Below are 120,836 nucleotides of genomic sequence, written 5' to 3'. Positions count from 1 at the left end.
CATCTTGAATTTATGCTATGACAAACAGGAAATCAGAGGTCTAGGCCTAATGAAAACAAAATTGCAGACAGGCTTTTTTGGAAGCTAATCTATCACACATCCGATGACACAGCGGGGGAAAGGTGTGGGTTCACTTCGACATGCGGACTGGAGGAGCTGGAAATCAAACCACGACCTTCCGGCTGGTAAACCGACAGACTCTACCTTTAAACATGAAGTTGATCCACAAACAGGTGAGACAGATCAATAGTTTTAAGATGCAATAGTGCAGGGGTGTAAAACTAATTTTAGTCCAGGGGCCACAAACAGCACAATTTGATCTCAAGTGGGCCGGACCAGTAAAATAATAGCATGATAGCCTATAAATAAAAATCATTTTGATTATTTTTTTTACTTTTTTAATACATTATTAATATGTTTACAGTTAATGAACTATCCTTTTACAAACATATTATGAACAATCTGAAATTTCTTGATTAAAATGTGCAATTTCAAATTTTCACCCTTGATAAAATCATCCTGAAGGCCGGATTGGACGCTCTGCCGGGCCGGTTTTGGCCCGCGGGCCGCATGTTTGACACCCCTGCTATAGAGACGCTTTCAGGCCTGTTTCTCCTCGTCCTGTGGTTGTGAGATCTCTCTGTCTCCTCTGGATTCAAACTTGTTCTCGTAGTCGTTGCTGGAACCGCCAAGACCAGAACCACTGGGGCCTGAGTTCTTCCCTAGAGCCGTGCTCAAACTTCTGCTGCTGACCTGCAGACATCACAGCAGAGGTCCTGTCACTCAGTACGTTTACATGACACTTGAAAAAATCGAATTATTGCCTTAATCCGACTATAACTGGACAACTGAAGTGCATGTAAACACCTTAGTCCGACTGAAATCGGAGTTGGAGAACTCCGATTAAGACACCCAGATAATGCGATTGGAATTCGATTTTCTCCGTCATGTATACACCTTAGTCGGAGTATAACTGGACAATGCATGTGCGCTGCTCCACAACCGTAGAGACGGCACCAAGTGGAGCAGAGAAGCCGCCCGAACCCGGCAAAGTAAAGAAAAAAACCCAACATCAGCGCTGATTCAATGCACTTCACACAGCGCCACCAGCAAGTGTTTTATTTTTAAAAAGAGAGAGAGAGATGAAAAAAGGAAGCCCGTATCCTATTCTCAGCGCGCATCCGTCCCAGACTGGCGCGTCTGGTCGGGAACTGCAGTTGAGAAGTTATTATTAAAGGATAATTTCTGTTTTTTACAACCTGGACCTTATTTCTAGCATAAAATAAGATCATTTTACTCACCCAGACAACTTTGGTGTCATTTGGAGTTGTTTTGACGAAATTAGCCCCAGTGGAGCGGCGCGTATATCCGTATAATGCGAGAACACGGGGCAACGCAATGCAGCCTCTAAATAACACATTATCCGCCGCAAAACTCGTTCATTTCACCAATATTTTGTTATGATACACTAGTGCTATGTATGTGCATGTTATCAACATGCTGCGCCTGTAGGTTGACTACTAACCTCTGATCTGGATGATGTAATCTCCGACCGCTGCCCGGCGCGGCTAACTTGCTACCGCTAATGCTACGGTTCGTTTCTGCGTGTTTCTGACTTGTCAGAACAAAATGAGCAGCTGGATGAAGTTCAGCTTCCACAGGCTTCCTCTCCTCAACCTGGACTCACTAAAGCTCCGGCTAGTTGAGATAAAAATGGACCTGAATGCCAAAGCAGAATGATTATTATGAGAATGAGCCGCGCTGCGCTCAGAGATGACATCATCCAGGTCAGAGGTCAGTAGGTCAACCTACAGACCCCGGATGTTGATAACATGCCACCACGGGCTCGGAGGGGAATAGCACTAGTGTATCATAACAAAATATTGGCGAAATGAACGGGTTTTGCGGCGGATAATGTGTTATTTAGAGGCTGCATTGCGCTGCCCCGTGCTCTCGCATTATACGGATATACTCGCCGCTCCACTGGGGCTAATTTCGTCAAAACAACTCCAAATGACACCAAAGTTATCTGGGTGAGTAAAATGGTCGTATTTTATGCTAGAAATAAGGTCGGTTGTAAAAAACGGAAATTATCCTTTAAGCTTATAAGTTGATAGAAAAGTCAACAGGACAGGGGGGCGTATTAACCCACTGAAACAACAGGTGACGCCGCATGAGGGGGCGATGGACCCCGTCAGTTATTCCATTTTCTCAGTTGCATGTAAATTGAGACAAGGACAGAAGTCAGATTAGACACCAAAATCGAATTTTGAGCATAGCTGGATTAAGCTCTGCATGTAAACGTACTGACTGATGACATGCTCTAATACATCATGTTGGATGTGTGCAGTACCTTGGAGGTGAGGCAGGCGGCAGTGATGAGCAGCGTCACACTCAGCAGGAGGACAGCAAATCTGATCATCAGTTCTGTCAGAGGAGCTGAAACACATTTAAAGTCATCCAATCAGTCCATTACATCATTTAATTTAAGGGGACATATTATGGAAATATCACTTTTTGAAGGCCTTTTAACTCATTGAGTGCCGCGCTCCTTTCCAAAGTTTTAGTCAAGTGTACCGGCAAATTAGACCATATTTGACTTTTTATTTTAGAGCCATAGTGTATTCTATATTATTGCCACCAACACATACTGTAGCTCATTTGAAAGGTTTAACTTTATCCTTCAAATGGCCACAAACCGTTTGTTTCTACGTGCCTCCGTTCCTGAGAAAAGTCAAGCTAAACATGGCTGGGTTTCACCAAAATCCCTCCTTTTTTTCTAGAAAAGGAGATAGAGCGTCTTTTATGAAAGGTGCTCTGTTTGTGTCTGTCGCTCTTCTCACACTCGCATTTCTGGATCAAAGGGCTCGTATAAGATAAATATACACAACAATTGTTGTTCTATTCACAAAACCACCATCGGGGGCGGGGGGGGCGCCACTAAACAACAATAACACAGACGCACCGTGCCGTGTCACAGCCTCTCGCCGCGGAACGTGAGGCTCTGCCGGCCACAGCGGCTCGCGAACACCGGTCCCGCCGGTGGTCGCGGTCCGTCTGTGGTACGGGTCGGTGGTGCCGGTCTGCTTTGGTCCAGAGACCATCAGATTTTACCGCGGGAGGACTTTGGGGAGGACACGGTGTTGCTCCAGATGAAGACCGGGCGGGACAGTGGGCTGAGAGCTTCCTGGTTCAGCTCCCAGCTGCTGCAGCCTCGCGGGTGAGGGCGGAGCAGCAGCGGAGCAGCTGCTGCATCCACATGCAGAACTCCGTTTGCAGAAGCTGAGTTATGATAAAAACTTCCAGATCATGAGCTGTCATGTGACTTTGATCGTCATCTATTTCAGTTCTCCTCGTCGTAGAGTCCCCAAATTTACATATAATGTGTATTAAAGTGTCTATTTTCATAATTTAAAAAAAAAGCAAAAAACGAAAAATTTCGTTTTTGGCACTCAACGCATGGGAACGAAAAACGAGAAATTACGTGGTTGGCACTCAATGAGTTAACATATATCTGGGTGTTTGTCTTGCCTTCCGGCCCCCAAACTGTGAGAACTGACAAAAAAAAATCTGTAATGTTCAGGCTCCCTAGGTTGAAATCCACGTGGTTTATGAGCTGTTCCCTCAGTTGTCTTCCAGTGATGTAACTAGGATTCGAATTTGTATAACATCATGCCTACCTGGGTCCGGTAGAAGGGGCGGGGCAAGCAGTGGTTCATCTGCATTTAAAGAGACAGACACTGAAACCAGCCGTTCTGAACAGGGCTGTTGTGAGAGGATGAAAAGAGCTGTGATGTTTGATCCTTGGGGGATTTTGACCAAAGCATGTCACAGACATGTCTTTAAGACACCTGGGAACTATTTTAATTTGTGGAAAGGGGGCAGAACATGTCTCCTTTAAAGGCTACATTTTTCAAGTTCAGCCCTGCCCTGCCCTGCCCTGCACCCCCTTCTACTTTTCAATCTAGCTGACGCACCCCAAATGCCCGACACATTAAAAAAAGGCATTGTCTATTTATCAACTGCATTCTTTGTACTTTTGAAAAAAATATTATTTTATATGAAAATGATTTATTAAAACATTTTGAATTTAGTTAATACATGATTTTTCAATTTATACAGGGAAAAGCCCATTTGAAAATAATGTAGGAGTCATTTTTTTTATATACATTAGTAAAATATAACACGCCATATACCCTTTTCATGTCACGTACCCCCAAGCAGCAGCTTGTGTGCACCACGGTTTGGGACTCCCTGAATTAAACAGATTTTTATGAGTCCCTATACCTTGACTGTGCACCTTAATTTCATTGTACACACGTGTATAATGACAATAAAGTATCTTGATCTTGATCTTGAATTTGAATTTTTTTTTTTAAGTAGTAAGAGGACCTTATACCTGAAATGATTGTGTCACACATAACTGCTGTAAATGCCACAAACCCTGTGTGAAGTTACCTAGGACAGCGACAGAGAGCGGTCGGCTCCCAGAGGAGAAGTTATGGGAGAACAGGTGGACGTGATAGACACATCTGTAGTCCCCCCGGTGGGTGTGGTCTGCAGCGGAGAACAGGAAACGGGCGGAGTGATTGACAGCTGGCAGGGTGTGGTTCGGAGCGCCGTGGGAGGCGTTAGAGAGCAGCTGGAAGCTTCCTCCTTGGTGCCGTGGTTCAGTAGAACACGTGATGGTGAAGTCGGAGCCCATGGGAACCTGCACCGGCCCCCACTCGGCCTCGGAGGGTCCGTCGGTAGAAGCAGACAGGGAGATGTTTGGCTCAGCCAGCAGATCTGTTAACAGACGGGGGGGGGGGGGGGGGGTGATTGGCTAAGGAAGTAGGATCATCTTTTATTTACCCGAGTTCCTTCACTTATTTAACAGATACTGTCCTTCCTGCTCAAGTTCAAAGTTCAAAGTCATTTATTGTCATTCCACTTCATGTTAGACACGACAGGAAACAAAAGCTAAGAACAGACACAATCTAAAAACTGCTGCATTGAGGCTTCGTTGTTAGTTGGTTGGTTGGTTGGTTGGTTGGTTGGTTGGTTGGTTGGTTGGTTGGTTGGTTGGTTGGTTGGTTGGTTGGTTGGTTGGTTGGTTGGTTGGTTGGTTGGTTGGTTGGTTGGTTGGTTGGTTGGTTGGTTAGTTAGTTAGTTAGTTAGTTAGTTAGTTAGTTAGTTAGTTAGTTAGTTAGTTAGTTAGTTAGTTAGTTAGTTAGTTAGTTAGTTAGTTAGTTAGTTAGTTAGTTATAGTTTTAGTTTTAGTTTATTTCGGACATGTTAAAAGAAATAAAACATAATACAGAAATGGACAGACATAACAAATAAAAACTTTGAAAAGACAACATATGAACAAAATAAAATAAAAGAATTGAAAATAAAGATAATCTGATTTTTTGTTTGTTTGTTTGTTTGTTTCATATCCGAAAAGGAGTGGGAAGAAGTAAAACTTCCTATCAAGCTATCTAGTCATTATGGTCTATACAATAAAGTAATTTATGAGTTTATTTAACTGGATTTATTCTAACATATTATTATATTTATATACATATAGATTTATTCAAACATAGGATTACTAATCTTTATCTCTGTTGAAAACATCTAAATTTGCTTTCAGATATATTTTTACTTTTATCCCTTTCTCCACTATAGATTGAGTTCACTTTAGATAATGACTGTCCAATAATACCTGAGCAGATGACTTGATGGCCAGAATAGAATTCAGGAGAACCAAGCCGCATCACACAGTCTGTCAGTGCAGAAGTCAGCCTGACACAGTCACTGTGGATCCACCACACAGGTCTCTCCTGGGCAGCGTCGGTTTCACGTGTAGAGACGACAGAACCGCAGCCCAGCTGTCTGCACACCGCGGCTGCAGAGTCCTGGTTCCATCTAGTGATGAAGTCCACCACTGGTCTCCACTCCCTCTGGTGTTTCATCTCTAGTTCTCCAGCGCAGCGATGTGCCGTTCCCACCAACCTGACGTCCAGCGGCTCTGTGCCAAGACAGGAGGATGACATGTAGGCGAATCCAGTACGACGCATCGACATTAGAACTAGAAGAATTAGAATTAGAAAAAGAAGAGTTCCCGCACACATGGCCAACGTGCAGAATTTATTATGCAACGTTTCGGTACTAGACCTTTTTCAAGCAAATGTTTGCGCCACCACAGGAAGCCATCTTAAATAGGAGTGGCTGTGTGAAACAAAAACCAATCACTTTCCCACACGTCTGGATGTGAGGAATTCAAATATTAAAGCAGAAGTAAGCAATATATTTGTGTTAATCTAAGTCTTAAATAGTTGTATCTTCCGACAGCAATCACTTCTATAGAGTGTTTGGTCTGAAACACGGGTCTGTCAGTCACTCTGCTCTGCTCTGAGCCCAGGAGAAAACTTTCCTTGTATCCTACAACCTTTATCCAATGAGGAGAGAGAACGGCATAAAGGGGCAGTCCTCTCTGTGTGTGCAGCCAAGGGATGCGCCTGAATGTGGTGACGTAGGGACGAGGACCAATAGATCCATGACGAGGGCGGGGGCTGCTAACTCCATCTGCTGACAAGAAGTTATGGTGCGTTCAAGGCAACCCGTAACTCGTGTTTTTCCGACCTGTGAAGTGGTACCAGTTCGATCTGGTACGAGTTCACGGGTCAGAAGTTACGAGTGGCCGTTATAGTGACTTTCACCGGTAAAACAGGTCGGAGAAACACGAGTGGGTTGCCTGGAACGCTACAAAGTCGTAAGTCGTGACTTGAAGCTGTAATTTACGGTTTCAAAAGCCTGCCTGGAACGCAGCATTAGCCAAAACGACCGGATCGCTTACTTCTGCTTTAAATATCAACATATAAACAATAGAAACAGCATCAATGTAGTACAAAGGTAAAGAACAATGAATATACAATAAATACTAAGCTGCCGTGACTGGATACATTAGGTCCTAATGGAAGGTAATAGCAAATAGTCACAGTCAGAAACAATAAATACGACAGATACAATAGAAAAATAGAAGACAGAGGGACTTGCAATAAAAAGTGTGCAAGGCTACAATAGAAATCTGAAACAAGGCTTACATGAGACAAAACAAAGTCAACAGCGGTCACATCACATACAGATAGTAAAAGTAAAAATAAAAATAAAATAAATTCCCCTTTACTGTGTCTTGTTTATTATGTAGATGGCATTGGGGATAAAGGAGTCCTTGTACAGTAGATCTTTTTCTTTGCTAGAGGAACTCTATAGCGCCGCCCTGAGGGAAGTTGTTCAAATTCACTGTGTAGGGGGTGAGTCTCATCTCTAATTATTGACAGGGTTTTCCTTTGTACAGCACACATACACGTCAGCTCCTACCTGAACAGTTGAGTCCAACGGCTGAGCAGGTTTGTGCAGCAGAAGCAGACCTTCTGCAGTCCAGCAGAGCAGACTCGTTGCCTTCACACTGGAACTCTTCCATCAACACTGCGGGGGCCTTTCCCCCATGGAGCCCCCTGTGAAAGGCTGAAGGAGCCCCACAGCCCAGCTCCCTACAGGCCACCGCTGCATCCTGCTGGTCAAAACCATCTCCACACACTGCTGACCACGACTGGTTAGGCTTCACCTCCAGACTGCCTGAGCACAGGTCAGTCCCATTAACAAGCCTGGTCAATGGGACTGTGGGTACACACAGAGAGAGGGGGAATTAGATAATGTTAAAGGGATAGTTAATCATTTTTGGAAAATTCAGCTATTGCCATAATTCCTATAGTCATAGCAGCAGGTTCATTACCTTTGATTATCGGTGCATGTTGTCTTGAGATCAGCGGGGCAGAGACGCGAGCTGCTTAGTGAACACAATGGAGGTGAATGGTACAGGTGCCCTGCCCCTCATCCAACTTATCAAATACACAATCCAACAACTCCAAAACAGTCTTGTGGACAAGCTGTGATCTGCACATTCACCACAGTATGAAACAATGACACGGAACTACTTGCGCTTTTGAAATCACTCCGCCCAGCAGCCGTGTCTGGAATGTAGTTCCAGCTACGCATTTGCCTTGGAAAAAACTCTCACTCATAATGTTACATTATTATCTCATAGCGTGGTGAATGTGCAGGTCACAACTTGTCCACCAGAGTGTTTTGGAGTTGTTGGATTGTGTATTTGATGAGTTTTGAGGGACAGGGGACCTTGTACCTTTACCTGAGCAGCTTGCATCTCTGCCCCGCGGATCTCGAAACAACAAGCACTGATAATTAAAGGTAATGAACCTACTCCTATGACTATAGGGATTATGGCAATGGGCCAATTTGCCAAAATGTTCAACTATCCCTTTAAGATAATGACAATGTGACACATTAGCGTTACTGTTAGTAAAGGTGTTATTAATGTTATTACCTGAGCAGTTGATTTCCAGTCTGGAATTAGTCTTTGTATCCTTGATCAGCACACACTCCCTCAGTGAGTATTTAGACCGTAAACAGGAAGAGCTGAGAAGGTGCACATGTTTCTCTGAATGACCCTTCGTCTCTTGTATGGAAACAACGGAGCCACAGTCCAGCCATCCACAGATTTTAGTTGACATCTTCAGGCCCCGGGCATCTTTTTGGTTAATTACCGCTCTCCACTCTCCGTTGTGTTTCAGCTCGAGTATACCAGCGCAACGGTTAGCTCCGTCCACCAGCCTGAACTCATCAGGGTCTGGATTAAGAAAGACGAATGGTCGGATAAAGGGACAAGGTCCAAGAAAAGATGACAAAACAAAAAATAAGCAAATTAGAGTAAATAAATAAATAAATAAGGCGTTCAATACACATTCAGACCGAGAAGGTGTAGGCTGAAGCATATAGCTTATTTCGTTTTCATTTTTATCAACAAAGAAACATAGATAAACTCTTCAGCATAGAAGGCACCACAGTTCATAGTTGATCTATGCTGAAGTGTTTTTTTAGGTGGATCAAATATTTAATGTCTATCATTCTTTTCTGGGTACACCATTTGACATTTTCAGGGGCATTTATTCCTTATTTGTCACTGACAATGACTGCAAACTGTTCATTCAAATGGAAGTGAGTGAGTGTCTCTACCTGAGCAGGTGAGTCCGACTGCAGTGCCTTCACACTGGAGCCCTCCATGGAGCTCCCCCTGAGAGGCCGAGGGAGCGCCGCAGCCCAGCTCCCTACAGACCATCTCTGCATCCGGCCGGTCGAAGCCGTTTTCACACACTGGTGACCACGACTGGTTAGACTTGATCTCCAGTCTGCCAGAGCACAGGTCGGTCCCATTAACCAGCCTGAAGGAGTCTGGAGAGTAACATTAAATCCAATGAGAAACATTATGTAGGTCTTTGTTAACATGTAGATTCTACATAGTATTACAATGAAATACTAAACATTAGCGTTACTGTTAGTAAAGGTGTTACCTTTGATGCACAACATGGGTCAAAAATGGCCCACATTCATTTTCCATTTGATTTCATGCTGGGTGTGTTTATTTGCTGTATCTTTTAAAATCAATGTAGTTTTATGGTTGAATCTTCCAAGTATTATTTGAATACCTTGTTTTTAATTAGTACAGGGTATTATTTCCATTTTTACTTTCTTATTTTATGAAACAACAAACCAAACGTCTCAGAGAGTGGACCAGTTAGCTAGCTAGCTGTTGACATTTCTACTAGAATGTAGAAATGTCAACAGCTAGCTAGCTAGCTAGCTAGCTGTTGACATGTTTGTTTTCTAAAATAGAATAATATTCTATTGTAGTCACCAGCTAGAACATGTCATTATGTTAACAGTTAGCTAGCTTGTTAATACCAAGATATTTTTAACTTAAACCTAATGAATTATGCACAGTTATCTTTAACTCACTCGGAACAAAAGTTACAGCAAAGAAACACTCACTCAGCATGAAATCACATTGAAAATGAATGTGGGTCATTTTAGACCCATGTTGTGCATTAGAGGGGTAGGGATACAAAATGTGTTTTTATTCAAAAAGTAAAAAATAAAATGAGGATGTATTATGATCAAAAACACGTTAATTGAGGAATACCTGGAATACTTTTTTTGCAAAGATATAGCATAAAAATACTCAGTCGGGTCACTTTAGACCCATGTTGTGCATCAAAGGGTTAATGTTATTACCTGAGCAGTTGATGACCAGTCTGGAATTAGTCTTTGTATCCTTTATCAGCACACACTCCCTCAGTGAGTATTTAGACCGTAAACAGGAAGAGTTGAGAAGGTGCACATGTTTCTCTGAATGACCCTTCGTCTCTTGTGTGGAAACAACGGAGCCACAGTCCAGCCATCCACAGATTTTAGTTGACATCTTTAGGCCCCAGGCATCTTTTTGGTTAATTGCCGCTCTCCACTCTCCGTTGTGTTTCAGCTCGAGTATACCAGCGCAACGGTTAGCTCCGTCCACCAGCCTGAACTCATCAGGGTCTGGATTAAGGATAAACGCAATGTCAAGTGGTGTAACCGGTATTTTTTCATAAAAATTTCACTATATACAGGAAAATAAATCTGGATTTAAATGTGGAATATACTAATTCACTTTTGCAAATATGCAACACTGTTTCTCTCAAATGTTACATCATCTGTCACATAGAAGAAAAGTGATGTTTTTAAATCATGCTCAGTGTTGCCAAAATGCATTAAAATGTAAATATAGAAACACAGCAAAACGTTTTTATTTCAATTCAATGTTTTCAGAAGAAAGTATGTTATTGTGAGTAGGCTACACTTAATTCCACTGTTTAGTTTAGTTCAGTTTATTTCAGTCTTTGGGTTTTTTCTATGTTCTTGTATTTCTTGTTTTTAGCCGATAATGTTTTATGTTTTATGGTGTTGTGAATTTGCTTGACCCCATTGTAAATGAGGACTCCTCCTTAATGGTCTTTCGAGAATAAAGGTTTGAGACACAGCACCTCATTGTGCAATATAAATAACAACTCAACATAAATACAGCAGCAAGACAAGGTCCAAGAAAAGATGACAAAACAAAAAATAAGCTAATCACAGTAAATAAATAAATAAAGAAGGTGTTCAATTGACATTTAGACTGAAAAGGTGTAGACTGAAGCATAGCTTATTTCGTCTAGCCTAATAGAAAAACAGGTTCTGTTACACTATGCAAGCTACTGTTTCATTTTTATCAACAAACATAGATAAGCTCTTCAGCCCCACAGTTCATACTTAGGGCCACGGGGCAATTGCACCGAGCACTGGCCCCTATAGCTATGAAATAGCTGTCCAAAATGTGTGTCTTGATCGGGATCAGTGTGCTATTACTTTTCTTCACAGAATACGAACTGCGAAAAATTTCTCATAGAGAATGAATGGGAGGAGGTCAAAAAAACGAACAAATCATTGGACTTTTTGTGCCTACTGCTCTGGCATACTTTCACCTAGAGACTCCATTTCAACTTTTTACTGTAGACACAAGTCTTGTGTATTGGTGTATTATTCCATGTTTTGATAGGTCATATTGTTTTTGATCAATCCCTGTTCAATGAACATGATCATTTTTTGAGAAATTATGAGATTATAATGGGTGTGTATTGCACGGAATGTTCGTGTCAGAGTGGGTGACATCATTGGTTAGAGTGAGAGAGAGCCCAGAAAAATTCCAGATTTTTTCTCTTTCCACACTCCTCCCGGCCACAATTTACACTCTACACACATGATTTTTTCCAAATTTGTAGACAAACTTGTTCTGTCTCTCACAATGTGCTCAAAAAATCAGAGAGACTTACAGAATTTGAATTGGCAACCTCTAAGTGCGGCCACGTCTGTCTCTGCTCCGTATTGACTCCAATACAAAGATTTTCTGAGAGAAGCAGAACAGACCCTTGTTTTAAACTCGCAAGTGTCTCCAAAATATTTACTGGAGAAACACCAAATTGTACCAAATCGTTCAGGAATTTCTTACAGCACTGATGGTCTGTGTATTTTTCTGATAGGAGCTACCATTTTGTCAGAATAAACCTAAATGTGAGACCAGTGCAGAGGCAGAAAATCTGTCTTTTTCTCCACGTTTCTGTCTGTCTCAGCCTGAGGGGCTCCTATCGTCACTGGCAAGCACCTCAAGTTGCCGTGGTAACCTCTGAGTCTCAGGCCAGAGTTTGTTAAGGTTTATAAACAATCCAACTGGTGCTCGTTAACCTGTTTATAAACACCCCCCGCCCCCCTCCCAAGGCTGATTCCTATGTTGACAGAGATGGCAAACCCGGTTGTAGCTCCCGTGGCCCTATCAAAATTTCCCAGAGGAAATTTTCTAGTTGATTGATGTTGTAGTGTTTTTTTTAAATGTAGGTGGATGAAATATCTATCTTTCTTTTCTGGGTACACCATTTGACATTTTCAGGGACATTTATTACTTATTTGTCACACTGACCCATAATGACTGCAACCTGTTCAAATAGAAGTGAGTGAGTGTCTCTACCTGAGCAGGTGAGTCCGACTGCAGTGCCTTCACACTGGAGCCCTCCATGGAGCTCCCCCTGAGAGGCCGAGGGAGCCCCGCAGCCCAGCTCCCTACAGACCATCTCTGCATCCGGCCGGTCGAAGCCGTTTTTACACACTGGTGACCACGACTGGTTAGACTTGATCTCCAGTCTGCCAGAGCACAGGTCGGTCCCATTAACCAGCCTGAAGGAGTCTGGAGAGGGAGAGGGAGAGAGTGAGCTGCACCTGCACTCTGTAGGTCTTTGTTAACATGTAAATTCTACATATTATGTAATATTACAATGAAATACTAAACTGCCCAAAACCCAACCTAAAAATAACTAACAGTGTTGGGCACATTAGTTTTAAAAAGTAAATAGTTATAGTAACTAGTTTCTTTCCCCAAATAGTGACTGTATTAGCAACTGAATTACTACATTATAAAAGTAACTAATTACCAGGAAACTTAACTATTGTGTTACTTTTTTAATAAAATGTTCAAATATGTCAAATCACTTGGCCTAACCCCCTAACCTCCCGTTTATCTGTGACTAACCAGTGTAGGAATAGTGGGTGCTGGGTTTTTTCCGACTAGTTGATGGACTGAAAAAAATGTGTTTATAACGTAGACTTTACCAGGTGTATTATTTTGTCAAGTTGAGTCAAGTAACGGCACATTTTATTGTCAATAAAATGTCACCTTCACTGGCACTAAGCAGCTTCCAGGTGGATGGTAGGAACCCCTCCACACAAAAAACTACAAATGTGATGACTGCTTTATGGCAGACGTCACTTCCCCCTTTCCCCATGCGTTAAAAACACGGAAGTCGAGGCGAGGCAAGGCGAGTCTTTTTGCCAGAGCACGGTGCATAAGGGCCCGTTCACATGGAGCGTCTTTTGCTCGCGTTTCCATTGTTTTCAATGTAGCTGAAAAAACCTGAAACCTGACACAGGCGCTTTTGGTTGCTTAGTAACGGCAGACGAGACCATGGACGCAAGCTCCCAAGCGCTTTGAAAATCGCGTGCAAAACGCTCCAGCTGGCATTTTGCACACGTTTTTAGGCGCTCCATGTGAATGGGCCCTGCAGCTCGTGCATTTTCAAAATAAGATACAGCGTGTTTATGGCGGATCATATTTCCCCCACTACACCTCTAAAACGTTGTAATGGGCTGCCTGAGCCCGGCCTGAAGTCAACAGGTCAGAGGTTTTCACACAGGACACCATTCGCCGTTGACACCATGAACAAGGGGATACTGATTGTAAAATTACAGAATAGGCAGATCAACAGGTCGGCACCGAGTTGTTGCACGGGACCGGGAGATGAGGATGTTTACGACGCTACGCGCCGGTGCTCATGGGAAATGGAGTCTTCCTTCAGGCAAAACACTACCACTTTGGTCCACTGGCACCGCCAAACTCAACCAAAAATGAAAGTTCTTAAGTATTGCTTTAATGCTGTTATTTTATAATGCCATTATTCCCATCACCGGTAACTAAGTACTACAAGCTTAGCCTCACTCACTGGAGGCCCAGTACAGTGAAGGGACCCTGACTCACATCCCTCCCTCCTCTGCAATGGCAGATTGAAGGAGGAAAACTGAAGTGTGGTGGCAGCTTTACAGTTTAACTACATAGGAGTTGATGACACTCACCTGAACATGTGATGTTAAGCTTGTTGAAAGAACTATATACTTGTATTCCTCGTGCTGAAACAATAGAGCCACAGTCGATCTGTCCACACATTTTAGCTGCTGTGGCCAGGTCACCGTCCTGGTCTAGGAAGGGCTCCCACTTTTCCTGCTTGGCCGTCTCTAGTATCCCAGCACACCTGCTGGCCCCTCCAACCAACCTGAAATCCTCTGGCATTACTGACAAGAGACAGAAAAGTATAATCAAATCTATACTTTGATTTGACAAGAGATCAAAACCATAAATGTCACCACCAGGATGCACCACAGAGGCTTGATTTCATGTTTCTATTGTGGAATAGGGATCAGATCATAAAAATGTGATAACTAATGTATAAATAGACAGCAGCTCTGTGAATATGGGCACATCCAAATCACATTCAGCTTAGTTTTTTATCAGTAGTGCTTAAATCTTATTGTCTTTGGTCTTGGTGCTGGGATTTGCCTTCCAGTGTTTTTAAGTGACTGCAAAGATACATGTTATGTGGCAAGCAGACAGGACAGCCTTATAATAGCTGTATATACACTGTAGCACACACACACACACACACACACACACACACACACACACACACACACACACACACACACACACACACACACACACACACACACACACACATACTGTACAGGTGCATCTCAATAAGTGAGAACATGATGGAGGTCAGCAGCAGTCTCCTCCATAGTGGAGCTACTGAACCAGACTCAGAGCTTAAAGACTCAGGAAACATTTGTAGGTGTTTGGAGTTCATCAGCTGATCAGAGTGAGACACCATCAGGTTACAATAGGGAACTTTTTCACTAGATTCTAATTCTGTGTTTTCATTAAATATAAGCCATAATCATTAGAATTAAAATAAATAAAGACATTTCAGTCTGTGTGTAATGAGTCTATATAATATATGAGTTTCACTGTTTAAATCAAACTACTGAAATAAATTAACTTTTCCATCATATTCTCATTTATTAATTACTGGCATAATTTTTTTTAACATAATATATCACAAAAAACAAAATCCAAGATGTCAGGTGAGGAGTGACTGTAGCTGGTATGGTCTTATTGTGACTAAAGGTAAAAGCGTTGCGTGACAAGCTTAGCTTAGCGACGTGTCTTCTTTTAAGTCTCTTGAAACATATTTCTTTTAGCATTTTCTGATTTTACCTGAGTTGCAGGCTTTCTCTGTATCCCACTGTCATTTAGCTGTTTGGTTCTATACAGCCCTGCCAGTTTAATTTTCATTTTAATGTTTCATTTTATCCCCTCTGTTTTACCATTTTCCTACTGGATTTTATTTTATTTTATTTTAACAGTTATCGTTATTTTCTCCATTAATCACTTTGCACTCGCATTTGATAAATGCTCTATAAATAAAGTTTATTATTAATATCATTATCATCATCATTATTATTAGCTTAGCTTGGGTTTATTGTCTCCAAAGGGAAATTAGTTTTGCAGCAGGGTTAACAAAAAACAACATACAAACAACTCACACAGTCACTGCCAGAGAATGTAATTTCAAACCAAGTACAATAATATAAACCAAATGCAAATTATTAAAATGTAATGTGCACAAGTATAAATAAGAGCAAATAGGCCAGGAAAAGTGCAAGGACACTCAGTCCTGATCACGATTGAGCATCAAATGATGTAACGGCGACCAGAGGGACACAGCTCCTACCCGCTGTGGGGTGGAAGGTCAGGACAGAACAGCCTGCTGTGTCCTTGTGCAGTTTTTGCATCACTGATATAATGTTTTTGATTATTCATTTTTGTTTGTGATGTTTCTGCCATACTTATTGTATCCATGTACAGGGCCGTTGTATAGGGGAGAAAGGTGATGATAACTCTAGGGGCCCAGCGCCCAGTGGGGCCCATAAAAAACCCCAGTAGTCTAATCTTTGTATGACTGATTTATTCTGCGTAAGACCCTGACTAATACTCATAGTACACTGTAAAAACTCAACATCTTTCCAAGAATATTTGTCTTATTTCTTGTCCAATGTCTCATTTCTAGTCAAAACTAATCTCTTTCCACTTAAAATAAGACTCATCACCTAAAAATGAACTTGTTTTTAGATCATTTTCACTTAAATTCACAATAAATAGAAAAATCTGCCAGTGAAAGTAAGTTTTTTGTGCTTGTTATAAGGAAGAAAAACTTGCTCCACTATCAGATTTTTTCTACTTATTTCAAGTGAAAATCTGCTTGAAAGAAGTAAAAAAAAAAGTGTCTAAAAACAAGCTACTTTTAATATGATGAGTCTTATTTTAAGTAGAATGAGATTTGTTTTGACTAGAAATGACATTTTGACTAGAAATAAGACAAATATTCTTGCTAAGATACTTGAGTTTTTGCAGTGTAATGCTGCATTAGCATCAAAACAAAGAAGGCTAAATAAAAAACGATAATACATACGTAGTCTAAGAAAAAAAAAGGAAAAGTTAGGGGGAGGGGCCCACTTTAGTATTCTTTAAGGGGGCCCAGAATTCCTAGCAACGGCCCTGTCTATGTAACATGCAATACATTCTGTTATGGAAGAAGCTACTCAATATGGTTATACAGTACCAGCAGTAGTATTTTCCTGTGTAAACCTGCTTGAGCCCCTTTAAACATGTACTATCATTACAGCAGAGTCCTACTGTACCTGAGCTCCAGAGCGACAGCAACACAAGCAGCAAGACTCTGTGGTCCATGTCCACCCACAACGCCATCTGAAGCAGTGTGCCGCCCTGTCTTCCTCTTCCTGTCTCTGCTCTCGTCTTTATCAGGCTCACAGTCGGTCCGGCCCTCAGGAGATAGGCTACTATGTCTGCTTCTCTTCTTTTAACTGTTATTTCTTTAAGGTGAAGTCAGAGTGTGGGCTCTTTATTCTCAGGACACGAACTATCTATCAAGTCAAACATAACTTCATGAATACAAATGTAGTTAATTTCAGCTTTATTTAATGTTTTAATGTGACATTCGACAGGAAGTTCACTCAGACGGAAGCCCAAATAAGATTCTTCATGCTGAGTTGATGCTTGATAAATGAGTGGGATCTGTATCTTGAAAATAACGCTTCCTGGCTGTTTATCTACAGTATGTATCACATACATTTATGTACAGTAACTTACACTGACAGTCACACACACAACCAAGAAAAAATACCATTACAGTATAGCTGTCCAGATTCATTGAACTGAACATTGGATTATGATGAAAAAACGTTGGTGTGTGGTTGAAGTTGAGAATTAGACATTTAATCAATATTTCAGTAGTAGGGGACCTTAAAAAATATGTTCAATTATATACTGATTCCCATTCTGTCAGGATCTGTTTTATTTTGTTTTATTTTGTAGTCTAGTTCTGTTGTTGTTAGTTTTACTCCCTTTTTTGATTGCCGTCTCCACCCTAATGTCTTTCACCTGTGTCTCGTTTCCCCGTGTTTTTGCCAGATTGTCTTTGTTACCGTGTGTTCAAGCACTTTTGCATTATATCCTATTTGTTTCCTGTGTATGACCCATTTGAATGTCCTTATTCAACTCATTCATTTGAATAACTCATCAAATACATTAGTTTACAAAATAAAGCCCTGAGCGATACCTTGGGTTGTCTCAGGGAAAATGTCAAGTACAATAGAATAAAACTCAGACAAAAAAACACACACACCTTCAACCTCTTATTGAGGATAGATCTTTCATCATCTTCCTCCTGGTCTCATTCTCCTGTTTCTTTTGAATTCTTTCATTACGTTTCTACCGCTGTCAGATCATCAGGGACCGGTGTTGTTGGAGTAATGTAACACATTATCATTTCTAAAATAATAAATTAGAGTTACAAGCCCTGGTAACTTTACGTTACCATTGCCAGTCTCTCCACTCCTCTCACCCACACTTAAAGGGATAGTTCAACATTTTGGTAAATTGGCCCATTGCCATGATCCCTATAGTTTTAGGAGTAGGTTTGTTTTTAGAGCAGCGGAGCAGAGCCGCGAGCTGCTCAGAGCTACGCTACGGAGGCTAACGCCGGGTTCACACCGGACGCCGAAGCGCCACGAATAGCCGCGGAACGGAGACCGCTTCCCTTCGGCGCCCAAGTTAACAGGTTGTGTAGTTCAGACCAGACGCGAAGCGCCGCGATTGCTTGCGCCGTGCAGCGATCGTTTCGGCGTCTGTTCTATTTTGTGCGCGAGCCGCGAGCAATCGCGTCAATCTTGGCAGGAAGTCACACATGAAACAACGAGAGAATCCGGTCAATTTACAAAATAAAACATTTTTCAAAATAAAATACAGCGATTGACAAATGCGATCTTATTTACATTTGTCAGACTCTCAACAGAGAGCGAGAGAGATGAAAACACACGTACACGAAAGGGAGACACGTAATGGGATTTCTTGGTTTCCCTCATCAAACTCATCAAATACACGATCCAACAACTCCACAACGCTCTGGTGGACAAGTTGTGAGCTGCACATTCACCACGCTATGAGATAATAACACAACGTTACCACACAGAGTTGTTTTAGAGGGAAATTCATGCAAAACCTCTGATGCACATTGCCTTCAGGGACAGTTTTTCATCAACAGTCTCTGTATTTCCCTCTAAAACAACTCTGTGTGGTAACGTTGTGTTATTATCTCATTGCGTGGTGAATGTGCAGGTCACAACTTGTCCACCAGAGCGTTGTGGAGTTGTTGGATTGTGTATTTGATGAGTTTGATTAGGGAAACCAAGAAATCCCATAATGAGCCTCCTCTGTAGCGTAGCTCTGAGCAGCTCACGGCTCTGCTCCGCCGTTCTAAAAACAGCTTGCACCGACAATTAAAGGTAACGAACCTACTGCTATGACTATAGGGATTATGGCAATGGGCCAATTTGCCAAAATGTTGAACTATCCCTTTAAGCACCATCCTGGGCTACACACTGTCGGCCCACTCCGCTGTCCTGCTGGAGGTTGTTTTATGTTTTTTGAGGTAATGGAGTAACTAGTAGGCTAATGTAACTTTTTTACTTTTGAAATAAAGTAATCCGAACAGTTACGTGATAACTTTTAAAAAGATGAATCAATAATTAGTCGTTTAATTACTTTTGTAAACATGATGCACTTGTAGTTTTGTGCACTGGGATGTTTTTTTGGAACAACGACATTAAGTGATCTGTGGTGTAGAGTGATTCTCAGGATTTCTTATCAGGACTGGAAAGCGGTAATCAAGCGGCTGAATGCTTGTGTCAAGTGATATTAAAAAAAAAAAAAAAGCCTGTTTTTGCTCTGTCACAAGGCTGCACATCAGACATTGTGAAATCATTAGTTTATCTTTTAAAATTGCACTCTGACCACAGCTACAAGAGTGATACAAACCGCATCCTGAGGACACGACAACCACTGGTGAGCTAAGACTTTATCAGCCCAGCTCCCCTGGTCAGATGACCTGCTTCCTCTCAATCCTTTTATCATCTCATCACTTAAAACCCCCTCACACCCACTGGCACATTTCAGTTTCAATTAATTTATTCACATATCTAATAAAAGAAGAAGCAAGTATGAAAACATTACATTTTACATGTGAAACGGGAGGGACACCCTATGAAGGCGAGACACCCCAGGCAAAAACACTGTTTTTTCATGCACTGATCAATTTTGAGATTTTTGGCTATTTTTCTTCCTTGACATGTATTCTTTCATAAAAGTCAAACGAAATGGTAGAAAATCCACATTAAGGTGGTTGTTTTACTTCATTTTGTCTCTTTTGTTGGTAGATTTCTCCAAAAGTGATCATGCTACTGTGACATGCTGTGTTGTGCTTGTTGTCTGAACCATGTCATGTCAGGTATTGTAAAGCTCTCTCTCTCCTGAACAATGTTGTAGGCTTCAAAAATTGCCATCTCCTCCGTATCCGCAACCAATCGTAAAAGTACGATTTACATTAACAATCTATGGAATTTTACAGTACAAGTCTTTAAAGGCCGTTTTCTCAAAATGAGTTTTTCCTCAGACTCTGAGCTAGAAATCTCAACTTCAGCAGCACTTACAGACACCAAACCTTCCCATCTTAGTCCTGTCTATATTCTGAAGGTTTTTACAGAGGGGATTGTAGATATATCATTCACAGCCTGATTTATACAACATTTATTCCTAAAAACATGGCGAAAATTGGATTTTTTTAGGGCTGGTGACAGTATTTTCTCATTTACAAAGTAAGAAAAAGAGATATCCAAAATCCCCTCTGTAAAAACTTCTGACTCTAATATGTCAACAAAATGAAACAAGAATTTTGAAAGAGGCTTATTGCCTCATTTACATATTTAAACATAAAATTTGACAAAACTTGAAATGCAAAAAATATCTGTCTCAATGTAAGTGATAAACTTGGGAAGTTTCATGGTGATATCTGTTATTTAAAATGTTTTACCCTATTCACCTGGGGTGTCTCCCCTGAAGCTAAAGAGCTTTTGAGCAGGGCCCAAGCACCCACACACCCACACAGTAGGGGTTTACCAGACCAGCACGTTAGTCCACAGTCTCACTCACACACACTCTAAAATAACTTTTTAAAAAAAGAGAAAGAAGAAGAACTAGAAACATAAAAATAACACTAACAATAATAATGACAATTCTCCAACCTGAAAAAATAAGCCCAACTCCCGACAAGGTCCAAGTGGTCCAGTCAAACCAAACAACAGCACAAAATCAACATTACATATAGGCAGAGAGAATGATTACAGCATTAATTCATATTTGAGCATATTCCAACAGCCGTTGCCTCCTGAACCTCTTTTTAAAAACATGTGCAGGGCCCCAGCAGGCCCAGCGAATGCAACCCAAAGGCCAGTGGGCCAGGTATTGCACCTCCTGTAAGTTTTTAAAACGGGCCATTTTGGCTGCGGGGGAGTAAAGCTCATCTGACCACATGGACGAAAAAGTCAAATCAAAACACTAAGATGTTTTTTGTGCTTTTTTTTTCTCTCTACATCCACACTGTTATCTCTGAGCCACATTATCAAGGGGTTATACCACAAGTGTAACACTGCCAGATATACTGCTGCTGCTGCTGCTGCTGCTGCTGTTAAAGCTGCTGCTGCTGCTGCTGTTAATGCTGCTGCTGTTGCTGCTGCTGCTGCTGCTGCTGCTGCTGCTGCTGCTGCTGCTGTTAATGCTGCTGCTGCTGCTGCTGCTGCTGTTGCTGCTGCTGCTGCTGCTGCTGCTGCTGTTAATGCTGCTGCTGTTGCTGCTGCTGCTGATGAGGATGATGCTGCTGCTGCTGCTGCTGCTGCTGCTGCTGCTGATGAGGATGATTGAGTTCCTGGGATTGGTTATGATAGTGATGGACACAGATGTTGATGAAGATGATGATAATGCTAAACTGATCACTGAAGTCAACAGGACGATGATTTGATAAGGGGAAAAAAATCACACATTAAAAACATGTTCAGTGTGTGTGTGCATGTTGTTGTAGGCTACATACAGTGAGGACTAATGTGGGTTTTACATGTGAGGACATGTATACAGGTGCTCACGTGGTGCTGGGCTTTTACAGTAAGAACCAGTCCGACCTCATTTTATATCTTTAATTATCAAAAACCCAAGAAGAAAAACAACAAAAAAAACCCAGAATGAACAATGTGTTGAGCTCCCAGACCTCCCTACTGTCTGCACCTCTGAGGTAGTAGCCTAATCTTGCTTTGGGAACAAACTCCCAAATACAGAAATTCAAGCGCATCTTCCTAAAAACACAGTCTGGCAGTCTGTAGTTTTTAAACCGACAGGATTACTCCACATTTGGTGCTCTTATCTTCTGAGGATTTGGGTCAGCAGGATGTGTGTGTGCTGCTTTATGCAACCCAGTCAAATACTTTCTCACGGGTGTTTTAAAGCGTGTTGGAAACTCTGGAAACTCAGTGGCTCATATCAAGCTTCAGGTTTTGACCTGAAGTTCTTGTTGATTCCAGTGTGATTTGATCCTCCTCATGGTCCTTTATGTTCCACTGTTCCACTGTTAATTAATGTAGAGAGGTGTTTCCATCAATCCAGTGCCCCCGTTTATCTGCGTAACCTTGGAGCCAATCCCATCTGACATGGGATAGGACATAGTACACCCCCCTTGACAATCTACACTGTTGCCCCTAAAATTGGAATAAAAAAAAAAGAGTATGTATTTTTTACCTTTTCTCATAGATAGATAAATATATCTACCGGTATCTTAAAAACTTTATTGATCAATTTCTTCCTAACATATCACTGTGAAAATTAAACCACGATTAACCCTTATAATAGTGGTCTCTGAAAATAAAATGATTCCAACTTTATGGGCAACAGTGAGTTACAGGGCCACATACAGAAAGTCTATATCAGGGCTAATCAGTTACAAACTCAGTTGGGCCAGATTTTCAAACCAATAAATGTATCTGGGCCACACATTTTCAGCAGCCAGTGGTTTTAAACTAACACAAATGAATGTACTGGGTATATCGGAAAACAATAGTCATTGTTTCCCTTTGGTCAAAATTTAGTCAAATGGTCACATTTGATGCACGCACATCAAAAATGAAAAAAAGCTTTAACTGAACAGAAACCAAGGTAGTGGCAACACTTCACTCCACTCATCTAAACACAGGCACTAATCAAAGGGCATAAAAAAAACAAAAAAGTGCCCAGTATTAGCAATAATTTACTTTATGAATTAAAATATTTTGGTCACCAGGCAAGCTTCAGAGTGCACAAAAAAGAAAAACAGTATACACAGTAGGCTGTACTGTAGGGATTTCTGAAGGCTCATTCAGGTTTTTCTGCAGTCCTTTAAGGAGCCTGGGTCGGGCCACTTGGAGGTTGCTTTTGGCCACTATTTGAATAATGAACAACACTTACACACTGTTGGACAGTGGGATGAAGAACCTGGAGAGAAGCCATGCAGACACAGGGAAATTGAACCCAGGACCTTCTGGAAGCTAAGATGCCAGCCACTGCACCAGGAGTGTTTGGGCGCTGTGAAATTGACCTTTGACATTTTAAGACACACAATGCCACCTTTTAATTGTATGTAAATTCTGTAATAGTCAGTGAGTGAGTTGTGTTTTGTGAGGTCAGAGTGTCCCAGGAGTCCATGAGCTATCGTCTTAGAGCGTCATTTTAGTCTTAAGTGCTGAGAATTTGTAAGGCAAGCCAAGGCATCTTTATTAGCACATTTCATACCAAGTTAACTCAATGTGCTTTACATAAAGACAAAATATCATAAAACAGCATAAAAACAAAAGAAAATGTAATCAAAAAATGTAAACATTAAAAGCAGGAGCAAAGAAGAATAAAACAGTAGAATAAAAGTTCTTCAGAAGAGCTCCACTATAAGCACATGAAAAGAGAAATGTTTTTAACCTGGATTTAAGAGGGTTTACAGTCTGGGCTGATCTCAGGTCAGCTGGTAGTTTGTTCCAGTTGTGTGCAGCATCACAGCTAAATGCTGCTTCACCATGTCTAGTTTGAACTCTGAGCTCCACTAGAGCACAGAGAATTAATCCTATTCTCAGACTTAAGAATTAAAAGCTATTTATCAACTTTCTCAAGTCTAAGAATCACTCCTACTCCCCCAGGGATTAAGAGACCTCCAGAGGTGTCCTAGTGGTTAGGAGCTGCAGGAGAGAGACATGCGGGAACATTCTGGGATGTTGTGGCTTTGTTTCATGACAAACATCTGATCAAACAATAACGTTTGGACAGAGCAGGGACCATCCCTGTCACATATTTAACAAGGGACGTCGTCTCACCAACAATGTTACACTGAGTTTATAAATAGAAAAGATAAGGAAACATTTATTTTTGATTAAAACCTAATATATACATAGTATTTTGTAGATTATTGTCAAAATACAGTTGAATATACACTCCCATCGGCCATTTAACTGTTCACTGAGATATTTCTAACATATTCCCTATGGCCTATTCCAAGATAAAGGATTCTCTTTATGGATTTATGGAAGTGACGTCATCTAAAAATTCCATTTACGGCACATAGTACTGTCGAGACTTCAGATTCAGTCCTACACTTCACTAAAACATTGATAACTGACTTTTAAACGCAGCTTTCAGGGAAGACTTTTATTTTACTCCCAAGTCAACTCTTAGCAGTAAGGTAAGAAAATGCCTCAAGACACAGACATTGAGGTGTTCATGTACAGATGGAAACAGTCTCAGAAATCACTGCAACAACAGATGTGTCTTGTTTTATTAATAAAAATCTTTATTGTCAGGGTGTGGTTGTAGGAAACATCACGTCGCCCGGTGTTACAGCAGACAGTCGTTTGGTCAGACTTTCACCAGCTCGTCTTTGTGTCTGTTGCATCTTCAGCACTAACATGTGACTGCTTCTCACAGCCGCTCGTGGGAACGTGACATTACAAACTGCGGTTATACACATTTCAATCAGATTGACTGAAGTCCTCTGTGTATTTTTTTTTTTTTTCATTTTTATTTTTTGATTTTATGATGCTTGCTAAGGTTTCAGGTTTCAGGTTTCAGGTTTGGGACCAGGCTTATTCTACATTAAATCTATGATACAAACTGGACCAGCTGCGTTCAGCGTTTGACAGACACATTCAGAGCTGGGTGGGGGCGCTCGGGCCTGCAGCAGGGTTCAACCGACTAAACAGCAGCACAAGCATCTAACTTTCATTTCCTTTAAGAGCTTGTAATGAGACAAGTTTTACAGACATTTTAGAACAGTTCTCTCCTCATCCCTGGGTTTTTATTATCACAACATTTTAAAAAAGGACTGTAAAGGAAAGATCTGGGATGTAGTGCATTATCCAACCGTTTATGAACTGATTTTGATGACAGTTTAAAATGACATGGGGCCTGGTAACATCATGTATCCATGTGGATCTAGTCTGGCACAGTCCCAACATAAATCCAGGCTGTAGTGTAGTGTTGTGTTGTAGTGACGCAGGAAGAGAAAGGCTGTAGTGACTCCAGTGGAAACATCTCAGTGTTCAGCATTACTACTTCCTCTTCATTCTTCACTCTCATCATTACTTGTTGGCTTATCTTTGCTTTGTATTGTGGGATAATATGAGCCCACAGATTAAATATCAATAATGCTGCTGCTGCTGCTGCTGCTTCAGCTAAAACGCATTCAGTGTGATGAGTTCAGCTGCATCGGAGGACAGGACCTGACCTCGCACCGATGGGATGGAGCATGCAGCAGCAGGATAGTTCAGTTTCTTCTCTCTTTCAGTCAAACAGAAATGACAGAAGTTAAAAAGCTGAGCAGCAGCAGTGAGTTGGACATTATGATATATTTTCTTCACTCTAAAGACTGTGGAGCCAGTTTTGAGCTGAGCCAGTGTAGATTAAGTTACTCAGGCAGTCAGGGGGGGGGGGACGCTCTGCTTCTCTGTGGCAGAGCTGGGTCTTCAGCTTCAGTATCTAGAGTTAGTAACTAAATCTATATCCTACTGACGGTTACACTTCCTTTGTTTAATCGCTGAGCCAAATGTTAGATCAAATGTGTGACGGTGCTTGTTTCAGTAGCACTCTGTTTGTTAGCAGGTAGTTAGTGGGTCTCATTCATGAAACGTTAGTAAATCTGTGTGTAGATTTGCACATAAAAGTCCACGCTACTAAAACTCTACTCTGGATTCATGAACGCTGCGGGAAACTCAGATTTTATCGTAAGCACGTGTGTAAAATGATGAATGCCAACCCATCGTAAATTAACAGCAAGCATAGATCTCCGCCCATGAATAGCCATATAAGGAGATCCTGACCACCATATAAGGAGGTAGGTGCATCCTGTTCACCTGCGGCCATGACGCAAACAAGGAAAGAGGGAGAGAGAGAAAAAAAAAAGAGAGATCGCGGATCAAAGTCATTCTGGATGAAGTGGAGTCCAGAAAAAATATTTAATTCTCTTCCGTTAGTAGTGGTGTGACTGGGTCAGGTCAATCAAAGGCTGGAGGGAAGAAACAGATGTAGTGAATTAAGTAGCATATCTTAGTAAACCCAGAACAGTTTCATATGAAATAAAAAAATAAAAAAATACACACAACTACAGAGCTACAGCAGCCACGGGAGGAAGAGGCTCTTCACAGCCTCAGCTGTAGAGGAGCAGTGACAAGCAATATCTCTGTGCATTTCTACATTTACACACAGTCAGGAGCAGGTGTAGATTTTGTGAGTAGCTACTAAAAAGATTGAAGAATGCGGAAATCCACGTAAATTTCCGCTGCACACATTTTACACACAAATCCGTGCTGCTCACGTTTCATGAATGAGACCCAGAGCACTGACCCCTGCCACAAAACAACAGCAGGTACAAAACAAAAAAGGCAAGATAAGAGCATTGGAAAAACGTGGAAAAATGTGTTTGTGTCTCCACTGTCCCTCTGGACAAATATGTCGTCCCATTTGCAGCTTAAAGTCAAATATCAGCATCTCTTTCATAATTTTAACCACCAAGACCAAGACACGTTCAAACCCAAAGGAGTCGGTTACTTCCTCCTCGCTTTGTCTCGTTCTGTCAGAACCTACTAGTTTTGTTGTCACGTGTCTGTTTTTCAGGAGTGCGAGGAGGGAAGGTGATGCGTCCCCAGGTGTCCGCTGTTGGTGGACTTGTCCCTCAGCATGGTCAGCGCCGTGTTGGAGAAGTCCCTCAGGATGTCCACGGTCTCCCTCTGCAGCAGCAGAGACTCCTGCACGAACTCCTGCTGGCTCTCCACCAGCAGCTGGACGGACTGGGCCAGCACCTCCATGGACTGGGACACCGAGGTCAGCAGCATCCGGCTGGCCCGCTGCTGCTGCAGGCTCTGAGACGCCATCTGGACCACGTTGTCCAGGGGCCGGCCCGAGGAGGAGCAGGAGGAGGAGGCCCCGGCCGGCAGGGGGTCGGAGGAGGAGGAGGGGCCGGGGGGGGGCTGAGTGGGTGGGAGGACTGAGGAGGAGGAGGAGGAGAAGGAGGGAGGTGGTGGTGGTTGTTGAGGAAGACCGGCTGAAGAGACAAAAGAAGAGGGAGCAGCGGTTACGGCAGCAGAGGCAGCAGCAGCAGCAGCAGCAGCGGGGACAGAGGTAGAGTCGCCGGCGGCAACAACAGGCGTGGAGGAGGAGGAGGAGGGGGCGGGGGCGGGCCGGCCGGAGTTAGCCGAGGACTGAGACAAAGTCGGCTGTGGCGGTGGCGGCGGCGGCAGCGCGTCAGAATCGGACAGCGGCGGGAAAGCGGAGGAGGAGGTGGAGGCCACGGAGCGGGAGTAGTTGTGGTTCTGGATGTGGTTGTGGTTCTGGCTGCTGCTGTTTCGGGAATAGGTGTAGACTGGCTTGACCCTCGGCAGGACATTATCAGGCAGGGGGTCCAGGGAGGAGGGCGGGGGAAGAGAGGAGAACAAGGAGGAGTCATCATTTTCATCAAAGTCCACGGTGCGTTCTGGTAGACGACAGATAACGAGACATTCATTTAGTTCGTCTGATAAAACATCCTCCTTTTACATCAGCACTGACACTGGGGCCTGATCTACTAAGATCCCAGGTAAAGAGCACTAATAGTCGACTTGCCAGCCCATAGGGCCCCATTGTGAACCCGGAAATGTTGAGTACCCCAAAGTTTTATGTTAGAAATAGATAGTATGGGTCCCCAGTATTCAGAAACTGCCGGATGCTAACTTATATATATTGGACAATTAGCATAACTGACATAATTAGCATAAATTAGCATAACTGCCTATATGGGCAATATTTCAACAAAACTGACTTGGCTGATCTGGGCAATATGGCTGTCTAAACCAGAAGTGACCTGATTTTGAAATCCATCAAAATCGGCCCACTGGCGGTTAAAATCTGGTCACTTCCGGTTTCGACAGCCATTTTGAATTTTGAAAATGTCAGAAATGGATTCAGCATCATCAATAACCCCTAAAACCACTCCAATATTGCCCATATAGGCAATTATGCTAATTTATGCTAATTATGTCAGTTATGCTAATTGTCCAATATATATAAGTTAGCATCCGGCAGTTTCTGAATACTGGGGACCCATACTATCTATTTCTAACATAAAACTTTGGGGTACTCAACATTTCCAGGTACTCATTGTTGGCAAGTAGACTATAAATCGCCTGCTCATGGTCAAATGTTGCGTGTTTGGTTGGCGTAGTATGTTTAGTAGCTGCCTTAAATGACAACACGCACAACTGAAATGAGAATTTGCACTTGGTAATTGTTTCTGCCACGGAGAGAGTGGACAGAGAGCTGGAAGGCCACCAACGCAGAATTAAAGGGGAACCATGCAAGTCCACTCGCTTTTCCGCTGTTTTGGTTACGCTCCACTCGCCCATGTGCATTTGTTTACAACGAAGCCGGCGAAAAATGAATAAATGGAGCGGTGGATAACAACTCTGTGTGGTAACGTTGTGTTATTATCTCATAGCGTGGTGAATGTGCAGCTCACAACTTGTCCACCAGAGCGTTGTGGAGTTGTTGGATTGTGTATTTGATGAGTTTGATGAGGGAAACCAAGAAATCCCATAATGAGCCTCCGTAGCGTAGCTCTGAGCCTAACCTACTGCTAAAACTATAGGGATTATGGCAATGGGCCAATTTGCCAAAATGTTGAACTATCCCTTTAAATAACTCATTCATGTGTGTGGCTCCAGTCCGGTCTCTTCTCCTCTGTGTCTCTAACCCTCCTCTCGGCCGTGTGCATGTGTTTACAACGAAGCCGGCGAGAAATCAATCGATGGAGCGGTGGTTAACGTTATTTACCATATACGATGTTACGATGTGTATATTTGTGTAGTTTTATCTGTCAGAAACAAGAGATTACAGGTTACGGGCGTGTTTGTGACGCGGTGCCGCACAGACGAGAGCTGGGTCGGAGGCTCTGATCTAACAAGGTGGGTTTTCAGCCAAGAGACGCTAGGTGGAAGGCAGAGAGCCTCCTTTCTCCCTGGAACAAGTTACAAGTCATTGATTTAACCATCACAATTACTCTGAAGCTGTTTAATTAAGGTAAATATGTAGCTTGGTTAAAGGACAATTCCAGGCGAATTCAACTCGGGGGTGTATTTTCATATCATTTCAGGTCTAACAGAATGAATCTGAAGATTTTCAGTTTAATGTCTCCTGTTTTGCGGTAGTTGCGTCTGTCCCCGCGTCGCCACGGCAGCAATGAATGGGAGCGGATGTAAGTTCCGCTGTTTAGGCTGTTTCCATCCCTCAAAGCCGCAATTTTTTTCCACAGACAGCATCAGATGGCTACTCAAACATGCACCAAGAAGTTTATTTACTTGAAGCAAGTCAAGAGTTGATATTCCTGTGTTTATGACACAAACGGTAGCTTTTCCCACTGCACCTGAACACACCGCGCACGGCAACTGGGTCTTGTGCGAGACTCCGGGAGACTTTGAATTAGATCTAGTTTTACAAACATGTCGGCTTGCTTGAAGTAAATAAACTTCTCGGTGCATGTTTGAGTCTCCATCTGACGCTGTCTGTGGAAAAAAATTGTGGCTTTGAGGGATGGAAACAGCCTAAACAGCGGAACTTACATCCACTCCCATTCATCGCTGCCGTGGCGATGCGGGGACAGACACAACTACCGCGAAACAGGAGACATTAAACTGAAAATCTTCAGATTCCTTCTTTTAGACCCCTGAGTTGAATTCGCCTGGAATTGTCCTTTAAGCTACAAATCCTGCATAGTTCCTCTTTAAATTGATCCAACAGCTCCAACATGACACGGCTGATAGGTGGCAGGTCTGGATTATTTTTTACATTACTCTTCATTGTGCCAGTGTTTCCTCCTCACTGCAGTAACAGCAGCCACCAACGCTGTGTGATGCTGAGCTGACTGGCCCCTCCTTTTCAAACGCTTTAAATTCAGTCACAGTCCCTGCAATTCACTTCCAGCTTTAGTAAATAACACTGCATGTGCTAAATCAAACTATCTGCATTTTCTCCTCCCAGTATATTGCTCACCTGGGCAGAAACACCATGTTGCATATTCATTAGGGCCAGGTGCTAAATAGGCAGCATGTGTTTTGCTCAGTTGAAAGACGCAGTCATTAGTGATCAGTGTTAGTAGATCAGCTTGCACATGTCTTTGCTGGTGATATCAAGTTTGCACTCATTTTTATACAAGCAAACCTTTAGTAGATCAGGCCCATGGAGCTCACATTCTTGTTGGGAGGCACCGATCCCATTCTTTTCCTCAAATAAACTTTATTTTTTTTATTTATATGTTGGATCTGACCTGGTTCAATATGCAGTAAGTATTGCAGCCACACAGAGGAAAAGAGAAAATTGGAAAAGTTCAAGATGAAAGTTATAATATTGAGAAAATAAAGTCATCTTTTAAAATGACTTTATTCTCAAAATATTTTGACTTGACTATTTCTTTTAAAGGGATATTTCAACATTTTGGCAAATTTGCCTATTGCCATAATCCCTATAATTTTAGTAGGTTCATTACCTTAATTTGTCAGTGCAAGCTATTTTTAAATCGGCGGGGCAGAGACGTGAGCTCTGCATGCCATGCCTTTCCCTCATCAAATACACAATCAGACAACTCCAAAACGCTCTGGTGGACAAGTTGTGACCTGCACATTCACCACGCTATGAGATAATAACACAACGTTACCACACAGAGTTGTTTTAGAGGCAAATGCGTAGCCGGAGCTACATTCCAGACACGGCTGCTGGGCGGAGTGATTTCAAAAAAGAAAATAGTTTCAGAGTATTCACATCATGTGTCGTAATGTTACATAATTATACATTATTATCTCCTGGCGTGGTGAATGTGCAGGTCACAACTTGTCCAACAGAGTGTTTTGGAGTTGTTGGATTGTGTATTCAGTTTGATGAGGGAAATGAGGAAATACCATGAGCCTCCGTTCTAAAAACAGCTTGCACTGACAATTAAAGGCAATGAACCTTCTCCTAAGACTATAGAGATTATGGCAATAGGTGAATTTGCCAAAATATTCCTTTAATATATATATAATATAATAATAGGTAGAATAACCAGTTTGCAGCTACTTCAAATTTGTCAGTAAACTCTTTCACACTTGTACAATCTGCAGTCGTGGCACCAACACACACACATGCTGTGAGCTAAATGGACTTTGACCTTGAACTTTCCCTGAAGCCACAACAGTCAAACGGCTTATCTGTAAACAGCAGCTGTACAGAAGTGCTTTCTTACCTCCATCGTCACCCATTTCCAAGTCGAATTCAGAGGAGGAATGGAGGGGATCTCCTAGGAGACAAGACGTAGTGATGTCACAGGACTGAAGGGCTCGGCAGCAGGGAGACATGTTGCAATGTTAAAGTGTCTATGACTGCCTCGGACATGAAGTGGTGCTGTCATCAATGATGCCACCATAGTTAAATGAGTGTATTATTGTGTTAATTCCATACATGTGTAGGGTAGATAGTAGGGATGGGACTTTTTGTCGACAAATCGACAAAAAATCGACACATGCTCCCCTCGACAAATAAAATAGAGTGTCGACATGTCGAGGGGGCGGGGCTTGTGGGATTTCCATGTGTAAATTGCATTTTATCTCTTAATATTTCCATTTCAAATTAACAGCAGAAAGTGCCACTTTTCCCCTAATGAAATAAAATATTTTAAATAATACATATCTGCTGCTGCTGTTAAAAAAAAAAAAAAGGGCCGACAATTCGACAGAAAGTCGACACATGGGACTCGACAATCGATTTTCCAAATCCCGTGTCGTTCCCCTCCCTAGTAGACGTGGGTATACAGAGAAACTGGATGTATCATGTTTTCATATGGGTGTAGACCAGTGTGTACCGCCTTCCAGTGTGTACCGCCTGCCCTGTTCCTGGGGCAGCAGCCACTCCACTCACCAATTTCTTTCTCTGGTGAAGAGAGAGGAGAGAGTTCGAAGGAGGCCCCTCCCGGTAAGGTGTGGGGGCCGTCTGTCAGGCTGAGGTAGGAGTAGGGCTTGGAGTAAGGCTTAGGGAAGTCGTCCTCGTCAATGTCCGGATCACTTTCTCCATCTGAGAGAGCAACAAGTCAAAACAATGACACTTCACACACGCTTCTTTATGCTCCTTGAAGTAACACTTGAAATAAACTGTTTGATGAGGGAAATCAAGAAATCCCATAATGAGCCTCCATAGCGTAGCTCTGAGCAGCTCACGGCTCTGCTCCGCCGTTCTAAAAATAGCTTGCACCGACAATTAAAGCTAACGAACCTACTCCTAAAACTATAAGGATTATGGCAATGGGTCAGTTTACCAAAAATGTTGAACTATCCCTTTAAGAGCTGTAAGAGATGATAAAAGAACTATTAAAAAAAAACAAAAAACTGCTGAAAACCTATTTATTTCTACATTTTAATTGGCATATTCCCAGTTCTTTCTGGTTTCTGTTTTTAATTTCACTTTTTTTTAATCAAAAGTAAAGCAATTTCATTAAAAGTGCCCTATAAATGAAGTTTATTATTATTTATTTTTTTGATTTCCTTTTCCATATGGTCTGCTTTCTTTGTGATCTTTATGACCTAAAAGACAGTCCAAGCACATTTTATTGGTTTTCACAAACTGAACAACAGTCCAAATTATTAATATACAAAAAAATAATAAGAATTTGTTATATTCAAAATGAAAGCTTCCTCTTGGCATCAACACTAGTCAACCAAGACCTGATCACATCTCAGAGAAAGCCTTCACCTCCTCTGGGACTCATCATCAGGATCTTGTGGACCATCCTCTCCACGGGGCCCAGGTTCTTCTTCCTCAGCGTGTTGCCGTTGGGGCCCCGCAGCGCCACGATGCGTCGCTTTCCGTCGCATTTGAGGTCAGCCCACTTCTTCATGATCTGACGCACCTGTGAGAAGAAACAACCGCCGGTCAGAGCTCAGCCTCTACACACCAGACAAACAACCGGTGGACTACAGACAGTGCACAGAAAACTGGTCATTTGTCAAGCACAGACAACAAATCCATATCACAGTGTATCACAGTGAATTCAATCAGTGGTGCCAATGTTTGTTTGTTTGTTTAATCACTTCAAACTAAATGATTAACCAATAATCAATACATTTACTCCTAAAATCTCAACAGATTTTAAATGTCGACACACCCAGAGCATTGATTTTACCTGAGGAAACACTGGAGAGTGGCAGGCGGACTGCCAATGGAAATGAGCTTTTTGGCTATAATTGGGTGCATTCACTTTTTTTTACGTTCATTAATGTACATTGTCCCTCTCTAACAAATAAAGGTAAAATGAAAATGTAAAATGTGTGTGAGTGTGTATGTATTCGTACATCTCTGTGTGTATATAGTATGTGGGGGTGGGAGGGTCGGGGTTTTCTCGGTTTTCTTTGTTGTTTTTAGCCTCTGTGAGGCACTTTGTGTTACTCAATGTATGAAAAGTGCCATAAAAATAAAAGTTGATTTGATCATACTGAACCTTATCATTTCCTTAATATCACAACATTTTACATTTTCTTGCAAGCAAGCAAGCATGCAAACACTATTACAGGTGTATTAGATGTTTTCTTGATACTCAACTATAGGGTTGGAGTGTTTCACTAGTACATACACAGTGTATCTGGATCTGGTCCTTGCCCATAATCCCATCATCTTATAATAAATATTTAATATAATAAACCTTGTATCTTTATGCAGCTGCAGACTTACCTCTCTGTGATTCTCTCCCAGGCCGTTGATCTGGTTTGTGATTTCAGTCCAGGTCTGCTTCTTGGCCTCGGCCGACACACCTTGGTTGAACTTCCCTACGGGGAGGGAGAGAGAGCACCATGATGTGAGATGTCGGGTCTGCTCACATGTAACATTTCTAAACAGTGGTGGTGGCCATTTTCAGACCTATCTATCTATCTATCTATCTATCTATCTATCTATCTATCTATCTATCTATTTATCTATCTATCTATCTATCTATCTATCTATCTAACAAACAAACATCTGGAGAAGTGGGAAGTGGCTTAGGGTTTTTCACTCTGCAGATACCAGTAATATTCAATGAGGACTGAGCTAGGAAATATCAGGTTCTGTGATGAGCAATCTAAAGTGAAAGTTTGTGTACATGAAAAATGCAGTTGAAAAAGCTCTTCCAAGGTGCATTCCAGCAGGAACCATCTCATTTCCGAGCTTAGATTTTGGTAAATACATGAATGAGTGAATTATGGCGTCACTTGTTTGTTTGCAGCTGCACCGACAAACCATTTGTCATTTGCCTCCACTGTGATTTCTGCATCTTACTGAGTTCTCCTGAGTGGCATCAGCAGCTTACGAATGATGTGTATTTAGAAATGCCTAACTAATTAATAATACTTTAGTAACTTATCAATGCAATTCTACTGCATTGAGAGCTCTGGACTTGGAAGGAATACAGATAACCTTATGAAAGCCCACACACTCACTGAGGATGATGTATCTGTTCCTCTTGACTGCATCCAGCAGCAGCTTCACCTCGGTGAGGGAGAACCTGGGTTTGGATCTCAGACCTCCTTTGACCCCTCCCACCTTGAAGTCTTCATCGTCATCACGCCACGTCGACATCGCGCCGTCCTTCCCCCCCTCTCGCTTCTCTTACGATAAGCTCACGAAAAGATTACCCGCCCACAAGGAGAGCCTGGTCCTGGTCCACCTGCCGGTCCGGACTAGAGACTCATGTCTGACAGAGAGGAAGAGCAGTAGAGAAAGATGATGGAGTGGGAGCCTGCAAGACAAGAGGATAAAGGAGAATGAGAATGAATGAGACCAGGAGGAAAAAAACAAACAAAGTGAAAAGATGTAATTAGTAAACTAAAACAACAAAAACAAGGTTAAAATTGACAGATATGTTACATTATATGCAGTTTTTGCTGTCTATGTTTTCAGCTGAGTCACAGTTGTCCACTCACACTCCACAGGAAGCAGCGACAGTCTGCACCCACCACTGACACCACAGTTCCTTTGATAAGAACTGATTTTTATTTTGATAAAGCTCTTGACTACCACAACTACATCGACAAAGAGAGAGAAAAAAAGGTTGTTTTTTAAAAATATAATAATATATAGAGAGGGAAATATATACAAGAAGTTGTTATAATAATAGGCTACATATCTGAGAAAAATTACTAATAATTAATTTTAAACTTAGTGTCTACTACACTTCTCCCATGATAATAAACTGCACAGGTGAAGAATTACAAAGGGATGAATAATGTTCTGTTGTAATCTTTGTTACTGATTCACTTTTTTCAGTTAGGATTTTACTTAATAAACATAATTACTTCTGTAGCTATCACATATAGACATGGTGGACTAATTTAATATAACAACAACAACAATAATAATAATAATAATAATTATTATTATTATTATTATCTCCATTCCATATCATTTTTCAAAACAGAGTTACACAGTGGAGTAATACACAAAAACAACAAAAAGCAATGTAAGACACAGGAGAGGCAAAGTATCAATTATTCAGACAAATGTAACAGGGCGAATTACAAATAACGGACATTTTCAAGCGATAAAGCGGCAAAATAACCCACAGGTCTGAAATCCAGGATTAACAGCTGTTTTACACGAAAAAATGTAAGACACATGGGGTTTTGAACTTCTTCTTTTTTTTATTATTTTTATTAGAGGGTACAGTGTTTCCACGTGTAAAGTACAGGTCGTGTTTGATATAATACAAACATTCTGGGTTGACATCCACAATTGGATCAAACAAAAAATATTATTATTATTCCCAGCTGCTTTCTCTCGTGATGATGTCACTTTCGGTATGATCTTACAAAACAAATATGATGAACTCTGCTGCTATTTAATTCTTAGTCTAGCTACATTTTTCATCCACAAGAACAGAGTTATGAAGTCATCCCCCAAATGTATTGTCTTCATGAATTAATTTAAATTGTACATGAAATAACTAAAACTTGTGACGGAAATAAAGGCACAGAAACTATATGATAATTTAAAGAATTTTCCCACTGAAATGAATAACTAAAACTGATTTGAATCCCCCTATGAAATCAATGTTTATTCTATTTTATATTTAATTTATTTTTGACTATTTATTTTGAGATGTTTATTTTAATTTTACTTTTATTACAACTGCTCTAAATGTTTTCTATTGAAGCACTAATGTGTATGTTCCTATTGTGAGTTAACTTGCACTAATGTTGAATGACGTTCATCTGGCATTCATTCCCTTCACACTCATGGTATGTGCACTATGAAAAGGGTTGGGGTTAGCTTTTATTTTTGTACTTTTTCAATAAAAAAAAAGTAAAGTAAAAAAGTACAGGTCGTGTATTAGTAATCAGAGTAACAGTTGAGGAGAACAACTTTCCCCAAATGACTTAAAATGTTCCTTTGCGTTGTTGCGTCGAGCACGTGGCCCGGTATGAGCCAATGAGCTTCCTCCTTCCCGGTGCCTTTGTTGAGCCGCTGCTGCCTGCCCGTCCTGTCGCCTCACAGGGAGGCAGCAGCCATCTCTGTTAGCTGCATGAGGCTCAGCTGCTAACTTCACTTAGCTGCAGGCGGACGGAGCAACTTTACGCGCTGCGGATTTCCACGTCGACGTGTCAACGGGCTTTATTGCGGACGTAAAAAAACGACGCAGCTTGTGTTTGTTCGCCAGATATCAGAGCTGTAACTACGCGTCGTAGCAGCAGCGGCCGACGGGAGGAAGAGGACGGAATGGCTGCTAGCCTTTCTTCTCTTCTGCGTTACGCTCTTTTATTCATATGACGCATTGTAGCCTTACGCGCGTTTTCGCGTTTACACGACACGCTCGCGGTTTGTCGTTAGGAGAGAGCGGTGATATAACTACAGTGTAACCAAATAAAGCAAGAATATATAATAAATAGTTACCAGTGAAAATGGCGTAGCTCTCTCCCTCTCTCTCCCCTCCTCCTTCCTCTGTGCTTCTCCCGAAACTTCGGAGTGACGAGAACAACCGAAGTGCGCAGACTCTGCAGCGCGACACTTTTTTTTTTCTCTCCCTTGAACGCGCAACATTTTCATGGTGCCGCGCGCCCCCCAGCTGCCCCAGATACAGCATGCACCAATCACTCCCATTATCAAGAAAAAAACACACACATACACAGTACACACACACACACAAAAACCTCACGAATTCTGCACAATTAGTAGTTCACGTTGTTGTGAACTCAGAGCCAAAAACCGATGAATGCACCTCCCTTAATCACTCAGTCAGCCGCTTCACCGCCTCACCGCGTGGTTCATTAGTCCAAAGCCGTGCACGCCATACATTTTATGCGCATTTTTTTTCTTCTTTTTAATAAATGTTGACATTTTTGACATTTTATCACATTGAACTCAGTAGCCTGTTTGTGCCACTCGGTCCTAGTAGCTGTCTGAAAGCTGCTGTCAGAGAAGCTCAGGCCTGATCAGGTCAACAAAGGTCATCAGTTAATTTGCACTAACACACTATGCAACTCATATTTAACAATACACATAAACATAAAGGGTCTGGATTACAGCATCACTCAAGATCATCATTAATGAAGGACATGATCGACTGACTGAACAGCCATGACACCAAGATGCCAACAGTCAGCAGTTGTATCCAATGAAACAAAAACTTTTTCTTTTCTTTTTTTTTAATTATGTAATTGGCTACCATGATAAACTACAGAGAGAAAGGAGCACAACATGATCGTGTTTCATGTCAAAACAGATTGATTCATGTGTCTTTATATCAATATCAAACAAAACAAAAACAAAAACAATCCTGATGCAGATGTTAGATGAAGCGACAGAAGGAGAAATGAGACCGTGGTCGTCACCTCGCCACCATCTTATGTCAACACACAGAGAGAAGATGGAGAGGCCGGTGCAGCAGCAGTTCCCCTGTTTGTTCGCTTGGTGGCGCCACAGCTCCGCCTCTGGACACAAGTGCGTATTAAATTCTTCCCCTTCAGTACCCGTCACGGCCTGCAGAGGGCGCAGTCACACACGTGTTTCTACCACTGTGGTACGTTTCCCACTACAGGCAGGAGGGGGGAGGGGTTTTGCACAGGGATCTTTACATTGGGAATCTGACCAGTGATAGCTTTTTTCCTTCACAGAAATTTGGACATTTATTATTCACACAGAGTTAATTTTTTTTATTTTTTAATTGACCAGAAGTAGAAAAAGGACAATTTGTTGGCTTCAGATGTACTACTACTACGCCTCCCTTGGTCATGATCGGAGTGGCTCTTCTTCGCCGCTGCCCCCCCCCCAACATGTTCACCTTCTGCCATCATTTCATGACTGGCATATTTGTGTTGTCTGGTTGTTGCTCTCTGCTACGCTGCAGTGACCCCGTTCCTCCACTGGGATCATCACTATTCACTACACTTCTTGAGATCTAACTCTGCTGAGTGACTAACTGGAGGCCCCCACCAGAGGAAATATGGAGCGTGGAATGTAAAATCACAAAGACTTCGTCGTGAAATGAAATCCTCCAAAAAACAAAAAAAAAAAGTTAAAACAATCTCATGACATATTTCAGAAAGATACCAGTATCACGGCAAAACTATGACGTCCTATCAGGATGCTCTACAAGCAACATGAGATGACCTCACCATTGGGAATAACACAGGACACAGGAATATCAGAGCGTTAATATGATGATGTTGTCATCCTGAAAACACAACTTTAAAAAAAAAAAAAAAAAGAGACAGAAGCATGCAAAGATGTTGTGATTGAAAGTTTGAAGAAGGAACAAAAAAAATAAAAAAATGGAGGAGTTGAGTTGCTCCTATCGTTTCATGAGACTGTTGGCTTTCTGGTTGGCAGCGTCGATGCGGGACACGTTGAGAATGGCCTGCAGACAGAGGGACGGGACAAAAGAAACAGATGTTAATGAGACGAACCGAACCAACGGAGCTGCACCAACATCAACTTTGCTTGGATGCAGTGACTGATCAAATGTGGAAGTGGAGGAGATAGTGTTAAAAAAAAGGAAATAAAAACTTGCTTTTAGTTGTTTTGAGGATCTAGCTGCACTGTTTTTATGCATCTTCTATTAATCTACCACATGCTCTTATAAAAAGTGTGAACTGCTTTGATCTCTGTTTCTTCTTTGTCAGCACAAGAGAAAGTTCAGTCCATGGACCGCTGCTGTGCTCAACTCCATCCATCAGTTTGCTTCTTCCAGTCATTCCCTGTCACAGCTTGTTCCTGTCATCCTCTTTCTCTCTCTCTATTATTCATTTTGATTGTATTCATATGCACAATGATAAAAACAAGAATTATATTTAATAATACAAAGGAAAATAATTGTGCAGGAGAGGAAAAGAGGCCCAAAGGGCTCATATAAAAATCCTCCCCCTCAATACAAAACCACTAAAACAGATCAACTAAGTGCTACCCCAGGCTGTTCAGTCTCTTCATTCTTCCTGAATGAGAGCTGAGACCTGACACAGAGTTTCTACACCTGATGCCCCTGCTGCTCACTTCTGATCACTACACACCCAGATGGCAAACACATGCATCAAGAAAAAAACAAACAAACAAAAAAACGGTGTGAATGGTTCAACAGTTTAAAGTGGTACCGGTTTATCTACTTTTTACCTTTTGCACACCAGTGTGTTTTTTGTTTGCATGTTTATCAGTGTCGTTTTGTGTTCCAGTGGATGTGTCGGTGTGGCTACAGCTACAGCTCTGCTTCCATCCGACAGTTAACTGAACCAGGAACAGATGTGTCTTTATAGCTCGACAGTGATCTGATAACATGTGTTCTGCTCTAAGTTGTGGTTCAGCTCTGAGCAGTTCACATCTGCAGCGTGAGTAGCATCTCCATCGACCACCTGTGACCGGATCGCACGCACTCCCCCACTCCCAATGCAAATAAACAGTCCTGTTGTGTGGAGCCGGTCTGACAGACGGGTCCATTGTCAGTGCGCTCGGGTGTGAAACAGGGAGAGAGAACAGGGTGTGGAGGAGCTGAGCGCAGCATCAAGTTAGTGTTTTGGGGCCATGGATAGATTCTTGTAGCAGCCACACCACTTAAATAAATGTGAATCTGACTCAGGTGTGTTTCTACCTCAACTGAAAGCTGCCAACTGGTGATCAGGTCCATGTTTATACCTGGTCTGAACACAGCCAGTGAGTTGCCTGCAGACCAGGGCCGTTGTATAGGGGAGAAAGGTGATGATAACTCTAGGGGCCCAGCGCCCAGTGGGGCCCATAAAAAAACCCCAGTAGTCTAATCTTTGTATGACTGATTTATTCTGTGTAAGACCCTGACTAATACTCATAGTACACTGTAAAACTCAACATCTTTCCAAGAATATTTGTCTTATTTCTTGTCCAAATGTCTCATTTCTAGTCAAAACTAATCTCTTTCCACTTAAAATAAGACTCATCACCTAAAAATGAACTTGTTTTTAGATCATTTTCACTTAAATTCACAATAAATAGAAAAATCTGCCAGTGAAAGCAGGGTTCCCGCGGGTCCTTAAAAAGTCTTAAAAAGTCTTAAATTAAAATCTGGGTAATTAAGGTCTTAAATTGTCTTAAATTTACTGTAAATTTGCTATTGGTATTAAATTTCCAAATGGCACATTTAATGCCGACGGAAAAGCACAGTGGTCGCCCGTAAAACGTCTATTTGTTTGATCCCGAGTCCGTGTTTTTTTTTCTCTCCGACTTTTCATGCATTTATTTTGAAAAGACAGCTGGCTAGAGACAGGGAGGAGGGAGAGGGTAAGGAGGATTGACAAGTCAGGTTTGGAAATTCTCACCCGTCACTGGATTAAAAAAAAAAAAATCGGTATCCTAACGACACGTAGGCCCAATATGAAATGAGTGTGAGAGACAATCGTCCGTGTGTCACCGTGTCAGCTGATAGTTTAGTGAGTGTGTGTGGCTGGCTGCGTTGTGTTTCACTGCTGTCTCCCAAGCAGCTAGCCTATAGCTATAGCTTGTTGATGTTTAGCGCTACCTGGAGCAACAACAACAGTCGCTGCGCGAGTCAGACGTAACGCACGTGAGACACACCGACCGACCGCGCACATGCATAGACTGTAAGCGCACATGTCGCGGACATCGTCAAACTTCTCACACTGTTAAAAAAAAAACGACTGTTGTGTTGTGTGACGGCAGATACAGAACCAGGTATTTATTTAAAGTTAGAGAGGGAGAAGGAGAATTGAATTGAACATGGAAGTTGTTTTTATGGGAGACATGAATATTGACTGGCTATCCCACAAATGCCCTCTAAAACATCAACTGACCACTGTAGCTGATGCATGCTGTCTGAAACAAATGGTAACACAACCAACAAGACTGAATATAAACAGCAGGGGTAACAACACATCATCCTGTATTGACCATATTTTTTTGAATGAAAGTGATTTTTATAGTAAAGCATTTTCAGTCCCAGTGGGATGTAGTGATCACAATGTAGTGGCAATTGCAAGGAAAAGTAAAGTGCCTAAAGCTAAGCCAAGAATTGTGTGCAAAAGGTCATACAGGGTGTTTTCTCAGGAAGCTTTCCTGAAGGACATCAGTAATATATGTTGGTCAACGATTTATGATGAAAAAGAACCAGATAAAGCACTAGCTGTATTTCTGGAAAAGTTTCAACCAGTCATGGACAAACATGCACCTGTTAGGAAACTTACAGTGAAAACTCACAGAGCACCGTGGGTTGACAAAGAGCTAAAAGATCATATGGCTCTGAGAGATAAGGCAAAGGAAAGAGAACAAAAAGGTGGTCATATAAAGGATAGGCAGGAATATTGTAAACTGAGGAATTATGTTACAAAGCTAAACCAAAAGAAAAAGAAGCAATATTGTACCTCACAGTTAAATCAAACAAAGAATGATAGCAAAAAGCTTTGGAGCACATTGAACAGTATAATGGGCCGAAAATCATCACTGCAACCAACTTATATAGACTGTGGAGGTACTTTTATCACTAAACCCAAAGAAATTGCAAATCATTTGAATGACTATTTTAGAAGTAAGATATATAAATTAAGGAAAGAATTATCACATGGGACAGACAACAGTTTATCCATCATGAATATAAAAAAACATATGGAAAATAAGTTAAGTCATTTTGAATTTAGTGAACTAAAAACAGAAACAGTTGAGAAATTAATCAAACTAACATGTAATGACAAACAACCAGGAATTGATAATATAGATGATAAATTGGTTAGAATAGCAGGTAACTATATAGCAAACCCTATTTGTCACATAATGAATATCAGTCTGAAACAATCTATCTTTCCACAGGCCTGGAAAGAGGCAAAAGTAATTCCTTTGCCTAAAAATAAAAAAACATCATTTAGTGGCCCTAACAGTCGTCCCATAAGCCTGTTACCAGCAATAGGTAAGATATTTGAGAGGGCAATATTTGACCAAATACAAGAATACTTTTCTGTAAATAATTTGATGACAGATTTCCAGCATGCTTATAGAAAGGGACACTCCACGTGCACTGCATTAGCTCAGATGACAGATGACTGGTACAAAGATTTGGACAATAAAATGATATGTGGTGCGGTCCTGTTAGATTTTACAGCAGCATTTGATGTAATTGACCACAGGCTCCTCCTTGAAAAGTTGGAGACCTATGGATTTACAAAATCTGCAGTTGCTTGGATGGAAAGTTATTTGAAGCATAGATCACAGAAAGTCTTCTTTAACGGAGATTATTCTGATAGCATGTCCTTAGAATGTGGAATTTCTCAAGGAAGCTGCCTGGGTCCGCTTATGTACTCCATCTATACAAATGATTTACCTCTAGTACTGAAAGATGCAAAATTAACAATGTTTGCTGACGACACTACAGTGTATGCATCAGCAATAACAGCCAATGATCTAAATGTCATCTTGACTAGAGAGCTGGATACAGTTGAGAAATGGATTTGTCAAAACAAATTGATACTTAATACAGCTAAAACAAAATGCATTATATTTGGATCAAATCACTCTCTCAGGAGACAGCCAGAACTAAGCCTTACTATGAATAAAACATCTATACAGCAAGTTGAGGAAACTAAGCTCCTGGGCATCTTCCTTGATAACAAGCTCTCTTGGTCAAAACACACTGACACTGTTGTACATAAAATGGGTAAGTCACTGGCAGTGGTAAGGCGATGTAGGAAATACCTCACAGCAAATACGGCAAAGATTGTTTTAAATAACATTGTACTCTCACATCTGGACTATTGTCAGATAGTATGGGCAAAAGCTACACAAAAAGATTTGAATAAGTTACAGCTGGTGCAGAACAAGGCAGCACGCCTTGCTCTGCAATGCCCATACAGTAACAGTATCAACAACATGCATTCCTGTCTACAATGGTTAAAAGTAGAGGACAGAGTCAATGCTGCATTACTTCTCTCAATATGGAAAACATTACAGTTTAAAACACCTTTATATCAATACAATCAGTTAAAACACAATCATGATTCATATACATACGCCACCAGACAGGCAACACAAGGCCGCTTCACGCTTCCTAAACCAAACACCAACTTTCTGAAGCACACAATAGAATACAGATCAATGAAATCATGGAACTCCTTACCACTGCCAATAACTAAACTCACACACAAACTAACATTCAAAAAGCAAATAAAAAAATATCTTGGAATTTCATATCTGTAAAATAACATACGCACACATACACATGCACACACACATACACATAAAGGGTCTTATGTAGCGTAATAGAATCTCTTGTTGTCATCTTCATTTGTTTTACCCTCTTATTTTATTCTTTTTATTTTATTTTATTTTATAACTGCTGTACATCGGAGTTGTCTTACACAGGTTCTTTGATGTGGATGATAATCTGATGGTACAGAATTAATGTAAGATTTTGTTGACTTGTCTTTATGTTGTGATTGCAGATTTATGTTTAAATGTATTGGTTTTAACTGTGGACCCCAGGAAGACTAGCGGCGTTCTAGAGCGCAGCTAATGGGGATCCTAACAAATAAACAAATAAACAAGGAGCGAGGTGAGCAGGGGGAGGGAGGGAGGGAGGGAGGGAGGGAGGGGTGTGTGTGTGTTTGTGTTAACTTATGCATAGTGGAATAAAGAGCTACTGTGGTATTATCATACAGTGAGCAGGGCCGTTGCTAGGAATTCTGGCCCCCCTGAAAGAATACTAAAGTGGGCCCCAACTTTTCCACTTTTTTTTAGACTGTATTATCATTTTTTATTTAGCCTACTTTGCTTTGATGCTAATACAGCATTACTGTGAGTATTAGTCAGGGTCTTATGCAGAAAAATTCAGTCTTACAAAGATTAGACTACTGTTTTTTTTTTGTGGGCCCTATACATGGGCGCTGGGCCCCTAGAATTAACATCACCTTTCTCCCCTATACAACAGTCCTGACAGTGAGAGTTTGATATCATGATATGTCTTACACTACTGCAGTGAATATCATAGGCTTGTTATTGAGGTATTGTAATACGAGGGATGTAACAATATGAAAATCTCATCCCTAGTACAGCACAAAGAGCAGAAAAATAGTGGGATGATACAGTTTCTCTACAGTAAAATTAAACGTGAGTGAAGAAATAGAGAATTTTCTAAATAAATATTTTATGTGGTGGTACCGTTCTGTTCAAAATCACGACAAATTACAGTACAAATACCACAATTGTAGGCTACACTTGCAAAATGGTGGCGGATAGAAACATTGAGTGGCAGGTAAAATTTAGAATCCCCCCCCCCCCCCCCCCCCCATCGTTCATGTTGCAGTCACTTTACCTTGGACCATGTGGCAAAGTGGGTAAAACCCATTTTTCCATTTGCGTTTATTATTAAGTCGGTCTTAAATTTCATTTCAAGTGGCATTAAAAAAGTCTTAAAAAGTCTTAAATTTAACTTTACTTAAGCTGCAGGAACCCTGGAAAGTAAGTTTTTTGTGCTTGTAATAAGAAAGAAAAACTTGCTCCACTATCAGATTTTTTCTACTTATTCCAAGTGAAAATCTGCTCGAAAGAAGTAAATAGTGTCTAAAAACAAGCTGCTTTTAATATGATGTGTCTTATTTTAAGTATAATGAGATTTGTTTTGACTAGAAATGACATTTTGACTAGAAATAAGACAAATATTCTTGCTAAGATACTTGAGTTTTTGCAGTGTAATGCTGCATTAGCATCAAAACAAAGAAGGCTAAATAAAAAACGATAATACACACGTAGTCTAAGAAAAAAAAAGGAAAAGTTAGGGGGAGGGGCCCACTTTAGTATTCTTTAAGGGGGCCCAGACCTCCTAGCAACGGCCCTGGCTGCAGACATTTGAGTGACTGCTGTTCTGTCTACATAATTGTTCCTGTGGCACACAGTGACCCTACGCAGGTACACTGGGATTTGTTTCTTGGCATGAAGTGACTTGTGGACAATAATTGTATACCAGGCCTACGCAGCGACTCGCCAGCTCTATCTCCAGTGATGCCAAACTCATCAAATACATAATCCAAAACACTCTGGTGGACAAGTTGTGACCTGCACATGCACCACGCTATGAGTTAATAACATATCGTTACCAGACAGAGTTGTTTTTGAGGTAAATTCATGCAAAACCGCTGATGCGCGTTGCCTTCAGGGACAGTTTTTCAGCAAACAGTCTCTGCATTCACCTCTAAAACAACTCTGTGTGGTAACGTTGTGTTATTATCTCATAGCGTGGTGAATGTGCAGGTCACAACTTGTCCACCAGAGCGTTGTGGAGTTGTTGGATTGTGTATTTGATGAGTTTGATGAGGGAAACCAAGAAATACCATAATGAGCCTCTGTAGCGTAGCTCTGAGCAGCTCACGGCTCTGCTCCGCCGTTCTAAAAACAGCTTGCACCGACAATTGACCTCTGGCTAAGCCACGCCCCCAAACACGATGAGCCAATCACAGTGCGCATAGCTAGCCCATACACTCGGACATTCTCTGCTTCCACGTCCATTGAAATGCATTGCAGTTAGTCAGTTTTCATTCGTTTTCATATGTTTTTTCTTGACATTTCAGTTTAAAATGGTCAAACGGTGTTCATGGGGTACATGCAACTCCCACACTAGGTATCCTGAGAGGCTGGGGGCCACGGGGGGGATTTTTTTAACCCTTTCCTAAGCCACATCTCAACCAAGAGAAGTGTCTGCTCTGGATAAAGTTATGCAGTAGACCACAACACCAACTAAACCTGGATAAACTTAACAAGGATGTCTACATCTGTTCTAAGTTAAGTCAACAACGTATTTGAGGCAACATATTGTCAGAGATGTTTAGATGTTAGCCAGTATCACAACTAAGCATAAAGTCCGCTAGCTTAATGCTAACGTATAATGTAAAACTCCATAGACAGGCTAACAGAAGTTAGCCCGTCGCTATAGGCGTTTCGCGGCAACCGGCAGCCATAGCAGTAAAGCTACGTGAAGTTTTGGTGACTTCCAGATGATATTTAATCTTTCTGTCTCCAAAAATCATCAGTTGCCTCCTGTGAAATGTCTCTACTGTGACAGCTGTTGCCATAGCAACTGTCACCGAATGTTGACTGTTTGTCCGAGTGAGTGGAGGGGGCGGGGCTTAGCCAGAGGTCAATTAAAGGTAACGAACCTACTGCTAAAACTATAAGGATTATGGCAATGGGCCAATTTGCCAAAATGTTGAACTAACCCTTAAATAAAGTCACCTGAGACCTGACCTGGTGATGTACAGTAGTAGCTGATATTTTGGTGGCCGGTGTGTTGAGGTCGATACCTTGCCCCCGATGCGTTGGATGGCGGAGTTGTGCATGTCGATCTCGTTGCCCATGTCCAGCGCCATGCTCCTCAGGTTGCCCACGATGCTGCCCACGTGAGCCAGGTTCTCCTCCATCTCGTCCTCGCGGGCGTCGTTGGTCACCCTGAGACAGAGCAGCAACACATCAATCCACAGGCAGGGAAGAAGAAGATTTGGCTCTTCCCCAACCGATACCTGTTAACTAATGAAGTGAGAGAAATGTCGTTTAAGATTATTCATAGATTTTATCCATCCAATGACCACATTGTAAAAAGATTTTAAAAAGACATTGATGTGAATTGTACTTTCTGTTCTGTACATGCTGAAACTGTGACCCCCTTTTTTTTTTGACTCGGCCCTATTGTGCAAAAACTATGGAGTGATATTTGTAATTTTGTTGCTATCAATGTTGATGGTGATTTTTTATTTTGTTTTGGAGGAATGTACTACTGTTCGGGCTCCCTGACCTGAAAAAAAACAAGGAAAAAGCTAACATAACTTTTATTATCAACCTTATTATTTTAATGGCATAATTTCATAGACATAAAGACATGCACTTTACCTATTTATACTTGCACTTGCACTTTAGAAACTGGCACTTTTATACCAGGCACTTTACAGATCACATGCACTTTATGTATAGGTATGAATGTGTATATGATTGTGAACCACTGTATAATTCTTGTGCATTTCTGTCTGTTTGTGTGTTACCTGCCAAGGGACTACGGATGCAAATTAGCAAGTTGCTAACTCTAACGCATTTACATTTGTGCACACGTAGCCTACGAATGTTCATTAATGTGTATTGTCCCTTTTAAATAAATAAATAAATGGAAATATTCACAAATGTAAGTTCATTAAAAAAAAAACCTTCCTTTACTGCTCTTAGTGGTGAGCTCAAGCAATACATAACCTCCATCAAACTTTCAAGCAACCAGAAAGCGATTAAGCACATCAATATATGTGAAAACTTGAACATTTTTTTGTAAACTTGTAAATTCTCCCTGGCGTATAATATAGATGTGCTTTATAAATTGCATTTTACTATGAAAAACTGTTTTTGTAATGTGAAACAAAGTTGTCCCGTGTTTGAGCAGCTGCCTATGGGACTGATGAGTGGCCGTATCGGATGTCAGCAAACACACATTCACGGTGCCGACGCCTCTTCACACAACGCCCAGCTGCCCCCAGCAACACAGCTCATTACCTCTTTATGTATCCTCCACTCATCATCATCTGCTCCCTCTCATCCACGACTCGTGACAGCGGCGGCTGGTCGGACACGACGCCGTCCTGACCGGAGGAACCGCCCCAAACCGCCTTGTACGCCCCGCTCTCCTCAAAGGCCTTGAGTCTGACGGAGAGAAACACTTCATGGATGTCTTATCGTATTCACCTCAAGAACCTTCACTGTAGCCACACTGGTCCTGCTGCTACTGCAGGATTCATTATAGCACATGTACTTTTACAGCTTAAAGGGTTAGTAGCCTTTTTTTAAAAGTGGGGTTGTATGATCTCCAAATAGCCCCTAAGTACTTTAATTGCAGTAGAAGACTCTCTGCACTCCTCCCGTTAGCAACGCCAGCCCATAATAGCCCTGCCCAGAGATTTACAACATACAGTGTTGTGAACGGACCCAAAGAAACGGCCTATTTTCACGGCCTAAAAGAGGTTTTATGTGAAAAAAAAATACACAGTTCCATTGTTCACTATAATATAATTTTTTCCAGCCCTTCAAAGTGCAGGAAAAACACAGTTTTTATTTGGATCTAACCACCTCACGTATCCCTCCGCCCAGGGTTAGCGCCCGCCGATCAGCAGTTGGTTAGGTCCAAATAAAAACTGTGTTTTTCCTGAACTTTGAAGGGCTGGAAAAAATTATATTATAGTGAACAATGGAACTGTGTATTTTCTTTTCAGGTAAAACCTCTTTTAGGCCGTGAAAATAGGCCGTTTCTTTGGGTCTGTTCACAACACTGTATGTTGTAAATCTCTGGGCAGGGCTATTATGGGCTGGCGTTGCTAACGGGAGGAGTGCAGAGAGTCTTCTACTGCAATTAAAGTACTTAGGGGCTATTTGTAGATCATACAACCCCACTTTAAAAAAATTATACTAGCCCTTTAAGTCAACGGTAAGGTCATGTGTTTATGGTATGTTTCAGTATGGGTACAGCTGCTGTCCGTTTCTAGAGTACGGATGGAGAACCACATCAAAACAGCTAATAAACATCATGACAGTAAAGCAAGCAGCAAAGGAAAGCTGTGGTGACGGATGAATGAAGCAAATGTAATCAAGTCTTTCTCATTGTGCATGATCCACAAAATCAAATCAAACAAATGTCATAGTGGAAATGGACTTGTTACGTGCACCAGCTTAAAACTAATGCAGCCTGATTCAACAGTTGTGCAACAAATCCTCCTTCATGAAGGTTCAGGCTTTGTTTTCAAACTGAACAGTAATGAAGGATCATTTTGGAGGATGTAGTTTGTGGTATTCGTCATATTAGAGAGGAGCTTCGACCTCATTGATACGGACAATAACCACCACTAACCTTACATTATTCTACATCACTACTGATCAAAGCCTCTCTCAGGAGCGGATAGCATGGCATTTACTGAAATACTGACATCTGTCATCCTCCAAACCATGAGAGGTGGAAATGTTCAAGATGTTTTTTTAGTTCCATGTATAAGCCAGTGGTTCCCAACCTTTTCTGGCTCGTGACCCCATTGTGACATCACTAATTTCTGGCGACCCCACTGCCAATCAAGAAGCACCAGCTCAGATATTTTTATATGCTACAATACAATAAATCATTATTGTCCAACATGGTGGAGAATTGCCTTTGCCATTTTATTTGAACTTGATTTATATTCTAGAAAGTGAAAGTACAGTTTATAATACAGTTGTTTAAGATTGTGTGTGGTGTTTTTCATCATAATTTTTTTTTTAAATAGTTAAGTTGATTAATTAGTTAATAAAAACAATAAAATATTTTCATCAGTAATTTTTTTTTTAAATCAATTACGAGACATTTCAGGCGACCCCATTTAAATTCCAGGCGACCCCACATGGGGTCCCGACCCCAAGGTTGAAAAACACAGGAATAAACCTACATAAACTAACTGGCTCTCACAACAAGTATACAGTAACTACTGTATAAGTGTGCACCCTTTTAAATACATTTGACACTAAGACTTTTAATCATCCTCATTCGGGAAAGAAATATGACAAAATACTTTATTAAATGAAGGATTTCTGAACTGCTATCAGAAACAGAAACATGGATTATGCCGTTGCTGACAACCTCTCTTAAACTCATTGGCTTTGAAAGGGGGAGATCAAATCCCTGAGGAAGACAAATTGCTACTCAAATTCTTGTTATTAGGCTGATGAATGCCAATTTTAATGAGTATACGTAGGTTTGTGCTTTGTCGTTTTATTTATTAATTTATCTTATCTGCTGCTGGGAAACCATGAGTCAAACTGATTTACTGCTTTGTTTTCTGTCTGCTATTGTGATCTCTGCATTATTTTCTAAATTAACCTCAAACTTCAGTGTACAGTATCTCCAAGAAAATAAGAAAGGTTGATGCTGAAGATGAAAATAACAGAAGCATCAGTCCAGATAACAGGCATATACTGTAGCAGGACCGGCACATTAGACTGCATTAGTTCGAGCTAGATGTACGTATGTTTTCATACAAGTGCCTATTTCAACAGAAAACAAGCTGCTCATACATGTACTTACCTCACACACACACACACACACACACACACACACACACACACACACACACACACACACACACACAACCACCACCTACTTATCACAGGAGCAGAGGCCACAGCACTTGCCCAGGTCAGTGAGGTTTTTCTCGGCCTCCTTCATATCAGAGTTGATCTGATCCAAGCCTTCCTCTATACGCTCCAACTGCTCTATGGGAGGAGGAGGAGGAGGAGGAGGAAGAGGAGGAGGATGGAGAAGGAGGCAGGAAGACGGGTACAAAGGTTGACACGGAGAAAGATGGAAGCAGAGAAGAGGTGGGAAAGAAGGATGTAAAGGAATGATGGGTGCATAAGGAAAGGAGGTAAAGAATGGAGAGAGAGGATGGCAAATGGAAGTCGATGAGGAGGTCAAAACAAAATCACAACACTTTACAATAAGGGTCCCTTAATTAACATTAGTTAGTACATTATTAAGCATTAATATATAAACTAATGTGTTAATTAATGCTGAGTAATGCATACATAATGATAACTAATTACATTATTCAACTTTTATTAATGCATTAACTAACTTTGAGTAGTAAACATTAATTAACTGCTTACTAATAGGCTACATTAATTCATGTGTTTCCTAATCCTAAGTAATACATAATAATGATTGTTAATATATTTGTTAACAGTTAATTAATGCTTAATAATGTATTAACTAATGTTAATAAAGGGACCCTTACCAAAAAATGAAATCACTATCTCCTACAAGCCACTGGAGCTGAACTTAAAAACCAGCCACCAGCAACTGAGATCCACCAAAACACTAGAAATGACCTCACTTTAAACCAACCAATGCTGTGATCAACCACTGCAAACTGATCCCAGCTCAGCTACTTTGTGCCAAGCGGTGTGCTGTGCTATGCTGGCTATGTGGCTTTGGCCTTGATGCCCAGTTCCATTATGTCTGTGGGTGAACTGGAGTAAGGGCTATAATGTATGAACCCACTCTGGACCTGAGGAAGAACAATGTATGGGCTTCAAATGTCTTCTTATCCTTTATTGTATTTACTGTATGTGTAACTAGAATCACTGAGCAATAAATATCACTTTCCACTCACTTTATTGCTGGTTTGTCTTCCGACATACAGTGTGTACGGAAAGTATTCAGACCCCCTTTAATTTTTCAACATTTTTTATGTTGCAGCTTTATGTGAAAATCAATGAAATTCATTTTCAATCTACTCTCACCATCCCATAATGACAGCACAAACCCAGAATTTTAGATTTTTTTGTGAATTAATTAAAAAAGAAAAACTGAAATATCTTGTGAATATAGTTTCACACCCTTGGCTGTGACACTCATGTGGGTCGTTCAGGTGATGTCAGTTTCATGGTTCTACACCTTCATTTGAGTCCAGCTGTGTTGAATGAAATAGTTTGGACGTGTCTAAATAAGACCTGTACTTTTATTTATTTTGTGTATTTATTGGTATTCTATCTATCTATTGTTATGTTGTTTAGAATGTATGTATGTATGTATGAGCTGCTGGCACCGAGAATTTCCTTCAGGATCAGTAAAGTTTATTCATTTGCATATCTCAGCTAAATGCTGAATGCTAAATGAGATCCATGAGGTAAAAGGAACTGCCCAAGAGCTCAGAGACTGAACCGTAGCAAAGCACAGATCTGGGGGTCAACCAGGACTCGTCTCAGAGCTGCAGCCGTCAGAGAGAGCCACTCTGGCTGAGCTCCAGACATCCTTTATGGAGATGGGAGGAAGCTCCAGGAGTTTCAGAATACTTTCCGTATGCACGGTATGTAGCTACATGTGATTTGGAGTGGTCAGTGTGGAGGACAGGGAAGCCAATAAACACTGTGCAGGAAAGAAGCATTTTTGAAGCTGTTGTCATCAACATTGACTCATTTTGTCCTTGTTAACGTGTCTCGTGGTAATTCCAAGTCACTTCCATGTTGATGAGCTACTGTAGCATGGACAAATGATGGTTGGATGAAGGGATGCAGGAGGAGGTGTGCTCCTGTTGTTGCATGTAAAAAGCCTTTAGACTTGAGGCTAATTTAATGGAAGTGGGCACAAGGTGGGTTTGGTGAAGGTGCAGACCCTGGGAACCAGACCTACTTCCTGATAGGCCAGACACACAGACCACAGCACGGGGCCATGTCTGTCAGGTTCTTCTCTGCCTCTCTCATGTCCCTGTTGATAATGTCCATGCCTTCCTCAATACGCTCCAACTGCTCTGTTAGGAACACGAGTGACAACAGCAGAGAAGGAACAGTGTACAGACAGGTGGTTTAAGCTGAGCCACCTGACTCCATGACACCTCAACCCAACTCCAAGCTTAAATCTGAGAGTCCAAACACGTCTTCATAGTTTAAAACAATGGCTCCTATCATATCTGTGAACACAGACTGATCCACCCACTGGAAAAATAGTATCCGCAGGTTTTTTAAATGCAGGTAAACCCAATAATAAAAGGCAGTTGGCCCCTTCTCCATATGACGGGCTTCCCTTCTCCTTCTCTCTCTTTTTCTTTTAGATAAAACACATCCTCTCGCTGGTCGCACTGTGTGAAATGCGATGAATCGGCGCTGATGCTGTTTTTTTTTCCTTTATTTGGCCTGGTTTGGGCTGCTTCTGCTCCACTTTGTGTCATCTTTACTGTTGTGGAGCATGTGCACATGCATTGTCCAGTTTCAGTCAGATTAAGGCGAATACATGCTGAGGAAAACTGGTTTCCAATCGCATTATCTGGGTGTGTTAATCGGAGTTGGAGAACTCCGATATTAGTCGGACTAACGCGTTTACATACACTTCAGTTGTCCAGTTATAGTTGGATTAAAGGACAGTTCCCGGCAAATTCAACTCGGGGCTGTATTTTCCTAGCATTTCAGGTCTAAAAGAAGGAATCGGAAGATTTTCAGTTTAATTGCTACTGTTTTGTGGTAGTTGTGTCTGTCCCCGCATCGCCATGGCAGCAATGAATGGGAGTGGATGCAAGTTCCGCTGCTTAGGCTGTTTTACATCCCTCAAAGCCGTTTTTTCCACAGACAGCGTCAGATGGCTCCTGAAATGTTAGGAAAATACAGCCCGAGTTGAATTTGCCCGGGATTGTCCTTTAAGGCCATAATTAGTTTTTTCAAGTGTCATGTCAACGTACTGATTGAGAAATTCTCAAATTAGGTAGCTCACAAAAAAACCTGATGTTAGCAGGTCTTAGCTGTTCTTTTGACCAGTGGGACAGTGTCTCTAGTCCATCAGGTAGTAATGTAAAATCCTGTAGGTAACATAATGTTGCTCCAAGCAAAGACATTTTACTTCAAACTAAAAGATACTGATATAATGCTGTAATCCAGACTTCTTGTCTTTTTGTGTTGGTGCATTGTCTGACCTCCTGACTGTTGGAGGACAGGAACAGAAATGAGAATATAAACAGAGTAGAACTAATTACCTCCTTGTTCATCCAGCATAACCAAAGATATGATCCCAGCCTCTTTACTCTGGAGGGTGGAGCATACAGAAACACATTATGACCATGATGATGCATCATTTCTCTACTGATGTCATTTCAAAGCATCTTGAAGACAGATGCTGCAGATAGTGTAGATAACACACATATAGGCTACACATGTAGTAAAACACCACACAACACTTCCTGCTCATGTCTGCAGAATTTGAGACAGTGCAAGTAAAATGTTCATCTACTTGCACATGTGCACATGTTTTATTTTTAAAGGGATAGTTCCACATTTTGGCAAATTGGCCCATTGCCATAATCCCTGTAGTTTTAGGAGTAGGTTCCGTACCTTTAATTATTGGTGCAAGTTATTTTTAGAGCGGCGGAGCAGAGCCGTGAGCTGCTCAGAGCTACGCTACGGAGGCTCATTATGGGATTTCTTGGTTTCCCTCATCAAACTCATCAAATACACAATCCAACAACTCCACAACGCTCTGGTGGACAAGTTGTGAGCTGCACATTCACCACGCTATGAGATAATAACTGACCGTTACGAGACAGAGCTGTTTTAGAGGGAAATGCAGAGACTGTTTGCCAAAAAAAACTACCCCCTGCGGGAACGCACGGATTTGCATGAATTTACCTTGGAAACAATTTCGTCTCGTAACGTTCCGGTAACGAACCTACTCCTAAAACTATAGGGATTATGGCAATTTGCCAAAATGTTGAACTATCCCTTTAACACTGGTCAAACATATAAGGGGCGACTCAAATAATCTAGAATCTGTCATTAAAAGTGAGAGGCCAATGTGTGTGAGGATCATGAATGAAAAGGAAATGTGAATATTTGCTTTTCAAGTTGATTTACAATACATTCAAATTTTCTTCTTGCGCTCCTAAAGTTTTAAGTTAGGGGCCACTGAGCTGCTCGTAAGAAGAGTTAGTCTGGAGCTCTGCTATACAGAAATCAACTGAATGGCTTACTATATAACAGACAATATCACTGTAAATCAATATATATACAAATGATGTGCTTTGTTCACTGATTGGTGATTATGTAAAAACAATGTTACTTAGTTTAACATTGTGCTTAATGATTTATCTGACATGCAACCCCCCCTCCTGCTGCCCCACCCCTCTGCTTCTGTCTCTGTCCAAGCCCAAATTCACTTTAAGTTCATCACATCCCAGCATCAGACATAATCACATTAACATTCACATTAAATGAGACTGTTTGGGTATTTCCTCTGGTGGAAACATCAGTGGAGGAGGATAATGTAGAGCTGATGACACTAACATGATAATCAACTTCATGATTCAGTTTCTGCTCTCTGACTCTCACAATTTTCATGTTTTTATTTGGTCATTTCAGGTGTGTGTGTGTGTGTGTGTGTGTGTGTGTGTGTGTGTGTGTGTGTGTGTGTGTGAGTACCTCCTCAACAAGCTGCATCATCCGCCTCGTGCTATCCAGAGACTGAAAAACACAAAGAGCAAAATACAATACTGTTCAGTACTGTACACTGGATTTCAGATGGACTGAAGTAATAAATAAACGATTGACTAGACACACAAACAAACAAACAAATGAATTAAATTAAATTGAGGACAAAAAATGAAACACTGTTCACAAACTTTGTTCATTCACGTTCATAAGTATTCATGCAGTTTTGACATACAACTCTTGGTTATCATATACAGCTTTATAGTCAAAAATATGTAGATTTAGCCTTTAACAAATGTTTTGCTGAACTTAAAGTCAGGTATGATGACCTTTGTGTGTGTGTGTGTGTGTGTGTGTGTGTGTGTGTGTGTGTGTGTGTGTGTGTGTGTGTGTGTGTGCCATGTAAATATCCTCTCAGTTCCCAGGGACTTCCCCACTGAGGATGATGAGGTCACAAATTGCTTTGACCTGTAGTAACCTTTAAACACTTGGGAGTGTGTGTGTGTGTGTGTGTGTGTGTGGCACATCCATGCCTTATGTTCCTCTTGCAGACAACTGCACCTGGGAGACCAGTTGTCTCTATGGCAACCAGGTGAACAGGTGCCCTTAAAGGGACAGTCCCTTGGGGCCGAGCGCTGTCTGTCCATGGTGCAGTAACACTGATCCTGCCTCTGGTGTGTGTGCAGGGCCGGTGGCCCCTGGTATAAACCCTCTATGTGGTTGTTTAGGGCCACAGCCACATGATCAGAAAGGTACCGGGGTTCATCAAGTCATTTAAACATCCTGAGGTCTGCACGTGCAGCTATGAGCTTTATATGTAATGTGAAGTCAATATTCAGCTTCTTTTATCTCACATTTGAGACATTTGGTGAAAATAGAACGGCAGAATGACAACATTTGTGCTCAAAAAGTACAAAATGTCATTTTAGACTTGTTTTCTACACGTATCTATTACTGTATTCATATCCTATTTCAAGCACCAAAACAGTTCATTCTCATGACTGAAGGAGTGTTTTCACAAGGGATTTGACATTTTTCAAAAAGCAGACCTCAAATTTCCAGCATTTGTCCTAAATTATTTCTTTCTACAGTGTTCTAGGACAAACTGGCCTCAGTGTGCTCACAGCGGAGGTTCTAATATTTAGACATAAAACACTTGAGTATTGTTACATCTGCAAGTATCTTAAAAAGATACATTTAAGAAAATATGTAAAAGTCGAGAAAATGGCCTCAAACCTCAGAGGGCATAAACACGTCTGTATTCAGTTTTAACCAGTGATTTGGTCCACAAACAAAAATCTTGTTAAGGGGGCCACCAACATGCTAGGGCCGGCCCTGTGTGTGTCCCTCTGGTGTGTGTCCCTCTGTGTGTCAGCTTGGTTATCTGGAATCTTTTCTTTTGGTCAGAACATTTGTCACTCACTGTTCTGCCTGAGGTTTTTCTGTGCTGCACACACACACACACACACACACACACACACAGAGTTTCACTGTTTCCAGGGGAAGTGGAGATGGAAACATGGTGTGTGCTCCGTAAACCTCCCTGAGGAGACATGCATCTACTGTGTTGTAGTGATAGTGTTGTCTTGTTGTTAGTCTAGAGGCGTGCTGCTGGGAGAAGGTCCACACGTTAGAGTTTAGTCTGTGCTGCGTTGGCAGAGAGGAAGAGGAAACACAGCAACACAACCCAGCAGGTCTGAAAAATATGTGAACGGCGGCAGTGAGCACCAGTAACCAGGAATCAGACACACTGCAGTAAGAACCATGTTCAAGGGATAGTTCAACATTTTGGCAAATTGGCCCATTGCCATAATCCCTATAGTTTTAAGAGTAGGTTTGTTACCTTTAATTGTCGGTGCAAGCTATTTTTAGAACGGCGGAGCAGAGCCGTGAGCTGCTCAGAGCTACGCTACGGAGGCTCATTATGGGATTTCTTGGTTTCCCTCATCAAACTCATCAAATACACAATCCAACAACTCCACAACGCTCTGGTGGACAAGTTGTGACCTGCACATTCACCACGCTATGAGATAATAACACAACGTTACCACACAGAGTTGTTTTAGAGGGAAATACAGAGACTGTTGATGAAAAACTGTCCCTGATGCATCAGCGGTTTTGCATGAATTTCCCTCTAAAACAACTCTGTGTGGTAACGTTGTGTTATTTATCTCATAGCGTGGTGAATGTGCAGCTCACAACTTGTCCACCAGAGCGTTGTGGAGTTGTTGGATTGTGTATTTGATGAGTTTGATGAGGGAAACCCAGAAATCCCATAATGAGCCTCCATATTTTCATACAACCCAGACTAATACTAAAGTCATCCATCAAATTCCCAGATAATGAATTAATCACAATTTTGATGAATATGAATTTCAGTCATTTAAAATGCAAATCAGACGTTTCAGTTTTCATTTGTTTTTAATCTTTGTTAACTGAATTTAAACAACTGGTCAAACATAAGGAGGTTGTCTGGGAGCAAAGACAAGGCATCACTCAGTCATCTGGTAAACACTGAGCCAGAACCACAGCAGCAGACTCCTCAGTGAGGTCTGAGACATCTGGCAACAGGAAGACAACCAATCAGAAAACTATGGACAATCACCAGTACTGTACTTAGAAGTGGATTTGATTTGAGTCTTCTGATTGGTTAAGAGTTGATTCAAGATGACCTCATCCTCAGAATATTTTCCAGACTCAGTAGAGGAAGTTAAACTCATGTGGTTACTTTACTCTAGTGATTATTTACACAACACTACTACAATGATCACAACAATAAACACAACAATTACTACAATAATCTACTGTAAAAGAAGCTGTTTAGATTGAACTCTGACCTCATCAGTGACCTGATTGGCTCTCCGCTGCAGCTCCTCCTGCTCCGTCAAGATGGGCGGGTCTGATGCCATGTTGTGTGTTGTGTGTGTATACAGTCTCTGTGTGTGTGTGTGTGTGTGTGTGTGTGTGTGTGTGTGTGTGTGTGTGTGTGTGTTCAGTCCCAGGTGACCAGGTGACGCTCACAGCATCAGGTGGTTTTGTCAGCTGGAGAGCAGAGAGACACCGTGATTATTTATGATGACTGACCACAGAGACAGACAGACAGACAGACAGACAGACAGACAGACAGACAGACAGGTAGGTAGACAGACACACACACAGACAGACAGACAGATTCATGGTTGTAACCACTAAGTGACCAGACACTGAACCTTCATCTCTGCAGTCGGTTCTTTACATCTTTGAAATCCCTTCACATTAAACACGATGGCTGTTTTCTTTTTTTTAAAGTATATTTTTTGGCTTTTCATGCCTTTATTCGATAGGACAGTTGAGAGTGTGACAGGAAATGGGAGGCAGAGATGGGGTGAATGACATGCAGGATAGGGCCGTCCGACGCGGGACTCGAACCGGGGCCGCCTGCAGCGAGGACTATAGCCTCAACACATGGGGCGGGTGCTCTACCAACTGAGCTAAACTCCGCCCCACGATGGCTGTTTTCTAAACAGCATACTAGTAGCTGTAAAACAGGCTAAAAGCTGTTTTATTTCCCGCTCTAGCGCTGTTATTACGTAACTTTATTAAGTTTTAATATGTTTTCATGTGAGAAAGTAACTGTTTAGATCCCAAATCTACGGCCAGTTTATCCAAACGACGGCTGTTTAGAAGTTTGCTGCGATGTTTTTCAGAGAAGTGAAGCTCTGCAGCGACCGGGACATCACAGAGGCAGCAGCCGGTCTGCAGAGCTGGTCGGCCGGCCAACCTCCGTCCTCATCCCAGGGGAGAAAACGATCGCCAATTAACTTCCCGCAGGTTTTTAGAGGTTTACCACCGGCTGGTTAAATTATTTTTAGGAGATAAATGTTGGTCTCATTGATGAAATCTAACAATTGTGGCAGTAGCATTAGTTTGTTTGAATGAAAAGTGAAGCTCCCTGTGTGTATTGGACAGAAGAGCAGCGCTGCCTAGACAGGGCAGGGAAACAATAGGTTCTATAGTGATAGGATTTTACCTGAATGAAAAAAAAGCTGTTGCAATTCAGACATGGCCATTGGCCACATCTGTTAAACATTTTTTGTAACAAAGACGTATTAACATCAGCATGATAGACACGGTTGGCCACTGTCAAAACTACACCACCAACACTGTTTAGAAGATCAATCTCTCCTCTTCTTTATAATGACACTCTCCTCTCTAATTAGACGATCAGACAAGCAGGTGCTGGGTCCTCAGCATCATAAAAACACTTCTTCTCCTCTCAACTGTCGCTCCTACACACTGGCTTTTCTTTTCAGACACAGTGCTATATCAGGCTGGATCATCATAATTAGGCCTTACCACTAATCACCACCTGCTGGAAGAAAGAAGATGAGGGGCGAGACCGAAGAAAAGAAAAGAGAACAAACCAGAATTAAACAGGAGGGTCTGACTCCAGCTTCTACAGGTTCTTTCAGGCATTAACAGATAGTGGTTTGGTTTTATCAGGTATACATTTCATCTGCCATAACATGATGAATTATTCGTACCATAGAACTGTTCAGTGCATTTCAATTATCAGATAGAAAAAGTCAAAAATGTATGAGGATGCAAAATCCTCCTGTGAAATAGCATCTAAACCAAATTAGACACATAAATAATATATAAATAGATATACCGGTATACCACAACCTTTAAGTGACATGGTTCATGAAAGCAGTTTGTTTGAATGTAGTCCAAAATGTAAACTGCTTTCCTAAATGTAGGTAATCATCACATGTTTACTCTGTAAAGTTATCACACTGACCTTTGACCATTTGTAGATGTGTCAAAATGTTGACTGAGCTTTTGCTTCTAACAAAGAGTCACAACACTGATCACTGAAACTTGACTTGTGTCTCAGCGTGATGTTAAAATAGTTGCAGTAGAGGTTGGGCCTCCACTTTCATTAACATTGCTCAGTGTTATTATTCATTAACTAGATATTGAGCCTTTCTTTCCACTAAGGTCATGATTATTTCAAACTTTTACCCAAGCCAGGAAAAGACAGACTAAAACGATGTTACGATGTATTTGTGTGGATGTAGATATGGCCTAGTCCTGTACCCGGGTGCTTTTGTAGTTTTAAGTTTTTCCCAAAAAATCACAATAACAACCCTGTTGCACTGCACGACACATCAGCAGGCTGTGATATAATCTTATAACTTTTAAAGGGTTAGTTCAACATTTTGGCAAATTGGCCCATTGCCATAATCCCTATAGTCTTAGGAGTAGGTTTGTTACTTTTATTTGTCGATGCAAGCTATTTTTTGAACGGCGGAGCAGAGCCGTGAGCTGCTCAGAGCTACGCTACGGAGGCTCATTATGGGATTTCTTGGTTTCCCTCATCAAACTCATCAAATAGCCTAGCCTACACAATCCAACAACTCCACAACGCTCTGGTGGACAAGTTGTGAGCTGCACATTCACCACGCTATGAGATAATAACACAACGTTACCACACAGAGTTGTTTTAGAGGGAAATTCATGCAAAACCGCTGATGCGTGTTCCTGTCAGGGGCAGTTTTTCGACAAGCAGTCTCTGCATTTACCTCGAAAACATCTCTGTCTCGTAACGTTGTGTTATTATCTCATAGTGTGTTGGAGTTGTTGGATTGTGTATTTGATGAGTTTGATGAGGGAAACCAAGAAATCCCATAATGAGCCTCCGTAGCGTAGCTCTGAGCAGCTCGTCGTCCTAAAAATAGCTTGCAGCGACAATTAAAGGTAACGAACCTACTGCTGTGACTATAGGGGTTATGGCAATGGGCCAATTTGGCAAAATGTTGAACTATCTATTTCTAGACATTATGACGAAATTACTTATTTCTTTCGTTATTTCTATTAACGGCCTGTAAATTAAAGGGTTACCAAAAAAATTACTGAGGCTTCCACCTTAAAGTTGAACTTACAGAAACTATGTTTAAAGTGTCCTGTGAAGTGAATGTAAGACTTGTCAGCCAATCAGAAAAGAGAGAGCCGTTTGTCCCACCACTCCAATCCTTCTGTTATGAAACAATACACTGGTCGACCCACACTCACAGACAAGGTGATTAACTACTGAAGTTCTAGCATCTTGTAACAAATGTTATATTAAAGGAAAAAACTTAAATACAAAAGTTCATCTTGCTCCCAGACATGAAAGACAGTCCAGCAGAGAACAGTCAGACCGGGCTGCAGGTGAATCAGCAGATAGTAAACAGAGAAGGCTTCCTGCCACCTGGTGCACACGGTGACATAAACCTGCTCTACTGCTGCTCAACTTCCAGTGCAAAGCTTCAACATGATCACAGGTGCTGCAGACGTTCAAATACAACCTTACTAAGATGATGAGTAGCTGGCTGGGCTGCAGCCGGTAGGCTACTTCAACTTATTTGATGCCACTTTTTGTTGTAGACGTTGTTGTTTGTTGATGTTTTTCTTCTACTTCCCTTTCAACAAGGAGTTTTCTTCTTTCTGCTCCCTTTCATTCAAGAGTTACAGTATTGTCATTTTTTAAATGAGTTTTATTTTTTTGTTTTTATGCTTGATAAATGAATGGAATAAATAAATAAAATAAAATAAACTACATCATATTTGTATATATATATATATATATACAAATATATATAATTTTCTATTCATATGCAGAGGGAATTCATTGGCAGGCTGAATAAAGATAACATGCCACTTGATGAGGGATGAGGTGATACTGATCTTTACAGTGTCATCAGGGCCAGACACACTGAGGAAAAACACACTCGCACGCGCAGCTTTCAGACCATATTTTAAAGGCTAATTTTTTATCACGTTTGCTAATTAGACTCCTATCTTGTCCCCATCTACGTAACTGATAGGCTACATAAACTTTAACTTAGTTAAAATGTTTGCTCCTCGTGTTAAATCACTGAAGTTGAACTATAGTATCTCTGTATCTTGTATCTGAGCTGCAGCTCGGTGTCATCAACTTCTGTTGAGTTGAAGTCAACTGAAGCGCGACGGTTTCTTCAAGGTTTAGCGCTTTTGTTTCTTTGTTTTTTAATTTCTTTTCTTTTTTTTAGGAATGAATCTCATCATATGATCGATAAACCAAACAGAAATGACTTCTCCTACCTTTCATCAGTTCCTCTTCAGCTTGTCGCTGTGTAATAGTCCAGATTTGAAGCGGTGCAGCATCAGAGGTGGAGCAGCAGCAGCAGCAGCAGCAGCAGCAGCAACCTGTTGCCTCCACCGCCCCTCACCCCTCCTCTCCTCCTCCTCTTCCTCTCCTCAGCACCTCTGCCCCGCCCCTCCCTCTCCTACAGCGGCCCCGCCCCGCCCCTCACCAAACACACAGCACCCAGTTTAATGTAACCAAGGACAAAGACTTAGAGGACAAATCCGTTCTTTTCTTTGTTGACTTATCTTGACTTTTCTGCATTTTATTAATAAAATGTGAGAATAGGTTAGTGTACTCGATAGGCGACTACAGAACAACGTTTGGTGAATCAATCCGCCCAACGAGCAAGTAATGACTGTCAAGTACCTAAACCTACTAGGTTTAGGTACTTGACAGTATGGCCTAAAGTTTGAAGAAGGTATCACGGAGGCACCAGCAGCAGACATATATTATTTATAAATTAAAATTAACAGCAACATGCTGCCTTAACTGCAGGCTATTCAGAAAAAAAAAGAAAAAAAAGACATTCATTACAACTTCAGAGGGGTCTAGCCTATTCACAAAGACAAAAATCAGAACTAACACAAAACAAAGTTGTACAGCTGTAACCACCGTCAATTTATGGAAAATGACCTAAAAACATTAAAAAGTAGGACGATCAACTTACAGTATATAATTTAGAACTATGAATTGTAGTGGCTTCTATGCTGAAGAGCTTTATTGACTTGAAACAGTAGATTCCAAAGTGTAACAACCTTATATTAGGGGAGGCAAAATAAGTTATGCTATAAATTTTCGGTCTGAATGTCTATTGAATGCCTTCTTTATTTTTTTTGTTTACTTTGATTTGCTTATTTCTCTTTTGTCATCTATCCTTGGACGTTGTCTATCTGCTGTATTTATGTCCAGTTGTCATTTCTACTGCACAGTGAGGTGCTGTGTCAAACCAAAGACTGAAATAAACTGAACTAAACTAGATGGTATGTGGAAGCTGAAGACTCTGCTGCTAATGTTACAACTCCAGCTAACATCTGACCACCAACACCATCAACTATGTGAATTAATGTGATGTTGAAGAAGGTGCTGGAAGGGAATGTTATGCTTTGCTATAAGGAGGTACAATAAAGTTGATATTCAATTCCGATAGCTGCCTTTTATTTTTCTTCCAATAGGCTACTTATATACATTTAAGGTTGGAAATTTACTTCCAATGTACAGTAAATATCAAATTCTTAATACTTAATGAATAATATTTAAGATTTAACTTCTCCCTAAGTCGTTTTCTGGTAAGATACCTACTCAAGTATTTGGATGCACACTTTACATCCTCTTTGTGGCAATCAAATTTTTTGTGTATAATACAAGCTGATGAAGATATAATAAAAGACAGAAAACAGATTTTATCCAACCTGAAATTCACATTACATTAGAAAAAGGTCTCAGCACACCTGAAGAAGCAGGTGCGTAGGAGGAGGGCATAACCCAAAATGCAAAGTTTTTTTGAAGAAGCTCCCGCACACTGTCTCACTCTCAATTATTTTATTAAAGCAACGTTTCGGTCAGGGGTATGACCTACCTAATTCTAAAATGGGTTAGGGTTATTATTGTTGAAAAGAATAGTCATCATGTTAACCGAACCAAGGCATTTTCTCATGACTTGAATCATCGCTTTACCAAATGTTCTGTTAGCTAATGCCTTAAAAATGATGAGATGATCATGTGTCTGCTGTTTGCTAATCAGTTTTGATACCTAATTTGACGCGTGTGTTTTTAAAAATTATTTTTACCTGAAGATACAGGTTTGTAGGAGGGCATAACCCAAAATGCAAAAATCAGAAGAAGCTCCCGCACACTGTCTCACTCTCCGTTATAGTTTTAGCAACATTTCGGTCAATCATGTTGACGATTGCTTCCTTATTGGGGAACAACCTGATAGACATTATTTGGAGCAGCACTAGTGTTTGGTCTTGGTCCTGACTGAGGCCGGGCAGGTGGAGCCATGGTTTGACTCTCTGGCCTCATTCGGGGATGAAATCGGCTGTCAACCAGATTTTCTAACCTCATCTTCAATTACTGCATGAGTAACAAATGACTCCAGTGTTGGCAAATGAACTCTTGGCTTCACCCCAGTCTGATGACCTGTCCAAACACTCAACATCCCTGCATGTTGTATAACATTTTATTTGGAGTGAAAGTCCATGATGATGTATTGCTATAAAAAGAAACCACTATATGAAAATCCCTACAAACCACTCAGTGTCATATACAGATGTTTCTCACAGCTTTGCTCCGTCCCCTCACTACACTGTCTGGGAGCTACTTTCTGTTGTCATGACGACAGTAACCGGCTGCATCACGTGTCCTTCCCTTTTTACAGCCACGTTGCTCAACTGCTTTGGGGAAAAAGAAAAAAAAAAACCCATGCACAGAAACACAATTTGCACAAAATCCAGTCAACAAAGGTGCCACAGCCACAACTAGCCACAACAACACCTGAATGCAGGTCGTGTCAGTTGTGTCACTTTATTCTGGTAAACATTCAGAGTCAATTCCACAAACAGTTTCAGCCAAATAATAATAATAATAAAAAACATCTTAAAATTTGACTTGAAATCTAGAAATCGATGAGATGGGGACGTTGTAGCGCCTCTGCCTGGCAGCAGTAGGGTGGTGCAGCAGCAGCAGCAGCAGCAGCAGCAGCAGCAGCAGCAGCTCCACTTTGGTCCGTGTTGGATTTTTCCCTCGGCCTTTTGGTCCCATCGCCACGGAGACAGAGGGGTGTGGGACACATCCACAGGCACGCACAGCACAGATGTAATGAAGTGGAATGAATAGGAAGCGAGAAGAGGAGGGGAGATAGAAGAGAAAGAGAGTTGATGTTGAGGAGCAGCTTCCCTCCATCTCTTCAGGAGTACATGGTCAGCTGCAGCCACTGGGAACAGACAGAAACACAGCGTCAGGGTCTGGTCAACGGCCTCACTCCACACTGGGTCAACCTCCTGGTCATTTCAACTTTGTTTTCATTAACAGTTCATATTGTCCAATAATCTGCTAGAATTCAAGATCTTTAATATATTATATTTATATGGATTCATATACAGTTCAGTCATATTGATTTTGACTTAATTTTGACAAGACACGGCTCCAAATGTTTTTTGCTTAGTCGACTATTTGGGGGCAGCCCTATTAGATTCTGTGCAAAAAAGATGTTGAAGCATGGTTATGTTAAACACTTGACAGTTATAAACAGTTTTCAATAAAGTAGTGAATTTTAAGTACATGGGTTCTGTTTTTTTTAATTTTTATCGTGGTATCGAATTAGTATCGAGAATCGTGGAAATTCACAGGTATTGGTATCGACTACTGACATTCTGGTATCATGACAACCCTTAATGTGTATGCAGTATTTATGTATACTATATATTTATAAGGATGTTTATGCAATGTATGTATATTATATGTATATTTGTGCATACATACTGTATTATTAGCAATAATATAAAAATAAATAAACCGTGATGAGTTAAAAAGGGGTAGGAATTTTTTTTAAAAAGTATACTTCTTCCTACTCCATTTTCAAACTTGTGTGCATACTATGATTTAATGATACTTTTTATTTCATTTTTATTTATTTTTTTTATATATTTTTGACACATTCAAAATAAATTAATTTGCTCATTCATCTACTTTAGCTGAACACAGTACTCTTTGTAGTTAAGTCTGTTGTTAACTTTGTCAGGTATTAATAAAGGAAATTGATATTAAGTATAATGTGCAATGTGCATTTATATTTCCTGTTATAATCCTAATATATAATATATATCATAATCCTTTGTCAGTCTGTGCCTCCTCTACCTCTGAAAACTCAGTGTGTAACATCTGAGTGAAGTGTGTTTTACCTCCTTGATGTCCAGGTCGATGGAGCCGCTGTTGTCCTTGTCCAGCGTCTTGAAGGCTCCTGCAGAACACACACACACACACACACACACATTTAGTGACTGAAAGCAAACACAACTCTCTCTCTCTGGAGCATTCTGCAGAAGATTAGAGACATTTATTACACCTCTGATGATCTACAGAGAGCTGACCAACACTGTCCCCTCTCATCTACACAAAAACATCTACACAGACACTCCATAATCATATTGTTAGGGTTAGGGTACAACACGTCAGACTGGAGTTTGTATAAAATGTCCAGAAAATGATGCATGGCGCATCTAAAACATCATTTAATGCAGTGATGCACCTATAAACTCACTAATCAGCAGGAGCAGGAAACATCCCTATGACATCATGGTCTAATGTTTATTGTTTATTGTTTATCATTAAGATCCCCATTAGCTGCAGCAAAGCCACAGCTATTCTTCTGGGTCCAACAGTATCAAATACTGTATACAGTTGAAAACACAAAACCTAAACATTATAAAAATTAAAAACAAAAAACAAGTGAGCGATATGCTTCACCGACGTGTGAGGATTTAATTAACAATTTAAGTGCAAGTGAACTTATTTTCGACAAATAAAATAAGTGTAGAATACGTTTTTTTTGTTTTTACACATTTCTATATATTAATAAATTCCTTTCCTTTCCCTTAACTTAACCTGTTTTTAAATGTTTTCTTTATATACTACACATTTTGGAAAATATGTTATTTTCAAAGGGTGAATAACCACTGGGTCACTTCATTGACCTTGCTTTGCAAAAATGTAAAATGACAAAAAAAAAAAAACAACTCTTTCAATGTCCTAAAATAATGGGTCCAGTGTTGAAATTTTGAATTTCATAGTATTTAAATTAGTGCCCTTTAAAGGGTTAATAGGGATGCTTTAAAGGGATAGTTCAACATTTTGGCAAATTGGCCCATTGCCATAATCGCTATAGTCATAGCAGTAGGTTCGTTACCTTTAATTGTTGGTGCAAGCTATTTTTAGAACGGCAGAGCGAAGCAGCAGGCTGCTCAGAGCTACGCTACGGAGGCTCATGGAATTTCTTGGTTTCCCTCATCAAACTCATCAAATACACAATCCAACAACTCCAAAATGCTGTCATGGACAAGTTGTGACCTGCACATTCACCACGCTATGAGATAATAACGGAACGTTACGAAACTGAGCCGTTTTAGAGGTAAATACAGGGTAAATACAGAGTCTGCTTGCTGAAAAACTGTCCCTGAACGCAACGTGCATCAGCGGTTTTGCATGAATTTACCTCTGAAATGGCTCCGTCTCGTAACGTTCTGTTATTATCTCATAGCGTGGTGAATGTGCAGGTCACAACTTGTCCACCAGAGCGTTTTGGAGTTGTTGGATTATGTATTTGATGAGTTTGATGAGGGAAACCAAGAAATTCCCTTAGCCTCCGTAGCGTAGCTCTGAGCAGCCTGCTGCTTCGCTCCACCGTTCTAAAAAACGCTTACACCGACAAATAAAGGTAACGAACCTACTGCTATTACTATAGCGATTATGGCAATGGGCCAATTTGCCAAAATGTTGAACTATCCCTTTAAAATGAGGTGTTCATGTGAGGCTCTGTGAGCAGGTGAGGAAGGTGAAGCAGGTGAGGAAGGTGAGGAAGGTGGAGCAGGTGAGGAAGGTGAGGAAGGTGGAGCAGGTGAGGAAGGTGAGGCTAGAGAGGGAGAGACTCACTGCACATGGCGTCCAGTCGCACCAGGCAGCCGATGAAATTGTCAAAGTCCATGTCACCGTGTTCATCACTATAGCGACGGATAATCAGCTTGAAGAGGTCGTCATTCAGAGGGAAACCTGCACACACACACACACACACACACACACACACACACACACACACACACACACACACACACACACACACACACACACACACACAGACAGAGTGAGCGTGCAGCAGCGTGATGCCGTGTTGAGTCTGTACAGGTCCGACCGTCACTCAGCAGCGTCTCACCTGCAGCCTTGAAGGCGGCCGGCAGCTCGTCTGAACCAATCACACCGGAGCGATCCCTGTCATGGGACTGATAGATACCCTGGAGACAACAAGCAACAAACACACAAATAAACACATGATCTACAGGCAAACCACACAACTGCAGTTATTTTTTTAAAATTTTTTTTTGTTTTGTTTTTAGTATGTTTTTATTTGAACTTGTATTATAAGTATTTTATTCTATTTATTGCACCCCGCACTTTCTTTCTTTCTCTTCTCTTGGATATGTTTGCCTTTGTTACTGTTTTAATGTGTATGGATGTTTTACATGTACATGGCAGCTGCTGCAACTCCCTTTCCCAAGACAAATTTCCCCTTGTGGGACAAATAAAGTTTATTTGATTTGATTTTGATTTGATTACCAATAATCTTTGAAACAGAATTTGAATGTTTTATCACAGTGACTCAGGCTTTATAACTGTTGGTCTTTCCCCACTGTGAGATGAATAAAGGATTACCTTATGTTATCTTATGAAGGCTACAGACTAAAGAGTGGAAGAATAAGAATAAGAAATAAAAGAAGAAGAACTGACCTGCCATCTCTTGATGTTGTTCCACAGATATTTGAACTCATGGAAGCCCAGTTTCCCTGTGCTGTCACTCTGAAGGGAGCAGGGTCAAAGGTCAAACTTGAAAACCAATGAACCACTGTTGTCACTGCCACTGTTCTCTACCAATACAACTACTACGGTCGATACTTCGACTAATGCAGCTTCTATCTGAACTTCTACTGCCCCTGCTGATGGTTCTCCATCTGCCCTTCCACTGCTACTGCCCCTGATGCTGGTAAACTATTATATTATACACAGCAGCACCGTGCATCACTGCATTGCATCATTTTGTGAAAGGATACGTCCATGACAGCCACCATGCTCCTGCAGGACTCGATGCTGAAACCATCAGTCTGCAGGTTTCCATCTGAAACAAGAGAATAAGAACTATTAGTTTATTATTATACAGAAACATTAATAATCAGCAAGAATCTGTGGACATTTCCACAGGCAACTGAACCTGATGACAGCACAAGATGTGGTTGAAATAACATCATGTTAAAGTGCCACTGTGATGAGCTCTGAAAATCAAAACTGGACTTACGTTTGGAGATGATTTTGTTGAGGATGTTCTTCAGCTCAGTGGGGCTCACCTCCATGTCCTGTTTGGAGAAGAAGACACACACACACACACACACAAATTAGACACATGGGTGTTTTTTTTCCATAGAGGAAGCCCCACAAACAAAGTGAGTCATGATCTGAGTGTGACTCAAACCGGACTACAGCTGTTTCCTTTTACTCCTTTTGATATTTTTCCAGTTTCTGACTCACGGCTGAAAAAAGCATCGCGAATGTGGTCCAGACTCAAAACAACACCATGTTGCTATAACACTGTGACGTAACGCCGTGCTATCTCTGGACCCTGGCTTCACTTGTTGCAATCCCTTCAGGAATTACACATTTTAACAGAAATAGTTTTGTGGTGAAACTTTGTGCTTGTGTGAGCAAAGATGAATTCATGTGAAATCAAAAGGCCAGAGATGATCATCTGTTTCCACATGACCAGGAGAAGGTCAAACAAACTTTGTTCTCATCAGATTACCCAGAAATGAAAACATCTCTAGTTTTTCTCCCAACTCTTAAAGGCTGCACAGTACATGCACAATGTTTCTATTTGATGAAACGGTAAAGTTGTAAGAATCATAAAGTCTTGGCTTTGAATATTTCCATGGACAATGAGCAGCTGGCGGCCCTTGAATGCACCACCAAGACAAAAAGGGTGACCGTGTACTTCTTTTAAAAAAGGTTTCATTTCCAAAAGCATACAAAAAACGATGACAAAACTTGGTTCAATATTAACAATGAATTCCAAAAATAACGAAAACCAATTACATTTACGAAATGAGTAACTCAAAGTCCTTAAAGGTCATAGCTACAGCTTTTTCATCTGAACGATAAATTTTTCAAAAAATAATAGATCCACATAACGTCTAAAGGGGTGCAGAATAAAAGTTTAAAGGTTACAGCTACAACTTTTTCACCAAAATGATACATTTTCAAAAATCCACAGAACGTCCAGAGGGGTGCAGAATATTATAATATATAAATAATTGTTTTATACATTTTGACGGGTCCAAAATATATAAATATTTACATCTGGTTACGTTGGCAATGTGGGCATGAAATGATCTCTGCACCAACAGCATTAGTACGTTGATGTCACGTGAGGCGGAGCTCAGGGGGGGGGGAGATCCTGATAGCTCTGTGGAGGAATGGCATCGAATGCTAATGCTAATGCTAACTAACAGTCAGCCGGTACTGTAACGTTTCTAGTGCAGGTGTGATGCTGCAGGTTTGTCAGGTTCGTCTGCAGGTGAGTTAGTGTGAAATGATTCAGATGTGTTTCCAGTCCGCTGTCAACACCGGAGCAGCTGCTAGTTATACGGTTAGCGTTAGCTTAGCTTTAGCAACTAGCCCAGCCGGTATTTGGCGTTACCTGGCAACCAGTACAATTGAAGGTTGGAGCGAGAGCGGGTGTGAGTGTGACACTTACTGGCTGGGAGGAATTAGACTTGTAACTGACCCTTTAAACAATAGTAGTGATGGTCAGAAACTTTTTCCCCACCACAGCCCCCATATGTCTGACATCATTCAGACATGACCACCCCCCTCCCAGTGAGGTGCGACCAAATTGTGTGATGCTACACATAAGAATTATAAATTGCAGCTAATGTTTCTTAACTCAAAAATAAATCTCCAAGTCAACACATGTAACCAGAACTGATCAATGTGCAGCAACTACCAACTGGCTACAGCAGAGGATGAACCATCCTGTCTAACTCCCTGTGTTGTCTTGACAGATACACGGCCTGCACCTTTAAAAAAGTAGGAAGGAACAGGAAATTTACACACGGTCACATGACCACACCCACAAGGAGCAGGTATGTTACTACAACCTTCTTCATCATCATCATCGTCGCCTTTATTACTGCTGTTAGTTAAAGAAAAAAAGAAAAGAGAAAAATCCACCAACCGGGTGAGTTCTGGTCTAACTGGTGCACACACCCCTTCGATGAGTCAGAGAAAACCTCACTCACACACACACACACACATATACTCCAACGCCCCTAAGTCCTGAGTGCCGCCCTTGTAGACAATGGCAGGAATGCAGAGAGACAGAGAGAGCTGGTTCACTGTGAAACACACCCTGAGGCCAACTCCATAATAAACTGATTCAATGTTTATCTGTGGAAGGAAAAGACGTGCAGGCAGCTGATAGATACACATGAGCCTGTTTGGGGAGTTTGACTCTCCTCTGTATTATCCTGTAAAACCTGGAATATAAATGACTGAATATTTTTAAAAAAACATCTTTAGAGCCTCAATAAACACTTCTTTAGTATTGGTAATATTTTGAATAAAGTAACCACAGACTTCTGCTTCCACTCGGGAGGTTTCCCTGCTTCTCTCTGATTAGATCTTACAGGCCTGGAAATCACATTACTGCTTAAGATGGATTTATAAAACTTCCTGTTGAGATAAGGTCGTGTCAATTCAGTTTCTCTCTCTCTCTCTGTGTGTTTGTAGACTGGACACACACTAGTGCTGCTACAAGCACAACTTCTCTCCATATCGACCACGTATTGATACAAGAAACGTCCTCCACAGTGGACATCTGACAGCTTTCTGAACATGACTGGGTTCAATGTAAATATAGGCTAACCAGATGTGAATATTTATATATTTTGGACCCGTCAAAATGTATAAAACAATTATTCATATATTATAATATTCTGCACCCCTCTGGACGTTCTGTGGATTTTTGAAAAATGTATCGTTTTGATGAAAAAGTTGTAGCTTTAACCTTTAAACCGGTGCCTAATAAGAAGAGACTGGCTGCTGCAGGACTATAGAACAATGTTAAATGTCCTCAGGGTAATCCTGAAACCATGGGGATCAGGTGGAAGCCACAGAACCTGACCGGTGTGATGATGAACCAGACAAAGAGAGAGACAGCAGAGGAAGGGAGGGGTCGGTGCTTTGGGACTGGAATGCAGCAGACAGGTGTGGTCGCTGATGAAGGATCAGGTGAAATAGCAAACCGACCGAGAGAATACATAGTAGGTGCAAAACTGCCCCTGACGAGTCTCTGTTGGAGCTGAATTATCAAAGCAATCGCATCTTCGTCTCATCTCCGCTCTCCCCCGTCTCCATAGAGAAAAACAGGAAACTCTTTCGGTAGGGTGGAGCAGACCTCAACCTCAATCGTTCCTCAGATCAGAGACAAACAGTCTGATCTGACAGCTGACGTGAGAGGTATGTACACAAACATTCAAGACGAGGAATGGTCATGATTCAGTCACACAGGAATGTCTTGCAGCACACCTGTCAGGCTTATGTACCACATAGCCTCCTCCTCTTATTATTTAATCTGAGCAGCAACATAGACATTTGTTTAAGATAATATTTCTCATTTAAAACCATCATCACTTTGTTTTATTCTAAGCCATCATGACATATGAAATACCTCACATTAATTAGAGCTGTGTTCTTGGAGCAGATGCTGGGTCGTACTGTAGAGACTGATGTAAACAAGTCATACTGTAATTACACTACAGACAAGAATAGGTTTGCCGTGAGGCCCGTGGTCACGTGACCGTCAGACTTTAAACCAGCAGCAGATGTGTCGGTGGTTAAAACACAGACTGACTGTATGAAACACACCTTCACACAGTTTAAGCCATCATTCCCTGACATGCTACCAAACAAAACCTCATTGGTTATTGAATATAGATGGCCAGTCCATTACACAGACCAAGCTAATGATTTGTGAATAATATAGAAAGATATGGGGGGTCGGTGTGAACACAGATAGGAGCATTAAAGTGGATTCAACATGATTATTATCAACTTACATCTCCGGCCAGCTGCTTGAAAACTCTCCGAAACTGTTTCTCCTCTTCATTCTCATGAGACTCAGCGAAGTGCAGAGGTCTGCGAGGGGGAGGCTGCACACACACACACACACACACACACACACACACACACACACACACACACACAGACAGACAGAGAGTTACTGTGAGGCCTCACACTCGCGTGTATTCATCAGCCTGCCTGCACTGAGACGCACACTGTGTTCGTTTGTGTATGAAATCTTCCACTGGGAGAAGCAGTGTTGATTCAATCATGATTATTTCTTATGATCATGACCTAGTACGGCTCTAAATCATTTCTCTACTCAGATCTTCCCCATTGTTCATTCAGGATTAAAATATTCTTCTTAAACTGTTTCGTTCAATCGATTCAATTCATAATCACCTGCTGTTTGTTTTTGTCACAGTTAAAGACATGAGAGCAGGGCCACATCCCAGGCTCTGTACAGATTTAATGAAACAGGTTTCTGTGCTGGAATGATTTTCCCCATCTGACACTGACACTTTGTCTCATCTTACACTATGGATGGGCAAAAACAATGGCGATGACTTATTAAAACCTACATTTTCTGTGGTGCACATAGTAAATAATATGTTTATGTTTACTTACAGTGCAAGTTGTTAGTCTGAACTCAGTGTTAATTTGTGTTAAATTAATAAAACCAGGTTTTTCTTCACCCATCAGTGTGTTTTTTGCCATTAGGTCAAACACCTCAGCTGAAACATCAGCGGTCTTTGTTTGATGACTTTATTATGAGGTTAGTAACAGCTGATAATGACAGTAAATTTCATAATCCCCTCTATAGCTCTACTAGTTAAATATTCTGGAATGATCTAAATATTATTGATATAATTGACCTGGTATCAACTATGAAGACTGTAGCAACACCTTAAAGCAGTGGCTCCCAAACTTTTTTGGCTCGTGACCCCGTTTTGACCCCCATCACAACTTTCTGGCGACCCGTCAATCAAGATGCACCAGCTCAGATACTTATGTGCTGCATTTATTCGAGAAAGTGAAAGTATAGAATACAGTTGTTTAAGATTGTGTGTGGTGCTTTTAATCCTAACTTAACTTGGTAACACTTTATTTTAAGGGGTCCTTGTTCCTGTGTATCTACCTAATTAATTACAGTGTAATTACCTATGTAACCGTATGTAATAACATGTACTTACATTGTAAATACATAGTGTATTTTGGTGTACTTACAGGTCCTTGTTACACTTGTAATAAGAAATGCTTGTGCAAAGAGAGAGGCCACTTTGGCATTTCTTATTACAAGTGTAACAAGGACCTGTAAGTACACCAAAATACACTATGTATTTACAATGTAAGTACATGTTATTACATACCGTTACATAGGTAATTATACTGTAATTAATAAGGTAGATACACAGGAACAAGGACCCCTTAAAATAAAGTGTTACCCATAACTTTAAAAATAATACTAATTAGTTTAAAAAAAACATCTTTATCAGTATTTTTCTTTCAGGCGACCCTTATTTGAATTCCATGCGACCCCACGTGGGGTCTCGACCCCAAGGTTGAAAAACACTGCCTTAAAGCATCAAATTATGAACAATCTATTGATAATTTGATTTGATTATGGGAAAATTCAGACTGTATTTTCATCGACTAAGAGCGATCAATGTTGGGGTTTAATAAGTGAATTTAATGACTGTGAGGAAAGTGGATGATCTGTGGCATGTTAAATGAAATATATCTGTCTGAAAAGACCTAAAAGGCTTCATGAGCAGAGAGTGGTACTTACAGGGTCTGAGGGAACGAACTGAGCAGGGTCGATGTTGCTGGGGTAAAACAGACAAACAGGGGACAGGTCAGACATCATCACCCAGTGCAGTGATGGGTAGAGAGAAAAAGATCAGCTCCATGTGCACTCACCTCACAATATTAATGATCCCACCAATTAAATTCTTTGCCAGAAACATTTTGTCCTCAGTGTCTGTGTGATACAGAAAAAAAGAGAGAAATGTTAAATGTACAAAAAGTAAAAACCAAGGGAGTATCAGAGTTAGTTTTTTGTTCTTGGGCAGGGCAGCTGCTCCTGACAGGCTGCCTGCAGTTTAAATACAATACATACGGGCTGTTGGGACAAGTGATGAGGATTAGTCATCATCATCTCACAGAGCAAACAATTAGTCAATCAAGAGAGTAAAGAGCAACTATTCTGATGATCATTCATTACAAAAATTGTGACTGGAGCAAAAACACTGAGCATTTCCTTCTGCCATGTAATGAAATGTGAGGAATCACTGCTTCCCTCTGTTATATATCATAGTACTATGAACTATGACTACTAGTACTTGAGTTTCAGGCTGTTGATGAAACAAGACAATATTTGAAAATGTTAAATTTCTACTCTTGCCGTGATTATAAATGTTTGGCAAACATATACAGCTCAAATATAAATTTAATTTAAGATTTAAAGACATTTTTTATTTTTTATTTTGAAGGGTGAGTAATTGCAACATCAGCCTGCTGATCCATTTATCCAAAATGTAGTTAAGTGTCTAATCCATTTCAACCAGGAACCATTTCACAAATTGAGCTTTTACTTGGAAAAACTGTACATGTATATTTTATTTGCAAATGCTGTTGTAGGCCTACAGATTTTTTTTTTTTTTAAGTCTTGCTTATCTTGTGTGAGGATCTAAATGTTGAACAGTATGAATATAACAGCTGTCACCTGAAGCACCTCAACACATGAATAATTGAAGTGTAGGCTACCTGTGTGTTCTTCTGAGATGTTCCGTTTTACTTTTTAAGAAACATCACAGGCCCAAAAAGCATGCCGGGCCACTTTATGAACTTGTTATTTGTACTTTTGGACACCGGGCTGAACAATATGCAAACCTCTTCATCTTCACAGTGTCAAGTTTCAACACAAGCACACTGCGTAGCGACGGTAATGATCAACACAACAGGTCATTATACCTCAGAGCTGCAGCAAGACTTTGAACAGGCAGTGGAAACAGCAGTAGGACAATGTTAATGTTACTTACTGGGACTTGCGCTGCTCTGAAGAAGAGAAGAGACACGGACAGCGACTGGAGAGAGACCGGGACTCACTGAGGCAGCGGGACAGACACAGAGAGACAGAGAGACAGACACAGAGAGGTTCAGGCAGGACCAGGACACTCCCAGAGCCCAAGAACAAACCAGTCTGGTGAAAAGATCCAAGTTTTTGCTGAATGCATCATCAACCCCGCCCACACACACACACACACACACACACACACACACACACACACACACACACACACACACACACACACACTCCTCAGGCACGCAAAGAGGGCGGTCCACATGGATGTTTAGGTGGAAAAAGCACAATCCATGTTGCGTTCATGGGTCAGTAGGACTCACGCTGCAGCTATTTTGACTAATATATCTATCTATTCTCGACCTTAGAAGATACAGAAACAATCATCCTATGGCAGACAAATAGAATAAAGAGCATTTATGTTGTTTTTTGTTGTCATAATAAAATCTGATCATCTAAGATCTGATTATGGGCACTAAAATGTCTTTATACTCACACAAATCTATTCAATATGCTCCTGACCAATTGTCTTGCTGTAAAGGGCATTTCGTCTGTGTGGAAGATATAACACAATTACTTAATTAACATATATGATAAAGTTTTAATCAACCCCAATTTTGGGTGGCTGGAGTCACCAGTAGGAAGTAGGCCTATAGTTGGAAGGAAAAAAAGAAGAGAGAGATTTATTGCAAAACTTCTTATTTTTTCTTTTATCGTGACACTATACCACCAAGCAGAAAAGTATATTTCTATAACTATACTAGTTATTTTATCTAGAGCTTTTATTTTGAAGGAATTCACAGGAAATAAAATAAAAAATCCGACTAAAAGTCTATGTGCCTTAACATGCTGCCCCCTGGTGGCCACATAAGGACAATAAAACTGTCATATAGCACCGTGTACAGTGTAAACTCCTCGACTTCAGCAAATTGACTATTAATGTTAATGTGCATAGAGTCGTTGCGCATTTATTACAATAATCATCATGAACTTTAGGAATGATTAAAACCCGTCTTGTTTATAAGTTGCGTCATTATTATAATATGTAGGCCTATTGCCACTTTGACATTTTCTCATATTAATTCACGCGTCAAACATAATCACAAACGAAAGCCCCGAAATAAAACTTGCGTTTCCCGCTCAATACTTTTAAATGGATGGGATTAGAACATGGATCTATCTATTATAAATCCAATATCCATGGATTAGAAACATGAGCGCACACAGCGCACATCGTAGAAACAGACGAACTTTGTCCAAACCAAGCACGTAGCAGCACCGGTCGGTATTTTCACAATAAAAACTAAAACTGAGGCATTTCCTGATGTCTGAACCGTCTGAACAGCAATTTAATTGTAATATTTATTATTCAATGGTTCTCACAGCTAGATACTAATACTTTTCGACAGGAATGATACACAGTTTTCATATAGGCTAATAAAACAAAAAAAACAAAACAATAAAGAGTGGCATTCAATTTCCCATCGTCCCCCTTTTTTTTTCTCAATGAGCTTTATTGAAAACAGCTGTACATACAAACGGATGTACAAAGAACAGGGTTGTACCTTTTTTTTCTTTTACAGTCTATGGGTTGTACGCAATATAATACATCCATGGTTGTACGTAGGACAATTATACAATAGAACATCAGACAGGTGCTCCAATATCTATCAGTAATCATAAATAATAAATAAATCACAATAAAATAAGGTAATTATTAGCAATGTTAGTAAACATACAATCGAAGGAAGGATAATAAATAAATGAACAAATAATATGACAGACGAAAAATAAATAAATAAATAAAAAAATAGAAAAAGGAAAGAAAAGGAGACAGAATGTAAAAGCTTTATTCTTCTTTGAAAAATCTCTCGTAAATATCTATGGATGTATTTCCCATCGTCCCTTTTTTTTTTTAAACAACTTTATTATTGCTTTACAAAATACATAAACAGTGCATAAAACCATATGATGAGCATCATATTAATAACAATTGGATAACAAATAGACGTGACAATAAAATAAATACATACATAAATAGAAATAAATAATAGTAAAAAATAAATAAAAATAAAATAAAATAAAAAGGAGAAGAAAAAAAGTAAGACACACCAGGGGATATGATAGATATTAAAGTGGGAGCACAGATTTCCCATCGTCCCTGAACGCACCACTCCACGCCCGCTGACGTCAGCAGGAACCCGGAAGAGCGCGGCGGCTTGTTGTGAGTTGTCGCGGTGGCTTCGCTGCTGCTGCTGCTGGTTTGGTTTCTTCTCCTTCCTCCTTCTGTCCTCCTCTAATGTCGAGCTCCACGGGCCCGGGTCGGCCCGGTCCGAGGCCCCGGTCCTCCCCGCCGCTGCTGCTGCTGCTGCTGCTGCTGACGGGGCTGGGGGGCCCGGGGGGGCCGGTGGGGCCGGTGGGCGCCGTGTCCGAGCAGGGGAAGTGGATGCAGAGCGTCGACAGCGTGAGTATCATCCTGCTGCTGCTGTTGTGTTGTGTTGTGTTGTGTTGTGTTGCCCTGTGTTGCCCCCCCTGACGCCTGACGCAGGGCTGGTGTGTGTCTGTGTCGGGGGCTCCAGCCGGGCTGTTTGACAGTTCACCGCGGTCAGAGAGGGAGGGGGGCACCGACCCCAGGCCTGTCCTACCGCCCTGGCTGTCAGGTGGTGGAGGTTGGAGCGAAACTGAAACACGCGGCGTAAGCGCACACACATACTGCTGCGCCACAAACACACACACAGACACACACACACACACACACACACACACACACACACACACACACACACACACACACACACACACACACACACACAACGTTATCTCGGTGAAGAAGAGACAACCTGTTCACGACTAGTAGTAGTAAACCTTTATTTTACCAGGCAAGAATTGCTAAGAAGAATACATTCTTATTAAGGCAATGATGGCCTGGTAGGTAGGAGGTGAAATAGACCTCCTAAGGGGCAAAGGGAGAGGGGAATAGAACATTAAAATATCTATAGACAATAAAATAATAATAATAATAAAGGCACATACAACAACAACAATGACACAAAAGAAGAAAGAAACTAGTGAGGCACGGACAGTAAACTCAGGACCAGTGAAGCGATGTAACACACTGAACACCGTCCTCACAGAGCAGAGCGGTGTGTGTGTGTGTGTGTGTGTGTGTGTGTGTGTGTGTCCTGACACCTGAGAGAAACCAGCCATGTTTACTGGTCCACATATCCGTTAGTAACATCCTGATCTCTCTGCTGGGTTATTATGAGAAATGTGTCAAGTGTCCGGTTGCTGGAGGGAAGCAACCATTCCTTATCATTTTAATAACAAAAATATGTTATTATAATTTAACTATAGTGATTATTTTCAGTATTTGACCATAACTGATGACTATTGATATTAAGGCGTTTTTATCAGGGTTTATTCTTTTATTGGACCAACAGTGTAAAACATTTAACATTACATTACATTTAATTTATTATTGTTATGTGTGTGACTAATAAAGTAGCAGCAGATCCTCACACTTAAGAAGTAGAATCAGCATCATCCTCAGGGCCGTTGCTAGGAATTCTGGGCCCCCTTAAATAATACTAAAGTGGGCCCCTGCCCCCTGGCTTGTCCACTTTTTTCTTAGACTACGTATGTATTATCATTTCTTATTTAGCCTACTTTGTTTTGATGCTAATGCAGCATTACTATGAGTAGCCTTAGTCAGGGTCTTATGCAGAATAATTCAGTCATAAAGATTAGACTACTGGGGGTTTTTGTGGGCCCTACTGGGCGCTGGGCCCCTAGAGTTATCATCACCTTTCTCGCCTACAACGGCTCTAATAGTGTTGACAACATTAATATTGATAGCTAGCTGATTATAACCATTATGGATTCACACACATGATACCTCAGGGCTCCAGACTAACTGTTTTGGTCCCTAACTTCAAACTTTAGGACACAAACAGAAAATTTAGGGGTGCACTGCACACCGTCACTAACTTGCAAAGCAAATATTCACATTTCCTTTTAATTCATAAGCCTCACACACACATTATGTATGACAGATAACAGATTGTTTGAGTCATGTGCAAGAGGATGAAAAAATTCACATGCACTGTCTCAAATTCTAGGGGCAGAATGCCTCCATGTAGGGGCAGTGTGGAGTCCTGCACCGTCACGTTTTCTTGTCCTCTTCGATAAACAGTTGATTTAACCTGATTCACATTCTGAGCTCAAATCACAAGCAAGAGAGAACACAACTAATATTTCCAGGGCAGATTTGCAACTAGTGAATTTTGAAAAATCATATATCCAAACATTAATTAATATAAAAATCTCACATCTTTCTATCAGTCAACTCACCAATGGAAACTTTTGTACCTCTTGTTTTATTTATTGACTTATTTCACTATTATAGGATTTACATGCCTTAAAATAATGTCTTTTAATGTGAAGCAGTCTGTCATTTTTTATTTTTAACACTGTAGTAAATAAGTCATAAATAAAATAAAGTGAATTATATTACAGCTCTAGCAATAATAATAACTATCATGGAGCTTTCATGAACCATTCATTAAGTTGACAGACATGTAACCAGTAACTGCTTTCATAATGGATGAGTAATTTCAGATCTTTTTCAAACAAATACTCTCAAATATAAATGTCTTCCTGTCACTTTCCATGTGTGTTTCCTCTGTAGGTGAAGTTAGCAGCAGACCTACGGTTGGTTTCTGTCACCGTCTGCCAGCTGTGTGCGAGATAGTTGACCTGCTGCTGTGGTTGCTTGCTGCGTGCCTCTTGTAGCAGCGCTGTAGTTTCACGAACGCTCACAGACATTATGAATAATGATGTTGGCTCTTTCAGAAACAGGTGGAAAGGTCGTCCGTTTCCTGTAGTTCCTGGTTGTGACGGTTGAACAGGAAGTGGGGCTCGGTTACAGCGCCACCTCACACCGTGTGCTGTTTGTTCTTCATGTACAAACACAATGAGTCCCAGTCAGAGATTTACAGTCTTAAACACACTCAAACACAGGAGCAGTGTGGCTGTTAGCTCTGTTAATACCCCGCTGGTTGTGTTACATGTATCTCATATGGGAGTGAGAGACTGTGTGATGGAGTCGTAGATGACACAGTGAGAAAAGCATTGGAAAATAAATGTGTCAGTCAGTTGATCATAAGGTTCACTATTTAGTTTCAGTGTTAGTCATAGATGGAAAAAAAAAAACCCCCACTCTTTCCTGACAGGAACAAACAAAAGGAGTGTAAAAAAAAAAAGGGTTATTCTATGTAGCACAATTGCACTCTTTTTATTATGTATTTGCTCCGTTTATTACCTGCAACTCCAGTCACAGTAGTTTTTTTTTTTTTATGTTGTTTTGATTCTGAAGTGATTTGAAGTTAGTCTCAAACATGTCACACTGGTCTGTCCCGCTGGTCCAGTCTTACGCCGCGTTCCAGGCAGGCTTTTGAACCCTGAAGTCACGACTTCAAGTCACCACTAACGACTTTGTAGCGTTCTGGGCGACCTGTTTCCAACCTGTTACCCGTGAAAATGCACTAGAGCGCCAGTCAAACCCGGAACTTTGTGAAAACCACGAGCCTGGAACGCACCATTAGTTTGGCTCAGAGTTACTATGACAGTGACACAAAAGTAAGGACTAATCCATTTTAAGATCCATTTTAACACCAATGTTTCTATGGCAACAACCATGAAACCTGTACTGATGAGTAGCACCCAACACTAGACATGTAGACAGTGATGAGAGACTTTTTGGAGACTGTTAATCCATTTGTTTGTTGTTGTTGCTTGTAGAATGTTTTATTACCACTGTTCTTCCAACATTAAAAAACCTACTCAATCTGAATACTGTATGAAGCCTACATATACTTACAGACATGTTCCAATGTTTAACAAAGACAATTATCCTGAACCAAGCAAGCCAAATGGGCCATGCATTAACAAAGCAACAACAAGCACAAACAGCATGCCAAACAAACAAAAAAAGAGAAAATAAGCAAGAGGAAATCACAAAAGCAGACATATGGAAACTCATCAAGTGTTGAATTTTCAAACATTATCTTGGACAACATTCACAGCTGAACGGTTAGATGTGGTTCATTGGCCAGCCAATGTTTATTATGTTAAAAAATAAAGTCTTTATTTACCCAGAATGCATTGTAGCACAGTCCGTCTCGGGATCGTTAAACTGTTTATTGCCACAGACAGTTAGTGTATCAGTTATTACATCATCACCAGACCGCAGTCGTTTTGCATAATGGTTCAAATGATTTCTCACATTTCATCACAGTTTCCACATTAATTGGAGGTTTGACTGGTCCTCTTTCTATGACATCATCTCATGGCGCCGTCTTCTTCTGCTGTGGTTTAATGCTAATGGCCCACAGCACCACAAACTGTTTATCTCAGGGAACCTCATTTCTAATATTCGACGGCTGCGTTTCGATGAGCATCTATTGACATTAGCTTCATGGATTTACGGTAGTCGGGGATCCCAGTAACTTGGAGGAGGTGGCGGTCAAAACCACACATTAAAAAAAAACACATCTATGGATCACACAATCACCAAACTTGGAAAGACAGCTGTAGCCGCAGGTTTGAGTGTCTAAATATAAATGTGATAGTTTAATGTGGTGTATAGCCAAACAAATGCAGACATTCAGTTTGGTTGGAAAAAACAGCGTTTAAAGAAAAGTTGCAAAAGTTTGACAAGCAGAGAAAGACGATTAAAATGCTAATTAATTAATATTTACAGTATTTGTATGGCAATTGTCCATCCACTAACATGTCATAATGGTGACAGTCCTGGCCTGTGCTTTTGTACATAAGATTATAACATTAATATTATTATAAGGTGGAGGCTTCAGATAAGCGCACTGTGGGTTTTTTTTTGCCTCTCCCTGCACTGTTTCATTATCATCTATTATGTTTTATGTTGTATACTTTTAAATTATGCAAAATAAAAAGAACAAGAACAAAGAACACAGTGTGATGATCTGTTTGTGTGTGTTTCTCCTCCAGGAATCGGTGAAAACACAGAGCTTCTTCTACTTCTCCAAGACTCTGTTCAACAGCAGCTTCATCCAGCTCAGACGTGAGTGGAGCGCGTCGTCTTCTTCTATCTATCGACATTCATTTTATTGTCCCTGACATTTTCATAAATCCTCTTTTGTTAATAACAACTGTGTGTGTGTGTTTTGACAGTGGAGAACTGTAACTCCTCGTCCCCGGTCAGTCTGAATGTGTCCTGGTATCTGAGGAACTCCCACTGCTCCGATGAGGTCTTCAGCTTGGACGTAAGATACACTCACTCTGCCTGTCCTCTGCAGCTGCGCTCACTCCTTCGAAACGTGTCAACGGAAAAACATGAAAATGGAAAAAAAGAAAGATTTATTTTCAATACACTTCATGCAAAGTAGATTTTTTTTGTCAATGATTAGCAGCAACACAGATTTTTGTGCTTTAAATCACACTGCACAAAAAATGCACTTGTCAGAAGTTAGCTATAAAAGAAATATTATACATTGATATTATTTCCAACTTTTTTTTAGGCTTAAAGGACAATTCCAGTCGAATTCAACTCAGGGGTGTATTTTCATATCATTTTAGGTCTAAAAGAAGGAATCTGAAGATTTTCAGTTTAATTGCTCCTGTTTTGCGGTAGTTGTGTCTGTCCCCGCGTCGCCACGGCAGCAATGAATGGGAGTGGATGTAAGTTCTGCTGTTTAGGCTGTTTCCATCCCTCAAAGCCGCATTTTTTTTCCACAGACAGCGTCAGATGGAGACTCAAACATGAACCGAGAAGTTTATTTACTTCAACAAGCCGACATGTTTGTAAAAGTCGATCTAATTCAAAGTCTCCCGGAGTCTCGCGCGAGACCCAAGTTGCCGCTCGGTGTGTTCAGGCGCAGTCGGAGCTACCGCTTGTGTCATAAACACAGGAATATCAACTCTTGACTTGCTTGAAGTGTACTTTTTTTTCCACAGACAGCGTCAGGTGGCCACTCAAACATGCGCCGAGAAGTTTTTTTTACTTGAAGCAAGTAAAGAGTTGATATTCCTGTGTTTATGACACAAACGGTAGCTTTTCCCACTGCACCTGAACACACCGAGCACGGCAACTGGGTCTCGCGCGAGACTCCGGGAGACTTTGAATTAGATCTAGTTTTACAAACATGTCGGCTTGTTGAAGTAAATAAACTTCTGGGTGCATGTTTGAGTCTCCATCTGACGCTGTCTGTGGCTTTGAGGGCTGGAAACAGCCTAAACAGCAGAACTTACATCCACTCCCATTCATTGCTGCCGTGGCGATGCGGGGACAGATGCAACTACCGCAAAACAGGAGACATTAAACTGAAAATCTTCAGATTCATTCTTTTAGACCTAAAATGATATGAAAATACACCCCCGAGTTGAATTCGCCTGGAATTGTCCTTTAAACCAACATCAGTCATAAATCATACACGTCAAATCTTGACAAATATTTAAACATTTTTCTCCACATGCCTAATATGACGCCATCTGGTGGAGAGTCGTAAAACTGATCAATTCCGTGGCAAAAGCCCAGATTGACAGCCAGATATAATGACATAAATGTATAATGCTTTAATGGAAGTGTACGGAAGAGGATTAGGGCCGCCAGTCAGAATTCTGAGATTAAAGTCAGAACTCACTTTTTTCCCCACAGCGGCCCTAATCCTCTTCCGTAGAAGTGAGATCAGATTGCAGTTTGAATGGGTTTCAGTGGTGCAGACTCTTGTTTGTCCACAGTGTAGTTTAGACTTGCTGCAGGAGCTGAGCTGGAAATAAGCAATGACATCATGACATGGTGCTTTGTTAGGTGGTGACCGTGACACAATCATTTCCTGCAAAGGATTAATACAACAGTACTATTCTATTCTATAACAAGATCAACTAAAGATACACAACCTTGCCACAAATTCATACCGTATGAATGAACACAGCCAACATGATCAAATAAACAAAGAATGAAAACGGTGACCGTCCCTGTTCAAATGAATACTCCGTCTGTAATGTCTGTCCCTTTGTCTTTCATTGTGTTTGTCTGTAGCTCAAACAGGCGAAGAACTACTTCAGGTCGACTGAGGTCGTACCAGGAGGAGGAAGTGGATACTTCATCTTCCACCAGTACGATGCCTTCGCCTGCCAACAACACAGCGCTCCAGACTGGGTCTCTCTCTCTTTGTCTTCCACATGCACACACACACACAGAGATATACACGGTGCATACGCTGACACATGGGGTGTGTGTGTTTTATATTACAGTTCAGCCTGAAGACGATGGATGAGAAGACCCGACTGACAGAACTGCCACAGGAGCAGGTGAGGAGGAGTTCACCAGACAGACAATCACTTATTGTGTTTAGATACCAGGGTTTCCACTACACGTAACACATGATTGTGGCAGAATTAGTGTTGTGTTAACATCACTGCAAGTCAGAGTCTTCTGTCTTTTGTCCTCACTTCCAGTATAGTCTACTTGCCAGCCCATAGGGACCCATTGTGAACCCGGAAATGTTGAGTACCCCAAAGTTTTATGTTAGAAATAGATAGTATGGGTCCCCAGTATTCAGAAACTGCCGAATGCTAACTTATATATATTGAGCAATTAGCATAATTGACATAATTAGCATAAATTAGCATAATTGCCTATATGGGCAATATTTCAACAAAATTGACTTGGCTGATCTGGGCAATATTGGAGTGGTTTTAGGGGTTATTGATGATGCTGAATCCATTTCGGACATTTTCATTTTAACCGCCAGTGGGTCGATTTTGATGGATTTCAAAATCTGGTCACTTCCGGTTTAGACAGCCATTTAGAATTTTGAAAATGTCAGAAATGGATTCAGCATCATCAATAACCCCTAAAACCACTCCAATATTGCCCAGATCAGCCAAGCAGTTGTTGAAATATTGCCCATAGCAATTATGCTAATGTATGCTAATTATGTCAATTATGCTAATTGTTCACTATATACAAGTTAGCATCCGGCAGTTTCTGAATGCTGGGGACCCATACTATATATTACTTCAAATACATGAGTTATATGTCCAACCAGCATCCTCTAAAACTTAAGATTTGGCTTAAAATCCATCAGAATCGGCCCACTGGCAGTTAAAATTTGGTCACTTCCGGTTTAGACAGCCATTTTGAATTTTGAAAATGTCAGAAATGGATTCAGCATCATCAATAACCCCTAAAACCACTCCAATATTGCCCAGATCAGCCAAGTCAATTTTGTTGAAATATTGCCCATATAGGCAATTATGCTATTTTATGCCAATTATGCTAATTTATGCTAATTATGTCAATTATGCTAATTTCCCAACATATATAAGTTAGCATCCGGCAGTTTCTGAATACTGGGGACCCATACTATATATTTCTAACATAAAACTTTGGGGTACTCAACATTTCCGGGTACTCATTGTTGGCAAGTAGACTAGTAAGCTCCACAGTTCACCTTGTCCTCTGTCTCTGCAGCCCTGATGAGCAGCTGTATTTTTGTGCGTGTAGCCACTGTCGCTACACAACGCCCCCTTAACACACAACACAACAGTGATCCAGCATTGTTTTGCTAGTCGCACAGTCGCATGTTCTGCTCTGCTCAGTTTATGTGGCACTGTGCAACAAAAGGCAGATTATTTCTCAGTTACATACATAGTCCCAGTTCTGCTAAACCTACTCATGTCTACCTCAACACACTGAACAACACAACAGCCTCCTTCAACTACCAAACCAACCAGACAGGACAACGTCGGCCTTTCTTCTGTCCTAAAGCTTCTTTCTGTCTTTCAGCCAATCACAGAGCAGACTTCAGGCAGGAGGAGAAGAGACATTGAGCCTCCACAACCAAAGGTGTGAACATACAACACACATACGTACATACTGAAACTGAATCTGTTGAGCAAATGATTCAAACTGATGCTAAGGCTTTCTGCCAACTTGTTTGTACAAAGTTTTTGGAGCCACGGTAACCAAGATATGCTACTAGAGCAGATACTTACCCGGTCTCTTCTATTTCAAAGTGAATTCAACTCTCTAGGATTCACTCACAAAACTAAACTGTACAGTACTGAACCATATTACTAGTACTGTACTGAGATCTTCAAATTTGCACAAAGTCCAAACTAATTAAAAGAAACAGTCATGCAACACAGAGTTGTGAGACACAATAAAAAGAGAGCTCACTTTCCTGATCCAAGTGTTTCATGCACACATATACACAAACAGCCATGCCAAACTTCATGTACCCATATCTTGTTTGCTTCATGCTCGACTCGATCAGTAATAATAATCATCCACTTATAGTAAGTAAGTCCCTCATCATGTGATCACATAATTCGACACATAATCAGCTGAATATTATGTGGGAGATCGCATTTTTTTTAAAAAGACGGCACATTTTTGCCACAAAAATCACAGATTTCTATGCAAAGTGCAGGAAACATGCGGACGGGGCTTTCCTGATTTCATAATCCTCCTCATTTTCGACGCAAAAAGGTCACATAGATCTCTTTGCAGAAAGTTGAAAAATGTTTACTTCACACAGAAGCAGCCAGTTTCCACCTCCTGTGAGAAGATGAACAAAACTGTTCAACAGAAGCTACTGAACATCTTTGACTCCAGAATATTTTATAATATTTTGTGCACTTTCTGTGCTGGAGCTGGGGGAATCACTTTTTTTTCTCTTTATCATCAAATTGCATTTTTTTTTCCATGATGTTCCCACAATTTCATCATGTCAAATTGCATAAATAACCTGCATGCTCCAAAACCTGCTGCATAATGAAGGATTTTTTGCCTGCAACATCACAAAAGAAATCAGTGTTTTCCTGGAAGGACTGAATAATGATGTTGGATGTAGACAGGTCGGATCATTGTAGGTCGTTTCCACTTTAGTCAGTTACACACAGAAGAATTGCAGCTTTTAAACTTGGTGCAGATGTATTAATGACATGTACTGAGGAGTGTATTTGTGTTTTTTCTGCAGAGATTCTTGATGTAATTTATATTTCTGTAATGTTTGAAGCTGACTTCACTGCCCTCTCCGTCTTTCTCTCAGGCGGCTGCACCGGAGAAAGAAGCAGCACCAGAGAAAACAGGAAAAGCCGCCGCCCCCCCTCCCAAAGAGGTCGGTCCACACCGCTCAGCTGGAGAGTAGGAAAGGGCTTAGTGCAGCAGGCTGGAGAGGAGGAATCCCTTTAAAGGCTTCATTTATACTATGTATTTATCTCCTCAAATACAAATCTTAAAGGTCCACAAAGAATTTTTTCACTGAATCAAAGGTCTGTTTATTAGTCGGTATCCACCATCAACCAACCGACTTAACAATACCGTGGTGTACAGTAGTAATAAAATGTATGACTCAACTATAAAATGTACTTTTAATTTTAACAAATATTCCCCTTCCAAAATTCCTCAGGTAAATAAATATATCAGGAGATATTGTGTTGTCGTTAAAGAAAACAAAACTTCCTTTTCATTGTAACAAAAACAAAAACAAAAAAAATCAATCAAATAAATTCTTTAAAAATAAAACCTTTTTTGTTTTAACATAAATTTAAATGAATAAATAAATACTTAAACAAAACAAAACAAAACACAATACTTTCAGAACACCTGCAAAATAATCCAAAACAAATATAGCAGGAAGGGAGTTAAATAACACATTTCTTTTTAAATACAGACACAAGAAAGGAGGAAAAAACCGTTGCGCAGGTTGCGCAGCAGAAGCGCTTCCTCAGCAAGTCCCAGCCTAGCAGCGCATCGTTGGCATGGAGATCACAGCCCGACCAAACCAAAACACACATTCAGTGATAAAACAGATAATTCCGACTTGCACTAAAGGTGCGTTCACACCGGACCTTTTATTTTGGTCGCTGTCGCTCGTATCGCTCTGAAAAAAAACGCTCCGTCGCTCAGCTGCAGACGCTCGTCAGTTTGTCACAGAGCCACAGACCTGATGACGTCACGCCCACTGCCATGTGCCTCTGTTTACACCGGCACCACCGGGATCACGGCAGCCAATCAGAGCTGAGCCACGAGCGACTGACGGCCGGAGAGTTGGGATTTCTCATCTCGAGCGACGGGAGCGACTCGAGCGAAAAATCGCTCCGTCGCTGTCGCTCTGAGCGATTGAGCGTTTTATCGCCTGGGAGATTAAACGCTCAATCGCTCGTATGCATTGACTTAACATGTAAACTCGTCGCTCGTTCGAAAAACAAAAGGCAGCTTAACACTCACAATAATCACAAATAATATGTTATGCAATTTTTTTTTTTTTTTTACTATTCGCCCAGGGTCTGCAGATAGTTTAGCCTCGTAAACCAGCCTCTCGCGGAAATGCATTTCATTTCATTTCTCAGAGAGTCTGGCCTCATCCCCCCTGCAAGCGTTTGGGCTGGGCGGGAGCTGGGCGGGAGTAGTAGCAAAGACAGTTTAATATCTTTGGTAGTAGCGTTGACAGACAACCCCATTCAGCCAATCAGCAAGTTGGTGTAGTGACGGGGCTTTGCACCAGTCGGTCCCTGATTGGCCAACGTGCTGTGTCAATCACAGCGGGCGACGCTGATTGGCTCGGCCTTCTGAGGGTTTCAGTCCAAACGCTTAGAATGGGGATGAGGCCAGACTCTCCCTCGGAATGAAATGAAATGCACTTCCAGGAGAGGCTGGTTTACGAGGCTACAGATAGTTGCCCTGCGGTCCGGATGCGGACCAAGGACCAAGGTCTGCCATTTGAGGACCAACGACCACAGTATTAAACATTATTGGGCAAAAAAAAGAACGATGCTAGCCCGTTGCTAGTTGAACTTCTCATTTTGACATCTTGCATCATTCTGCACGATTTAGGCAGGTACACGTTCCTCCTCCCCAGCCTGTTACACGTTCTGCCGCTCTACTGCAGGCCGCAGTCGGACACTGTCGGCCGGTTCGGCTTTCACTCATGACGAAGGCAAAACAAAAATGGCCCAAGAAATACTTGAGAGACAAAGCAGCCTGAGTTGTAGGTGTGGTGTTACTAACAGCATCATCTCTGTTGACAGAGGACTTCCCACTTCCCCCTGGATGCGGTGGCCCGGAGCTGGGAGGACGGACCCTACATGTTCATCCTGCACATCGCAGAAATAAAGGACAAGGCCTCGGACCCCCCCGCAACCTGGAGTCTGCAGCGTCAGTACACATTTACACACCTACACACACACACACACACACACACACACTAGCACTCCTTTGACAAAGACGGTGTGTTGTTGACCTGTTTAACCATTAACCATCAGTGATGTTGAGCCTGTATCCTTATTGGTGATGAAGCCCTGATGTGAAACTCTTCAAATATCATAATCACAGGAGCAACATAATGTTCCAGAGAAGAGCACATCATGCATGTTGATGAGGATATAGTGACTTACAGTATATGTCTGGCTGACCACACAAATAAAGTAAAAAATTCTGGAAACACAAAGGTTAAAGTTTTAAGGTTTAGGAGCAACATCTGTTTTAACTTCCATGGATGTTGACGTTGTGTCATGTGCAAATAATTTGTCTGTCTGACTGTTTTTTCAAATCGTAGTCCATACAACTTATATTACAGACCACAGGCGGGCTGTAAACCTCCACTGAAATGAGTAAAGCAATTAAAATGATTGGACATATGTACATGAGGATGGGCTAGTATGGTAATAGTATGTGTGTGAATTATAATCCGGTTCTGTATTCTATTTTTTTGAGGGCATCTTTTAGTTAAACGTGTGTACAAATCACAAAATGAATAAATGTAATACTAATTACACAATGCAAAAACTAAAACATACAACAACAAAATAGAATTGTAATAAAAAAATATATAAAACAAGTTCATATAAACGAATATAATAATAATAATAATAATTTATAATTTTTGTTAGCGGACACTTATAGACCAATCGATCTGACGTCGTCTGTTTTGTTGCCTGCAGTGCAGATCAGCATGAAGGGTCCTCATGACTACATCTCAGCCTCTGAATGGCCTCTGATGGTGGTAAGGACACACACACAAACACACCTTCACATTCACACTCACACAGGAAAACACTTCACAAACAAAAATGAAATATTTCACCTGCAGTCATTCAAATTAGACGTGTATTTTTATTTATTTTGTCAACAAGCGTATTCAATCAGCGAGAAAATGACTAACGCTACAACAAATCTACAACAATCTATCAAACATCTATTTATATAGCACCTGTCACAGTCATAAAACAGAGAACAACCACCAGACAGTAATAAATAGCATCCATAAAGGTGCAATCACACAGATTAACAAAATGACTGTCTAAAAAGGTGCGTCATTAGCTGCTTTTGAAATAAAACAGAAGATGCAGCTCTTATATCTGAAGGCAGGACATCCCACAACCTCAGGGCCACAGATTCAAAAGCTCTGTCAGGAAGCCTTGACTAGAGGACCGTAGCAGCATTCTGGATCAGTTGTAGCCGCCGGTCAATGGACGATTTACTTAGAGAGGTGAACAGTGAGTTGCAATGAAGGAATGATCATTTCAAGTTCAGATCTGGATGCAGTATTCCTGAGTCGAGCGATGTTTCTGAGGTTGAAGGAACATGTACAAGAGAGATGATCGATGTGCTCGTTTGAATTCACAGCCTGATCAAAGAAGACCCTGAGATCTTAGATCCTACATAATGCATTAGTCCAAAGCATAAATCATCCTGAAGTCATCCTTGCTGGTCCACTAGCTATCTATGTTATCCAGAAGAGGAGAGCACTTCAAATAAAAATAGACATTCATACTAAATACATAAAAGTACTCAGTCGTTGATGGTTGTCAGTCAAGACCTCGTTTCCACTGCTTTCCTCCTCTATGAGAATATCATGAAAGATCTCTATATCTTGTTAAAGACGGGGTTTTACCCTTCATCAGAAATGCCATCTCTCTAAAGCACGAGACGATGTGACAGTCCTGCCAGCCCGACGCTGAGGCTCGGTCTGGTGGTGGCTTTCCAAGATTTGCCTCTGGTATGTTTTGATTGTAACCAGCAAAACTGAATCATAGTCTTATTTGCCTTGCGTGGTTTACAAATTGCAGGAAAAATACCAAAACTACAGTTTGGCATAGGGATAGTTCAACATTTTGGCAAATTGGGCCATTGCTATAATCCGTATAGTTTTAGGAGTAGGTTCATTCTGCACATTCACCACGCTATGAGATAATAACAGAACGTTACCAGACAGAGTTGTTTCCGAGGTAAATTCAGAGACTGCTTGATGAAAAACTGCTCCTGACGGGAACACGCATCAGTGGTTTTGCATGAATTTACCTCTAAAACAACTCTGTCTCGTAACGTTCCGTTATTATCTCATAGTGTGGTGAACGTGCAGGTCACAACTTGTCCACCAGAGCGTTTTGGAGTTGTTGGATTGGGAAATCCAATCCTTGGGAAACCAAGAAATCCCATTAGCCTTGCACCGACAATTAAAGGTAACAAACCTACTGCTATATGACTATAGGGATTATGGCAATGGGCCAATTTGCCAAAATGTTGAACTATCCCTTTAATAGACTTATCCTTGTGACATGTGAAATCATATTTATCACTTCAGTCCAAAAAGCCTGGATCAGTGCGCAGTCCCATAGGCAGTGAGAAGTGTACATTTTGATTATTGGAAATAAATCCATGTGGTATTTACTTCTATACTTTGTCTGTAGCTCTCATTGGTCCTTACTGAAAATGTGAATATTGAAAAATGGCTCACAAATGTACAGTTCTGTTTGTAAAAGCAACAAGATAGGGAAAATAGGACAATAGGATAAGAAAGTTGTTAGTTTTTTTTAATCAAAATTTTATTTCAATTTTCAAGTTAGAAGAAAAGAACATGAGTAAATAATACCAAGGCACAGGGGGTGTACATAAAGACAATACACATTAATTAAAAAAACAGAGTTGTTCTTGAAGGGATCAGTCACAGAAACAGTTTGATGCTCAACCAGGAAGTGACAGTCCCCAGGTAGAAGTGACTGCTGCCGTGTGGTGTGTGTGTGTCTGCAGTTCTACATGGTGATGTGCATCGTGTACGTGCTGCTGGCCGTGCTGTGGCTGCTGCTGTCCGCCTGCTACTGGAGGGACCTGCTCAGGATCCAGTTCTGGATCGGAGGGGTCATCTTCCTGGGCATGCTGGAGAAGGCCGTGTACTACGCCGAGTTCCAGAGCATCAGATACGACGGCCTGTCAGGTAGGTGGGAAGAAACACCACCAAGGTGACCGTTGTTGATCTCTGGGATGGATGAGCAGCTGTGTGGTGTCTCTCCCTGCAGTGCACGGGGCCGTGGTGTTTGCTGAGGTGCTGTCTGCCGTCAAGAGGACTCTGGCCAGGGTGCTGGTCATCATCGCCAGTCTGGGATACGGCATCGTTAAGTAGGTTTTCACCGGCTTACTGGAATTTGAGGATTCCTTGTATTAAAATGAGCAATGGAAAGTAGAGCTGGGACGATATGCTTTTCTCCCGATTCGATTCTTCCACGATTTTTTGGATGCCGATTCGATTTAAATTGCGATTGTACGGTATTGCCGATTTTCTTGATTTTTAGTCTGCATTTCGGTGAAAAAGTTGAATGAGTATGATTCTTTACAGACTATTCCTAGGAACCATATTTCCCCCAAAAATACACATCACATGTAAGTCAGTTTTTAAGATTTATTCAGCAGAAATATACTGTATATGTTTACTCTCTTTTCAAAAGCCTGGACTGCATAAAAGAGGCAAAAATAAAAGAGTATAGAAAAACAGGCTTCTGAAACCTTTCTGACAAAATGAGATATAGACGGAGGTAAACTGCTACATTTTAACATTTATCTGCACACAAATGTAGGAGCCTAGAAATGAACATACTCCATTATAAAGTGAACTTAAACCCTTTTCAAAATCTGGACTCTCTGTATGTAAAAACAACAAATGCACATGGCACAATATTAAAAAAAAAATATATATATATATATATATATATATATAATTTTTTGAAAAAAAAAATGGATTTAAGAATCGCCCAAAAAAATATCGCGATATTTATGTGAATTGATTTTGTATCCCACCCCTAATGGAAAGACTATGTTTATATACACCGATCAGGTTTAACATTGTGACCACCTGCCTCATATTGCATGAACAGCAGGAAGTTGTTCAGCAGTCTGAGCAACAGTATCTGGTCTGTTGGATGGGAGGGAGCACACATGTATCAGTGAGCCTGTGGCCGCTTCACCACTGTTCCTTCCTTGGACCAACTACTGATAGATCCTGACCACTGCAGACCAGGAACCGGCTGCAGCTGCAGCACATAAGAGACCCAGTCCTCCTGCTCAGACTGGATCACATCCTTACACTGACCATTTTTCACCAACACATCAACTCTGAGGACAACATGTTCACTTATGGCGGTTTTCCACTACACAGTCACGGCACAGTACGACGCGGCACGGCTCAGTAAAGGTGCTTTTCCATTACAGCTGAGTTCTTCTAGTTCCTCCTCAGCTGGGGCATTGTCCGTCTCTCTTTTTTCAATTCTCTCGTCAGCTCCAAATTCACTCGTCTGCAACTCGATTACGGACCACAGTGTGGTTTTCCACAGCATCATTTAACAGTCTCAATACAGAGCAGCAGCCGCTGTTGCCGCTCTGTTTTTGAAATTCCCGGGTTTGATTCTCATGTCGGACGTAGCGCTCGCGACTCTTCCAGTGACGACACTCTGCTTAATCAGTGGAAGGCAGTCGGCTGACGTCACGTTTTAGTATCGCTGCGGCTCGCTTGGAACCAGGGCCGAGGAGGTACTATTTTAGTACCTGGTACTAGGGCTAGTGAAAAAACAAAAAAAGCGTGCCGGGCCGTGCCATGCTAGTGGAAAAGCGCCATTACAGGTGCACCTCAATAAACCAGAACATCATGGAAAAGTTCAATTCAAACAGTGAAACTCATATACAGTGCCTGTCCCCCCCAAAAAAGGTCACACACTCTAATATTTCGTTAGGCCACCTTTAGCTTTGAGTACGGCGCACATTTGCTGTGGCATCATTTTGATAAGCTTCTGCAATGTCACAGCATTTATTTCCGTCCAGAGTTGAATTAATTTTTTAAGATTCTCAATGGTTCAGGTCTGGACTCTGTGGTCACATTGGACCACATTTCTTCCTTGAAGATGATGGTTCCTCACTCTCATTCCAGTTTTTGATAATGTGTTGGACAGTTCTTAACCCAATTTTAATGGGCTCAGAAATCTCCTTGATGTTTTATTTAATGCTCTGAGTCTGGTTCAGTAGCTCCACTATGGAGAAGACTGCTGACCTCCATCATGTTCTACTTTACTGAGATGCTCCTGTACATCCCATCCACTAACAGGTGCCATGATGAAGCGTTATTCAGATGTATTACTCCAGTGCTCAGAATGTCGGGCCTGACCGGTGTACGTCCTGTATCTCCTATACATCTTGATCTTAACCCCTACGCGTTGAGTTGATAGTTTTCATCCGATTCAACGAACACGTCATCAGAGTTTCACATTGTGATCGTCTCTATCTGTCCGTCAGGCCCAGACTGGGAGCCCTGCTTCACAGAGTTGTTGGAGTGGGTCTGCTCTACCTGATGTTCTCCATCATCGAAGGAATACTCCGGGTCAATGCTGTAAGTCACCGTGTGTGTGTGTGTGTGTGTGTGTGTGTGTGTGTGTGTGTGTGTGTGTGTGTGTGTGTGTGTGTGTGTGTGTGTGTACGCATGAGTGTGAGTGTGTGTGTGTGTCTAACCTGTCTTTCTCTCCAGGATCGAGGAGACAACACCAGCAGTAGATTTTTGTGTGACATAGTGCTGGCCTTCACTGACGCCTGTATTGTCTGGTGGATATCCTTTAACATGAGTACACACACACACACACACACACACACACACACACACACACACACACACACACACACACACACACACACACACGGAGAACATACTGTATATGAAGCTAAAAGGATTTGTAAACATGCAAACAACCCAGAAGAACAACTTCTATCCAACTTTCTCTCTCCAGTGTGTCAGAAATGACTGTAGTAGTTGTAGAAGTTGAACCACAATAGCCGTATCAGCACAAATAGCCCAAATGATTACATTTAAAAAGAAATTTAATTCAGTTTTAATTCAAAATTTAAAAATAAAATTTAATATAGAATAAAATATAAAATTGTTTAAAAAAGGTATGAAATAGTGTTCATCACATGCATAGTTGCACTACTCCCAGAATGCAATGCTTCACTTTTGACATCTGACATTGGTGAGGCATAATAATTGTATTGTATTCATACAGAATGAAGTTTATGAAGTTGTTTTTACATAACCTGTTGCAGTCAGAAATACCTGAATCATACTCAGGCCACTCGAGGCTTTTGTCCCCGTAGAGATATAGCCTAAATACATTTATCCCTCAGTATTTCAAGAGAGAGATACTGGGATATTAAAAACTGTTCACTCGTCTTTGCTCATAGAGTTCAGTTGTAAACCAGAGGACTGTTCACAACATATTGAGGATGTTTGGATATATCAGAAAATAATAAAAGTGCTTAAGGCTTAAGGTCCCTTATGGCGGTTTTCCACTAGCACGGCATGGCTCTACTCGGTTTCTTTGCTTTTCCACTAGCCCCTAGTACCTGGTGCTTTTTTTGGTAAAGGTGCGTTCAGACGAGTGAGTTTGGAGCTGACGAGAGGATTGAAAGACGAGACGAGGCGAGACGACGCGGCCGTAGACACTGACTGTCCGTATGTCACTGACTGACTGAGTGATAAAGTTGAGTGAGGAGTTCCATCATTGGACCGTTGGAACGACATGTGACCGGTTTTTACTTTTTAAAAATAGAGAACCGAAGCGGAAGCAGGAAGTAACGGCGCCATGGGTCCTCAACTCGAAAAAAGTCTCCATAGTACAAATGAACGGGACTCCAAGTTTTATTTTGTGATCCATTTGAATTGTGCCATGAGAAGAAACTCTGTCCTCTACCTGTTTAAAACATCACGTTTCATGAAGAGAAATCAGCAGTTTGTTGTAAAACTATTGTAGAATAAAATTCCGAAGAGTCCGTAACCAGAAAGACTACAGGTGGCGTAGGTGACGTCACCATGGCGACCACATGGCGTCCTTTCCCGTGTCAGTTGGTGACGTATTTTTTGTGGGACACAGATCTGTAGTCCTAGAGCGTCTTCACACTAAATACATTCTTCTGTTACTGTTTTATGATAAACTGCTGGTTTCTCTTCATGAAACGTGATGTTTTAAACAGGTAGAGGACAGAGTTTTTTCTCATGGCGCACTTCAAACGAATCACGAAATAAAACTTGGACTCCCGTTCATTCGTACTATGGAGACTTTTTTCGAATTGAGGTCCCATGGTGACCGTTACTTCCTGCTTCTGCTTCGGCCTCTCTATAGTAGTCCATGTGTCTAGGTCAGGGGCACATTTTCCCATGATTCCACAAAGACTCGCACATAAAGGCTGTACAATATACAAAAAAAAAGAAAAAAAAGATGTGATTGTGATCATTTTGGCAGACAGAGATTTCAGTTGTTTGTATTTGTATTTTCACAGAACAAAATGATAAATATGACGATCTCTGTACACACACACACAGCAGCTCCTTTGTGTGTCTGCCGTCGTCTTCCAGCTGCAGCCACACGAGGGCGACAGAGCCCCGAGCCCGTCTGTCCTCTGTCTTTCTGTCTGGGCTGTTTGGGTTTTGTTCTGTTGTTCTCTGCTCGTGCTCCCTGTCAGGACTAACCAGTAGCTGCTGCGGTTTGACCTGCGTGTGGTTTCGGTGTGTCTGCATTTTCACTCTGCCCTCTCTCGCCCCCCCCCTCTTTCATCCTTTTACCCTCTGCAACCCGACACTCTGTCCTCTTTCCCTCCTTATCATCTCACTCTCCCTATTTCTCCTTACCCCCGCTTCCCATGCACTCCCCTCCTCCCCTCCTCCCCTCCCCTCTGTCCTCTTTTTCTTTTTTTTGTCTCTAGGCTGAAGATGATGTAGTTCTCCTGGCTGCTATTCCTCTGGCTGTGCTCGACTCTACCCTCTGCTGGTGGATATCCGTTACTGCACCTCCCTCTTTTTAGTGCCACCGAAAAAATGTGTTTTTCTCTCTTCTCCTTTTTCATTTTTCCTGGTTTCTGCTTTGTTTGTCTTTGTGTATCTGTCTGTGTTTAACAGAGGACATGGTCAGTTAAGGCGAGACACTGCAGGCAAAAACATTAGTTTTTCGTACACTGATCAATTTTGTGATTTTGGGCTATTTTGCTTTCATGACCTGTCTTCTTTCAGACTAGTGCAGAGAAAAGGTAGATAATCCACATTAAGGTGGTTATTTTACTTCATTTTGTCTCTTTCATCTGTAGATTTCCCCTAAATTCACCAAAAGTTTGCATTTTACCGCGGCGTACTGCACCGTGCCTGTTCATGTCAGGTCTCACTATAAAGCGCTCTCTCATTCGCAGCCTGATTTATTAAACACTTTACTCCTAAAAACAAGGTGAAAATGTTTTTTTTTAGAGCTGGTGACAGTACTTTTTCTCATTTATGGAGTTATAAAAAGAGATATCCAGAATCTCCTCTATTAAATCTTTTGACTTTAAAGGGATAGTTCAACATTTTGGCAAATTGGCCGATTGCCATAATCCCTGTAGTCATAGCAGTAGGTTTGTTACTTTTAATTGTCGGTGCGAGCTGTTTTTAGAACGGCGGAGCTGCTCAGAGCTACGATACAGAGGCTCTCATAGCGTGGTGAATGTGCAGGTCACAACTTGTCCACCAGAGCGTTTTGGAGTTGTTGGATTGTGTATTTGATGAGTTAGATGAGGGAAACCAAGAAATCCCATAATGAGCCTCCGTAGCGTAGCTCTGAGCAGCTCATGGCTCTGCTCCGCCGTTCTGAAAACAGCTTGCACCGACAATTAAAGGTAACGAACCTACTGCTATGACTATAGGGATTATAGCAATGGGCCAATTTGCCAAATGTTGAACTATCCCTTTAATATGTCAACAAAATTTCTTTTTCATTCATGATCCTCCTACATATTGATATAATAACAGATTCTAGATTCTTTGAGTCGCCCCTATCACAGTTTACCAACTAGCCTTATGCTAGCTTGTTAAATTCAACGAGACAGTTGCAGCAGCGTTATGGCAGAAAAGAAGGAGCACTATGTATTCCTGCACTCCAGCTGTTTTTCTAGAATCTCATACTCTCCCTTTAAATGCTCTACTTTCATGATATAATATCACCGTTGCATGAACTTCTCACATTTTCCATAAGTTTCACCCGAAAGTCAATTACCCCTATCCTTTTGTGAGTAGTGTATGTATGTTAGTTCACTTGTAGTGTCTCGCCTTAATGTGAATGTCATGTAATAAACACCTGAATTAAGTTAGTGAGTTAACTTATGTTTGGCTGCATATTTCAAATGTCTGTATGAAAAAGTGATAAATATTAGAAGTGATAGATGAACACGATATTCATCCTGTAGAAGGGACCCACAGACTGTCGGTGCTTCTCCTCTCATAGTTGTGTCTTCCCTCCTTGAACGCTGTCGCAGACCAAACAGCTAACCGCTAACAGCTAAGTTTTGTCTTCACTCGGGACCTAAACTCAGTAATGTAATGAAACGATGAGTTTGTTTTCACTGTGGCTGCTGTTTCCTTGACTGTGTGGTCACATCTTCGTGAGTCTGGCTCAGACCATGAAGCTGCTGCGGCTCAGGAGGAACGTGGTGAAGCTCTCCCTCTACAGGCACTTCACCAACACACTCATCTTTGCCGTCATAGGTATGAAAAATACTCGTGAGTTTACAATAACGACATGTAATCATCATAATAACACATTTCAGGTCTTTAAAGCGTGTTTGTGCTTGTGTTTTTCAGCATCCGTCATCTTCATCATCTGGACAACCAAGACCTTCAGGATGTCTAAATGTCTGTCTGTGAGTATACGTTTATTTTTCTAGAAAGCTTCAGTGGAAAAGCTTATTTTTGTGTTAATAGATGTATTTGTGTTCTATTGATTATTTATTTTTGTATGTTTGAAAGATGAACACTCATTGGCTTAATGCATTACAGTAAATTCAAAATTTATATCAAAAGTAGCTGTCTGTAGTTGATACTGATGTATTGTAATCATACTGTGGTTGATGGGAGTAGATGTAAGAAACATTTTGCAGATAGTTCATTCCTTATTGTGTAAAAATGTTAAAAAAAAACAAAAAAAAACACAGACTGCATATATCTGGAAACTATTATAAATAATAACTAGTTAACTAATCCTGAAAATCTGTGACTGACTGAGTGATAGAGTTCCCCCATTGGTCAGTAGCAAGCCATTTGACTGAGATTTAGTTTACCCATTGGTTTGGTCTCTTTAAAGCCCAGTTTTTAACTTATTTGGCTTTTTATCAGCAAAAATCAAACATGTCTTTCATAAATCTGTATTTGACTGAAGGCGAATCACAGCTACCGTATTTTCCGGACTATATGTCGCACCTGAGTATTAGTCGCATCTGCCTAAAAATACGTCATGAAGAGGAAAAAAACATATATAAGTCGCACCGGTTTATAAGTCGCATTTATTTTTCAAACTTTTAATTAATAGCCAGGTGTCATATAATGACCAGGCTTTGTTTAAAGGACCTTAAAGATGAGCCACTGAATGAGGAGGGATTTAGAAATAAAAGCCGTGCTTCCCTCTTGTGGTCATAGCGTAGGGTTTTTTTAAAATATAAGTCGCTTCTGAATATAGGTCGCATGGCCAGCCAAACTAGAAAAAAAACGCGACTTATAGTCCGGAAAATACGGTACATCCAAATGAAAGCTTTCTGGTTCCTTAGAATGAGTTGTTACAAGTCGTTACAAATACATAAGTGGGCGACGCACCGAACCGAGGCGGCCATGTTGCATCGTGACCGTAGGTAACCACGGAAACGGCCCGTCACCACTGTGTAGTGTGAGGAAGGACGGAGGCACTGGTGTTGCATTCAGGTGCAGTCAGGCAGACGGCCGTCGGCAAACCAACCGGATGTCATTTTACTTGACAATACCACATCACCATGACAACATATTGTCATGTCTGTATTGTTTCATCCAGCGTCTGTTGTCTGTCTGACGTCTGCCCGATTTCACGTGAATGCAACATCAAGAATACGTTCCGATATGCAACCGCACCGCTAGATGGGGGGAATTCCTACGTATTATACCTTTAATAATAAGTTGTTTCTGTTGTACAACTATAACATTTGGCAGAGAGTATCTTGACACATAGGGGGAGGCATGAAAAAAAGATTCTGGGGTTTGTTGCAACTCAGTTTTAAGATGTCACCCTCAACATCCCAAAAAAGACCAAAAAAAGTACTGTTCGCCTGACAAATTCTCATGAAAAGTATTATTTTTCAGCACTTTATGGAGAATATCTATGCCTAACATGTATATAGAAAACTTCCTTAATTCATAAGCTTCCATTTGAGTCCCAGATAGCCTTTCTACTAGCTACTGGAAAGCTACAGGCTGCCTCCAAACAATGCAACACCTATTGTGAAAAACTACTGTGCATGTTAACTGGCCTGATCAGAAACCATTCTATTTCTGGTTTCCCCAAAGTGAACAGACAGATAGAGAAGACCGTTGGCCACAGCAAGTGGGGCTTTGGAGATAGAAAGGCCAGCAAAATGACCCAAGAAAGGGGTTTTGGCCCCTGTAGCTTTCCAGCAGCTAGTTGACCGGGTTGTCCACCCAGGTTTTAATCCTTCAAGTTCCTACATATCATTTCTGGTGTCAAACCTTTTACAACGCTCCGTGTCCGTTTTTTTGCTTTGCCTCCTGGGTATAACAGAATCTTTATTGAAGACAAGTTAACATAAAAAAATAAATCTAAATGAATGAGTGTGGAAGTGCATGGGTGCAACGTTGTAAGGAGCAGTAAAAAGAAACCAAGTGCTGTACAAAAGCCAAACAAGGCGAGCACAGCACAAGTTTTAATGGACTACGTTTACGTTTAAAGTTGTTGCTTCTACTGAAAAGAGAAACATAAAAAGTTTCATTGTGAACTCGGCTGCATTCAAACCCTGTGGATGTGATCTGGAGTATTTCCGTTAAACCCGTCTTTCTTTCTTTCTCTCTCCGTGTGTGTGTGTGTGTGTGTGTAGGACTGGAGGGAGCTGTGGATAGATGACGCATTCTGGCGCTTCTTGTTTTCCACCATCTTATTGGTCATCATGTTCCTATGGCGACCGTCGGCCAATAACCAGAGGTAAGGTGACGTGCGCCGAGGTTGTTGCTGTTACTTTGCTGTTACTTCTCTGTTTTCAACTGCAATAAAGCCAATTTGTCTGTGTGTGTGTGTGTGTGTGTGTGTGTGTCTGTGTGTGTGTCTGTCTGTGTGTGTGTGTGTGTCTCTGTGTGTGTGTGTGTGTGTGTGTGTGTGACAGGTACGCTTTCAGTCCTCTGGTGGATGAAGAGAGTGAGGAAGAGGAGAAGGAGCCCATGATGAACGAGGCTTTTGGTCAGAAACTTTCATCCTTTCCTCTCTCCCTTTGTACCTCACCTCTCTCTCTATTCCATCGTTCATTAATTGAATAAAATCTGTTAATTCATTTCAGTCCGTTTTACTGCTTTATACTACCGCTTTATTTAACAAACTTTATTTCTTATTTCTCTGTGTTTGCGTTTTAGAGGGGATGAAGATGAGAGGAATGAAGAATGAGACCAACGGTACAGTCAAACCCAACAAAGTGGTGAGTCATGATTAAATGCTTTCAGGCCCAGGCCCGGTCAGGCTCAGGTTATAATATACATGCACTTTGTTACATGATACATGCCAGCACAGCCAACCTAAAGGGATAGTTTAGCATTTTCGCAAATTGGCCCATTGCCATAATCCCTATAGTCATAGCAGTAGGTTCGTTACCTTTAATTGTCGGTGCAAGCTGTTTTTAGAACGGCGGAGCAGAGCCGTGAGCTGCTCAGAGCTACGCTACGGAGGCTCATTATGGGATTTCTTGGTTCCCTCATCATCAAACTCATCAAATACACAATCCAACAACTCCACAACGCTCTGGTGGACAAGTTGTGAGCTGCACATTCACCACGCTATGAGATAATAACGGAGCGTTATGAGACAGAGTTGTTTTCGAGGTAAATTCATGCAAAACTGCCGATGTGCGTTCCCGTCGGGGGCAGTTTTCAGCAAGCAGTCTCTGCATTTGCCTCAAAAACATCTCTGGATCGTAGAGAAATCCCATGAGCCTCCGTAGCGTAGCTCTGAGCAGCTCACGGCTCTGCTCCGCCGTTCTAAAAATAGCTTGCACCAACAATTAAAGGTAACGAACCTACTGCTAAAACTATAGGGATTATGGCAATGGGCCGATTTGCCAAAATGTTGAATTATCCCTTTAAGTCAGACATGGGCCCATTAATACAGTTAATACAGTTAATGGACTGGGCTCAGACAGAACTCACATGGGTCGGGCTGGTTTTGGATTGAATCGTGTGATTTCGTTGTTTGTTTTTGCAGGACGAGGATCTGAAGTGGGTGGAGGAGAACATCCCATCATCGATGGCCGACGTGTAAGTCGTCATGAGCACGAAGTCAGCCCAGCTCTGTAGAGATGTTCTATCATAGATGAGCACTGTTTATCATTATTGCCATTGTGATGCTGATGCTGAGCGTTGTTCTCTCCACAGCGCCCTGCCCCCCCTGCTGGACTCTGATGAGGTAAGATGTCTGCTTTTCTCACGTCGTTAGTAAACTGTCATGTAACCTCACACAGACAGGAGGTTACGACTCAACATGAGCTGCTGAGAATTCAATAAATAGAAAACAAGAGTCTTTTAGTGTGGATCAGTGTCGGTTGTGTGATAGATTCAGAGTCAGTACATTAGATAGAGGTTCTACACAGTGTTCTACCTATTTTATTTTGTCAAATCACTCTTAATGTCTTTAATCTGGAAAGAACTGCAGTTGGAGACAACTGAAAATCAACTCAAATGTGCAGACAAACGCACTAAGACAGTCACATACTGTATCTTTTTTCAGGTGTTGTTTGATTGATTGAAACCTTTATTTATCCCCGTAGGGAGATTCAGTTGTCTTAAACAGCAACAGTTAAAAAGGGAGGCAGACAGATAGGTTAAAGAAAGCGAATTAATTAATACAGTTCATAAAAAGGACAGCATAATAGAGGCATAACCAGATACTTCTAAAAGTATTGAAGTGCCAAGTCTGTGCTAAATGCCATGTCCATGGCTCAAAGTGCCAAGTCGGTGTGAGGGTACTGAGTTAAAGTGTCGGTGCAGGGTGCAGCTCTCCGTAGGGCTGTCAGAATTGCTCCAAAATGACGTTCGAATATTCGCTTTAAAAAAAACACATAGGTTCGAATCATTTGAATATCTGTATTTGCACATTATGTCAATAACAATAACAGGATGAGAGGAAATATTATATCAGTGTCTCCCATTAATTAACGAGACTGTTGGGCCCGCCATAGTCTCTCAGAAAAAATCCATCTACTGACCAAAATCTGAAGTATTTCCAAACGGGGCTTTATAGGTTACTTGGAGTCCAAACCTCTCTCTCTGCTGCCGACTTGGCATTTAGTGGATTGTTAAATGTCAGGGAGAGACGGATGTGCATCACCTGCTCCTAGAAAACTACCTGAAAACAGCAGAAATACACTTAACTGACTTCTAGAAGAAGAAGAGAACATGGTAAAACAGCAAACGATGACAACCAGTTGACTTTGTTCATACTTAAAAAGGTAAAAGTGCAGATGAGTCATTTTCACATCGTAGAATGTTCGATCTCTTCTGTTGTACTGAGATAAAGTATGAAACAATCTCCACACGAACACACACACACACACACACACACACACTTATCACGAGTGTGCAGCAGGGGGCAGCAAAGAGCCAGCAGAGAGCATCAGTTGCCACGGTTACATCATCCAGTTGTTTATCCTCTTCTCTTGTTGTCATGGCGAGCGGGACAATGTGGCGGTGCTGCAGCAGCTTAACGCATCAATCTTGATCACAAAGATGCATCTAAGGAATCCCATGATTTATCTGCTGGAAACAAGCGTGTGTGTGTGTGTGTGTGTGTGTGTGTGTGTGTGTGTGTTAAAGCTGCTTGTGTTTATTTTCTCGGACCATTTCCAAAATTATTTACTCTGATCTCTAGGCACATGCTTTTTTAAGTGATCCAACAATCACTGAAGTGCCTCTTATGTAAAATCAATTTCTTATGTAAGCTGCTGTACGCACACTGAGAGATATTAAATCCATAGAAAATAGAAAATAGTCCTCGGTCCTCACACTGATGCCCTGTGTGTGTGTGTAACCCTGTGTGTTGTAGGGACAGAATAGAACAAGGTTTCTACCAGGGCTGTCAATCTTCCCCCCTAATACTTCTTATGTTAAAGGGACATTGTGTAACTTCCCCTGTTATCTACTCAGGAAAATCGATTATTTCGTTCAAACGTGTATTGTTTTGCCTCGTGCTGACGGACCGCTTGTTTACATAGAGGCTTGTTCATGCCGTTACGTGCAGCCACAGCGGCTGTCCGTCTGCCGTCTGCCCAATTTCACGTGAATGCAGCATGAAAAATACGATTGAGTTGCTTGCGAAGTAATTCCTACACAATGTACCTTTAAATATTCAAATTATTAATGTGTGTATCTTTTTTTAGCTCATTAAATACACCTATACCAGCTTATTATTACATCCCACGTCCACTAAAGGGCATTCACACCAAATCTGTTATGTAACATTTGCAACACATTTAAGTTTTAACAACTCAATATAAAACTTCAGGACGGGAAATCAAAATATATTATACGTGGTGGTCGATCGCAGTTGATCCGTGATCGGCACGTAAATGGTCCGCGGATCGTTCGCTAGAAAGAACACGCGCCGCCACGCATCGATAAAACGAACCCGCATCGCCCCAGCCGAATTAACGGGCAATAAAAAAAAACTCCATACGTAAATTTGAAGCTGCAGCAAACAAAATAGTTTGTTTTATCAACATGTTTAACTACCCCGGACGTTGCAACGCACTACGTTAATTTGCATCGTTGCGGAAGGAAAACTGTCATTCGAATGTCCGTTTTCATCTTCAAATGTTCTCATTTTGAAAATAATTCAAATTCTGTTTGAATAGCGAAGTTGGTTGTGACAGCCCTAGTTTCCACCAGTACAGAATAATGTTTAAGTATAATGACGAAAACACACTTTTTTCCCCATCACGTCAGCCTTTTCATGTTTTAAACTGAAGCTGCTTGACGTGAGGAACGACCAGTACGACCAGTTGAACACATCTCTCTCATTAGCAGATGTAACGAAGGGGAAACGTTTGCATGAACCTCCTAATAATCACGTCCTGATGGCCGACTGTGTAATCCACTCTGGTTATTTAAGAGGGATCTCAACCCAACCTGCTCATTATCTCCAACTATGACAAATTATGTAATTGATCCTGATTAAGGAGGGACGTTGCCTCGGCCTGCCACCACCCCAGTCATCGCCCCAAGGGCAATCTCCCAGTTTAAAAATGGCACAACTCTGACCTACATGTCACCTTTTCAATTTGTTTGAGCAAATATTATTGAAAAAGTGCATTTGTTGGTGACTAAATACAGCCGTGAATTAATTACCATAACGTATAGGTGCTAGGGATGTCACAATTACTTGTTTTCACAATTAATCGTGGTATTAAACGCCACAATTAATTGATCATAAAGATTACTAAATACCGTTACTTTCACAAAAATTTGATGTTGGAACCTTATTGGCAGATGTGCGCCTAAATAAAGGTAAATGCTCAGATACTGGTCCATTTATCTAATGTAACATTGAATCGGTAGGAATTTAAATGTTAGCGTGTCATTTATAATAAAAAAATAAAAATAAACACAAACATTTGGTATAGATGACAATTTATGACCTGAATATTTCAAACATTTCCCCTGGGATTAAGAATTGGACATATATTAATAGGATACTTGAAATATTTTGTGTAAACAATGAGTAATGTAATTATATATTGACTATATTTGATTTTACACATTCATAGTGTTGTGAAATTAATTAGTGCATAATAATCGTGATAATCGTAACACCGTGATTATTTCTCTGACGATAATTGTACCAAGAAAATGTATAATCGTGACACCCCTAGAGCTGGTGCATCTCAATGAATGAGAATATCATGGTAAAGTTCATTTATTTCAGTAGTTCAATTCAAACAGTGAAACTCATATGTCTTTATATTTCTTTTAATCGTAATGATTATGGTTTACATTTCATGAAAACCCAATATTCAATATCTCAAAAAATCAAAACATAGTGAAAAAGTTCACTATTGTAACCTAATGGCGTCTCACTCTAATCAGCTGATCAAATTGAAATAAAACCAGTTTTTCCTCCTCGGCATCCCCCATCCATCATGTTACTGATTTTGACATCAAATATGAGTATGTTGTATTAATTCTGCAAATTTCCCCAAAACACATTTGTCTTGGTTTGGTTGGCACCTCCCTCCCCATGCACTTCTCCATCAATCTACATAAAAACATAAATCAGTATTGAAACAAAGAAGCACGGCGGCTCCTCGTTAAAGCCGGACAAATTGGCTTCTTCATGTCGACCGACCGTGATCTCATCCTTCACTCATCTGTTTACAAAGGAATCAGCTTAACGATGTCGACCCCCTTCGCCGAGGGAGGGGGAGGGGGAGGGGGAGGAGGGTGGGGGGAGGGGGTCGGTAGAAGACTGAGGATGGCGTGATTCAGAAAGTCTGAAATACTGAGCTGTCACATCCATGAAATAGCCTGGAAACTGAATAAAGATGGAGAGGAAGAGGGAAAGAAGAGGAGTGTGTAAGGATGCATCAGGGAGGCCAGAGGTTTGTCAGGGATTAAAGCAGAAGTAAGTGATATATTTGTGTTAATCTAAGTCTTAAATAGTTGTATCTTCCGACAGCAATCACTTCTATAGAGTGTTTGGTCTGAAACACGGGTCTGTCAGTCACTCTGCTCTGCTCTGAGCCCAGGAGAAAACTTTCCTTGTATCCTACAACCTTTATCCAATGAGGAGAGAGAACGGCATAAAGGGGCAGTCCTCTCTGTGTGTGCAGCCAAGGGATGCGCCTGAATGTGGTGACGTAGGGACGAGGACCAATAGATCCATGACGAGGGCGGGGGCTGCTAACTCCATCTGCTGACAAGACGTTATGGTGCGTTCAAGGCAACCCGTAACTCGTGTTTTTCCGACCTGTGAACTCGTACCAGTTCGATCTGGTACGAGTTCACGGGTCAGAAGTTACGAGTGGCTGTTATAGTGACTTTCACAGGTAAAACAGGTCGGAGAAACACGAGTTGCGGGTTGCCTTGAACGCTACAAAGTCGTAAGTCGTGACTTGAAGCTGTAATTTACGGTTTCAAAAGCCTGCCTGGAACGCAGCATTAGCCAAAACGACCGGATCGCTTACTTCTGCTTTAACAGAGGCATTAATAAACCTCGTTGCAGCCAACACACTCTCACATCGGCTCGGTTTGTCAGTTAAACACCAGAGATGCAGCCGGCAATGACAGAGGTGCCTGTGAAGGAATGATCAACTTTGTCTTAATAGACACATACAGTCCATACGGAAAGTATTCAGACCCCCTTCAGTTTTCCACCATTCGTCCTGTTCTGTTCTGTGGCTCATTCTGTGTTTGTGCTGTCATTATGGGATGCTGAGTGTAGATTAATAACAATTGTAGGCCTTCATACAAGAAAAACATGGAAACTGAGGAGTTTTTCCAGTGTTTTAAAGGTCCAGTGTGTAATATTTGTCAAGTTTTATTGGCAAAATCTGAATCTACTACCAATGAATATTTTGTATAAGTGTATAATCGCTATAAAATAAAAACCTGTTTGGTTTTCGCAGCCTTATAATACTTCTTTTAAATATATAGCAAGGGTCTTGCTTAGAGAGTGTTGCCATCTTGCGCCGCCATGTTTGTACGGAATGGAAAATCCAGCCAACCAGAGAGCACGTTTCAAGAGTTTCACGTTCATAAATAAACAATAGAATTGTTTATTTAGCTTTCCGATAAATAATAGAATCGGAAAGCTAGATGACACTGTTTTCCCCTCATTTTACACACTGGACCTTTATATCAAATGATTCAAAACCCTGAACGTCTTTTTATGTGGATGTTATTTTTTTATGTGTGTTAAATTTTAATACAACAACACATACAAACAAACATTTGGCTCACATCCATCTTCAGATTCAAATTGGCACAGGCGAGATATTCAAGAGTCACATCCTATACAAGTAAAAAATAAATGTACAAAATAAAATAAAATTCCCATGTTCTAAGAAGAGCATCATCTTGAACTTGAACCTCAGATGAAACTTTATCCGTGATCCAACTGAGAAGCGTTTGGTGAAGTTTTCTTTTTAACTAGTCAGTGATGGACATGTCAGATATGCCATTGCCAAGAGCTGTTATTTCTATTAATAGACAGAATCTTATCAATTTCCCGCCCTTTGAGCTGCCAAACTGCTGTACTTTTTATTTTTTTTACGGATGTTAATGATTTAGCTTTGCTGTAAATGAACTGAGGGTGCTGAGGATATTTGTGAAAACTGTGATATCTCCCATTCAGCAGAAGCACCTCACAGAAATCCAACTGATTCATTCATAAATTCACCTTGCTATTGAATGGCTAGATTTCTCAGCCGCTCTTCCCTTAAAAATTCATTCAAAATGACGGTGTGTGTCTTCTGTTGCAGGAAACCATGACAACCAAGTTTGAGATGTCCAAGATGGAGTGAAAAAATGGAAGAGGAAAGACAGACAAACGGAGGGAAGACGGAGCGTTTGAAAACGGATGAAGAAATGATATAGATGAGTATTTGGTGTAGGAGGTGGAGGCGGCTGATTTAATGCACACGTGAGGAGGGATGGATGAACGGATGGATGAAAGAGGGAAAGCAGAGAAGAACGAGTGTTTGCTTTACGGAGGCAGAGGTGTCGGTGTGTGATTTAATCCCTGAATTTATGAGCTTTGTAAGCCTTGATTGTACATACACTGGGAGCAAAATCGATCACAGCGACACAGTCCCTTTTTATTTGTTCTTTTTATTGCCTGTTTGTATTTATATCTCTCTCTCTATATATATACAATATATTTTGACAAATGATGTTAATGAGGTTCTTTGCCTTCTCACCGTTTACATGCAAAAATGTGATTTTTCAAATCTTGTGTTCGTGTCGTCAGACATGTTGTGTGTTCACTGTTGCCACGGCAGTAGCCTCCCCCGTCACTGCTGTCAGGAATCCTTTTTGTTATTTTTACATTGACAGTTTTGTAAAGAGTAAAAAAGAAAAAAGAAAAAACCAAAGCTGTGAATCAGAGAGAAAAAGAACATTTGAAATGTTTTCTAATTCATATCTGTTGGAATTTAGATTTTGTCATTGAAAGTAATTCATATTGTTGCAGCTTTGGATCCCAGTGCAGTTTAGACCATTAAATTGTTCACATTGAATTTCTCCTCATACACCTACTGATATTTTTGTATTATTTTATGCTTTGGAGTGAAAGTGATTTGTTTTTCCTTTGTGTCTTTGTCTTTTCAAACAAAACAAAAAAAAGTCAGAAGGACAAAGGATTTACTCCACCTGACTAACTACAGTCTGTGGGAATTCATTATATTTCATCCACTTCCTCATCATTAGCGAACTGCAGTCATTACCCAAAGTTGTTGAAGCATCAAACAGACACACAGTCAGTGGACGCCATCAGGCCCACGACACAGGACGCTCTGATTACTGAAAAAACATCAACTTGAAAATCCTCAGTGTTTCCAGGGGACGCTAAAAGGTGGCGGACCTGACTTTTGAAGTTGAAAAGCATTGAGCAAGTGTGTAGGTTCATCGTGTTTTAAAGAGGAACTATATAAGTCTGGTCGCTTTTCCTCTGTGTCTCTAACCCTCCTCCTGGCCGTGTGCATCTGTTTACAGCGAAGCCGGCGAGAAATCAATCAGCAGAGCGGTAGATAACGTTATATATCATACATACGATATTACAACATGTATATTTGTGTAGCTTACTAATAAAAAAACAAGAGATGACTGGTTACGGGGAGCGTTTGTGTGGCGAGACAAGAGAATACCGGGGCAACAACGCTGATCTTACAAGTTTGGTTTTCAGCCAAGAGACACAATAAGTGACACACTTGTGGAAGGCAGAGAGCCGCCATGGTCCCTCGTAACAAGTTTATTATTAAACTATTAAATTATTAAACATTTATAAACCATCACAATTACTCTTAAGATGGTTAATTAAGATAAAAATGTAGCATAGTTAAGCTACAAATCCTGCATAGTTCCTCTTTAAAGTTATGTGTGCCTTTATAGTAGCATCAGTGAGATGCCCCCCACCCCACCCGTCACTTATAGTGTCAACTGGAAACACTTGAGCTGTGCAGTTTGAGGTGGATGATGCTGTTGGCTCTTCTGTAAGATGTCCATGGTGCACTGTAGGTGAACACTGATCCTTGTAAGATTAACATTTGTTTGAAATGACTGCCATTATAACATTATTATTATCAGTATGTCCAAATTGTTGCTTTTTGAACTAGTGACAAGTTCCCGTCAGTCTCGCCTGCAGTTTGTTTTTAGCGCTGATGTTCCAGTTGTCAAATGTGAACAGGTTAAACTAAAGACACTGTAGCAGTTACTCTGAGCTGCTAGCGTGGCTTTACAGTCTCCAGCCTGTTGGATTAAGAACTACACAGAGCAGTTACACTGTTTCCCCTCACACAGGCGCCTGTAGCCGTAGTCCAAGTACAAGGAAATGCAAGATGTGCAGCTAAAGCTAAAGCCAGGTAATGTAATGTTAGCTTGTAAAGATGCAGCGTAGGTTTGTTGTCTCTGTGTATGTTTCCTGTTTGCATTTAACATGGGGAAAAAGCATGGTTTGTAAAAACACATACGGAAGAGAATTGGGGCCACTGAAAAACAAAAACAAAAAAGTGAGTTCTGACTTTTTTCTTAGAATTATATTACTTAACTACTTCTTTTCTGGGGGAAAAAAAGAGATTAAAGTTAGAATTCTGACTTTTTTTTTTCTCAGATTCCTGAGATTAAAGTTAGTCAGAATTCTGACTTTCTCACTTTAGACGTGTACAGAAAAGAAAAATGAATCTGATTCCACTCTGGAATCAGACGATGGAGCCCAAACTTTGTGCAAAATTCTATTTTCAAGTAAATCCGGGATGAAAGTGGGGTAGTTTTTTTTTTACATTGGATAATGCAGGTGAACTAATTATGCGTCACGCTGCACACGATTCATCAGCCACTGATATTGGATCCATCATCCGTCGTTTTCCTAACTCCGGTAAACCCGTGCGGCAGGACAAACGGCCATTTCTGAACAACTTTAAGTCAGAATTCTGAGATTAAACTCATTACTCACTTTTTCTTCTTTCTTTTTCTTTTTTTACAGTGACCCTCATCCTCTTCTGTACACACACACTTTACTCCATTGTGTTTTTATTTGCTCACTGGCCACTTGCAGTATCTGTTTACACACACATACACACATTACTCCTCTCCCAGCCCGTGTGTGTGTGGTGTTTTTCTATGACAGCAGACATTATCTCTCTGTACATTTGAACATAAAGACTGTTGTGTGTGTTTTAAGTGTTGACAGTGACTTGTGTGAATGGACTAAACGCTCCATACATCATCCTGCAGTCTGCTGCCTCTGATCAGGAACATCAGATAACATTTCTGGCTTTCTTCTCTCTCAGAAAGGTTTTAGGCTGAAATTATGGATTTCATGATGATTTTTTTTTTATCTGTTGATCCTAATCTGAGGTCTTTAATACTGGATATTTTCAGATAGTCAGTCTGAGTCTGTATTTTTCCTTCTCTTTCATGAAACAGCCGCTCTCATAAAACAGACCTACAGTACAGCAGGAGCGGTGAAGCAAATTCACTTTGGCTGAGACAATTTTTGACAGTCAGTATTGTTTCTATAAATCCAGTGTGTAGGATTACGCAGCCATTACAAGTGAAAAATGACTCACTTGCTCGCAGACTGTGCTATAAATTGTCCTGCAAGTGTCAGGATTTAAGAATGAGGTTCTTTTTTCTTTTCTTTTTTCCTACATTCAGAACTCATTACATGAAAATCTCTGCCACAGCGTTGAGAGCAGGAGCAGTGTTGGTTTATGGGACTGTGAAAAATGAAACATCTGCTCCTCTGAAGTGTCCAGTTGTAGACTTGAGAAGAGGAGGCAGGAATCACTCCAGCTAATTAGTTGTTGAAAAGCCTTTGTAATTACTTTTGCTGTTAATCACTTTGAAAGACAAGGTGTGAGGTTTCATGTCGGAGAAGCGGCCCCTCGGTGAAATGTACTCCGGCTTTGTCGCTCCATCATCTCTCACAGCTGCCATCTGTCTGTTCTGTTGTTGTCCAAAAAGCTGACATTAAAAATTGAGATTATATGAAGTCCTGTGTTGTTTGGTTTGTAAATGAATCAAAAGTTACTAATAAAAATCCTGTAAAGAAGAGAAAATGTGTGTCTGTTGTGCTGTGCCCTTTTATCTCTGTTTTATCTCTGGTCTGTTACTGGATTGGCCCTTATCAGCTGCCGTACCTTGACCTCCTGGCTGTATGGCCGGTTTAGTTTCAGACCAAGTGCTTGACAGCGAAGAAACGCTGGCAGTAGAAAAACAACATCATCATACAGAGCAGCTGGGAAGACGGTCTACCTTTCCTCCAAGTACAAAAGTATAATGTTGCTATGTGGGATATATATATTATTATATCATTCATTTTCAGGATATACGAGTATAAAAGTTTAGGGTGTACATTTGTCAAAACATGCTTAGAATGATATAATAATTGGGGTTAGAGAATTGTGTTTTTAATTCCTAACTTATGTCTGCAACATACACATAGGCTTGCATTAACATATATGTATCCACAATACTTGTATCTTCTGCTGAATATACACTGTTGCCCATAAAGTTGGAATAAAATATATTTTTTTACATCTTCTTGTGAGATAATTGTAACAAAGTGATTTTCATAGATAACGTGTATATCTTCTCAAAACTTTCTTTATCAATCTCTTTCAAACATATGACTGTGTTTCAAACCACAATTCACCTTTATAACAGGAATAAAAAGAGGAATGTGTCTGAAAACAAAAATATTGCAAATGAATGGGTAACTGTGTATTTATTCTAAAAAATCCTCCACAATCGAGTCAGGGGAATTTGTAAAGCACAGCACTGACTTTTCCTTCATTTGTCTCCACAATTAAATTGTCTGTGCTCTGAGTCAGTGTTATCAGATTCCCATGGAGAGAAGCTAAACCATCAATACTGTGTAGCTACCTTCTTCAATACCACTATTAGCTAAGTGCAGCGTATTGTTGCCCGACTCAACCAGCTATGTGTTAATGTTCCACATGCAGCATGTAGCATCCATCTCATCCAGTAATAACAGCTCTATCCTATCTGCCACTCTACTTTACTAAACTCCTCACATATTTAAATCTACTAATGTTCTTTCATCTAATCATGAAGACAGCACATGTAGGTGTCTTCTCTATATTTAGCAGCTGGTGTCTTTACATTATAATCCTGACATGTAATCCATCTGTTCCTCCTCTTTCCGTGACTTTGACCTGAACTGAAGCCTATTGAAAGACAAACCTCAATATGATGAACAGCTCTGATATTCTCATTATCAGAGCTGGTGGCGGTGTAACACAGACGCTCAAGGTGAAACTGGTCATTTATGCTCATCAGACCTGATACGGTCGTCCCTTTTTGTCATTCACACATCTTTAAATGACTAAGCTTTAGTTTTCCAAAGGTTTCTGTGTGTGTGTGTGTGTGTGTGTGTGTGTGTGTGTGTGTGTGCGCATACGCGGCTACTGTACACTGGCATTACGGCTGTAATAACATAATCCCAGAGATTTGGCCCGACAGCAAGACAGTATGCTGCCGATTTCAACTGACAGTTGGGAATTATCGTCACCACACATTTTACAGACGGCCAGACGTGTGTTACTGCTGCTGCTGCTGCTGAGTCTCAACATGCGGCCTGCGGACCCAACGAGGGACACCGACAGTCACGGTTCAGTGAAGACTGACGTAAAGAACAATCTTTATTTTCAGTGCACTTTTACAAGAGAATGTAGCTCAAAGTGCGTCGCAATAAAAAATAAAAATGGTAAGAATAGTCAAATTGAAGTGAATTGATTAAAAGCAAAGTCAAATAAAATCTCTCCGTGTTGTTTTCAGAGCCTCTTTGCAGGGTTTCCCACAGCTGAGAAGCAGTTAAAACACATTTCTTGAAGTGTACAGTTGTATGTATTTAAAGGCCGGGCAGTGGGGGAGCTGGGAGCTTAGTTGTGAAGGATTATAAAAATGACAGACAGTCCAGTCCCAAACCACTGACAGCTTCAAAAACAAGTTAGAGAAGCTTTAAATGTATTGTAGCCAGTGGAGTGAAGGGTAAAGGTTCAACTGGCTGCTTTCAATCCGCCCATGGGCTCTGTTTTTACTGGCTCCAGCTGGCTGCACATCTAACAGCCTTTGTCATGCGTAGCTTCTGAGTTCTGACAGACAAAGAACCTTTAGTGACCACACTCCAACTAGCAGCTGAGTCCAAAGTTACTGAATGTAACGTTCACTTTAGACCGTGTTAACCCATAAGAACCCAGACCCATTTATCCTTGAAGGAAAATTAAGCGGGGTGAAACACAGACCAAGTGGAATGCATGGAACACATTTTTGAAGTTTTTTTTGAAATAGCGCCACCTATTGTCAGAGATCTGGAATGTTACATATATGTCACATCGGGCTTTTTTGGTAACTTAAATTGTCACTTGAAAATAAATGGGCTTGACATTTTCTTTTGCTCTGTAACACAAATTTGACCTTTTATTTGCATTTCCATAACATATATCAAAATTACAAATTTGCTGGTTACTATTAACACCTTTTTAAGACAAGCTTCACAACAAAAAAGGGCAAACACTATAGAAATGCGAATATTGCCTCATATTGAAGGCTTTAACCAGTTACTGAAGCCTTAAAAGCTGTGCAACCACAATTTTCTTTGCAACTACAAATACCTTGGCATCTGGATGGACAGTTGTCTTAATTTTAAGCACCATATCACCACCCTCATTGCTAAACTAAGAACAATACTTGGCTTTCTATACAGAAATAAGCACCGTTTAACTACTCACCACAGGAAAAAAATTGGAGACACTATTTTTTCTCTGTTTTAGACTATGGATATGCCATCTATGGAAGAGCTGCTAGTTCCACTTTGATTCCACTGGATGCTGTTTACCACTCAGCCTTACATTTCATTTCCAATGATTCATATAATACTCATCATGGCACTCTTTATCAAAATGTCGGCTGGTCATTTCTGACAGTAAGGGGACAACAGCATTGGTTTTTATCCATTTTTAAAGCCCTGTCACAGTTATTGTCTCTTTATTTATCATCTCTGTTAACTATGAAATCACAAAACATTGGTACCCACTCACAGAACTGATAGTTGGGTCATATTCCATTCGTCAGAACTGAGCTGGGTAAAACGTCCTTCTCTCACAATGCCCCACATGGGACCCTCTCTCCCATCAGTACAGCAGTCCAGAACCCTTGTCTCAAACCTGGTTCATGACTGTTTGACTGTGTTAACTTTTCTTATTTGTTTCCTAATATTTTCTTATGTAAACTCTCATTCTTCTTTGCTGTATTTGTTGTTCTGTATACAACATCTATTGCACGTCTGATGATCGTCAGTGCATCCTGAACACTGTATCCTATTTTGTTACAAAAGATACAGCAAAAAAGCATAATTACATTAATATGGGACCTGCTTGGGATACTAAAATCTTGTTCATTTACTGAGAAGAGTGTCTCTGCTAAATCTGTGGTTCAATTTCCGGACTGATATATCATTTTATTAAATATTGATTGAATTTGACATTATTTTTAAGTCAACATTTTTAAATTATGTTTTAAATTGAACAACATAGAGTATATTAATTCAAAATACCTGAATCACCTAATTTAATTGAGTAGTTCTTTGCCATTTTTCTGATTGTGACATAGGCGTCACATGGTATTTTTCCTGACTTTTTTAAGGCTAAGGCCCGATGTGACGTATATGTCACAGCAATATTTTCTTAAGTTGCTTTATATGAGTTTCTTCAAAAAATGAGGTCAGAACAGGTTAAATACAACAAGGGACATGTTATAAAAGGATGTGCATTGTGAAATGGGTGGTGGCTTATTTTATTGACAGAAAGCAAGCTTTTTAAAAGTAGCGGCCTCTGTGAAATGTGCCAACTCTGCTGGCCACCATCTTGGAAATGTTGTCATGGATAGAGAGATTCACAGAGAGTCATGTGACTGCACCAGGATGTTGAGTAGATGTCACTTAGGGACTTCATGATTTAAAAGTTCAACATCAATATTTGTAAGGGACTTTCCAGGACACTTGAAGGCGGTGTGACACCCGTGTCACCGTGGGTCCTTATGGGTTAAAGAAAGAATGGACTTTGTTGCATTGTGCTGGAAGTATTCAACGTCCTCTGAGAGTTGTTTTATGTTATATCATGACATCATTATTGCTGATGAATGAAAGTGTGGAGAGCATTTCACAACAAGTTAACCCAGTGTGTTTCAACCTTGGGGTTGGGACCCCACGTGGGGTCGCCTGGAATTCAAACGGGGTCCCCCTAAATGTCTAGTTACAGTAGGCCTAATTGATAAAAACATTTCTGATAAAAAAATATTGGTAACACTTTAGTTGAATACGGGTTCATAAGATGGACATAATACTGTCATAACCATAACATGACACCTGTCATAAACATCATTGAATACTTATGACAGCTGTCGTTGAGTGTCATTCGGTAAGTTATGTCACTTTTGATGCAAAGTTGACATTGTTTGAGATATAGGCTACTTGTTATGAGAACTTGACATAAAGACAACATAACCTGTCATAGCAGACCTAATGGCCAAGATTTTTAAATTATGTCAAGTTGTCAGAACAAAAACATCTCAAACAATGTCAACTTTGCATCAAAAGTGACATAACTTACCGAATGACACTTAACCACAGCTGTCATAAGTATTCATTGATGTTTATGACTGTGTTATGTCAGTTTTATGAACCTGTATTCAAGTAAAGTGTTACCAAAATATTTTTTTAACTAAACATCAAAATGGGGTCATGAGCCAAAAAAGGTTGGGAACCACCGGGGTAACCCATAGTTACATTTTGTTGCCGGCCCGAATTTGCGGCCATAGGCCGGGCTCGGTTCGGGCTCGGACAGAATTATTATTCTCATACTCATTATTTTTTTTAAATTAATGTTTGAAGAATAGCCGATGCTGCTGCAGGTGCTAATGGGGATCCTAATAAAGAAAAGAAAAGAAACCTGTTGCCATCAACCCATTAACTAATGAAAGAAAAAGTGAATTGTGTGGTTTATACATTTATAAATAGAATTAGCTGTTTGCTCTCACATTCTCATGTACAGTAGTTATGATGCTCTCACTCAGTCAGTCCAACTCCACGGCTGCGTTACTGCGCTCTCAGTCAGTTGGTGCGAAAGGAAAATGGCAGCTGCGAAGAAGAAGTTGGAAACTGGGGAGTATATGGGATATTTGAATTATTTTAATTTGGCAAATACAAATAATGGCTATAGCCTTTCTGGGTTTTTTTTAAATCTGGGTTTTCGGCTGGAGCTTGGTTTCAAAACAGCTGCTGTGGTTTGGGCTCGGTTCGGGCGTGGACAGACTTGTTGGGCCCGATCAAAGCTCTAATAATAATGTTTGAACAAAGTTGTCACTGAAGAAATGACATCATAACCCATGAATATTCAGGTTGGAGCTGCTGCTTTTATAAACTGCTGTGTAGCTGTTACAGTGCGTCACATTTTGCAAGGTCACCGTAGCTGTCACATTTGAGATAGTGGAGCAAAAGAAAGGTATGAAGTGTAAAGTATTTAGTAGAGTCATCTCCTCACACTGCGATGCTTGGCAGAAGGTCTGTGTCATAGGCGGCGCTATCAATAGGCTAAGGGAAGCTTAGCTTCCCCTAGATTGTCACAGAAAATAAAATAAAATCATCACAAATAATAAAATGAAAAAATAAAATAATGTTTTTTTTTTCGTTGTTGTTTTTAAATTATATTTTAGAAAGAGGTGGGAAATACATTAAAACACACATTTTTAAAGTATTATCTATGTCGATGGTTTATTTATTTTTTATTTCAGTGGTATTTGACTGGTTACCTGCGTCATTACGTAGCCTACACACGGCGTAGCTACAACGCGCAGCGTAGAAGCTTACCCCTTTGCCTCGCTATGCTAGTCACTGACAGTCCAGCGAAATTAAAAGAAAAAAGCCCGGTAAAACGGACATTAGAAGGTTTTTGAATATCAAAATTGACGAGTCCGAGAGTCCCATGAAGCAGCAGCAATGAAGCCGACCACGATGCTTCCACGACCGGCTGCCGCCTTCTCTCCTGCCACTGGCCTCCATGATGACACCGGCTGCCCCCCCCCCCCGGATACCGGCCACTGCCCGCGAGTCACCGGTCGACCTCCGGACAGCCGCGCCCCCCCGAACACCTGCGCACACCCTCCTCCAGTCACTGGCCTAAGTTACGTCCAGACAGCAGCCCCGACCGCCCGGACACCTGCTGCCTCCCTCCTCCAGTCACCGGCCTACCTCTGGACACCTGTGTGAGCGCACATTCTCACAGGAGTTGCGCAACTGGATGAGGACAATGGCACAGCAGATACTGTCAACTCTGTTGCTTCTGTACATCGAGAGCGACAACTAAGAGGATTTAAACCTGAAGAAATAGTTGAAAAATATGACACAAACGCCCCGTGGCGTGCTGCTTAGGGTAAGAACATTGATTAGGTTAATTATGGGCCACTACAACAGCAAAAAAAAAAAAAACAGCAAAAAAAAAAAACAAGTAGAGAATGAAAGGAATCATTCTGCTGCATCTCAGTTTGATGAACATCAAAACTATATACATCTTATATATCTGCCTGGGTAAAGACTTTTTTTTCTTTTTCTTTTTTTTTTTTGTCCCGTAGCTTCCCCATTCCTTCTGCCCTAGCGCCGCCTAT

The 120,836-nt window shown here is 41.0% G+C and overlaps 5 protein-coding genes across 9 annotated transcripts; 1 reads left to right on the top strand and 4 right to left on the bottom strand.

Moving 5' to 3' along the window:
* Positions 1 to 600: 600 nt before the first annotated feature.
* On the bottom strand, positions 601 to 12,648 carry LOC146976687 (scavenger receptor cysteine-rich type 1 protein M160-like). The gene is made up of 9 exons (XM_085796724.1): positions 12,419 to 12,648; positions 10,114 to 10,416; positions 9,058 to 9,273; positions 8,369 to 8,671; positions 7,345 to 7,644; positions 5,687 to 5,992; positions 4,459 to 4,788; positions 2,331 to 2,439; positions 601 to 679 (listed from the first exon to the last, which is right to left on the bottom strand). The coding sequence occupies exons 1-9, from the start codon at positions 12,519 to 12,521 to the stop codon at positions 601 to 603; spliced, it is 2,049 nt and encodes a 682-aa protein (XP_085652850.1). The 5' UTR covers positions 12,522 to 12,648.
* Positions 12,649 to 24,528: 11,880 nt separating this feature from the next.
* On the bottom strand, positions 24,529 to 37,075 carry LOC146976686 (uncharacterized). 3 transcript variants are annotated; one of them, XM_085796601.1, is made up of 7 exons: positions 36,935 to 37,075; positions 34,486 to 34,784; positions 33,743 to 33,837; positions 32,768 to 32,924; positions 31,931 to 32,092; positions 31,269 to 31,322; positions 24,529 to 27,494 (listed from the first exon to the last, which is right to left on the bottom strand). In XM_085796601.1, the coding sequence occupies exons 2-7, from the start codon at positions 34,622 to 34,624 to the stop codon at positions 26,635 to 26,637; spliced, it is 1,467 nt and encodes a 488-aa protein (XP_085652727.1). In that variant the 5' UTR covers positions 34,625 to 34,784; positions 36,935 to 37,075; the 3' UTR covers positions 24,529 to 26,634. The 3 variants fall into 3 exon arrangements, with proteins under 3 accessions (XP_085652727.1, XP_085652729.1, XP_085652728.1); XM_085796603.1 differs by having other exon boundaries at positions 24,529 to 27,065; XM_085796602.1 differs by having other exon boundaries at positions 31,940 to 32,092.
* Positions 37,076 to 38,805: 1,730 nt separating this feature from the next.
* On the bottom strand, positions 38,806 to 62,628 carry LOC146976685 (synaptosomal-associated protein 25). 2 transcript variants are annotated; one of them, XM_085794554.1, is made up of 8 exons: positions 62,555 to 62,628; positions 58,288 to 58,492; positions 55,442 to 55,483; positions 54,004 to 54,052; positions 52,674 to 52,791; positions 48,023 to 48,169; positions 46,795 to 46,939; positions 38,806 to 38,897 (listed from the first exon to the last, which is right to left on the bottom strand). In XM_085794554.1, the coding sequence occupies exons 2-8, from the start codon at positions 58,357 to 58,359 to the stop codon at positions 38,832 to 38,834; spliced, it is 639 nt and encodes a 212-aa protein (XP_085650680.1). In that variant the 5' UTR covers positions 58,360 to 58,492; positions 62,555 to 62,628; the 3' UTR covers positions 38,806 to 38,831. The 2 variants fall into 2 exon arrangements, with proteins under 2 accessions (XP_085650680.1, XP_085650681.1); XM_085794555.1 differs by lacking the exon at positions 52,674 to 52,791 and adding an exon at positions 50,644 to 50,755.
* Positions 62,629 to 65,396: 2,768 nt separating this feature from the next.
* On the bottom strand, positions 65,397 to 76,738 carry capns1b (calpain, small subunit 1 b). Of its 2 annotated transcripts, XM_085796599.1 has the most exons (11): positions 76,517 to 76,738; positions 75,396 to 75,456; positions 75,265 to 75,301; positions 73,472 to 73,564; positions 69,658 to 69,715; positions 69,416 to 69,480; positions 69,096 to 69,164; positions 68,524 to 68,602; positions 68,247 to 68,363; positions 66,500 to 66,558; positions 65,397 to 65,532 (listed from the first exon to the last, which is right to left on the bottom strand). In XM_085796599.1, exons 2-11 carry the CDS (start codon positions 75,440 to 75,442, stop codon positions 65,506 to 65,508), a joined length of 651 nt encoding a protein of 216 aa, XP_085652725.1. In that variant the 5' UTR covers positions 75,443 to 75,456; positions 76,517 to 76,738; the 3' UTR covers positions 65,397 to 65,505. The 2 variants fall into 2 exon arrangements, with proteins under 2 accessions (XP_085652725.1, XP_085652726.1); XM_085796600.1 differs by lacking the exon at positions 76,517 to 76,738 and having other exon boundaries at positions 75,396 to 75,448.
* Positions 76,739 to 78,731: 1,993 nt separating this feature from the next.
* On the top strand, positions 78,732 to 110,745 carry LOC146976683 (Golgi-pH regulating cation channel). The gene is made up of 21 exons (XM_085796598.1): positions 78,732 to 79,021; positions 83,584 to 83,656; positions 83,767 to 83,858; positions 85,634 to 85,753; positions 85,849 to 85,905; positions 87,386 to 87,445; positions 88,653 to 88,721; positions 90,634 to 90,760; positions 91,546 to 91,607; positions 93,635 to 93,818; positions 93,901 to 94,000; positions 96,161 to 96,254; positions 96,390 to 96,469; positions 100,312 to 100,418; positions 100,515 to 100,573; positions 102,785 to 102,888; positions 103,067 to 103,140; positions 103,311 to 103,372; positions 104,152 to 104,204; positions 104,322 to 104,352; positions 110,420 to 110,745. Exons 1-21 carry the CDS (start codon positions 78,857 to 78,859, stop codon positions 110,459 to 110,461), a joined length of 1,815 nt encoding a protein of 604 aa, XP_085652724.1. The 5' UTR covers positions 78,732 to 78,856; the 3' UTR covers positions 110,462 to 110,745.
* Positions 110,746 to 120,836: the final 10,091 nt, after the last annotated feature.

The sequence above is a fragment of the Trachurus japonicus genome, chromosome 13, assembly GCF_045865225.1.
Source record: "Trachurus japonicus isolate A0001 chromosome 13, Traja_1.0".
NCBI lineage: Eukaryota > Metazoa > Chordata > Actinopteri > Carangiformes > Carangidae > Trachurus > Trachurus japonicus.
Note: the sequence above shows the minus strand (reverse complement) of the source record. Positions and strands in the feature narration are given on the sequence as shown.

Coding starts and splice junctions, on each gene's coding strand:
- LOC146976686 (XM_085796601.1), bottom strand. CDS start 34,624: ATGTCGACGTGGCGTGATGACGATGAAGACTTCAAGGTGGGAGGGGTC. Junction 33,838..34,485: donor GAACAGATACATCATCCTCA/GTGAGTGTGTGG, acceptor CCCTCCCCGTAG/GGAAGTTCAACCAAGGTGTG. Junction 32,093..32,767: donor GATGATGAGTCCCAGAGGAG/GTGAAGGCTTTC, acceptor TTGCTCTCTCAG/ATGGAGAAAGTGATCCGGAC.
- capns1b (XM_085796599.1), bottom strand. CDS start 75,442: ATGTTTCTGGCAAAGAATTTAATTGGTGGGATCATTAATATTGTGAG. Junction 73,565..75,264: donor AGTTCGTTCCCTCAGACCCT/GTAAGTACCACT, acceptor GTGTGTGTGCAG/CCTCCCCCTCGCAGACCTCT. Junction 69,716..73,471: donor TCAAGCAGCTGGCCGGAGAT/GTAAGTTGATAA, acceptor TTCTCCAAACAG/GACATGGAGGTGAGCCCCAC.
- LOC146976685 (XM_085794554.1), bottom strand. CDS start 58,359: ATGGCATCAGACCCGCCCATCTTGACGGAGCAGGAGGAGCTGCAGCGG. Junction 52,792..54,003: donor TATGCTGGATGAACAAGGAG/GTAATTAGTTCT, acceptor TGTTCCTAACAG/AGCAGTTGGAGCGTATTGAG. Junction 38,898..46,794: donor TCCAACGCATCGGGGGCAAG/GTATCGACCTCA, acceptor CTCTGTCTGCAG/GCCATTCTCAACGTGTCCCG.
- LOC146976683 (XM_085796598.1), top strand. CDS start 78,857: ATGTCGAGCTCCACGGGCCCGGGTCGGCCCGGTCCGAGGCCCCGGTCC. Junction 90,761..91,545: donor CGCAACCTGGAGTCTGCAGC/GTCAGTACACAT, acceptor TGTTGCCTGCAG/TGCAGATCAGCATGAAGGGT. Junction 104,353..110,419: donor CCCTGCTGGACTCTGATGAG/GTAAGATGTCTG, acceptor CTTCTGTTGCAG/GAAACCATGACAACCAAGTT.
- LOC146976687 (XM_085796724.1), bottom strand. CDS start 12,521: ATGGTCTGTAGGGAGCTGGGCTGCGGGGCTCCCTCGGCCTCTCAGGGG. Junction 7,645..8,368: donor ACTGGAAATCAACTGCTCAG/GTAATAACATTA, acceptor GTGTACCCACAG/TCCCATTGACCAGGCTTGTT. Junction 5,993..7,344: donor CGTTGGACTCAACTGTTCAG/GTAGGAGCTGAC, acceptor GTCTTGGCACAG/AGCCGCTGGACGTCAGGTTG.